The 134,304-nt window shown below is 40.7% G+C and overlaps 1 protein-coding gene across 4 annotated transcripts; it reads right to left on the bottom strand.

Annotated features, from left to right (window-relative positions):
- Positions 1-5,350: 5,350 nt before the first annotated feature.
- Positions 5,351-85,672, bottom strand: RBM20 (RNA binding motif protein 20). Of its 4 annotated transcripts, none has more exons than XM_048311764.1 (14): positions 85,458-85,672; positions 31,517-32,696; positions 29,806-29,867; positions 29,559-29,650; positions 29,131-29,222; positions 25,161-25,304; positions 24,120-24,251; positions 22,222-22,301; positions 20,724-21,408; positions 18,776-18,874; positions 16,680-17,349; positions 14,198-14,317; positions 13,376-13,497; positions 5,351-9,432 (listed from the first exon to the last, which is right to left on the bottom strand). In XM_048311764.1, the coding sequence occupies exons 1-14, from the start codon at positions 85,469-85,471 to the stop codon at positions 9,322-9,324; spliced, it is 3,603 nt and encodes a 1,200-aa protein (XP_048167721.1). In that variant the 5' UTR covers positions 85,472-85,672; the 3' UTR covers positions 5,351-9,321. The 4 variants fall into 4 exon arrangements, with proteins under 4 accessions (XP_048167721.1, XP_048167720.1, XP_048167719.1 ...); XM_048311763.1 differs by lacking the exon at positions 85,458-85,672 and adding an exon at positions 38,536-38,740 and having other exon boundaries at positions 20,724-21,405; XM_048311762.1 differs by lacking the exon at positions 85,458-85,672 and adding an exon at positions 38,536-38,739.
- Between the last annotated feature and the right edge of the window lie 48,632 nt (positions 85,673-134,304).

Below are 134,304 nucleotides of genomic sequence, written 5' to 3' on the forward strand. Positions count from 1 at the left end.
AAACAAAGTATGGCCCTAGCCCTCAAGGTTTTGTGGATGAAAGAATTGAAACCATGAAACTAGTGCAACCTAAAAGCTCAAAAAACCTGGGAGGTGAATAAAGAGATCCTAAAGTTTGTGGGCTAATAAAAAAAAAAAAAGTCAGGAAAATAAATAGTTGGCAAACAACTTTGTCTTGGGAAATGGGGCAGGGCTTGGGCTGACTCCTGGCTTTTTGGGACTCGGGGTTGCCAATATGCCTTTGAACTCTGCAGCCATTCATAAATCAACAGCAGCCACAATGCACTGGAGCTCTGGAAGTGCTGACATGAGGAAAGTGATGGGAAAAGGTTATTTTAGACATGTATGACAACTCACCTTGAAGCATTACCTGAAGCCTCAACAACCCATATCCCCTTGGAAAAGGAGTATCTTTCTGCTCTGGGAACTCATTTTGCACTGTAGCAAACCTTTTGTAGGTAAAGAGGGATTCAAAGGTTCCACAAGATCACAGAAGGGCACTGAAAGAGGTGAATGCATGGCTTGGTCCCTTGCATTTCAGGAAAGTGATTCTTCTTTGTTTCAGTGGGTGGTCTTTGCCGAAAGCCTCCAGGACCAAATAAGAGAAAATGAGAGCTTCAAAACCCTCATAAGCTTCACTCTGCTTTATCCTGTCTGCATCTTCAGGCTCATTCACACAATCACAAGCAATCAAGACACCACAGTGGCTCTAGTTTGGGTACCAGCTGACCCACCCCAACTCCCTGCTCACACCTCGCTGCTCCTGCTGAGCCAACATCCACTCACTGAGACCACCTGCATGGTGCTTTCAGCAAACAGAATTTGCTTCCCACATTGCCTGGCTGACAAGAAGTGATTAATGAAAGTGATCTCATGCCATTCCTCACTATGGTGTGAACATGCCCCAAGTGCAGAGAGATGGAGCAGCTCCTGGAAGGAACATACCCCAACAGTCTTTCTGAGGGGTTTCTTCAGTTTTTTTTCTCCTTTCACCAGGCTGGCAGAGCGCAGTGCTTCCTCACACTGCTTGCATCTGCTGCTGTTTCAAACAGGTTTCTAACTTACCTAAGTGCTCAAGTAGTTTTCAATTCAACCAGACTCCAACTGCTGGTTTTGAGATCAGACCCCATGGGAGGGGTTTGGGAAGAGATGTGCTGATAGCTGAACTACAGCAGCAGCTCATGAATCAGCACCTGCCTCTGCAGGAAGAGAAAAGCAGAGGAACATGTAACTCACAGCCTGTGAACATGCAGTCACAGGGACATCAGCCTGCTGGTGGGAAATACCCATGAACACAGTCGTACCCATTTATTTCAGACGTCTTGGGTCTATTTCTTACACAGCCTGGCATCAGTCACACAAGGCACTGCCAGGTCTCTGTGCCCCTGTGGCAGCTGGGCTGCCTTCTGTGCCTGGCATGGAAGGGGAATATCCGATGGCAAATCCCTGTCCTGTCTCACTAAAATACCCCTTGTCCCCCTCCCTCAGGGGTCCCCCACCCCACCCCCAGGCTAATTTGTGAGTGAAAATGACAGGGAAGCTTTCTGGGATCGTTTACAGCATCCTGGATGCCTTGCTGATATCTTGGAAGACTAATATCTAGCATATCCTGCCTGCCTGAGTTAATCTTTCCCAATTGGAATCAGGCACTGGAATTGCTCAGCTGGAGTGGTGCTGATCCCCATTAGCATCAGGACAGACCTGGGCTGCTCTTGCTGTTGGTCTCAGTGTTCTTTCTTCTCGCTCTGCTATTAAGCATACCTGTTTGAGGTCTACCTTTTTTCCAGAGACCCTGCATATGGTGGCAAGGGCATCTTGGGGAGCACCAGCACCAGTCCCTATGAATGTCTTGGTGCAGCCATGTCTAGGCAAGCTCATCACCACAGCTTCCACCTACAGACAGTGTTGTGGAAAGTAACAGTGAACAGGGTAGATAAGGAGGTTAGAAACTCAACTTGGGCACACCAAAACAACTTTACTTGTGATTGTAATGGTGAAGTACGTCCGATTGCCAGCTGCTCAATGCTAAAGTCCATGCGAGGCAGCTCGAGCCTTGCTCATGCACACACATGCACACACACCCCCACTCTCCAATGTGCCCACGCCTTGGGAGCCAGGACCTCTTCAATGCTCTAACAGTACTGCTGTGAAACTGGTTTTTACACCTCAGCAGTGACACAAACAGGCAAAATTTTCCTAGTTCTCCACCACAGGTGTGCAAAACACAGTGTGGCTACACCCCCTGAGCTCAAGGTGAAAGTTTGCTGCCAAGAACACGTTGCTATCTGCCGAAGATAAACCAGCTGCAGTGCAAAAGCAGCCCAGCCAGAGAAGAAACCCACAAACAAAACAGGCTTCCTGTGTTCTCTATAGACACCAAGACAGTGTTTAAGGAAGGTGGAACTAATATGCGTGTCCTCAAACAAGGCTCACGAACAAGGGGAGGACAGCTTTTAAACAAGAGCCTTTGTTTCTAAGGCACAGGGAAGAAATTAGGCTGAGAAAGCTGCCTCCTGACCCAGGGCTGTGCTGCTGGTACTTACTGTGTTCCCTTGAGGAATAGTGTCCAAGAGTCTGCCTTGCAATTATTTAAACATTTAATAGGCTGAATTCAGCATGCCCTATGCAGCTTTCTCATTCACAAAAAGCTTTTGGAGGTGCCCACTCATTCAGATGATCCAGTTAATTAAAAATTGATGTATGCTCCTATTTCACTTTAAAGGAAGCTAGTTCAGGTAGCTGAGTGCTGCTCCTGACAGGCAGCCCTTTAACCAGAACAGGCCTGATGTGAACTGAGAGAGCTGCTGGCTTTGGGTATCTGATTAGAAATCTCACCCTGCAGAAGGCTGATGCAACTGTGTGCAGATCAGCCCTAAGAAAACCATCTTCACAGTGTGGAAGATGGATTCTGGTGGCCCCACTTCTTCCTTGCCTGATCCCATGCCCCTGTGACACCCACCAGGGCCCTACTGACCCTCATGTTGGCAGTAAAAGGGGACAGGTAGGAAAGAATAAATGGAAACTACCTCTGCTTCTTTCACTTCTGCATCTGGGAAGTCAGGTTCCCATGGTGCCATGAATATGTCAGGTTAGTACAAGCCTGTTCCATAAAGAGTGGGGCCAGACTGCCAGGCTATAATGCACATAACTCTGCTGAGGGCAATGAAAGGGGAGGTGGGACATGGTGGGAGAGCTGGGAAGGATTCCTGACCACCAGGTCAGTAAGACTGGCTCAGGCCCTGCAATGAGAATCATAGAATCACAGAGTGTTCTGAGTTGGAAGGGATCCACAAGGATCATCGAGTCCAGCTGCTGGACAACCACAAAATTCACACCATGTACTGTCTAAATGCTTCTTGAACTCTTGGTGCTGTGACCACTTCCCTGGGAAGCCTGTTCCGGAGCCCAACCACCCTCTGGATGAAGAACCTTTTCCTAATATCCAGCCTGAACTTCCCCTGACACAATTTCAGGGCATTGAAAGCTTTTGTGGGTATTTCTTTTGTGTTTCACTGCTACATTACCCAGTTCCACTAAGATGTTTTAGGGAGAATCCCTGTCTCTTGTTGAGTCCCTCTCTTGTCCCCAACCCGGGGAACTTTCCCTCCACAAATACATACCGCATGCTCCCATGGCCTCATGTTGCAGCATTGCATCAGGTGAGCGAAGCACATGAGGAGAGCTTGACCTATTGACACAGGTAAGTGGAGACTGGTGGAGTCGGATGTAGGAAAATAAGCCAAGGCAAACCTGTTCTCTGCGGCTGCCCCTCGCTGCCACCTGCACAAACACGGCAGAGTCCCAGGGCGCTGAAAAAGCAGGAGGGGGGAGGCTGCTCCACACAGTGCCTGTCAGCCCAGCTGATGTGCCAGGGCAGCGTCCCCCAGCCAAGCTCCACAGCAGCCTGTCCCAAAGCAGGCAGCACCATCCCCAGCTCCCTGCACACCCCTGTCCTCCCTCCTGGTCAGCTTCCCACAGAGGGCTCCTGTTTCGGGACAGCCTTGACCTGGTTGGCTCTGTGGGGCAGAGTTTTACAGCCTGGCTGTCCAAGTGAGGTCAGTCACAGCCTTGTGTCAAAGGCCAAGCTGGTGTTTTGTTCACCTGTGAATTTTCCAGACCTGAGTTCCCTTTTCCACCAAGAATATTAAGCGTGACAAAACCTGGACTTGAAACATTGTGTTTGAACACCACAGTTTGGATTTTTTAAATTTTGTTTTGTTTTTCTGTTATGGATATATGATGTCATTTGCCTGATTTCTAGAGCGAGAGATTCATAGCTCCAATGAGATGGTATCACACGAACAAAGGTTTCAATACATCCAGGACAGAACTGAAACTATTTGTGCTTAAAATACATGACATGTGTGCCTCGCCTGCAAAACAGTTACTTAAAAGACACTGATTTAACGAGCTGCAGAATCAGAAAGCTGACTGCCAGCCTTTCTGCCCATTTTCCCAGCCATTCAGTGGGGCAGACAGGACCCATTTCCCTCCCAGAGAGGGGGGTGGGAGGTGTAGCTCATGCTTTGATAGTGCCCCATGCCCTGCCTTGCACATGGACCAGACATTGCCTTGTCTCAGTTTTCCTCCCGATGTTTTCCACAGAATGAATTCATCAAATCTGGTGGTAAATTCCCCCCTCAGCTTTTGTCCTCATTGCATTCTTTAAATATTTAGTACAAGAATGTTTCTACGTCACCCTGGCCGAGGCTGAGTATTTCCTCCCAGGAGCTCCGCTTGGTGGCAGTGGTGGTGAGCCAGGGAGAAGGCCAGAGTGGGAAAGGTCCTTGTATAGCTGGGGTGGCACTGGGGAAGACACTGCTGAAAAGAAAAAAAATCAGGAAAGGCAGAGGGAGGGCACAAGGGAAACAGAGCAATTGGGCAAACTTACGGGACTTAGGTTGAGATGATGTGGAGAAAGTGCCTGGCTGGGGAAGATTTTATGTGGCGATTTCAGAAGGCTGAGAAGACAACTTAGATGGAGACAGCAAAAAGCCATTGGGATCAGACAGCTTGCCCAGTTCATTTGAAAATAAAAAGAAAACGGGAAGTGAGGACATACCTAGAGGGACAGGAGTGGGTAATAACAATTAATAATAATTACAGAGTGAACTGCTGAGATGTGCTCACTTCAGCACCAGCTGATGGCAATCACTCGCAATCTGTATAGCGGGAGCTCCCTAGCAAGAATCACGAACCAAAACTTGTAGAAACTGTATTTAAAAAACAAACCTTTTGTCCCCCTGCTTCATTCTTACTCCTTAAACTATCTTTTATTCATTTTGATTTTTAATAGATCCCCTGGGAAGCTAGAAGCATGTTGTTTCTGGGACAATTGCCCACCAATGTATATGCTTTATAATTCTCTTTATTAAAATCTTTCTTCTTAAGAAACACAAATTGAAACACTTTGCAATCAGTTACACAGATCAGTTAATACTGGTGACAGTTCCTACATAATTAAACAAGTACTAACAAATTTCAACTGTTTACAAACCAAAACTTAAATTAACAAGATTATATAAGCTCAATAAATAGTACATCTGGTCCAGTTCAAGTATAATTCAACAAATCACAGCCTTAATCCTTAGAGAATAGAAAAAAACCCTGAATATAACCAGCCTAACACTAATTTAGTGTTAAAGCCAATGTGAAACTTTGTCTGATCTAATGGGGAAAATGTTTAATTCTTTCATTTTTTTCTTCAAAGAAAGTAGGTTGCAGATTGCCATTAAAGACTATTTGAGATGAATACAGATTTCACAGAGATGAAAAACATAGTCCCTATTATAAAAGTGCAATCTTTGGTTGAGATGTATTGAAATAGTTTTGATATATTAAGGAAGCTCCTTTTTAAATATCAATATTTGTTTGGCTAGACCTGAGCCTGCTTTGTGCTATATATATATATATATATATAAACAGCGTGGATTATAGTGATGATGAATTATGCCAACTAAAAAAAGTCAAGATTTTAAATATAATAAACCAAGAGAAACAACACATTTTTACATAAGCTGAGGAAGGTAAAGGGCTGCCTACAGCAGAATTCTTCCTCAGCAGAATAGGTAGTAGAGAGAAGTTGAGGAGTTGAGTGCCTGTCAGCATTACATAATGGCCTGTTGGAGAGGGAAAGAGATTATCTCTGAGTTCTCAAAGTGCATCGGGCTGAAAAGTGATCATGGGCATCATTAGGAGCTACTTGAGACTTGGGATTGCTTTCAAGTGTTGAGCTTTAGGGGAGAAAAGGACCTCCTCAGAAGGGGAAGTGCCCATTTTGCTGTTCCCAGGATTTTGCAGGTTGCTGTTTTGTCAGGGCAGAGCCCAAAGGGATGGGGTGTCCAAACCACCTCTACAAATGTCTGGCTCTGATCACGTCTGTGGGGTTGGGCTCTGCACCTGCATCGCTCACCTGAGTCATCTCCCTCCAGAAGAGGAAACTGCACAGGGCAGAGATGCCATCTAGAGCCTCCTTTCTCGGTGGCAAGCAAGGGCCTGTAGCTGTGACCCAAACAAGATATCTGGAGCCAGGACATTTCCTGCTGAGCCTCAGTCAAGTCTCCACCTCTGAGACTGAAACTTAAATGACTGGGGGCTGAAGGATACCAAGACCCACTGTATCAAGAGGGAATTTTGCATTCCTAATGCAACTGTCCAGGAAAAAAACCGAGGTTAAATGCAAGCTGTGAATAATGGGAGTGAACCTGGTTCAGAACCAGAGGAGGGGTAAAGTAGTTTGAATCATCTCCCATAAATCCAAAAATAAGCCCCTGGGTAAACACTCATTTTAATTATTCTTCTGCTGCCAGTCAAAATCTCATGGTTACCTGCTGCTTTCCCTGCCTGCCTGTATCCACCTGTTGTCTGCTTTCAGAAAGTGTGATTTAAAGCTCTTTGGCCTGGGAAAGTCTTTGTTGTGGATTTGTGCCTTGCCTATAATAAAGGCAGTGGACCTGTAGCTTCTGCTGCGATACAAATAAAGAATAATAACTGTGATGCTTTTCTCATTTGAGGTTACCTGGGGATAAAGTTGCTGGAGGCATATGACTTTGATATACAGTCAGCTATGTCTCACATCCAATTAAGCTTAACCACATGGTCTAACAAGCTCCCATTAGGCTGGTGAGAGACCCAGTTTGATAGCAGGGTTAGCTTCAAAGATTTGATGCTTGCATTTGTAGTGATTTCCTTCCCTTGCATTCAGTTTCTGCTGAAGGGCATGAAGGGAACTTCATATTCAGATGATACATGACCAGCTTGAGAGCTGCACTTTAGAAGACAATTGCACAATCTTTACTGCCATTTTCATCATCTTATAGCCTGCAATACAAGCTCTTGTCCTAATAGCCCTGTGCTCAAGTTTCACTGCAATGTGAAAAACAAACAGTCAAAGGAAAACCCAACCCTTGAAGGAAAAATACCTGGTTTGCAATATTGATGGTTTTTTCCTTCTCCATAGGGGAAAAAAAAACAACCCCCCCCCCCCCCCCCAAAAAAAAAAAAAAAAAAAAAAAAAGAGCCACAAAACAAAACTAGCTGTTTTAATGACAGACGGACACAAGTCTTAACATACTTCAAGCCTGGACAAAGGTGGATTCAGGCTGTAATATTTTTCATTTCCCCTTGTGTTTTGGTAGGCTCTGTCTGAATCTGGGATGCAAAGAATCCCTCAACTTGCAAGAAGCAGGAATTCCAAATATGAAATCTGAACCTGCCTCTGGTAAAAATGAGTGGAAAGCACAGGCCATGAAATGGAATAGGGCTTCAGGCACCTCTGAGACACTGCCTGGCTACAGGGTACTTCAGCGAATGACCACAGCTGCTGGCACAAGGCATTATGGAACAAATACTTTGGTGGAAGCAGTTTTGGCAATTTAGCCACTTTGCAATATTGTGCAACATCCCTGTCATTCTTAAGGATAGCTAGAACCTTCTGGGAAACTATTTCCTCTGCACAACATCTAAACAGGACATCCAGTACTAGCAATTTTTACAGAACATACTGTGATGAATATTAGAGTCAGGCAAAGAATGGAAATGCCTTCAAATCCCCATCTGCCCAGCTTGCACGGGACATTTTATAAACTCTGGGATCAATCCTGGCAATGGTTTGCCTGCATATTCACTTTAGTACACAAAGCCCTATCGAAATGAACCAGAAACTTGTACAGTGCATTTCAAAGGGACTTTGCAAAATACTAAGGAACAACTGTGCAGAAACAATAGCTCATAATAATGCCAGAGCTGCTGGTGCATCCTGTGTTCTCTGTGCAGCGCTCCATGAGCCATCAGTTGTTGTATTCACCTTAAAAAATTCAGGGAAATAAAATACAAAAACAAGATTAGAAGTCTGGCGTCATGCCATAAAAACCAGGAAAATTCAACGTTGCCAAGCTGAGGAAAAGCAAGCTTTAAAGAAAACAAAAAGACCCCAAAAGCAAGGATCTTGAATAAAATGTCTGAAAGAGATGTGGTCCAAACATGTGGCACTTTAAAAAGCCTCTCATGAGAGTTTCAAGTCTGTAAGACTCAAAGTTGGCACCCTCTAGAATTATCAAAAAGAAGAGTTTCAAACCCAACGGTCCCTGGAGAACACCCTGGCCACACCATGGAAAATGCTGAAACCAGAGCAAGCTGGCTGTCAGCACATGTGTTTGAACTGCCCTTGCTGTGCTGGCTGCAGGCTGTGAGGTCCCTGGGACAGACTGTGGCTCCCTCGGAATTTGCACAACACCGGCAGTGTACAGTCAGTGCCTGACAACACAAACATTTTGTCATTTCACCAAGCTCTAAGACATGGAGGTGGGTGCTGATGGGGTTTACATTATGCCATCTGCTGACTAGTTTTAGCACAATGGTTTTAGATATCCTATGCAAATCCTACTTCTCACTGGGGCAATGAGTGAAATGGCTGAAGATATTTTAAGCAACATTAACGCCTATTTATAGTCACATCTCCTTTCCTTCCAGCGTCCACTGGATGCTGAGTGCTTCTAAGTACTCCACCTGACCTGACGTGTTACATCAGAACTAAAACTTTAAGAATCCCTGAGAATTCTGATTTAATCTAGGAAACCACTCCCAGCACGCAGAGTGTGAGAAAGAATTGCTCCACTTCTAACAGATATGCCAGCATTGCTTCACCGTGGGAAACAGTTTCAGGCATTTTGGTTTTTAATGGCACTCTGGGCATAGATGCATGGAACATGCTCTTTATTTCCCCTCCTCTGTACAGTGCAAATTGACAGTTGTATCACAGAAATTAAGAAAAAAAAAAAAGTATCAGCATTCACTCATTACAGCTCTTCCAGTTCATCTACATCACAGTTTTTTCTTTGCAAAGTGAGGAACAATGCCAGTGTCATCCTGAGGCAGAGGGCTGCCTTCTTCCTTCATTTTCAGGCTTTCTTCTGCAAGCTGGGATAGATACTTCTGCAATCACATAAAAAAATAAACCAAAGCATTGTTACCAAAACTGAAAATATTCAACATGGGATTCTTTATGCCTGTTCAGTGCTCTATCTCTTCCAGCATCTCAAAAGGAAAGAAAGCACATAGAAGCCCCATTTTGGTGAAAACGCAAGCCAGAAAACATGGCTGTGTCAGGCAAACTACCTGAATACATGCAGAGCCTCAGAAGTTCAGTGGTTTACTGTTTGCCACAGGGGGAACTGGTGACAGAACCAGGAGGACTCTACTCCCCATCAGTCTGTGTAACTAGACCTCACCTTTTCTCTACTCCCCTGTGCTATCGGGCAGGAGCTAACTCCACTGAGTCAACTGAATTCTGCTAGGAAAGTACTGGTGTGTTAAACATAGACATGATTTCAGAGTCATGATTTAAAGTTTATATATTACATTTTCAGCATGCTCAGTTCAGAGAGACACCTTTTGTACTAGAACATTTTGTTTTAAGGGAATAATCACTCTCAGTAATAATTAACACAATTTAGCAGTTTGGCTAGAATATTTACACTTACTGTGTTTCTCTAAGATAAAGCCTCTTGCTACTTTAGGTACTCAGTGAGATTTAAAAGAACAAGACATGGCCAGTGAGGCTTTCAGTCTTTTGGCAGTGTTCTTAGCTGGCAGAGCTGCACACAAAATGGATGAATGGTGACCCACGGGTGTGGGTCTGAAAATAGTGCTCAAACTATTTATTCAAGGTCAGCAGGCATAGCAATGGATGGAAAGAAGCTTCTTCAGCAGCAGCTAGTGCTGAGAAACTTACACATAATAATGTAGAGGTATTCTTATTAATGACTTGCACAGCTCACATACATCCCATTCAAAAATAACTGACCTGCACATTGTTAGTATCATAAAACTCCTTTTCTAGCTATTTGCTCATTCTGATTTATTTTGAAAAGACCCTTTCACATCACCGCAAAATTTTACCTACTTGCAGGATTTCCCCAGAATACAGTTTACTTTTTGGCATCCATGAGGAAGAGATTAAATGATAAATGGATATAAAAATACTAAGGGCTGTGTTAGAATTGCCACATTCTCTCACGTAAATATAAGTTTTGAATATAAGAGGTTCATCTGAAAGGGCCTCAGCAATGGTAATGAATGGACATACCCGTGACAAAGTGACAACTGCACCCTTGTTACTCTGAATAGAGAGATTTGGCTGTGGAAATTACACAACTCTCAGTCTTGATCTCTGGGTGCAAAATTCCATGTGGCAAAAAGCCAGAGTAAATGTTACAGTAGTATACAGAGATACAGGGTCCATAAAGGCTGGGAGACATGTTCCGTACACCATGGACTGTAATAAATCACTAACATTTGTCCCTAGATCAGATAACCCAGGCTTTTGGGGCTTTTAATGAGCACCGACCAAAATAAGACTCAGTTTTATCTGATACCTTTAGCTGATATTGTCAGCTATCATGAGTATCACAAACACCATTTTGAAGTTTGCAGATTCAGATTAATTTATAGCAAAATGGCAGTCAAGCAAAAGATGTGTGGTTTTTTAAATTTAAATACAAGTTTTGACAAATACTGCATAAAGGCAGTGGAAAACAAGATGAAATACTGCACTGAATTGCCAAGGTAGCTTTCACCAGATGAATGGTGAGAGCTTTCTGTGGTAGTGGAGAAAGGGTTGGCAAAAATAGTGGATTTTTTGGACTTGGGAATTGCAGTGGATCTGTAAATACAAATATCACCCGGGAAAATAATTTGTTATGATGAAGAGAATTAAAAATTACAGAAAGTCTGCAAGGCTGACAAAGAAACAGTTGATTTTTTTATCAGTGATTGATGTCATTCAAGGGGCATCATACTTAGATGAAGTTGACTATTTTACTTCAAGACAAGGCTTTTGGAAGAAAATTGGCAAACAAATTGTTTAGCTTTGCATTCAAATCCAAACACTGAACACATGAACATCTATTTTGAATGTGGCTCAAGGAGGTCACATGAGAGACAACAAGTAGCTAATCAGCTATAAAAGACTTAGAGCCATGACACAATTTGGGACACTGTTGTTGTCACTGGATGATGGCATTTGGCATTCAGGCAGAGAACAGGAACACAGCTTGCAGCAGCACTCCCGTAGCTCCACTATAGTCAGAATCCCTAGCTCCTTTATTGGTGGATACAATCGTTAACTTGCATCATCACAGAAGACTTATATTTCTTGCAGAATGCATAAATGAGCATTATGGTGACTAAAAGTGTTCTAGCAACACAGAACAATGATTTGAAATTTGCTAAGTTTCCATTTGAGCAGGCAAAAGTTGGACGAGACATTTACTTCCTGTATTTAGTAAGATAAGAGGTATGGCTCGACAGAACAGCCTGTTTTTATTACTGCATTTGACAGATTTAATTTTAACAGCTTTTATAGTCTTTGTTCTTTTATCTCGATTCAGTGTTAGATATCTGCCACAGTACTCATGGGAAATCTCTTAACAGAGAGAAAAAGAGATTATTTTCATACTAAGTTTTAGTTGGGCCTTTTTTCTTATGACTTTAACAAAATAACTTAGAAAATGAGATAAAAATATAACTGACTTCTTCCCATGGAACCAATTTCCAGGGGCAAGGGCAGGAGCTGCAATCTTTCTTTAATATGAGTTTCTTAGTGACAGACTTGCATGGGATACATGGCTTGCACTGAGTGGTGCCACCTCTGGTGAATCCTTCTGGATTTTTTGTATGAAGCAAAAAAAGGCATTGAAACTGGGCACTTGTTTTTCAAGCTTGCACTTGGAAGATCCATTATGAGCAAGCATTGCAGCTCTGTAGGAAACCTTTGGAAGCCAGAGGCCTTTGTATGGTTACAGCTATGGAACTTCAGGAAAGCCAAGAAAAAAATTCTCCCAGAGAAATTATTTGACTGTGAGTGTTACTAGAAAAGTCAATGCCTGCTAGCCAGCTAAGGAAAGAGAGCTATTACTTGAACAGAAGCAGAATTACTGCATTTACTGTGGGCAGAGGGAAGGAACAGAGAAAGAAGGAGCAGCTCTGCTTTGCTCTGCCATGACTTTTGCTAAGAGTATGAGAATGCCAACACAAGTGTGTGTGCAGTGTACACACACTGCTCACGGGCAGTGACTGCAGTGGGAGCCAAGGCCAACTCCTCTGAGGAGCCCTGAGCATGGGGCAGGTAATGCTCAGGCTGTTGTGACTGATTCTATTGATGGTGCATCTGAAAAATGACAAAGGCAGGTCTTTGATTGAACTGCAGGCACATGTGTTCTCCATGTGCTATTATCAACTGCTGATGTGTTTTTGTTATATTCTTACGGAGCAACAAGTACTGACATGCTCCTGCATATCCTCATGGAAATTACTCAGCAGGGGTGCTCTGCGTGGCTGAGCCGTTGCGCTGCTCGGCACACAGGGAGGGGATTTCAGTGGGTCACAGAAAATGCCTCACAGAGTCCATGTGTCACAGAGAGCTGTGAGCTGAAAAACGCTGAGAAAGCTACACTAACACAGAAATGGGTCTGGCTACATTATCAGACAAGTGCCATGTTTAATGCTCCCAACATTAAGATGTACTGAAGGCTGCTGCTGGGGTTACTCCCAGTGGCAGAAACACCTGGGACCCTCTGGCACAGGGAATTAAAGATCTGAGTTGCATGCTGTGCTAGTGAGAAGGACCAAATGTAGATGAGAAGATCAAATTATCATCTGGCCTTGTTTTACCTACGATCGAGAAGTTGATTTCTAGGATCTGGGAGTGAGAAATCAGCATGCTAATGTTTGGAACTACTGAAAAGTTTGTTTATCTGAATTTCACTTCATCTGAATTCTGTCCACAGAATAAAAACTAATTTTTTATTGCATCATCTACCTTACACAAAATCCACCCCATGAGCTTGTTGTTAGGTAGCTTCAGGTGTGTTTTTACCTGGAGATTTTTGTAGTGAACAGTACTCCTGCAGTGACTTGTCTTTGCTGTCTCTTCATTTGTGTAGAAGAGTCCACAGAGCTTGCAGTAAAATCCGGTTCTAGGCACCACAAATTCCACACCTGTTGAGAAATTCTGAATTACATTAAAATGTCAGTTGAAACCCTACCCCTCCTACAGTAAACTTGTTTTCAAAGAAAAAAGGTGCTATCTAGCTAAATGACAGGAATAGGAAGACTGAATCCTGGATTCACTTCTCTGATTTCCCTATTTTTGCAATATTGATCTGTACTTTAAAATCCCGTGCATTGAAAACACACATTTTCTCTTCTCTCTTAGATAGACATACTTTAAAATCTACCTTCTCATAATATTGACTGGAAACTTCACTCTGCAACCTCAAGGGCTAGAAAAGCAATAATACTTTTTAGCAGTAAATTCATGTTTAAGTTATACAGATCGCTTTTGAGGATGTACTTCTTCCAGGTGTTTTGCTCATAATCACTATTTACACAGTAAAGCCAATACTTTTGCTTACACTTTTATGTCAAAGACTTTTAAATTACTAAGTATTTTTTCATACGTATTTCATATATAGTCCAAGGGAACTTATTTCATCTCATCAGCTGCCTTTTGCCATTCATTTGGAATGAATTAGCAATAATCTATAATCAAAAGCCTGTTTCTTTCAACAGCTACCCATCTGTCATGTACCCTATTCCTTCTCGCCTCACATCTGTTCTGAAAAATAAATACAGCAAGTAGCCTTAAAGTGACATCTTGTTGTGAGCCCTGGGTATTGCAGGGGGCGGCCCAACATACCCAGGGGAATGCTGAGCTCGGTGAAGACGTCCTCTTGTTCCCAGCCTGGTGCCGAGGGCTTTTGTTTAGACTCTACCTCCGGGTATTCCAGAGATCTCATTTCCAAGTACCTAGAATTTGCTTAACAAATGAATAAATGTATTGAATGAAAACAGTTTATTAAAGAGACGTTTGTAAACTTCTTGGGACACTTTCTGGGTGGATCTATAAATGAAGTAAAATCTGGAAAAAAAATGCTTTTCCATTCCAAATCAGAGGCCTGTTTAGTACAACTCTAACAGCTCTGTGTGCAGTCACTCCGATTTCTCCCAGTAGACCATTTTTCTATTTCTAATTTAATGTTATGTTTGGAGGGTCTTTTTGTATTTTAATCTCTAAATAGAGCTATAACATTACACACCTCTGGCAGAAGCACAGCCTGACTGCAGCTTTGTAACCACGTATGTTACTGCATGACCAGTGGGGCAGCTGGGCTGACACAGGGGCTGCTGAGATGGTGGGGGCAGCAGGACCTGATGAGAACAACTCCCCAAACCTGCCTTTTATAGGATGGCTGCAGCATCCTCTTCCTGGAGCTACTCTTCTCCCATCCTCACCTCTCCAAGGGACAGTTCCTGCTTTATGGCTCCCAGCCACTAAAAGATTTTGGTTTCTAAATAGTAGGGATGGGATGGTTGGTCCCTGCTGACTGACATTAATGGACACAGAGGGAGATTCAAGGTGTGGAAAACACTGGATTGATTTGCTGAGGCAGATATAGCCAGTCAAAAGAACAGATGCTCTCCCTTCCTATGATTTCTATCATATGAATTACTTTTATTTAAAAATAGAGACATTTGCTATCACAGGGCTACAGAATTACAGGTAAACTGGTCTGATTCCTTTTCTTCAGTCCTTACATCAAAGAACTAGCTCACTTATCTGGACAAAATTTCTATTGCATTGCAAATTTCACCTAGATAAGAGATATACTTTCTTATAAAACAAACATATTTTGCCCAAACCAAACTCTTCCTGTCTTTCAAGTCTGTAGTTCAAAGATCTGCAGTTTCTGGCTATGAGGATGAATTTTTCTTCACTGTTTTAAATATGTCTATTGTATGATTTAAAAGAAAATAATATAAAATCCTAACTGGTCAGCTTTCTAATTAACTTTAAACCTACCCCAGGATTCCAATACCGCAGCAGAGAACCTGGAAAGCCCCCATTAAGCTGGTAAGCTTTTCTTAAGACACCCAGGGCCTTTGCAGCAACTTAAATCCCATTTAAGTTGACTTCTGTGCTTCTGAGCTGGCAGCTGCATTTGCAGAGGGCCTAGAGCCTTAGACTGCGGATCCCAGATAACAAGTCCATGTCAGAAACCTGGGAAGCATGAGAGGCCCTGGAGCTTCCAGGCTCCCTGCTGACAAGCTGGAAGTTGAGATGCTGGAAACACTAGTAAATATGCTCTTGAGACACCCAACTCTTTCATCAGCTGGCTGCCCAGGAAGCACGGGAGAGCCAACTTTGCCATGCCCAGTCCCATGGCAATGTTATCTCCAAATATGCAAAGTCTGGCAAGGTGTCTTCAGGCCAAACAGGTTAATAACATGTAACAAGAGTTTCAAAGCTGTCCTGAAGGAAGAAGTTAGCTCCAAATGAGATGCTCACATGAAATGTTTCCAGCATTGCACCCTCAAAAATCTTCCATCAGCTTCTTTTCACAACCCCTTACCTATGACATAGGCTCTGGCAGCAATTAAAAAAGAGCATTTCTGACCAACATACTCAATGTTGTTTTTCACTTCATCTCATTATGCACAGCCCATTTGCTCAAGGATCATTTGACAAGAAACTGAACGGACTTTCAGACCCTCAAGATACCTTTTTTCCTGACAGCTAAAATATTAATAGGTAGCTATGATTACATTTATTGACCTCTCACAGCACATCCTATCAGTTACATTAAAGGCAGCATGCAGTAGATAACAGGACATGATAAGGCAAGTCCTGACACAAGGCATGTATTTGCATGAACAGGGACTGAGAATTAACAATCTATGCATGATATCCATGTTACTAATGTTTCAGTACAGTGTGTAAGAATACCCACCTTGTCCAGGAGCCAGCCAGACATTACCGATACTTTTCTGCTGACCTTCAGAGACTGTCACTCATTTCATTGACAATTCAAAATAAATTTAGCAAGGCACTGAAAGACTTCAGCTAAACTCATGTGAACCTTGACATGACAATTATAGCAGCTTATGCCTTTCAGAAAGCTTGCAAGCTGCTTATCATATTTCCTTTACACTATTCATCTAAGAGGCTCTAATGGTTTAGTTTGGCCAAAGGCACTGGGGTTCTTTTACTGAGCTGCTCCAAGGACAAGCCTTGATACTATTAACAACGCTTATTCTCGTTAGCAATAAATTTCAGTCTGCCCTAAGAGAAAACATGCAAGGCTCTCTGCAGGCTAAAGGGAAAAAAAAGAAGTAGTTACCCTTGGCCTCTGGACACTCTTGGCTTCCATGTCTTGTTTCTTCACTAGCGTTTTTAAGGAGCATTTCCGTTACTTCTCTGCTCTCAGCTCCTTGTGATCCCATCTGTTTGTAATCATCTATAAATGTATCAGGGAGCTGGAGAATCTCTTCTTTCAGATGAACAGAAGGTATATGGCGATCTTCAGGCTCTAAACGAGTGTCAGAGCTCTTATCAATTTTTCCTTCCTTCTGCTGGCAATCAGACTCCTTAGCAGATTGGTCTTCTTTCAATTCCTCTGGCTTGTCTTCAGGGTCCAGATTTAGGCTTGATGCTTCAGTTACAGCATCATCGTTATCATCGTCCTCATCATCTTCCTGACAGCCACTAGAAGCTGCACTGCCCTTTGCTGTTTTGAAGTTTGTTTCTAAAGCTTTATGGGCAAATTTGTCTTCACTCCTGGTTAAGTGGCCGTGATCATTTTTCAGTTCTAACACAGCTGACATACAGGGACACATTTCTGAAGCAGCTTTATTTTTCTGATCAAGTGGGACTATTTCTTCAAGCTCTGTTATATCAGGCTCCATAATTAAATCATCTTCTCCCACTTCATCTACTGTCACTAATTCCTCCATGTTAGCAGGATACCAGGTCTCACCTTCTATTTCACTTCCACTCTCCCAGTCTCGGTCCTGTCACAAAGATGTAAAACATTTGAGAGATTGGTGATCATAGATCATCACTGTTAAAAAGTGGGCCTTGAAACCAGGAAGAACCTTGATATAGCCATGCCTAATTCCTCTTGCGTTTTAGCTTCAAAGAGTGATATGCCTTGGTGTTGTGATTTTAGACCTTATGCACAAGGACAAGAAATCTCTATTGAATTTTACATAAACTTCCCTTTGTGAAGATTCTGTAACTGCCTTGGGGATTACAGTGTCTCCAGTCCCCTGCTTATTGCTTTTCTGTAAGCAGTAGAGCAAGGCACAATGTGTTACACTTCGTTATGCAACGGGTGCTACTATGTGATGCCCAAGGAAATGAACGTCTCCCCTTCCTCTACCTCCATCTCAGTGCAATGAAAGTATACAGAACCCCATTCGAGCCGCTGTGGCTTTCCCTTTGCTGGACTAGGTCCTTTAAATTCATATGGTGACTGAGAAAACATGGCTTCCTTCTGCAGTCATTTCCTTCCACCAGCAAGATCCCTCTGCCAGGGACTGTGCTGGTAGCCACTGGCCTAAACCTTAGGAAAAAGCAGGTTTACAGTTATACTCCAAGGTACATATTCTGAAATACCTCATACATGCAGTTACAGACTTATAGGACTCAGGCACTAATACTGGACTTTAGAAGTCTTAGAATTAAAAGGTATATCTTACTTTTAAGACACACTTGAAGCTTAGATTTCAACTCCCAGACTCCTGGCGTACACATAATCTATTAATAATCTGTATTCTCCTCCTGTTTGGCCATTCCCACACTTCCCCTCCTAGAATCCTAAAACAGCATGAAAACTCTGTGAGTTGGCACTGCTCTTGCCAGGAGATCAGTTTTCTGCAGCAACAGATATCAGTATCTTCCATATCTGACCATCAACCCATGACCCTACAGATATGAAGCTGGAGGAATTCCAGGGACATTGCTCTCCCCGACTGCAACGCAGCAGTAGGGTTGCTGTAAAGGCATATTTAATTAAAACCAGAAACAATCAGGACACTACTATCTATAGTTCATAAGGCCAATGTTCTAAAAAGTATCCATCATACTCCCCTCTTTCTCCACTAACTGACCGCATCTCCTATTTTTGGGCACGGTTTGCGAAGTTACCCAGTTCACTTGGGCATATATTCCTTACAGCTGCCACTGCCAAGCGCTATGTATGTGAAGCAATGTACATGGGCAAAGAGTAACTAAAAAAAGTTCTGGAGGCTTCAGGAAAAGCTGTCCCTTAAAGCAGAGGTCAAAATAAGACAAGTTAATTTAGACAACCTCCTTCTCCAACCCCTTTACGTGTTTTTTCATGAGGGGTTAATATTTCATTTGGCAGAGCATGCTACCAAACCTAGGGTTTCAATCATTTTCTCAAAGAAGCCACACCAGCAATGTGTCACCAACCTTCTCCTTCCTTGTGTTTTCCAGAATCTCTCCGGATTCTTTTCCGTGCTTATTATCTGAAGGTGAGCTCTTCTCTGGAACTTGCTGCTCTTTTTCAAGCTAAAATAAATACATATACATGTATAGCAACACACAGTGGTGCTCTAGTATGTTTCTATTCTGGGTGTAGACAAGCAAAGTCACTCACAAGGTCACATTCTTTATTTCTAAAGTTTATGCAAGTCAACTAGGCTGTGGGAAAAGACCTAACAAAAATTCCATTAGCAGAGCTGCACAAATAAGAATTAAGAAAAAGAATTTTTAAAAAAATTAGCGGTGTAATTTATATCACCTAATTGGCTAAAAGACAGGTGGGGGAGAACATCAATTCATTAAAATTTCCAGCCTCCACTCCTCTGTTCTCTACCCACATTTGTCATGTTGGCTCAGATGTGGTAAGGAGAGCAGCAGTGTTAAAACTCTGCAGAAGACCTCGAGTGTTTTGTTTATTGACATAGGATCAGTTGAAAATGGAATTGCTTGCACAGTTCATACTTTGGAAGAACAAAACCACAGTACTACCTGGTATTTAGTAGAAGAGGGACAAAGGAAAACTGAGTTTAAGACATACAAAACTATTTCTTCCTTTTAAGATAAATTATTAGCAATAGTCCCTGGCGAGGTATGTCTTTAGCAAAGCCACTGTAAAATAACTTGGAAAACATGCAGAGGAGTGTGATTTAGGATGCTGTCTGACATTTCTCTCTGACATCTCCTCCCAAGGAACCACACATCACAGTGAAATACCAGCCAAAGGAGAAAGATGATAAAAGGTGGTACAAACACACATATCTATGGCATGAGGTAGTGCTGCTGCTGGTTACAGACTAGCGAGATACAAATCTAGGAGATTCCACCAACTTGGCCCCACATGAGAAAAATGAATGCAAGGTCAACTGGAAACAACCAACAGTGGCCCTGGCAGCACAAAGGCACAAGCAAGAGATGGAGCCCTGGTCAGCCAAGCAGCTCTGCAGCCTCGCATGCCAACAGCCCCAGGGGTGGATAGAAGCAGCATATCCCTGGGGGACACCAGGGGAGGCAAGGTGGCCAAGAGCCAGTAACCAGAGCCCTGAGAGGTGGGGATATGAGTATGGGCTGTACTGGGACTGAGCAAATGAGGCATCTTGATGTGTTCCCCCTCCTACTTTTTCCCAGTGGAGAATCAAACCCACAAACATTGCCACTTTATGACTGGAAGTATCTCTCCTGAGATCCCATAATTTTATAGGTGAGCTGATTCAGTGGTTCTTGCCATGGGAAGAGATTCCTGCCAGTACACTGAAGGGAGTGGTGTGAATTATCCCTGCCACAGCTGAGGGTAGGGACACATGATTAAAGAAACAATTGCTCTGTTGAGTTATCCAGAAAGAAATGTTCCTCATTAAAAGTTCATTCCCCATTTTAATAGTATAGCAACCACTTCCCTGTATAAATACTATGCACTTCTGTAAAGTATCACTTAATTCCCAGATAAGTCAGTCCTCCTCACTGGCAGTGGAAGGTGGTGATGGATGCAGAAAGAGCAGTTATGGGGCATTCTGCACAGAGTTAGCAAGAGTACAGTTGCTCCTTCACACACAACCTGCATGCAAATAGCAGACTGTCACCTGGTTTTGTTTTCAGCTGTCTGTCCCCACCCCTCCACTTGTTACCCAAAGGTTCTGTGCTAGACACAGAATTAGAATGTCCATGTACCCAACACCACAACAGTGTAATAGATCTGCATGGTCTGGGCAAAAACACAGACACGACGACTTCCCAAGACCTCTTCTATGAATACATTCCCTGATTTTATCATCTAAAAACATTTCATGTTGCCAGCATCACACCCACGACGAATGCTCTAAGATATTTCAGAAAATATATTAGTTCAGCATTTACACCTCTTACATACACTTTTATTTACCTCGTCCTCAGGAGGTTTGGTTTCCTTCACATCACTGCCTTCAGCAGTAGCATCTTCTTGGTCTTTTTCAGCTTTCTTCACTTTATTCTTATCACTTTGTTTTTGCCTGGAGCCTTCAGATACTTTGCCGTGCTTCTGTTCAGCTGCCTCCTCCCTGGCAGTGTCCTCGCTGTAAGAATGCCTGCGTTCCCTTAACTTTGCCTCTTCCTTTCTCTTAGATCTCCCAGGTAAATCCTGCAGCTGCCTCTGAAACTTGTCAGATTTTGACTTAGAGGATTTTCGGTAATAGTCATCTTCCCTGTTCTTGTAGCCAGATAAAGGGTGAAGAGACCCAGGGGAACCAGTCCTTAAGTATTTTTCTCGGTGTCCTCTGCCTCCTTCAAGCCTTTCATCCAAATCAAACTTGTCCAGTTGTCGGGAATAATGTTTCCTCTCGTGTACCCACGTGTCAGTCCTGTCCCTCTTCTCATCCCCATTCTCTCGCCATTCTCTGCTATCTCTTTCCTCTTCCCGTCGAGAATAGGGGGACTGATCCCAAGCCTCTCTCCCGTTTCCCCAGTCGGTCCTGCTGGTCCCCAGCGGGCTGTGGGGTGAACTGCCGGAAGTGAAGCTGGGCGTGTGGGATCGAGGTGACAGTGAGCGGCTTATGGGGCTGCGGGAGCGGGGCCTGTCCGTGCCATACCTGCTGCAGGGGGAAAAGGCAGCTGTAACTGGCTGACCCACTGTTGTCTACCAATTCTTGTTCACTGGAAGCTCATGGGGACTGCCCTGGGGACTGTGAACCTGAGACCCCAGGCCTTTCACAGACATGCACTGCACAGCTGCAAACAGTGAACAGGAGAAAAGGCAGTGTCATAGCCACAGAGCTTAACTAAATCCCCACAGAACTGTCAAGAATATATTCATTCATTCTTAAAAGCGTCTCATAGGGGTTTAGCATTAAAAGCTTATAATATGTTAATACCTTTACAATGACCCTAATGTATGTAGCCTTAATACTCACTCAGCTAGGGCATCTCTGACACAAAAGTGACAAAGGCCATCTGTTTAAAGGAGATGTTTTAGGACTGTGATTCTTCTCCAATTTTGCTGAAAGTTCCAGAAGTCAGACAGATCAGATATGTACCCAAATACATTTTATTCTGAACTGCCTCCTTCCCACTTGGTCTCAAAGCACCCCCAGCCCTTACGCTTTTGACTCAACAGGGAGGAGAGTGGAACAGCTTCATTTTTGTGCTCTTCACATGCCAGACATATTTTCTGAGACATAATCAGTAGGAAAGAGTTATTTTCATAACATGCACAGTTTCAATCGGATCTCATTATACAGTATATATTATACTGTACCTACTTTTGAACTATATAAAAATATATACTATTTTATAAGTGAAATCTGAATTAGGAAAGCCAGTGAAATAAGAGAGGGAAGCATACAGATAATACTTCTTCTATCTGTAAGTTTAGAGACTTCTAATTCCAAACTATGGAGAAATTTTACCTGTCCACTTCACGCAGCAGGTCCCTCTCTCTTTGTGAGTGGATGTCCTGGATTATAGCAGCCACATTCTTACCTGGTTTCTAATAAAAACAAAGACACTGTTTTTAGCATGCTGCTCTACTCTCCAAGCTGACACAGGTGATTTGTCCTTCAAGAAACAGTATCCATGCTTCATTCAATTACACCATAACTAGAAATATTTAGTTTCAGTGTTGTGGTTACACTCTTCTCTGCAGTTGGCTTCTCAATATCATGATCGAAGCAGTAAAATGATACAAAGGAAAATTTGCTCCATTACATTGTAGCACTCTCTCATCATCCTTGGCTGCTCTAACAGGCTTTGAAAACTAGCTTGTCCTTCCTTGTTGCACAATCACTGCAGAGCATTTTCTAGGTACTGGATCTAAGAGGAAACAAACCAGAAAATTTTCTATATACAGAATTAAATATGTATAGCAGCCTATCTCTGATCCTCTAGGTATGAACTGCCTTCTCTTGATCTCAGAGTTACTCATTCTGGAGTATAGCTCTGAAGGACTATGTTTAGACAAGGAGAGGAGCTTCAGACAAGCTAAGTGCAAGATGTGTACTGGAGTGTTGATTACTCTACGTAGGTTGTACTACATAGGCTGGAGCACTCTCAATTCCTCAAACACTTGGAGCACACAGAGATGAGCAACATAAGCATGCAGGAACTCAGCAGTTTGTAACAGTATATAGCTCATGCATATTTCCCTCTTTGTACTTTTACTTCTTTGCTTTCTTTCTTGTGCAGAACAAAATAATTCCATGACCTGAAAAACTGTCACTGGAAAAGCAGAAAAATCTTCCTGGAATCTAGGCAAACTATCACACTCTCCTGGGTAACTCCTGCCTCTCTGTCAAGATGCACAATCTCCACCACCTAACATCTGAACCCCTCACTGTGCCACATTAGGAAAGCTGCCCTGATTTATGAACCTTTGTCAACTCCTTTAAGTCTCCTTAAACTATTATACACATACAGGAGAGAAAGAGGCTTTTTCAAAGATCAAACCAAACCATCCAAGTTCCTTTCTTTTTTTCCTCAAGGCTCATAGAAGGACCCTTAACAGTAAATTGGAACATTACAGAGTTGTTCTATAAAATAACTTTGTGCTGTGTTAGGTAATACAATATGGAGCTTTTAAGCTCTGCATTGCCAGTTCTGGTCCGAGTCACCATGAAATAAAATTACTCTCTCAGCATTACATGGCAGTATATAAGCCTCTATAAATATGGTCACAAGAGCAGTGATCTTTGGACATCACTCAAGTGTCCACAATAGAAGTGTCACACACTCTACAGAAAGTCTAAAGAATATTGCTCTGGTTTGACTCTATGTTAAAGGAAAAAAAAAAAATCTTGCTTTATAATATAGATCATTCACAAGAAATAAAAAGAAATCAGTGTGCTTTTTAGTCCTGTTACTGCTGCTTGGTGTCAAGATCGTGCTATGGCTCAAGCATGGAAGCAGTGAAAAAAGCATTGTTCTTGGCTTAATGCCTAACTAAAAGGATAGAACCATCATATTTTTACTGACATATTGTATCTTACACATGGCTGTGTTTTAGACCTTTGTTAGACCAAGCAATGTAGGGAGCCTTCTCACAAGGAAGCTCAGAAGGGATTTTTGAAATAATGGTATGAGAGGATCAGAGAAAATGGGGTCTCTTCCAAGAGTTACAATTTAGAATAAGAGCAAGCAGATGACTGTAAAAGATCGATAACATACATTCATTAATTTATCTTTCTTAATTTCTTTTTCTATAATATTAAAGCATTAATTAGAAATGAGTAATCACCAAGAATTTTTTAAAATGTATTCTCCAGATGTGCCATGGAAACTCACATAATTTGATCAGGAATGACCATCTTACCTTCAGCTGCAATTCCTTGTATCTTTTAGACATCCTAATAAGTAACTTGTCATCATTTATCATAGCAGGTTTTTCTTTGTAGTACTGTACCATGGCTTGGGCTGCTTCACTGTAAGCCATTTCCAGAAAGGCCTAGCACAATGGAGAGAACTTTACAATCTATTACATAACTAAAAATACAAAGTGTAAGAGAGAAAAGGCAGCACAATAAATTTTCTCTGGATTCTTCTCATGCAAAATGTCTTGATACTACAAAACTGGGTAGCTTTCCAGGCCTGAGGCTGAAATGGTAACACTCAATCCATTTCTCAGTCTTTTTTAAACTGCAAATAATGATTTCAAACCAGTTATTAAAGCCAATATGTGACCTTAGAAGCTGGTTTAGTTTAAATGACTGGTATCTAACCTTTCTTGCCTGGCAGTGTTCAAGGCCAGGCTGGATGGTGCTCTGAGCAACCTGTTCTAGTGGAAGGTGTCCCTGCCCATGGCAGGGGGTTAGAACTAGATGGTCTTTAAGGTCCCTTCCAACCCAACCCATTCTATGATTCTGTGATTTTTAAACATTACAATCTCAAACATTGTCCACTGGCATGGATTCTACATCCATCCATTTTGTCTGCTGCAGGAAAGTGAGAGAAGATATTCTACTCTTACCAGCTTACACCACTGGTATACTTAAGCTACTTAGGATAGACTTAAGCTAAGACTAAGAGAAGTCTGAAAGTAACAAACGGCTTAGAGAAGGCAGCCAAGTAATTCACTTTAAAAAATTAGCAAAAGTACAGTTTTACAACACTTTTTCATTGAGATTTCTGGGATTTTTAAACAAGAACTCTAAGGCAGTAGTCATGTTTATGTCCTCATCCAATCAGTGACCACCTTTTTTTTTTTTAACTTTGAGAGTGGGCTTCATATATTTAAGTTTCTATTACTAAATAAGAGGTTTTCCCCAAAGACTCTGTCTTCATGTCTCTATGTCTTCATATCTTTATGTCTTTATGCCAATAGATGTCAACACTGGTAACCCCAAATGTACAGTACCTGATTAGTAGATTTCATGAGGATATAGTTGGTGACCTTTCCAAATGGGAGGCCCAGGTTAATGACATCATTCTCTGTGCAGCTTCCCTCGGGGAGATTGCAAATGTGAACAACTCGACCCAGTGTAGATTTCCTCTGGGGAAACTGGGAAAAAAAGCTCAACTCAAACCAATGTTTTTATCTTAGATACTCTATCCACTAGATAACATCTTACATTTCTGCAAAAAAATGAAATGCTCTGTGTACCTGTTATTAAAAAAAATATTCTTTAAAAACTTGCATTTTAACATCCTGGTTTAGAAGTGCAAATGGGAAGGGAAATGTTTAGCTGCAGTTCAGGTTGCAATTGAGTCTCCATCCCGGGACTTTGCAAAGTCCAGAGAGGATTTCTAAAAGGGAGACTGTCCTTCAGACAGGAGCAATGATATTCCTGCAGAAACTAACTGTTCACTGCAGTCCCTGCTGAATTTATGGATATTAGGAATCAGTTTGGGTGACTACATGGGTGTTCAGGATAGCAGGGACTGAATTTAAATCCTTCTTCGTGGAACAGACTGGGCTAGGGGTAAAAGTGATCCCACTTAACTTGTGAGAGGACACACAGCTGTACCTGGGGGTAGAAAACCTGCTACTTTCCCCTCTCACTGCAACAACACACAGGAAGAGGCTTTTACCCCCCAGGGCCACAGTGAGCACTGGACATGCAAAGAGGCAGAGCTCCCGAACTGGGCTGGCACAGGCACAGAGCACTGGAGTGGTGATCGCTTCCCAAGGGTGGAAGTCTATTTTGGAGTGCTGAGGCAGTTCCGAAAGAGCCGCCCATCTCTCTGACATGGAAAGCAGGCTCTACACTCCCTGTGCAAAAGGCAGCAGGGTACAGCCAGAGAGAAAGTTAATTTACCACAGCTAATGACAAGCAAAACATCACTCACGCAGGATTAAATCTTTCCAGACTACCTCCATGTTTATGACCTCTGCAATAGGATTTTACTGAAGAAGTAACTCTACCTTCAGTTAAAATTGTGCCATTCAAGGGAAGATGGGGATCAAGTTCACCAGAGCCATCACAAATGTTTGGCTTGTCAGCAAGTTCACAAGTTAGAGAGCTAATGTTATCTTATTTACACCTCCATCCTGTTGCCTTCCCTCCAGACTTCATCACTTAACCATTTGTGTATTTTTGCTGCATTAGGACCCTGCACTACACAGTGATCTGCTACTTAGCTTGCATCTCACAGAGCCCACCCAGGTGCATAAGGTAAGTCAAAGAAGTGCAAAAGTCCAGAAGTAAGATATTTTTTTTAGCAGAAAAATGACAAAGACCTGATCCTGAAAAAAAGATGAAGCAACTCAACTCCACTTGAACAGAAAAGCTAGTGATGTCTGCATGCATCTGGCAAGGCAGCATGTAGCACAGAACAGAAGAACACAACTACAGCTAGAGGAAAAGGAAACATCAAATGCAGTCCCAGTGTAAGAACACCCCAGGTCATCAGTCACCTTCTGCTTGTTTTGTTTGATCTGTTAAATGATGGTATGTAAGAATCTATGGGACTAGAAAGGCTCAGCTCTTCCCTGCCTTGGCTCCAGAGCCCATGTTCCCACCCACAGCCCTCAGTACATTAAATCAAACAACTGTAAGACACTGCCACTTCCCCACAATTGGCAATGGCTTAAATTAAAGTGCTATGCCATAAACCTGCTGCAGTTCTTGATTAAGAAGTGGTCACATACTCATGCCAGAAATCAACAGGCTGTACCAAGCAATAATCTTGTCAGCTGATTGCAGTTAAACTGGATCCATTCATTAAATAGAGCTGTAAATCATGGCCAGAAAAGGAATATACACCTTCTGTATCTACAATCAGGAAGTTAGAGGAGCTGTTGCATGCCAGGTGTTGAATGTAATTTTCAGTAAGCCTCAAAGTTAACTTTCTTTGCAACCAATGTCTACCACGGGTTACCAAGGCAGCTGCATGGCTATTACAAAAAAACAAATTAAAAAAATATATATATGCACAGCAGCAAAATGCACCTCATATTATTTGCAATATTATTTCATCCATCCAATTTGGCGATTTTTTAATTACAGCTTTTAAAAAAAAAATTGTTGTTGTTGTTGTTTTTTGCTTTTCAAAGTCTCTATCCCGTTCTTGAGCATCACATGAATTTTTTCTAAAGATAGTAAGAAACTGCCAATCTCATCCCTCCAGTGCTAATGACTCTCCATGCCTGAGTGAAGACTGGTAGCCCTTGCCTTTTAAAGAGGGATAGAGTTATTTGCAGATGGACAGCACAGAGCAAGCTCTTCCAGAAATCTGAACACTTTGTTTATGATTACATGGAGGGTCAAGTGTAGTCTCCTACTGCTCAGTTAAATGGCAGCAGCTTAGCTGAAAGTGAATACTACCGTGCAAAGGTGTAATAAATTACAAGCCACCTGGGTTGCAGAGTGAATGACAGCTGGCAAACTCAGTCTTAACACCTCTAATATAGCTCCCTGTTCATCCAATGAGCTTCTGAAGAAAAAAGGGATTTACAGTGTCCAGGAAAATCAAAGTTATTGTTTCTTTTATGTCTCAAAATACTGCAGGTCATTCAGAAGGAGGATTTCTTCAGGCAGCTTAAATGATAAATAGTGACAGATTCTGAAGAGAAATGACACTGGTATTAGCAGTGATTTCATTTGTTGTAAAGTTGACAGACATGATGAAAAGGAACATTCCTCTGCACCCACTGCTAGTCCACCTTTGACCTTGGAGGCAGCTGTCATGAGCAGCTCTCCTCTTTGCTCGCCTGCACTCACAGTGTCTGTGACAGGCAGAAGCTGAAACCCCTTCAAATGACCTCTTGCATAGTAAAACTGCATGGTAGAAAATTGGTTGGATTAAGGAAATCTGGGTGACCTTTCTGCAAGCAGTGCCTGATGTGAACTGGAGGGACACAACTCAGCCTGGCCTTCCAGAGTGTCTGAGATCACATCAGGAGAGATATATACACAAAAGTTAACAAGGTGAAAACTTGAACCCCTGGATTACTGCTGCTATTCCATGAATGCCCTAATATAAGTCTTTGGTGTGTCCAGCTCTAGCTGTAACTTTCTGATATGTGATCAGTTTCATTTTAACCCTAACAACTTTGTCTTTTCATTATGAGTATGATTTGCTTTTATTTTCCTTTTTTTTTCCTTTTAAAATCTTTCTGCTTTGTCAGGGTAAGAAGCCCTTTCAATGTTGGTTCTTTCTTCTGGTATTTTTTGATTATAGAGCTAGGAATTCAAGTGTGCATTAGAGCAATATAACTGGGGACCTGTGTTGAATGCAGGATGCAGGGCAGGGACTAATAAACCTAAACCATGGAAGGCTCCACATCAAAGCAAACTTGTTGAAAGACTACCAGTGACAGCAGAGGATATAAATACCACACTAAAATAAACTAAGGAAAAGTTAGTCCAGTATAATGAACTGATCTGGGACCTCCAGGCAAATAACAGTGAAGCTGCAACTGCTATCTTTGCCACTTGGGAGAAGGACCTCAACATGAGAGAGGCAGAAAGCAATTGCTATGAATAAATAACCAGAGAGAAAGAAGGTTGCTTGATGGGGTCAGTACTGAAGGTAACTAAAAACTAATCCAAATCTTCATTCCAAGCTGACCTTCCTGGGTCAAAAAGACTCAGGCAATGGGGGAAAAAAGTCAATGAAAAACACACACAAACCTATTTACCCACCTCCCCAAATAACCCTGACAAGTGAACAACTTTTAGGACTGAAAAAACCAAAACAAAACAAAAACTACAATTAAGTTCATATTTGGTCAAAATCAAAAGCATAAAAGAACTGCAGGGAAGTTGAAAAAACAGACTGAATGTTCAGATTATTGTCTAAACTAAAGCCTTCAGGTTTTAATTCAAGTATAAGTGGCTTCAACAAGAATCTCAATACAGACATCAATTTGCTTAGGAACTCACCCCTGATGGAGGAGAAGAAAATGTAGGACCTGGCTGGCCAAAGGATCTTGCTGGTGTAGCGATAAAAGATGTGCCAACATTTGATGGATAATCTAAATAATGGATTACACGTATTTCATTAAAATCTTGAGTCATATTAATTGCATTAATGTGCTCAGTAAGCAATGCCTCATTTATATAGTAAGTAATTTCATAGTCTCTACACCAAACTATTTGTACTATGAAAAGAAGTTACCGTTTGAAAGAAAAATAAATTCGTATTTCCAAAGGCACAGTATTGGCTTTTAGCCTTTTTGTGCACAACTTCTCAAAATTTTTCCTTGGAAACTTTTATAACATTTCATTAAAAAACCCCAGTTCTCCACAGAGACTGGTTTCCCTTCCAATTAAAAGAAGTATTTTTAACTATTGCATATACAACCATTCACCTTCGATACTAGATGGATTGAAAACTGCTGCATTATTTGCTGATAAATGCAATGTTCCATCTGCTGAGCTTAACATACACCGGATACCAGTGCTGGAAAAGAAAGAAAAGAACTTTAGGAAGATACATAATGTGCCAAAAATATTAAAACTTAATTGTTAGGCAGAAATTCCTGGTGGAAAACCACTGAAGTAAGAGATGCTCTGTTAGCAATTCAGTTTGAAGAGTGACTCTAAAATAATACTTACTTATCTGAAAAAGCCATACATTTTTGGATGTGAAGACTTCCCTTAATGTGCTGATCCCAGTCCTATGTTGAAACAAAGAGACAATGAAAACAGGAAAAATCCTGAGAGAAATTTACAAGAGATTATTCCTCCATTCAGTTTACCTTATTCTAAAACCAATACTGAGATGCTGAAGATCAAACTGTGTGATGTTGGAGCCAAGCCACCTTCATCCAATGCATTTACTGATTCATTATTTGAACATTAAATTATCAGTTACTTTACAAAAGGAAGGCTTCTAATACAGAAGCCTTCTCTGTATTAGCTTTTAAATTCAGTATATTTCTAGTAATTAAGTTATTCCACTCTTGCTGAAGACCTCATCCTGCAAGGTGCTAAGCACTCTCAACTCCTGCAATGCCCATAAAGAAGGTGTTCAGTGTTCAGGGCAGTCAGGGCAGTGCTTATTATTTCACTAGATCAGCAACATTTGTTGAAGTACATTTAGCTATTTACATTTCTATGATCCAATTGAGCCAGTGCATCAAACACCAACTAACATATCCCCCAAAACTCATTGCAATGACATTTCCCCTGCCCTTTTAAAGTGTTTAATGAAAAAAAGAAATGTCCAGCCTGCCCTAGACAGGGGCTACTTCAGCCCAGCCCTGAAAGCTGCAGTAATCAAAGCAAAACCTTTTGCAAGCAGTTGCTAAAAGAGTAAAAGGTAAATATGAAAGCAAATATATTGAAATATCCCAAATCCCCAGGGTGTGTAGGGATCAGGTACTATTTAATTTGCTAGCCATTTTACTTCCTACATACATGCTGTTATAATTTTATTGTCAGGCCACCGTCAGGATGAGAACACATGCCTTTGTGGTTAGGTGCTGGTCCTGTGATGTGACAGAAAAGGTCATGAGGACTTGTTGAGCAGGGCTCACCAGGCAGCCAGAACAACCATGGATGGCTGTGGGGCTCAGAGGGCCACTTAAGTGGCCTCCTCCAGATCTGACCTATATAACATGACCGACAACGCACTGCCTGGGAAACTGGGAAGCTGTTTCTTGAGGGTGAGACGGAATTTGGAGCTCCCTTGGCAGTATGAACAGAGAAGTGAGAGAGAGCACAGTCTGTACCACATGTTCTGAGCAGCTTCTTGCTTTCAGGTCAAAGTCCCTGGGGACCTTGAGCCCTAAATTTTCCTGTGAGATACCAGGAAGAAAAAATTCCTACAGAGGAATAGTTAAAATAATTTTATCGAAAGAATGTGCTGGTCCGTTTAAGCAAGCTGCTTCCATGAGGCTGTTAGGGGGAAGCCTTTGGGATCAGAAAGGGAGAAGCAGATGAAACTACTACAGCCGTGGGGTTGCAACGCTGGCTTGAGTATTGGGGGATCAGCTTCAAGCTCCTCCCCACCCCGCTCTGAGCCCATGAAGTGAGCTACGACCTCGGCTCAGACCTCACGTTTCTCACATCATTGCTGTAATCTCACCATCTTCCACGGCAAGATGTGGAACAAAACCAGATCTCGAAGCCCCAGTAACTACCATGAAACAGACGTACCATACCCTCAGCAAAAGTATGGCCCTTTGTTTCTGCTTCGCTCAGGGCACTTCTGTGGTCATGGACACTGGCGGTGAGGGGTGGCAGGAGCTGGTGGCCAGATCAGTCACCTGACAGCCTGTTCAAGGGTCTCAACCCTGCCCAGGGACGCCCTCAAACCACTCACCTTCAGATCGAAGATCTTCTTGTCGCACAGGGCGCAGACGTGGGGGAAGTGGAGAGGGGCCACGCCGCGGAGGTCGCCTAGCTGGTGCGGCAGCAGGGAGCGGGTGGGCAGATCGGGCGTGCCGCCACTGCGCTCCTCCTTCTGCCTCAGGCAAGGGCTGCCGAAGCTCTGTGCGCTGTGGTTGAGGCGGCCGAAGGCGGGGGGGGCGGCCGTGCTGAACTTTGTGTCAGGTGTCGGCTCTTCGGGGTTGTACAGCTCGTTTCTTATTTCATACTGCTGCTGACTCGCTGACGGCCACAGGCTGTCGCCGGGCATGAGGTCAGACTTGTTTTGGCTGGGGAAATTAGGGATATTTTCCCACTGGTTGCTTGTACTGCTGCCATGCAGGACAGGTCCGGGATCTCCTTTCGGATGGGAGCCTGTGTGTGGGTCGCTAGGGAAGGCCCGTGCCGCCCCATGCTGTGCCGCCGCCCCGTAGGACTCCTTGGGAAATGCCGCTGCCGCCTCATGCTGCACCTGGCCGGGAGCCCCGAAGTGACTCTCGTAGCGCGGCCCTGCAGCTGAGGTGGCAGTATGGGTGCCACCAGCGAGGAAGCCTTGCTGGCTGGACTGTTCCCCCTCAGAGGCGAACGCCTGAGAGGAGGCAGTGACGGCGTTTTGCTTGTTGTACTCATAAAAGCCCCCTGCAGCAGTAGATGTGGAAGCATCTGCCTTGTTGAGACCCACCACCACGGGTTGCTGGCCGGAGGTCGGAGCCATGACATTTCCAAAGGGATTCACGACAATTGCATTGGGAGCCTGGGCTTGGACGGCTCCCAGACCTCCCCCCGGGGCGGCTAAGGCCGGGCTCTGGGCAGGAAAGGCAATGCCGCCGGAGGGGAACCTGGTGCCGGCAATGCCGGGCCCCTGGGGCGGGCCGGCGGCGTGGCCCTGCGGCGCGTTCATCACCGTGGGGTGCCTCAGCTGGTTGAAGAGCGGCTGGGACATGGCCACTTTGGAGAGCACCTGGTTGAGGACGGTGGCGGCGGCCGGGTTGTTGGTGACGGCGGTCTGAGCCAACTTCAGCCTATGGAGCGTGAGCTGCGCCTGGAGCTGCGCCAGCTGCAGGCTCGCCGGCGAGGGGAGCAGGGGGCTTGGGGCACCGACAGAGAACGGACTCTTCTCCAGGAGCTTGGCAGCACTGCAAAGGATCAGCATCTGGGTTAGCCGAATTTGCCCCACATCTACGTATGCTCACCTCCTGTTAAAGCCTGGCATGGGATACACAGCCGCTTTCAGAGATTTAGAGCATTCAAACTCAGGGAAAGCAAAGGGGTGATTGAGAATGTATTCATAGCAAGCCATCTCCCCTTCCACATCTGCTGCCGCATCTCTTTCAATCAAAAAGATACTTGGTAGACAACTATGCCAAAGACCTTGCTTTAAAACCTTCATTTCATCCCTCATCAACCCCTGGATCAGACCTTCAGCTCATTTTAAGCACCCATAGGATTTATGCTTCTAATGAAGACCAGGAATGGAGGCCACACAGGCCCTCACACATCATCCCCAAATCAGCAATTTTTCCCCTTTTCTGCACTTCTTGCAACTTTCAGCCTCCCTGCTAAGACATCACTTAGAGTGACCTTGTGATATCACCATTATTCCTTTTTCCCACAAAGCAGGGGGATGTGAAGAAAAGGACATCAGATGGGATTTTAAAGCCAGCCCCATAGGTATTTCCCACCTAGCACATCTGCCTGCATAAAGCAAGATGAAATATTCCACAAGCATTTATTTTAATTGTTTACAGTTCTCACGTTACTGATCTGCACGGCAGCCTGTTCTGTAACAAAGTCTATAGTTTCTTTGTTGAGCAAATGCAAATACAGAGCAGGAAAAAAGTGAATGATGTGCCAGAAGCAACTACAAACAGACTGTCTTGAAGAGTTTTCCCCGTTCAGCTGGAATGTAAGGCAAAATTTCTGCAGTGCCAGCCAGTGAAAATCAAGGTCTTTATACATCCTAGAAACAAGAGGTACACTGAGTGTTGTCCTTCAAGTCTCATACAAGGGATGAATAAATGACTGAATTGCCTGCTTCAATTCCAGAGCTGATAAAATAGGAGACGACTTTTTCAGGCATATGGTGGTTCCTTGCTTTGGGAAACACCTTTGAGACATCTCACCGGTTCACAGCACCACCACCAAACTATCAGTCATTTTCGTGCCCCTACTGGAAAAACGTTATGCTTCCCTTCCCACCACCTCTGCTCACAGATGGCACAGCTACTCATTGCATTACAAATGGCTGTTCATTCTGACAGTAAGAGCAGAGAGCACTCACACAACAGGGATGTGGTCCAAAGCTCAATTAATTTATATTGTAAAAATGTATTGAGTTTCAATTGAGGCCTTTCAAAGTAGCAGGAACTATGCATCAACCACCATGCAACCCTCACTGTTAATAATTGGCGAATTTGCTAAACTGCATGGATGAAGCTGTAGTTAATGATAAATGTCTTGTCAGCATGCTACATTTGAAAACCACAAATTAGGAAAACATCTGCTTAAATTCAAAGTATGACTAAGAGAAAATGAATGGGTTTCATATTTAACATTTAACTTCCACTAGCAACTGCAAGGCACATCTGTCTCCCAAAACACAAAACGCCATTTGGATAAGTGCATCATTATGTAATGACACGACTCCCTGCCAGCACAGGCTGACACCAGTGCTCAGCTTCAGAGCTGAGGTGCCTTTTGTTTTCCCATGTGGTTTCCATCACTTACTCTCTGATTTTCACTTACAACCCAGTTTGCTGTAAATTTGATTATGGATGAGAGTCAGGGAGCAAGTACAGTCAAAACCACATGAAGGGCCTCACACACCCCGGCCCGGGAGATCCTGAGGACCCATAAAAGATGCTGAGGAGCCCATTGGGTGATGAGAGAGGCTCAACAAGTACAGCATGCCACAATGGCACATGCACTGTCATTGCCACCAGGAGACATGGCCTGGCCCCCTGCCTAGGCTGTATTGTGCCACCAGCATCTGGAATGTCCTGACTCATGGCATGTTTTCTGGCATTTACCACAGTTTTGACAACTGTTTCATTTTATAGCTAGTTATACCTTTTGTTCTTTAAGTAAGCTGCAAAACTCTTTTAAAAACTTTTACAAAGCATGCAAATAAGATCTGCCTAGTAGTCTCAAAAAAAAGCCAGCAGCATATAATGTCTTCAGCTCAGGAGCCACGGATGACTGCTGTTCCCAGCAATCTAATTCCACTCTGCTGCAAGCCTGTGCTGCAGTGTGCATATTCCGACAGCTGCAGCCACTTCCCAGATCTGGCGGCTACCTGCTGGACACAGGCACAGGCTCTCTCTCCAGAGAAACCATCTCACTTGATACTGCCACAAGCCCTGAAGCTGCCTCAGCCTCCTCATATTTTGACCAACTTTGGAGCACTGTTTCCAAGAACCTGCCCAGCACACACCCTGCCAGAACACCACCAGCTGAGCATGCCCTGGGTGCTGGCTCTCCCCAGCTCTGCGCTCTCTCTTGGGCTCTGCTGCTGGGTATGGGGAAGGCAAGGCCAGGGGTGCCCTGCACAGCTGCACTGGGAGTGCTCTGGCCACTTCAGACCAGCAGCCTTTGGACCCTGCTACAGAGCAGGGCAGCACCAGCTCCCTGCGCCTGCCAGCTTCATCCCTGGATTTCAAGCCAGCAGTCCAAACCAGGGAAAGACTGGGGCTGCAGGGAACTTTACCTGCAGAAAAATGGATTTTATATGAAGAAGCCACAGCCTCCAATCCACTTAGAAAGGGACAGAGTTAGTGGGAACAGTTGTTCCCATGCACCTATAGGTTTGGGAATGGCCAAACCTTCAAAATCCATGTCTGTTATGAATTTCCAGATTTCAGGGCGTTTTGGGTTGCAAAGTTTATCCTCCCACAGCAGAAACAGAATATTTTATCATCTAACCAAGGTAAAGAAGGAAGGGCTTGTTCATGGGTCGGTGGGAAAAGCAGATATGCAGACGGGAGGTTGGAGAAGAGCTGTACATAAAGCACCTTTTAGAGAGACACCCGGATTTGAGGATTTCTGTTCTGCTGTGAAATACATGGCACAAGAGATACACCGGGCCAGTGTGCACAGCTTTGAAAGTTTCTTTCTTTCTTTCTATTCTACCACCACAATGTTTATGTATTTGATAACATAATTTTGTAAATAATCCTGCTACAGACTTATTAACCTACTGGAAAGTGCAAACACAAGGTGACAATGGCACTCAGCTAAGGTATTTTGTGGGTGCCATTCCCCATGTGGACACACACACCTCCCACTCTCAGCTCATCCTCAGGTTACCAAAAGGCAGCCCCCCCTGCTCGTCGGGGGTCTCTGCCACAAGATGATTGAAAGCAGCTGAATGAAGCTCTCATTCTCCATCAAGTGCTGAGGGAATTGGCCTGCGTCAGACAGAGTTAGCTCTATCCCGTGCAAAACATTCCCGATTATAAGGTCAGCAATGTAAAAAGTAAACAGAAGTTGTCCTCTGCAATTATTTATTTAACACCCGCTGTACAGCTGGCCTACACCAGCACCACTAGGAACGCCAGAAATGGTCTTTCTTTGCTAAAATAATGACAGGCAGGAGTGCTGCCGCACAGTTTCGACAAAGAAATCTGTAGTCCAGACAAGTTTTCACACAGCTCTGAGAGACAGGAGTTGAAATTGATACATTGATACATGGTACATTGATATCTCAGCACTCACAATGGGATTGCAAACACTGGCAAGGTCATATCACCATAAATCAATTCAGCCCACCTGCTATCCCTGTAATCTTTATCATGCTTTTAGCATCCAGGAACAGTGTCAGAGGTAAGGTATCTAGATGGCTGGATTATTTGAGCAATCCTGTCTACAAGAGTGATGAAAAGGCTGACCACAAAACATATCTATTAGAACAGACCAACAACCTGGAGCTTGATTTTCAACTGGAAAAACTAAGGGTTTCAAAATGCTGCCCAGCACCTTTCAAAGTTAAGAAATAAATTTTACAATCTGGGCTAATAAATTGATTATCTGAGTTGCAACTATTTATATACTCATAAATATTTGAAATGCTGCATAGGGTGTGAATTTGAATGCTTTAAAAAAAAAAGACTCATTCATAGCAGTGCAGAATTTCTCTTACATCTTCCATGAATCTTGCATATCTTCTAATATTTTTGATTCCCTCCCCTGAGACATTTGCCTTTACATATAATTACACCTACCTGTCAAAAGATTTGCATGAGAAAGTTTTAATAAGTTTTGTTCCAAAATGTGGAAATTTTTCCCCCAAGCTGTCTGTATTACTGTGTTAAACTTTCAAAATTAAAATGACAAGGACATTAACATACCCAAGTATCCTAAACGTATCATCACCCTGCACTAGTACAGTATTAGATTTGAATATGTGCAGTCGCATGCTGGTTTTTCTAAAGCTGCTTCTGAATCAATTTTTCTAACAGTTAGCAAACTTTAAATTTGTAATCCAGGACTCTTGAATACATCACACAGAACCATTTCCTAATTATGCACAAAACCATTCTGTTATGCAGAAATGTGAACATCCCTTCCCTGTAACATATTGTTTATGTGAAACATATGGGGCTGCCTTCTCTAAACTCATCCAAAACAATTGCTGCTGTAATAAAAAAGAAAATAAAAATGCCTTAAAAATATACAAATCAACTGTTTGATGATGAAGTTGTCAAGGTATTAGGGGTAGACCTAATTTTCAAATAAAAATGCATCATTTGACAGTACTTCATTAAAGTTACATGTTTGTATGTGAGGACAGAATCCAGCCTCATGAATACAAGGAAATAATAATGTCGTATTTTGAACACTGGTAGGAGTAAAGACACAGTTCAGCAATCTCCACAACTTATATTAATTATAATTATTATAATTATATTTTATGTAATGCTGTCTATGTTCACTTTTGCTTGTTGAATAAATCCAGCACACATGCCAACAAAGACTGGAGCATTGGTTAAAAAAAGAACACAGGAATTTTTCCTATACCCGGACACTGTTTCTGGCTGATACTAAATAACTCTTTACTTTCCCTTCAGCTTCACAAGAAGTATTTTCTTTTTGTTTAAGTAAAACAAATTTCTTGGTCAGAAAAGCTTGGAAAGATTGATGAAAGGAGAAAACCCTTCACCTTTATAATTTAAGCTCTGAAATCATCTACCACCAAACTTTTTCTTTCCTGAGTTCTGGAATTACAAATGATTACAAATGATAAAAAAAGAGATCATGTTTCCTAGTAAGTTCAGCTAATGATGGGGAGCACTAAAAACCTTAAGCTACTTTAATAGATGTATAAGCTGTAAGTAAAACCCTTCTTATCCCAAATAACGATTTCTAAAGCCCTCCATTACACTACTGAGAGAGGAAAATAAAACATCAGCCAATGTATACACGTGCTTTGCCAAGTGAGTTTTGCATGTTTGGCAATGCTAAACTCTACTATCTGGACAATTATCCAACCTAACAGTTAGCTGGAAGGTGAAATGTAAATGTTATCACAGAGCTGCTAACCCCGATGTTTACAAAGCTAATGGGAGTTAAGTGCTTGCCTCCTACCGAGAGTCCTTCTGCTCTTTTGAAACTTTCAAGCCAAAATGCTCTCTTGCCAGGCAATTTTCACTGAGAAAGGAACAAGATAAAGGGGCAAAATGCAGTAGCTTTGTCTTGGATAACAGTTCTTTGTTGCGATCACAGAAATAAAATTGGAAGTGATCTTAGGAGGAGGGTTAGACCAGTTCCTGAAGCGGGATCATGCTGAACTCAACCACTCGGGACATATTTGTTTAATCTGCTCTTAGGAAGCTTCTTTGGTGGATATTTCATGACCTCCAGGGATAATTAATTGCTCAAATCCCCTTAATTTTATAAAACTCCTCTAAAGCCTATGGTGGCTGTCTGCTGGCACCATAAACCCGTCTTCCAATGCACACATAGAAGGGCTTCTCTTACCTTCCCGTAGCTGCTGCTATCATGTCTTCTCTGCGATCATCCCAGATCCTTTCTTTACACGTTTTCTGTGTTGTGTTTGTTTGCAATCCCAGTCGGATTGCTTTTCTTTATAAGAGCACAGCCCTGTGGTTCTCTGTTACACTCAACCCCTTTCATGAAGAGCTATTGCCCAGAGATGCAGGTTGGAAGGAATCTCTGGAGCTCAGCTAGTCTGACTTCCCACACAATAAAGACTAGCTTCTTTTGACTGTCCAGTGGATTAACTGTATTACCATTTCCTTTTATCCTCCTCAATATTGCATCCAGGTTATGCCAGATCCGGTTTGTCAGGATTACTCTGAATTCCCATGCTGCCTCCAGAGAACTTGTAAATCCTCTCCTCTTGGCACCAGCTGCAAATTTAATGGATACTTTGCTCACCCAAGTTATCAATGAAAGCATCAAATACACTAAGGACTGTTCCCAATAACAGAATGGTGGTGTGCTTTCCATTTGCTCTCCAAACACCAGTAATTCAAGACATGTTATCCACCTTGAAGCTCTGCTTTGCATGCTTAGGAGACCATGTTTTTTCCTCCCCGACAGTCACTTCTGCTAAAAAAATAAAATTCTCATATTTGCACTTGCAAGAATAAAAGGGCAGATCCTCTCTGGTGAGACTGATTTCTTACTAACAACTCTTGCTCTATATTTCTGGGAGAGTTGTCTCAGACTGTTGTTTAAAATCAATTATATGTTCTGGCTTCTTTACAAAAACATTTGCTTCTATTTCATTCTAGCTGCTTTCAGTTGCTGAATCCAGTCCTATCAAAAACAGTTGGCACTTACAACACAAGAGTAATACCAGGTACGACTGAGGTCTGCGCTGGCCATCGCACTTCCTGCGTATGTTACTCTTTTATCCTGAAAATATGCTTCTTATGTTCTATGGAACCACAGATTGCATACTGAGCTTATTTCTGCTTTCCCCCATGCAATGCATCTCTCCATAAATATTTAGTTAGGTAAAGTTCAGCTCTTTTCAAGTAACATACATAGTCTAGCAAATGTACCACCTAAACCCCAGGCTCTATGTCATTATTTCCAAAAGCTGGGAAAGTTATCATATTGTTTCATGATATTTAAATGTTGTTTGGTTTTGATAATGTGCCACAGTATGTCAAAGGTGTCTCTGAGGACTAGTGTGCACATAGGAACATTGGTCTATATTTTAAATTTCAGTAGGCAGCCATACTAATTCCTTTAGCTATACTGCAAGCATCTAGCTGCAACTGTTTCCCAAGGAAATGTAATTATTTACTGAAGTTAAAGAACTATATTTTTAAAAGTGTATTTCAAATGTATGCTAAAACCTGTCAGAAACAGCTATAGCACCAGATCAGTGCCCTCAGTAACATGTTGCAAAGTTCTAAATTAGCAATCGTGTCACAATTTTGTGGAGATTTCAGGACATGCTGTGGCAGTCTGGCAGTGCCATGCTGCCTGTGCCTGCTTCCCCAGCACCCTTCCTGTGACAGCTCTTCTCAACTAGGCTTCAAATACCCTTTACTGACCAAAGTCCTGGTTGGTTGGATGATCCCTGCAAACAGGATCCCCTGCATCCCAGCAGGGGTCCTGTAAGGAGGGGTGTTGGGGGTCCCCAATAACTTGGGACCCCAACAGCCATGGGCCCTATGCAGATGGTGGTGTCGGGGTGCTGAGTGCCTGTGTCCCAAACCCCTCCTGCTCCTGCCCCAAGCTGCCAAGAGAACAGCTCTTTGCCTGGGGTCAAGGAGCACAGAAGGTCTTTTGGGGCATGAAAAGCAGGAGAAAAGGTGGTATGGACCATAATGCAAGTCCACAGGGCGAGCAAAAAGGCAGGGACAAGAATTAGCATTGGCAGAGCCAGGAAACTCTGGTGGGAATGAGGCAAATGCACCCCTGCTCTGGGAGCATGCTGCTGCTCTGTCACACGACTCGGTGCTCCCGGTGCTGCTCCCAGCCTCTCCTCAGAAAGAATACAATTCTGGGGGGAAAGGATCTGGAAAGCTTATTTTCGTGTAATGAAGAAAAGAAAATGCAAACTTTAAAAAAGAAAAAAACAAGTCAGAAACCCTTTAAAGGTTTTTACATGAGCACATAGACAAATGCCCAGCTGAAAAATAATCCTTGACATATAGTATTTACTACAAGAGATATTACAGTAATATCTCACCACACCTCCTGCTAATGTGCTCTCTGCATGGCATTGTTAACCACTATGATAATAATAAGTTTGAGTGTATCAATATCTTGCAGTGCCTGGAGGCACAGCTGTTTTCATTTGTATGTTGAAAGTAGGAGCCATGATGTGGTAGGCGGATAATTCCTCATTTGAATAAGCCACTTCTATTTCACAGTAACATAAGAAAATATAAAAACCCTTTTACCAAGGTAATATCTTCTGTTTGTAGACAGGAAAATGACATATAACTGTGGAAAGGGTAGAGTATGAAGAAGGATTTTTATTTCTAAAGTAGCTTCATTTGTGCTCCAAGAAAGGATTGCCATTTGTGGGGAAAAGAAATTAAACTCTCCTTTTATTTTTAAATATTAGTCCAAGTGATACATTTGAAAAGTTTAATGAAAAAGCATATTAGTAAACTAAGTCTCTGGGAGAACACTATTGACACAGGCTACAGAAATCACATGCAAACCTGAGCTCTTCTGTTTGTACTCTCGGTCAGCCAAAAAGTGACAGCTTGTGACTACAAGTCACCCAGGAACATCACATTCATTTCATAATTAATCTAGTATCACCATCTCTCCTAAAAGCTGTTTACATGCTATGTGCTACTAACCAACACAGCAGATGAGTGCCCAAGCAGAAATGCTGGAATAGCTCCTATCTGAAGTGGCTGAGATGATTTACTTTCTCTTTGCTGCTAATGTTGAAATGTTGGGAATTTAAAGTAATAAATTAAAAAAACACAAAACAACCAAAACCCCCCAAGCTTCAGTTATTTTTCAGTCAGATTTATGATTAGAAAACCAGAACCTCTGTGGACTTCCTAGGGGGTGTGTATATATATATATATATAAAATGAAGTTTATACAACATAAATGTTATAAATTCCTATTGTTTAGGTACTCACACACACTACTGGTATACATAAATTATTATACATTAACCTTGTGAAGCCCTGATCTAATTCAGCTGTTACTGAAGCATGCTGCAAAGCCTTTGCTGATTTCACTGTAGCAAGAGCAATGCTCCTGTATCCCTTTTTGGTTATATTTAATTTAAGCATAAAACATCAAAGAAGTTTGCTCTCTTTCAGTGATCTCTTTGAAAACAGCCTTTAATACTAGGCCATAATATTTATACTGTTACACAGAAGTAATACGCAGTGTATTTTAGCCTGGAAGCTTTCATTATCTATTTTGCAATGAATGCTGCTCTGTTTTCTTTAATGCATTCCAATTTCTATGCTAAAGAAATTTAATGTGAATCTTAAAAGATATATAGGAGGTTTTCTTTAATTTTCTTATGTTAGAGGGCAACAGTTGTATGAATCAGACCTGAGAATGTTTCTTCTGGGAAAAAACAGCCTGTGCCAGAACTGCTGCAACTCTTTGGCTTTGAGAAGTTAATTTATTGTCTTCAATAATAAACTGCCATTCAAGCAACCTTGTGAAATAAAACATAAAACAGGATGGTGCTTAAATCTTGAACAGGAACCAAAAGAGTTTTCCATAAAGGAAACAAAATTGGGAGAAGCGTTTTGTATTAAACAACGTCAATTACTTTGTTCTCTCTTTCTGTCTGCCTTCAGTATTAATTAAGAGTAACTGACAGTTAATATGCTCCAAGCTCTGCACAGTAAAATTGATTAGTATACTAAGACAGAAAATAAGAATCCGTTTTTGATGAAAAATATCAGGTTTCAGAGCACTGCATGTGGCAGCTGTGAGGAAGGAAAAAGTGTGAAGATATTAACCTATCCACAACACTGAGCTGGGCATTTGCCCAGTCCTGCTGACAGAACTGTCAATGGAGATGGCCGGCCACTACTTTTTGGTTAAGCACTGCCTTATTTCCTCTTAATTTTTGCTTGAAGGTTTGTCTATTTTTACTATAATGTACATGGTCTGCTTAGTTGTCTAAATGTCATAGAAGCTTATATGACGGAGGAAAAATAAGTTTCTATTTATCCCACTGGCCTGCATAGTAGATGTTACACCTTGTGTTATTGATGTATTTTTTAACTGCAAAACACCCAAGGACCCAGGTTCATTTTTTGTGTGAAAAGACATCTAAGAAAGTTATCGCTATTGCTTTTTAAAAAAAATAATAATTATTTAATATTATTGTATTTATTTACCAGGCTTTACTTCTGAAAATAAAAAACTCTCTTGAAGTATAAAGTATCAGCTATTAGAAGAACCCCAAACAATAAAATGACAAAACAAACAAAAAAAAATAATACTCTGATTCTTCTTTTTTCTTTTTTTTATTCCAAAGAACTCTATTCATAGTCTAATGAAGGCATTTCCAAACTCAAATGTCTTTGAAATATTTTGGTATTTTGACTTCTTTCACATTTTGCAAATAATTCTTTGCCCACTGGTTGTAAACAACATTAATATAATTGTGCTTTGTGCCTATTCACACAGACTATGAGGCTTATTACAGGGTGGTTAACCGTGGCAAATCAATAGGATAAAATTGGGTGTGGAATGTCTTTTAAAATCTAAAAGCCCTTTATTACAAAAAGCTAAGCACGATAAGAAGATACTGCCCAAACCAGATTGTATCTTTAATCTGAAATCCCAGTTAGCTGTTGCCGCCAGAGCTGCACTTGCCTGTCTTTTCCCTGTGTTACAGAAAGAGCTGTACTTCAAAATTAAATTTTAAAGATTGCTAAGATACTTCACTTGGCAAATTAGTGTCCCTCCTTGCTGAGGACAGGGGACACAGGCATTTCGGTATGGCGGTGGGAGGACACGGGTGACACGACATGATCTTACCTTCTTGCAACATGAAGGGCTGCCCGGAGCAGCGAGCTGGTGCGGAGGGAGCGCGGCCAGGAGCCGATGTCAGCGTTGCGCACATGCCTCTCAGTAACATCCCACTGACATTCTACCTGCTCTCTGCACCCCGATTATTTACAAGCCTCCTTTCAGAAAGTCACAACTTCAGGAACGAAAGAAACCCACCCCAAATGGAGGACTGGAAGGCGGATCACGTGGCCACCAGGAGCCGGTCCCGTTGCATTACACGCAGCAAGTGTGGATGGCAAACAGTATCGGTTGATGTTTATGCCATATGTTCTCGATCTCTTCACGTATCAGCACCAAAATCCTGTTTCTGTACGGTGTAATGCCACGGGATCCTACTGGGAAGAGGGTCACGGTCTAATTAGGCAAACTGTGGAAAAAAACACGGCTCACTAATGAAGACTGAGGGAGACTGACTTACAAAGCAAGCTCTTGCTCTGGAAGGCAACAAGCATTGCCCAGCTGAAGTTTTAACAGTTTCTTAAAACACGCACTCAAATACATCACATTTTATCCCCATAGGAATTTGTCCATGTTCGGGCTGGCTGCTTCCTAAGGATGGTGAAGGTTTTTAGGAAAGATATTGTTGGTACTTGTTAGCTCGAGCAGTATTATCGCTCAAATCATCTATCTGCCTGCTTGGAAATGTTCAGCGAAAGGAAAAGTCATCATCCAGCACTAATCCACTGCTCCAAAAGTGTACGAGCACTGACCTGTGCCACAGGTTCTGCTGGGACTCCAAAGCAAGAGCAAGAGGTAATACGGAGCCCGCACACCCGCAGCGCAGCCTTCAGCAAGTTATCTCAGCAGGCTTCTTCTTATAGCTGATCCACCTTTTCCTTGAAAACCAAAGCTTTCCAAGAACAAACTTTGCACTTTCATAAACCTAAATATATTATGCCTTACATGTGGGTGGCAAAATCAACAATCTTTCCCAGATTTCACATTATTAAAAAATTAACGTAGACACAAAACCTATTTTCCTGTCTCTGCTTCTAACACGACAGAGCATATATGTCAATTAAGAAATAAATTCTATTATTAAGAAATAAATGAGCTGTTCTCTCATATCCAAAGATCAAAATAAAGAAAATATTCCTATTTTGCCACAGAGACACGAGCCTCTTCAGCCCATCAGACGATGTTCCTTACAGCAAGAGCTTGTTAAACTTCCTTTTTCCAGCATTAGTCTGGAAACCTTTCGCAATAGCACTGGCACTCTGTATGTGACATGATCCTTCTATGGAAGATGCCATTTCCAAAATTACCTTGCACTAAGGCAAACCACAAACTAAATCAGCCTGTGAGTACACACCTCTTACCTTTAAAAATAAATCATAATCCTGCAATACTTCACACTCACCCAAAGTGGAGACTGGAGAGTTCTCCACCCATATTTTCTAATTTTTTCCTGCCTTCTTTCTTCCTTCCAGCACTGTGTCAGAGAGCTCTCTCCGCCCCACAAAGGGAGAAAACTATTGTTCAAGTTTTGGGCTTCTCTCCAAATACAAAACCCCCAATGTTTAAGAGATGGCAAAGACCGTGACTGAAAGGGGAAAGGCACCTAACAGGTGGTCCAAGGGGGTTCCTTCACACATACAACTCCCATCAGAAAACAGCGTAAAATTCAGAGGAAGGAGAAGGAATTAGTAAAAGCTACAGGGCTTTTCTACAGCCTGTCACATCTCCCCCCAGCACAAGCGCCCTCATGTTCTGCTCTGCATCTGCATTACATTAAACAGGGTGAAGAAACACAAACCAACTTTCACTCAAATCTGAACTCTCCACTTCATGTCACCCTCAGGACAATCATGTGAAGCACATATGGTGAGCTCAGCCTGGGAACCGCATGGGGACCTTTCCGGCCAGGAGCAGAGCTAATCCCCACCACTGCCCGCACATGGCTTCATGTGACTGAGCGCTGCAGGTTCTCCCTGCCCGCAGCTGCCGGCCCAGGCGTGGGGCCGGCCAACTGCACCCTGTCAGCAGGCAGACTGACATTTTTTCCACCAAGTCAGAGCAGGCCAACGGTGAAGGAACACAAGGAGAGTAACACGGGCAGTCTGATTTCAGAAAACACTGCCTGCACAAAACACAGGCTGCATGGCTGCTGATGTGTCCGAAGAGGGAAAAAATTCACTCTCTCAGTTCTATGGTTTTCCCCAACTTACATTTTCATCTGTCATCAGATACTTGAGTTTCCCTTCACACCCAGGGAAAGAACGTGCCCGAAAACCACGGTGTTCCAGGCAGTCTGGCAAGTCTCATCCCTGTGGCATGTCCTCACCTCATTTATCTGCTGAGCTAGGAGAAAAGAAGAAAGAGAAAGAAACCAGCAGCTAGTCCTTTCCCTAGCTGCCCAGAAGGAAAGACCTGCCATTCAGAATAAATCAGTTAACATTCACTATTAGGTGTCTTCCTAGCTTTTTTTGCAACCTTAAAAGTGATCAAAAGGGATCAAAAATAAGCATTACTTTTGAAAGTGGGTGCACTTCAGAGAGAGACTGTGAAGTCCCTCAGCTGGTTCAATTTCAGCTGGGAGCATCTTCATTGTTTTCACATAGTCTCAATACCTACCTTCTTGGCACATGCAAGGTTTCCTGACTGCCTGATGCCCTCTCCTCATATTAAAGGTAATATGATGCTCTCAGGGGTTGGTGAGATCAGAAAGGCTCACTGGCAGTCTTTAAATGTTAGTGAGAGTAAGGAAAGAAACCATTCAGACCACTTGGATCAAAAAATGAAAAAGCATAGATGAAGTAATGCAGCTGAGAAGAGATTTTAGCTAGCAGTTGGCACACAAGGAGAGATATCATTGAGTCAAAGGCAATAATATAATTGATGAGGAGCTGTAAGTCCTGTGATGCAGCTTTTCAGGAAATTTTGCTCTCTAACACTCTACTTTGGGATTGTTTAGGTTTGACTTTGTAATTTAGAGGTCAATCTTTTCATATAAATCACCTAAGCATAATTTCTGGGCTCTGATATCACTTCACATGTTTAAAAATCTCTTTTTATTACAGCGAGCACAAAAAAATTTAGATTCTGCCCCTATTTCCAGAGCTTCTGGATCATAGTATTACTGTTGCAAAAAACATCAGTACGTCATTTGGAAAACATCCTGAGAAGTCAGATGTATCAATGCAAGCCAAGCAGGAATGTGACGGATCAATTTGAATATTTAATCATCAGAATTAAGAAAAAGAATTAGACTAAGATCTTCAGATATGGGAGCATCCCCACTCAGAGAAGACTACTGAGTAAAGAACACATCCTGATGTTTGGATGAAACATGAGCCTAAAAACCTCTGGGCATAAACCACCATCTACAGGGTGGGGTTTGGAAGAAGCTTATCTCCATGTTCTACAAAAATGAACTTTAGAGTCATGCTTCTATAATACCCAAGAAATGAGAGGCTGGCAGACAGAATTGTGGTTGGATCTGCTGTAAGAATTCCCATATTTCTATAACAATCAAATAAGTTTTTTTAAATGGAGTATGTCTCATCCATCTCAACCTCAACAATATAATGCACAGTAAAACAGAGCATTATCTTCTTCACCCAAGAAAGAACTTAAAAAGCTGTCTTCACACTGCATGCAGAAAGCTCACAAACCAACTTTTTTGTATTTTTTCTGCTTTTACTCACAGCCAGTCACTCCTCCTGAGCTCTCATCCTGCTCCATATAGTAATCTTCAAACAAAAGGGAAGCTACAATTCTTTTTGTAGCCAGCATTACAGCCTGGAAACCACCTTCCTTACTGTGACTGGAATGAGAAAACTTCATCTACAGCTTCTTTATGATAGACAGGAAAATTGAACATTTGTCTTGAATGTCTATATCTAAACTAATAAGTTGAAGACCAAAAACACTCCACACAACTGTGATTCCAAAATGTCTGGACACTGACTTTTTGAACAACCACCAGCAAGACCATTCAAACTTCATAAATACTTTTTAACATGACATCAAGAAACAATGACAAACCTTAACACAGTCTTCTGGGATTATAAATGCAACTACTGTTAGATACTAAAACAGGCCCACAGCAATATTTCTAAATTTTTTTTTAGATGCTCAAGTGCCTGTAGAGAGTGAGGATTCAAAGATCGGCAGCATCAAATCTAACTCCCAATATACACTACTGAAATCACAGTGTAGGGCGGCTGCCAGGGTCCAGGTCAATCCTGGTCCCTAGTATCAGGGTGGATGAGTTGTAAAACCTGGGTTTGGGATGGTAAAGGACCCGCTGGGTCACACAATATGAAATATCTGTGTTACCTGAGGTCAGACTCCACTGTTTAGTGGTCCTTTCTAACTAAGAAAACCCCTACCGAGCTGAGATTTGCTCATATGTCCAGGATTCATGCTTCTTCTACACCTGGTTCAAGTACTGTGCTAATCAAATACTCTAACACAAGTATTTTTGCTGCACAGAAAATACAATCTAGCAGAGAAAATGCTGTCCTCCTGCACTCCTGCTGACTGCTTCCATCTAAGGGCAGAACACAGTTCCTACTTGAATGATGTATTTCCTACTTTTCTGTTATCCCTACTAGGTTTTGTACTGTAGTCCACAGTGAATGCAGTGGTTCATTATCGCACAGGGAACTAATTTGGTGGATGGGACAGCAGGTGAAGATAGTGTTCAGTTCTCAGCACTGTTATAAAGAGATCCTGAGCAGTTCTCATAGGTGCATTGGTTTTCAATTACTTTATTGGATTACCTAAAATCCTCCTGCACAACAGATCAGTCTCAAAATCTCTTGTCAGATTTAGTAACAGTCAGGTGTTCTAGCTATGATCTGGCCTGTGGTCTCTGTTTTGGAAATACTTTCAGACACTTTCACTCTCTGGCTTGTCTACTGAAAGCAAAGCCTTTGTTCATCATTGGAACTTCAAAGAGAATAATACAAACAATCAGCCCTGCTGCCCACTCCAGCATTAGCATACAGATAACTTAGAGGGCTACCTAGATGTCATTGATGAAAACTCAGTAACAAATAATTTAGTTGAGTTTGTCCCATTTGGCCACATCTGGAATAGGACATGATCAGCTAGGCTTTCACCGATACAGGATGGTGTTTCCTGCAAGACATCTGGTCCTGCTCAGTTATTTTCACCTAATGCAATGCACAGATATTATAGAAATTAAAACTATTGCAGAACTGCCGTTAATTTCCAGCACAGGAAAGATTCATTAATTTTCTCCTCTAGGAGTGAGTGTGGCTCAGTACATGGGGCTACAACAGCTCAGCTCTTCAGTAGCTCTGTCAGGAGCATGCAGAGGTACGCAAAAGAGCTCTTTCCCTGCCTTATATGTCGGTCCTGAGGGGTGTGATGGAGACAGCCAGTCCCAAGTGCCATCTGCCATGCTACATGTGAGCATCACACTCTGCTGCCCCTTCACATGCCTGCCTGGATTAGCCAATGTCAACAAGATAGTTACACCCTTCCCTATATGGGCACGTGTGGGGCATCCAACTCCATGGGCACTGCGGGGGAGGGACTGCAGGGATAAGACAGACAAAACACAGGCTTGAAGCCTTAGGAAGCAATGCCAATCTACTCCTGACTCTTGAAACAGGATCAGAGACCCCGGGAACAGAGCCCTGGAGTGGAGTTGAACACACTGAACAGATTTTGTCCTGAATACAAGTCACCTGATGGCAAGGCGTAAGACAACCCAGAGTTTTGGTGCTGCCAACCTTCTTGGTTCCTCATCCCTCACCTTCTCCAGGTTTTGCAGAGCTGGTGTGGTGAGTACAGCGGCCCTTGAGCATCAGAAAGTGATGCTCAGGAGGAAAGTCTCAAAGATCTCACCAGTCGGGAGCATATCTAGGCATGATGCATTTATCACCAGTGCCACAAAGGCAGGAGGGAACAAACCCAGATTGTATCGGGTGCTTTCCCTGTCACATGCTGTGTTTGCTCAGAAGGTTGTTGACCCAGAGCATGAACAAGGACATGCCAATGGTCCTTTTGGCCTCCTGGTCTCCAAGGAGGGAAAGAGGACAAGCAACACTAGGTCTATAAACAGATCATGGAAAGGATACAAGTGTTTAAAAAGCTAAACACTAAGCTAAAGGTTGGCTCAAAGCTGCCCTAAGGTGGTAAGTCTGGAGGTCGAGCAGAAAAAGAAATTGTCAGCAAGGATACAAAGAGCGTGGTTGGTTAGAATGTATGTTCCTCCATCTGAGGCATATACCTTCAAGGAAAAAAAAGGTACTAAAGTATTTTCACATAAATCAGCTGAACGTAAATATGAAATATTGCATGAAAATCACAGGAATAAGCCTGAGATTTAATATCAATACTAACATATAGGACGAGCCATTTTAATAACATCTCCACTCTGCTTCTACCCAGGAAAACATGCTGATGCAGGCTGGGAAATCTGAGGAGCAGCTCATGTGATGCAGACTCCTGACATTCTCCCAGACATGACTAAGCTTAAACAAGTGGCATTATCTGGTGTATTTAAAAGCAAGATGTGAAAAACATGATCATGAAGGCTTTATTTGGTACCACTCAAAATGTTCCTGTTTGGGATCAGGATGAGATTTGTGAAGTGAAGGATATTATGAACAAGTTAAAATCTGCTTGCAGCTTTCACAGTCTCGCCAGCCTTGAACTTAGGAGAGAGTGCTGAGAGCTAACAGTATGAACATATAGAACAGTAATTCTGTGAAAATCCCTATAATGGAACTGACACCATACCCCATGGCAAAAGTAACTGCGATTTCTATTACAGAAAACACATGCTTGGCTAGAAATAAAGCCTAAAAGCAGGCACTCTTATTCAGTTTTGCAAGTTATACATCATTACAAATACATTGATATTTAAAGTCTGCTGCCTCCAAATGTAGAATTAAATAGTAGGTCACCACAAATGTTATTTTCCAATCATGAAGCTGAACATGAAAATGAGCTTTGTATTAATCAAAAAGTGATGAAAAGGAAAATGAAACCAAATGTACGATGTGAATCCCAGATGCTGTTACCCTGATGTGTGTGCTCAGCTCAGGAACACCAAACTCAAACACACTTAAGCCCCTGTGCAGGCACACCCTAAAGGCACACATTGACCAGAACTCCTGCACTGCAGTTTCCCTTATTCTTAGCATGGGATTAATTTTATTCTGCATTCATAGGTGCTTTAAAAAAAAAAAAATCTTGATATTACAAATGAAGACTTCTGCTTTTGAAGAAAATAGAGCAGAGATTACACTTAATTTTAAAGATTTTCAAAACATACATCGTGTGGAGTTAAACACAGCCTCTTCAAATAAAAACAAATGTGTTTTCCATCTTAAGAAACTTGTCATTTCTCATCTTTCCTACCGAAACTTTTGTATTGAGCTTAGCAACTACTGGAGGTGCTCTCTTGCTGATACTGCCACCCAATGGCTCTTTAGTCATTAACAGGTTACAAAAAATAAAATCAGATGTAATGCGGAACCAGTTCTGCTTCTGCTGTGGGAACAGAAAGTGCCTGGGTAGTAGGACACTTCCACTAAAGAGGTCTTCTGAAAAATGACCATACAAAATACACGTTAAAAATACTCATTTGAGGAAGGTGGAAATGGAGCCAATTCTCAAAATTTCAGCTGAATATTCTTACTACCATCTCCAGCAATAAACATGGGTGAGTGATACAGCTGACGTGGACACCAGCGTCTGCACCCAGTCCCCAGCCAGGCGCTTCTGAAGATGTTTCCCTGCTGCAGGAGAGCAGATAAACAGCCTCTTTCTCCTTCTTCTTTCTGGCTTTCTAGCTCTGGCTACACTTTAGCCCTTCCTGACATAAAGCAAATCTTACTGGCCCTCAAGCGTTTTTAATTCAGGGCATGGAACGGGATCCAAACAATTATCTTGTGATCTCTGAGTATGTATGTATGTATGTATGTATATAGAGAAAGTAAAAGGGCCTTCAAGAAGAGAAGCAAAATTAATTAAAAGATTGAGGAGAAATAGAAAACTCTGCTTCCATTCCAGCAGTCAAGTCCATGAGAGGTTTCTTTGCCCACAGGTGGAGGAGACCTCATGGTAGAGAAAGCAATATGAAGCTTCCTGTGAGGAAGAAGATGGGGGTTTACACCTGGTCCACACCTCGACTTTGCCTTTGAATAACAGGGGGATTCCCTTCTTTCTCTGATCCCAAATGGTCCTGAAAATGCCTCCCCTTCCCAGGTTGTGAGAGCCCAACTGTGTTTGTTGGCACCATTTCCCTCACAGCCAAGGAGGGACAGACGGCTGCACTACAGCCCCAGCCTGGGCAACTCTCAGACAAAGACCAGCCTTGAACCACTCCTGACTCACAGCCACCACCAACATCCATCAGCCACACAACAGGGAGTTATGGTGAAGCCGTCAGGGAACAGGACTCCAACAAGAAAACAAGTGATAATGTTTTTATCTGAAAGGCTACAAAGCATTACATGCAGCAGAAATATTATTCTGCATTATATCTGCTACAAGGTCCCAACAATTTTACTTTAATGCAATAATTTGATTCACAAAGCAATGTCTAGTAACTAGTTCTTTTTGTCATTTTTTTGATAAAAAACAAGACTGATCCTGCTTTATTTTCTGCACACAGTTATGATGACAAGCATCTTCATGTGTATTTGCTGTGTCATAAGCAGTAGTAAAAGAATTCCCTTCCATATATCAGCAAATTTTTTCCACATGCAAATTATAAGTAATAAAAAAAATTTTCCTTTGGGGGGAAAAAAAGAAGTTCTTTATTCTGGACTCACAGCAGTTTAAGACACCCATAAGGAAAGCACTGAGGTAACAGAGGGGCTACAGCTGGTCTTCCTGCTCTGTGTGTGTGTGTCTGCAGGGCATCCTTCTCCCCGAAGTGGTACTCAGTGAGTGAAGGTGGAATAACCACTAGATGGGGATGTCAGATTTCAGAACGTTAAAGAACCAAGAGTTAAAAACAGTATAACAAACTCTGCAATAAAGCTTTTTCAGAGTATTAAGAGAAGAGGAAAGAAAAAAAAAGGGAAAAGAGGAACAGAGAACCCATGCACTTGCCTTCTCCATGTCTTTTGCTGATTGAGTGAAAGACCAGTGAACTGATTCATATTGTGCAAGGGATAAACTGTACAAGAGAAAACAGGTAGAAAACAGTATCAGATCAATGTGTGTATTTCCAAACTGATCTGAAAATAGTTTCAACAGATATCCAGGCAAGAGCAAACTGCTGGTGTATCTCCCTGACCTCCTAGCAGGTTCTCCCACTTCTGACCATCTCTCTTCTCTGGCAAGGGATCTTTCGTAGTTCCACCTGCTCTTTGTCCTCCTCTTGTGTGCTTGTCCTTTTTTCCACCCTGCTATCCATACGGATCCTCTCCTCTTCCCTCCAGCACCTGGTGACCAAATCCTACTGCTCCTCTATCCATGTCTTTTTATCAGGTTACAGCTAGAACTTCAATATACGTCTCCTGTCTAAATTAATGGGATCCACACCTTCATAAGATGTGTGTGGCCCTCACCCCTTCCACCATGACAGAGCTCTTCAAGTGGTTCTGCAGGTCCCAGGGCATGAAGGCTCTCTTATTAGTCCTCACCCTCAAACTCTTCACAGCACTGTCAATGCTTTTTCTTTACCACTTTATCAGCTTTAGTGTTCACTTCCACTTGTTCACTTGTCCCTCTTTCTCCCTGTGAGTGCAATGCCTTCTGCACTAAAATCCAAAGTTCCTTTTCCCTCCACCTTCAAATCCTCTTTTCTAGTATTACCCTCCTACCCAGCAAGTGGCTAAACAATCACAGAGCAGCAGAGCAGTGGGGGAATTACTCAGAGATACTTAAATATTTCATATATCCCTTGAAAATTCCAGTATATGTCAAGAGAAGGTTGCACTCTGAAGTCAGACTCTTACAGAAGACACCTGGGGAACCCTGTTAGGAATAGAGACAGATTTAGGGGTATTCCAAATAAGTTGGATCTTCTTTTTTCCACAGCTGAAAACTATTTACTCACATAAAGCCTTTCTAACTGATATTTGTTCACATTAAAAAAACACATGAACTCTTTTAAACTTTTCACTGATTGCTTTTTCTTGTCCCAAGGTAAAAGGTTACAAACAAAACACAACTCTTTAATGCTTTGAAAGTAGCTGGGCATCTCCCTTTAAAACACCATTGTGTAAGAGTGAAAAATAGTACAAAACAAAAAAAAAGTTATTAAAAAAGTTTCCTTCAACTTAATGTGCAAAATCTTGGATTTATTTCTACAGCTGTGTTTCAGAGATGACACATATTTGGCCAGGCTTTCAAACTCTTGAGTAAACAAACAAAAGAAACAGTTAATGCCCAATATGCTTTGTCATACCTTTAAACTTACTGGAAAGTAAAGGTAAATACAAAAAGCACTGCAGGCTGTATTCCTGACTGCCATTCTTTTCAGCCAAGGATAAAATATTTATTGGTCTCAGCAGTACAGACTCAGCCTCCTCTGGGCATTTGCTGTAACATATCTGAGATCTGAGAAGATGCTGTTAATGGTCACATGGGAGCCTCGGTGCATTTACAATGCAATTCTGTCACACCACAGTGACAGAATTAAATTTTTCAATATATTTCTAAAACTTCCATACCTTTGCACTGGTAAATGTTCAGTAAGGCTCATTACAGACTTCAACACACTCTGCAGTTGACTGTAAAGGAGCATTTTGCCATTTGCAAGACAGCTTTCCCCATGCTCTGGTCCTGCTCAGTGCTCTGTGCAGCCAGTTAGGCTGTGGAATTCCCTCCCATGAGGCATGAAGAAAGTAATTCATTGCATTATGCTTGAGCATACCAGTATCTGGGTGGGCACTCCTATTTACTAAAAGAATAACTACATGTGTGCATCAGAAAAGACTTTAACTACAGCTTCATGAAAGATCCTGTGCAGAGATCTCTTGAGGAGCTGCGGACAATACTCCCAAAAGGAAACCTGATTCTATTCGCGGAATTACAACATCATCCACTACAGCAAGGAAGCATAAAACAGCTCATTAGCAGCCCTATCAAGTGACAGACCTAAAGCCAGCTCCAAAGTCATCCACACCTGTCTGCCTATAGTGACTGCCAAAAAGCCAAATTCCTTTGGGATTAGAATCCTTGTCCCTTTTCTACATCTGGGTCTTACAATCCAAATTTGCTCCAGGAAATCACAGGTTTTAGAGCAGCAGGGTGCACAGCCAGAGTGAAAAGATAAGCAGATGCTGTGATCCCTCCCCACAAATGAATGAATTCCACACTACTGTGTTTCAAATGTGAAAACCCAAAATGCCATTAAAAATACCCATCAATTTTAAGTAGCACCATTTGAAGTAGCACAATATTAAGTAGTTCAGCAAAAAATACACACTGGCACTTCTGGTACACCTGGTTCATTTATGGTTATAAACGACAATGCACAAGCTCTACCACAATCTTAGGACCTCGTTTATAGTAGGCGCCCTGAGGTGTTCTTTTGATGGAGTAAGAGCAAACAGTGTTAACAATATAGTAGTTATTATGTAGTTTCACACTGAACTCCAATACCACAGTGAAAAGCCTTAATTATGATAAAACTGAGCAGAACTTTTAAAAGCAATCCACAAAAATCTATTTTTCCACACCATACTTCACAACGATCTGAATACATCGTCAGTCTCCCAGGATCTGTTTTCTATAAGCAGTGGGATTTTTTAACATGCTTTACGTACAGGCCTCAGGGGTGATCTATCAAGAAATTTAATAGTGAATTCAGAGAAATTAAACTAACAACTGACATGCACATGTATCCAGCAGAGATTCAGCAACAGGACTACAAAGATCACACCCACATCATAAAACTCTCTATAGGAAGATGGGAACAGCCTCAGTTAGAAATCAGATGATTTTATCCTGGAAATCTTCCCTAATTGTAGCAAAAGAAAAGAAAGCTAGAAAAATTATGATGAATAGATAACACAAAATGGTAGAAAGAGTGAGAGAAGAGAGATGTAATTTTTTTAAGACATTTTAATAAGACATTTCAGATCTTTGTAATTACGTCTTGGAAGTGTGAAAAAGGAGCCCTCACTAATGCCAGCCCTGTTTGTTTTCCTTCCTGATACAATTAGCATTATTACTATGAGAATTTACTGCACTGTCACGGTAAAGGACATAAAACTAGATGCAATAGAGCTGTGGTAGTACACAGCTCTAATAAGACCAGCACCACTGATCCTATCCAGTAGAAGAAAATTATACAGCAGCAAACTCCTCACACTGCCAAAATGCTACAAGGTACAGCACTGAGGTACAGCACATTTGCAAGCCCATGTGTAAGAATTTTTCAGAAAAAATTACAATCTTGCAAGAAGCAAAAGGTAGAAGAAACCTTCTGAATACTTCCCAAAATTATTCCTTCCACTTCAGGAATATAAACCCAAGTGGTTTTTTCTATATATTAAACTCAGTTTTACATTTTGATCCCAAATAACATTGAATCTAAATAGGTGAAGACATGAAAAGAAGGTCTGGGACTTTTCTGCTTGGCAGAGAAAAGGACTTAACAACAGCCTGAGTTCCTTGATCATTTCAGTACAGCTTCCCCACTGTCTAGAACTGCCTTAAATTGCAATTCTAATTGTAGACTTAATAATTCTTAAAAGAAACACATGGTTTTGATGTAAGGAAAAGATGCACTAATGCTGGAGGACCATTTAGTCTCTCTCTTAGCTTACAAAGACTTGTCTAGCAAAAGTTTGAAGCACAATAAAGATCCCAAAAGGGAAGTCTGAATGGCAGCATCCACACTCAAACACCCACTTGCTTCCCTCCACTGCCAAGCTGGTATGGATTCAGCAGTCAGCACAGACACCTAACCAGCATCCTCCAAATTTCACAACAAGCCTGCATGAACAGAAGACAGGGCAGAGCCTGAAGCAGGTTTAAGGAGGCAGACAGCTGGCCTGAGAGTGGCACAGGAATTCAGTAAACCAAAGGGCTGCGTTCCCAGCCCACATGAAGGGACCCACACCCCCAGATGCAGGATGCAAATGCTCAGAAGCCCGTTCAGTTATGTACTAAGTAGAGATTTACACTGGAGTAAAAAGTCACATATCATAGCAAAACGTTTGTGAGAGAAGTTCAAGGGCTCCTCATTACAGGTGGGAGGGCAGTAACTAACAAGAATCTAGTTAGTAGGTTCCCCTCCCTGCCAGAGCATTGAGACAGTTCAACTATTTCTCACTCAGTGTTTTGCCTTTTACCTTAACAAAACATGCAGAAATTTTAAGGAATTTAACCACCTACCTGTGGTTTAACAAATCACTACCTCTGGTTAAGAGTCCATTTAGTATAAATGTGCTAAGAGGTACCACCTTCAGTAGGGTTTTTAGGAATAATTACCTACCTTGTGAAGATAATAAAAGTCAGATCCATTGGAAACAGCTGCAGGTTCTTCTGGCACCTGAAGGGCATCTTTAAAGAAACCTCCAGGATCTGTAGCTGTAATGCCTGGTGGGAAAGCCCAGGGTTGTGCCTGGCCACTTGGTCACACACACAGTCCGAAAGTTGATGCACTGCATTCTGCTCTGAACCATTGTCCTGCCCTTGCTCAGGCAGAACTTCAAACCCCACAGTCTGTTTGGGATAATAACTTAAATCCTAACCCATATCCCCCCTCCTAAAAATGCACACTAACCGAATTCATTACTTTTGTTTTATCTGTGAGACACAATCAGTGTTGAACTGCACAGTAGATGGCGGTAAATCTTCACTTGCCATGTTAGAAACCCTCCGGCCTTCCTTAAGAATTTAAACGATTTGTGAATACATTTATGACACTTTTCAACATACTGTAGAAGTAAACTCCCACTCAGCTACACGACTTCACCTTTCTCACCAACCTTTTCCCTAGGTGTGCACACATGATTCTATTATTTCACACATGGTTCATTCTCAAGAGTTCTTTTATTTTGGAAAAGCAATGGGATGTACACGCAGTTTAGCGCTCTCAGATGAAGACTGGCTTATTTCAGTGTAAGGTAATCCAAAAACGTATAAAACGTTAAACAGAGGATTCTTAATCACAGCTGTAAATGTGTTGACACACAGAGAGTGAGGAAGGGAAGAAACATACTCAGTGTTGCTGACAATATGTCAAACAGCATTACCAGAAAGAGACAAGCTGCAGCATGTGATTTGGATGACACTTTGGGACAAAGAAATATATCTCGATTTAAATTTTCTGCCCTAGAAAAGCATCCTCTTCCTGCCAAGCCTTTGCAAAGTTCTGAATCTCCCCTAAGTTCTCAAACGTTCATCATTTAACCTCTTCTACCAAAGATGCCATTTCAAGTTTTAAAACATTCCATGTCCCAGTTCACAAAAGATACATTTGCTAAATAATTTTACAGCTACAGGTATGCCCTAGTAATTTATAGGACACATAAAGCCATAAAAATTGAGCCAAGAAATGGTTTTCATGGAGGGTTTTACCCAGAGCATGAATTGGTAGAGATATTTCCAGTTCCCTGCCTTTGTTCTTGGAACATCATCAAAATGAACAAAGATTTGCTAGACAAGCATTTTGATCAAGTTCAGTCAGTTAAATGGCCATTTTTCCAGTAAAATTGTAAAATTCACACCAGTGAGGAAGGCAACTCTTTAAGTGCCTTCTCTTCCAGTGTACAAATTCAGCTCATCTCCAAAAAATATTGTTATGCCTTGCTGTGTTTCAGAGGCTTTAATAAAAATCAGTGAGAAGCCATAAAACAATCTCTCTTTATGAATTAATGATGATACTAATTCAACCAGATTAATATTGTACTAAATTGTAACAGTGCACAGAAATCTGGTTTACATCACATCTTTCTGACGGACTACATTCCAAAATAATTTTGGTGCCAGCTCTCACATTCCCAAAAGTGTTTTAAAAAACCACCTTGCAACCATCTGTAGAGGTCTCTTAGCTTGCATCCAGCACTTGAATACTGACTCTCTGGGAATTCTGGGCTAGCATTCAAGATCAGTACCCTGACATCTGCACAGGGCAGTGCAGAAGTGTGAAATCTTTGGGACTCAAAACTCCACCAGAAACATCTTCTGATCACGCTTCATTTATATGAAAGTCAGTCAAACCGCTCCTGCAGTTCTGTTTCTCATGAGCAGCAGCTGAATTGCTTGCACAAAGCAATTCGCCTGCTGCACTAAAGCAATTGCCTCTGCATTGCTCCAGTGTGCTGGGGCAGCAAGGACAGAAATTTATGCCAGGACTCATAAACAATACTGCCCTTGTACCCTCTCTGTTCCAGCGTGAGACTTCCTTGCAGGGAGTGGAGAGTGCTTACCAACAATACAACTTTTCTTCAACAGAATAATGTTGCAGATTCATTTCTCTTGTAATTTTTAAGTACTCTGTACACATATTTGATCTTTTCTTTTTAAAAGACCCCATCAGGGAGGCCTAGCAGCCATTTACTGCAGAAACAGAAGGGAAAGAGAAAGCTGCCTATGAACACCAGTCATCACACAGATGAGCTGGATGCAATGCAGTATCTGCTCAAGATGAAAATGCTTGAACAGAGGAAAAAAAGTTAAGAGGAAATTATCCTTTAGATGTTCACAGCACTGTCAGAAGAAAGAGGAAGAACCTGCTTTAGCTCTACCAATTTAGTCCTTATTAAGAAGTGGGGTTTGCAAAAAATCTCAGTGTTTTCAAGCAGCCTAACAAGAACATGGAGGCTGTACCTGTGAAAGGTCTCAAAGCTCTGAATTAAAATTCACCTCTTTGGTCTATCAACAGCAAATGCTTCACCTCCCAGCCTCAGGGCAAAGCCCACTGGCTTCACACTATTTCATACCATCTACATCCTCAGTAAAAGCACAGGATCCTCTACATCACCAGAGCAATTTCAGCCCAAGATTCTCATTCAGCTCAATGTAACGTGATTTAGGTGAAGCACAGAGGAACCTTACTGATTGTAATCTGATGATCCACAGCTTATGATCATCTATCTCCCTTCTCAAATGCTGAGCTGGACAACTAATAGGGCCACAAATTTAGGATTTCCTTGTCAGATTTTTATAAAACCCCCTCACAGATAATCTAGTACCTTCAAAGTGGCATTATCACCCATGACTAGAGCTGAAAACTTGCTGAAGAAAAAGCTGTAATACACTATAGTTTAAAAAAAAAAAAATTAAAACATGTCACTCTTTTCTTGCCCACTAATTCTTCCAGGCCACTGAAGCATGTGTTTATTGTGGGTTATTGATGGGTTTAAGGCAGTGGAATAAATCAATTAACCATTTCTGTTGCTTCCAGTATAAGCAATACTGGAATTCTTTGGTCAGTTTAGGCCCCAAACGCCACACATCAATGAAGCTCAGTAGTATGGAATTATATTTACACATTTACTGCAAAGAAGCATTTGCTTCACCCTCACTGTAGGATAAAGTGCTCAGAAAGAGAAAGCAAAAATCCTTGTGGTGACATGTACACACTCACTTTGGAGAAGATAATCTTTCAGTATGAACAAAATGAGCTAGATAAACATCTCTTCACACTCCAGTAAGTTATGAGCCTCCTCCACATCAAAGACAACACACAACAGCTGAGTCATATGCAGTATTTACAGGATGTCCACTTGTCCAGTAGAAATGCCCCTACAGAACCTGAATATCTTCAGCCTGAGAGAGAACTACAGACAATCCTCTGATACTGCCACAGCAAACACACAAGATCCAGACACTCACAGACTTGTGACCTTTATCACAGCCCATCACAGGCTGCTCACCAGGGTGCGGACAACCCTGTTTATGGCATCATCAAACGCTGCAAGTTATCCCTTGTCTGAGTGCTTGGAGATCGGCGTACCTGAACCATCAAATATCTCAGCATTCCTCACAGGGTGCTCAGTCTGCTCTAGCAAGACAGACAAATCAGGGTTATCCTCAACCTGCCTTGGTTTTAGTTCTGACACAGGTATGGGCAACACAAAAGGATATGATGCCATGGTATGAGGAGACAGTACTCACAGCTGACTACTGGTAATCAGGTAATTTCCATGATAAAAATAGGAACAGAAAGAGGACTTTAGTAAAAAATGTTTTCCTATGAGCCAGAAATCAAAGTGGAGGAAGAAGCAAAGCAGTTGGGAATGATGAGAGATTTTACTTTTTACCACTTCTCCCATTTTAGTCCTTTCATTGCCTCCCCTGCTGGATAAATGCAACTTGAGCTCCTGTCTCTACCTTAAAATTTCTTCAATCTTCTCCTTTTGCAAATTTTGGTTCAATCCTGACACTGCCTCGTCTGCCTTTTCCACTCCTCCTCTTATAATGCTGCATGAAATCACAGGTTTGCAAAGATCAAGCCTGGACATGCCACTGGCTCACCCCACATTACCCCTGTGTGCCACAGCCTGGAAGGCTTCACCTTGTTAACTCAGTAATATGTATTTGCGTGGAAGCAAGGCTTTCTGCAAAACATCACTTTTGATCTAATTTCCCTTACCATTGCAATGGAATTTTATCTCAATTTAAATATCCTTTCCTGAACTTACTACTTTGGATTTGGCTTTAAAACCTGTTGTGTTTACAAGGGCCCAACTTCCTGCACAAACTGAGGTTACAATCTTATTGTTATTCAAAACTGCAGCGATTTTTATGCTTCTAGTGAACAGCATCTAGGTTTACTCCAAGCTGTTGGTGGAATTGCTGAATAAGACTCTTTCCGAGGCTCTATGAAAAGATCCCTATTTGAAGGAAATTCACTACTGCCAGTGGTTCTCAGGCATTTCTAAGTTTGGGGCTTTTAATACAGTAGGAAGTTGCTGCACAGATAATGCATTCCTTCCCTAAAAATAAAAAGACTGGGAGATATGAAGCAAAATACATGGCAAACATGAAATCTCATTATCTGTACACAAACCTTTATCAAACAAAACTGAAAAGTTGGGGGGGGGGGGGGGGGTGTGGCAAAAAAGTCAGCTAACTCCTTTTAACAGAAGATTACACTGACTGAAATAACCACACTTCTACCCTCTTTAGTCTTTATCAATTGTATTCACCTCAAAAATTCCTGTAATATTGTCCCTTACTTGTATCAGACTAACCATGCTAGAACTACACAGACCACTCCAGTCATCATTTTTCAATGCTTATCCCTTCTTCCCCAGTTTAAATTTATTCCCATATTCCATGATTTTTTTAATTAAATTCTCAGGGCAAAAATGTCTGGGAACTTCTGGATCCAGCTCTGCAGATTCTTTGGTGCAGGTGACCAGATGGGTTGATTTTTAATGCAATTCTACTAGGAAAAACATTACCATATTCTCACAAAATATTGACTTCAGTGTACTGTATCCTTCTGATTCAATACAACAAGGTTATCCTGCTCTTTTCCAAAGAGAAATTAAGTATTTATTGGAAAGCAAGAAAATTTATTGAACAGTTCTGCTTTTTTTTGCATCAATTCTATCTCCTTTACAGTCTTTATCTGGTCTCAGTCCTTTCTAGTGTCATTCTCCTGAAACACCTAAATTCTTCTATCAGCCATGGATTTTGTTTTTAACTTCCCAGAGAGAATGTCCCTGTTGATTTTTCAGTTATTGAGTGGGAAGAGTGCAGTAGATATTCTGCAAGGTTTCTTTACAGTTTAATTTAGTCACTTCCAATTTTTTCTTCTCAATCAAGTTTGCTCAGAAGATTTTTCCCCAGAGTGATGAAATTCAGCATTTCTGAAATGCCACATCAGCATGTTAGCCATCCAAACCAGTATATGCCTCTTCGTTGGGAAGTAGGTCAGGCTCACTGGTCCCTAGGCAACCACCAAATCTCACTCCCTTGATCAATTCATCTGCATCCCTGTTCATGACGTATGAAATGGGTTCAGCTGGTATTGTGTGCTGTGGTTTTTGCATTAAAAGATTATTATCTGTTTTTAGCAATGCTATGTGAGTTATTATTAGCTGCATCAGAACTCTGGCATATTGAATGGCCCATTTTTAAGTATTTCGTATCTGCTTTCCCTCTCCTCCCACATACTGCCATACAACAGACTAGTTCCCATTGGTCTCTGGTTATATTTAATGGATTCTTTTCCAGACCTTGATTATCAAATTAATCCTTATGCAGTCAAAACTCGATGGATATGAGTTACTCTTCAATTCTTTAATACCATAACATCCAGCTTCATTTCTTTTTTGGGGCTCATCCTTTCTAAGAGTCTGGCTGAGCACATAAGCAGAGAGGGAAGTCACAGAGTACACCCCCAGCAAACTGCATTGCAACTACATACATGCACTACCAGGGCATTTGAAAGTATGAGAAGTGAACAGGCACCATATAGCAAGGCAGGGACCAGAAAGCACCATGACAGAGCTCTGGCTAGGCCCATGTAAACCTCCTTCCACTGGGGCTGGTGAGCTCCCTTGCAAGAGTTGCACTGAGTGTTCAAAGCTGCCATTCAGTCACAGTAGCCTGACCTGGCACTGGTTCAGCCACTGAAGTATCCCATGAGTTTTATGACCCTCATCACACAAATAGTTCCCTGAGGGTTCAGCAATACACATTTCTTAAAATCACTGAGAATATCAGTTCCCTCCTGCTGGTCTCCCACAGCACATCAGAGCTATGTGAGCAATTTCTCTCTCACATATTGTGTATTAGGGGATCAATCTATTCACTGCAAACTGAGCTCAGTTTGTACATTTGACTTAGCAATAGCACCCAATGCAGTAAATTAAATGTTAATTCAATGCCTTTATATCTGCTTCTTGTAATGTCAGACATCCTTTGCCTTCCAGTTTGTGAGGTACAGGCTCTGCAGCTCCCTGGAACATAGCCCAGAGTTGTGCTTGGGCTCTACTATTAAGATAAATTTTATTTGTTTATAAGGAAACAGCTCATAAGGTGCTGCATACTTTTCTTCCTTTCTCCTGACAATTATCTTCTGGTTATAGCTCAGAACTAAGATGAAAACCAGGACTGTTTTTCTTAACTACATCTAAAGACATCTTGTGCAGGTAAGAGTGAAAAGCTAAGTAAGTACAAACTGCAAACCTAAAATTAAATTATGATGGAGAGACTAAAGCCAGCTATCAAAACATGGATATTATTGTGTAAAGGTAATAATTGTATCACACTCTCTCATACTTACTGTAACTACACCTGTATGATTAAAAAAAAAAGAGATGTAAATATAAAGAAACAAAACACATATTTCCTACTGACATAGGAAATACTTGGGTTTGAAACTGGTGAAAAGGAAAAAATAAAAACAAAAATATGTGAAACGTAAAGGAAAATGAGAACGATGTATTTTTCTAAATGCTCTTGCAGATGAGTGATGGGCATGAAACAATTTTTCTATATTTGGTTGAAAAAAATGTGTCAGTTCTGGTTATCTGTCATAAAAGATACAGAGAAGTAAGGGAAAATTTCTTCATATTGATTAAAAATAGCATTTAGATCCAGTACCTCAGAAGAGACAAACATGAGACACCACCAAATCCAACTACTGACTAATCCTGACCATTGCCTGCCCTGGCCCAGCTCATGGAGGGAGAGAACAGTCATTCCACACAAGCAATGTCAAGTGACAGCAGTTTTACCTGACACATACACAGCAAATGCATCAACAACGCAAGTGAAGTAGATGTCGCCTAGATCTTCACTGGGGAAAGCATGAGAAATATATCTAGATTAACTCCTCACCTCCATGGGATTGCTGCACTAATCATGGCTTGTCTTAATATCAGCAACTTGCATTAGCTCTCCAAAGCAGCAAGCCAAGAAGATTAAAAATAAAAGGCATTTAGGGAAAGTTGTTTTCATTCCTCCATGTCCCACCAGTTCAACCCCTCCAGGTTTGGGGCCTTGGCTTCACTGTGTGACTGGTGTTCACATAGCTGCAGCCTTAAGAACTGCTGGGCATGACGGCCTGCAGACACAGCATATTTCCATCTGTCTTCATCATCAAGCTGTGGCTGTCAATCCCACCAGCTTCACGGGAAACCTTGGTGTTACCAATCAGCTTAGCCTACTGTGCACACGCCACACAGCCATAAACCATAAAATTATTGTTTTTGCAAGAGCAGCGGATTTAAAATTGCGTAATCCCTCCAACTGAAGAAATGGGAGGCTATTGCATCAACTTAAATACACATGTAAATGGATAAAACCATATGCACCAGTGTCTTCGGATGTATTTGAACCTTGAACCTACGATATATATATATTTACGCACCAAAGAGAACAGGTATTCTGTATTTCTTATGGGCTGTCCTTGGAGCAGCAGTTCACCACATGATTTCTGAAGCCAACAACAGCAGCAGCATCTTCTATAGGTACAGAGACACGACAGGTGGGAGAAGCAGACGAGACAAGATTCCTTTTAGGTGTACAAAGTTTGTATTTCATTCATGCTATTTCTGAAATGGAATAACATCAGCAAGTAGTCATGAGGCCACAAGTTAGGAAATTACATCATGTATTTGGCAATGACTGCAGGATATAAATAAACGTGAACATCAAACCTTTCACAGAAACAGATGCAAAAAGGGATTCATTTGCCCCTGTGCAATTTGCAGTTTGTAACATTTACGTGTGCATGTGCAAATTGCTTTTTGCTTCCCAGGAGTCAAGACAGACCTGGCAGAACTGGGCTGCACATTCCCACATGAAGGGCAGTGGGTGATTGTTAACAAGACGTGGAGCATAGCATAGAACCTAACTCAGTACACCGAAAAAGCATAAACCCAAGAATGTATGTAAGGAACCTTTTTCTCTCTCTCCATTTCCCCATTCAGAGTAGTTATAGAAAGAGAAATTACTCTGAGTGCTACAATTCAGTGGGAGTAACCCTTATAAAAAATTGTCTGTAGCCAACCATACAATAGAAACACTACCTCCCTTCTTCCCTTTGGATTACTTTAAACCCATTTGTGAGTAGTTCAACACCTACAGCCAGACCCATCAAAGATAAAAACAGGAAAAATTTTATTATCACAACCTGTCTTACAGATACTTCTCGGAGCAGAAGTGGATACATGCTTCCAGAAAAAGGCATTGTGAATCATATCTGACTTAAATTAATTCTACACAAACTTTTATTGCTTCTTCTGCTTTTATAAAATAATGACTTAGCTCCCTGGATGAAGGTAGGCATAGATTACTGACATCCACAGGATATTGGACCACACTTGTCCAAAACTACTGGCATCCTATGCCATTAATTAAAAGGGACAGCATGGACTCACTTCTGCTGGCACTGGAATGAATACAATGTCAATTTAGCAGCTACACAGTTTTCAGAATAAGGAAACTTACCTGTCAGGCCAAACAATTTGATAAATCTTAATTCATAATAATGTAAAAAACCCCCCAAACCCCAAAACAACAACAAACCAAAACCAAGAGACCTCTTTGGAAATACACTTGGCACTTCATGCTGATCTTTAGTGACTTTCCTTCTTCCTCCCCATTCCCACCAGCAACAGCCTCGACATGTTGCTGAAGAAAGATGCAAGTGAATCCCACCCCTTCCACTAACATCCTTTCCTGCATGGGGATGGTACTTTCCAGCGACATAAAACAGATTCCAGGCAAAATACTTCATCATATCTTACTGTCTGGCAACCAGATCAAAATGTAGAGGTTTTGGTATGTACTATGCAAATGTATACAGAATTAATTCTTGCTGTTCAGCTCCCCACTACCTTGCAACACTCTAAGAGCTTGAGAAAACACCTCAATCTGGATTTACCAAATTAAAGATTTCTACTGCTGGTCTTGCCTCCCCATAATTAGCCTTTGGTATTTCAATATGCAAAGTCTTTTCTTTATGCAAGAACTCCAATGTGCTTTAGTACTTCTGCTTAATTATGTTTTGCTGTTTTGGATTGTCAGCTATTGAGTGCAATGTACTTTTTACAGGTGAGGAAAGAGAGGGAAGACAGAAATTGAGCAAACCCACCTAAAGCAGGACCACAACACTGGCATTTTCTTAATTATATCACATTAGCACACATGCTTAACTAGCAGGAGGTGTACACACAAAACTTCAGTAAGCCTTCCACAAGTTAAATCAATAGTGCTCTACAGCAGAGAGGTTCATTGCTCACTTAAGCTTAGCTACTGTTTGAAACAATGCACAGGTTAAATAACTGCAAATTCTAGAAATGTGCCAGGAAAGGAGGACTGCTTGTCTATTCTAAGATTTGTTGCATTTCTTTGTCTTGCAGCTACAATTCATAACTATATGCAGAAGTCCTAAGATTTCTAATAGTTAATTGGAATCATGATCACATAAAAATAACTAGCCTGCAGCATAAAATTAATCTAAACATGGAGAAACAATTCCAAGCAAATGGCAGTCTTGCTGATTGAGGTTTTACAGACGTTGCAGGGATATTGCTTCCTTGCTTCTAGCACTGCCATAATTTTAAGACACAAATCTAAACACATCTTTATAGTGTTGGCCATCGGCCTTCACACATGGCTGCTGTAATCACTCCTCTCCAAAATTTTTCTTATTTTCCAAAAGGATTTTACTTATTTTGATCACAGCCTCTTACTCATTCTCTCTTGCAGTGCAGATAGTAAAACACAAATGTTATTCAATCACAGAAATCCTTAAAGTAGATTTCACTGGGGTTAGGGGCTATTTTTAGCCCAGCTAGCACAGAGATGCACAGAAGTGTTTACTAGCTTGAACATAGGTCATAAAGTCTGCATTTGTTGTTACCAAAGACCACCTGCAGTTTAGATAATTTATGATCAGTGACAACTGTGTGTTACTCTCCAACAGACAAATACATTTAACCCTTCTCTATCAGCCATAAAGCTCTTGAATGGACACTGCAGCAGTGACCTTTGTGGTATCCCTCAAGTGTGTCTTTCCATCTTTGTGCCTATGGAAACATACAGGGGACTTGCTGCCCTCAGACTTACAGGCTTTTCATGCTGCTCAGATCATCAAAAGTGAAGTCCCAATTGGACATGTAGGGCCAAAATTCATCAGGAAACCTCCCAGAAACATCAGGCAAATTATCTGGAAAGCAAAATAAGCCCATCTGCAGAAGATAGTGGAAAGAACTTGAGAACGCAGACCTGCGTATGAGAACTAAGAACTGCATATGTTACTGTATATCCACCACTTCACATTTTATAAATTTCAGTATTATTTCATCTCAAATTAACCTTGCAGGTAATTATAAGTCCCTGTGAAATATTCAGATATGAAATGCAAAGCCATTTACTTCACACAGTATTGTCAGTTATCTCCTCTACTGCCTTTATTACCTATTATGTTCGTATTAGTTTCCTGTCGTCTGCCATCATCACTCTATGTCCCTATGACAAATTCATGAAGAAGTTCCTAAAAGAGTCTCCTGGCCCACCTCTCCCTTGCTGATGGCTTAGGGTAGGAGGCTGAAGGAAGTTGCAAAGGGCAACAAGATTTTAATTGATCAGGTTTGAGCAAATACAAGAATTTGATCAAAGGTAGTGATTTACAGGATCGGGACTCAATTGCTCTGTGGTGGCTCTTTTCTGCTCTATTAAACAGTGACTGCAGCTCAGCCCAGAAAAGCTGCTCTACAGTTCAGCCCTGTAATAATACAAAGGATGGAAGAATGAATTGCATGGTTTTTCAAATCAAGGAAGTTCTCCCTGGGAATACTGCATTATTGTATTTGCCTACTGCAATACAAATAAGATAAGCTTTGATTTGTTATCACCCCTGGTTTCCTCTACAGTCAACAGATAAACTGACAGTCAACAAATAAAGTCACGTGACGGTTATAATTTGGATTGCCTAGATTGGGAACAATGTAACATTACTCTATGACTAATTACCACACTAAACAAAACCAAGTTTGGTACTCTTTTTATAAGCCTAATGAATAGAATAGAGCTTTTGAAGTCAAAACAGATTCCCAGAAAAAACAGATTTTTTTTCCTTGTTATAATCAATTAATGAAAAATAATGCATAGATCATCTTGCATCTAAACCAGGTGCACAGTGTTACCTGGAATCCATTTTCTAAGCACAGAAAACAAATACGAAATCTGACTTTCAAAACAGAATGATCACTCCATTCCCCACCAACTCCAGTTCACCATATAAATTATTCTAGATTAATTCTCATTTTTTATTTGGGTGAACACAAGTCTTCTTGCAAGTAATTTCCATGAGAACCCAAGCTTAGTCTGTATCACTTGTCATGCCTAGATGAATACTAACACTAATAATTTTACCCAATGAATTATTATCTACCATGTAAATAACTACTATGATCTCCTCAATGTCATTCCTTAGTATACTCAAAGCAATTAAAAACAACTATCCTGATGTTATTCCAAACTTTGATGAAGCCAAGAGAAAGATTTATATTTATTTCCAAAAATAATAAATTCTGGTTTTTAAAATGTTGTCTCTGACTCTGAGTCCTTAATTCATTTGCAATCAAAATACTCTTTGCAAAAGTACAGGGCAAGACAACCCTGGAAGGTCTCCTGAGGTTTGCTGCCAGACAACTACAGTCTGCAAGGCTGGGCTTCTGCTTCTCCACCATCAACCACCAACCTGGCAAGCCCTGGGAGAGCTGTCTCTGGACAGGGCTTTTGGGGCTGGTCTGCTGGATCTTAGTGAGGTGCTGGGCAGTGTATGACTGGGTTTTGCATTTGTAGAGGCAGGAACTTGAAGCACTGGCTCCACTCCTGGCTCCATCCCAGGCTGGATGCCCTGGGAATTCAGGCACATGCTGCTGAAACCACCAGGAACTCCTGCTTCTCTGTAAAGAGCTGCTCCAGCTCAGCCTCCTGAGCCAAAGGGCCAAAGCAACTCAAAGATCTCAGGTGCAACACAGCAACAGATTCAGAGCCAGTGCCTCTCTCAAGCAGGAAGCCCCTGCTTGGTTCATTTGAGAGTTAAAAAATGACCAGTCAGAAATTTAATATCTTAAATGCTTGCAAAGCAGCCCATTAGTTAAGATCACACAATACTTGCTGTGTTTTTTCATAGAGGGACACTGCTTTAAAAAGCAAGCTGACACACTCTGCACTGGCTTTATCTTCTAAATGATTTCACATTCTGTGCCAAAGTCAGCACATCATAATAATCTTGCCCTGGAACGTAATGTGGGAGAAATTATTTATTACAAATATTCACATACACAGTACTTCTCAAAATAATCTGATGTTTGCTCATATTAGTAGCTGGAACAATAAGTAGATTAACAACTTATTATCTCTCTCTTCTGTGAAGATTATAGTTCTCTGTTCCTTGGCAAACACTTTGGATTGTGCAACAACATTACATTTCATTATGCATCACTGTCACATACTTTTGTGCTATGAAGCTCTTGTGTGAGATGTCGAATTTGTTAAAAAAATCTTGGAAGTGAATTAAATTTCAGGCTGTTTCATTCAATTGCTTATTGATGCTGTTAAATGTCTTCAAAATCCATGTTCCTGACAATGCAGCTTGAACCGCAGATGACTTTGGAAAGTAACACTTGCTCATAATTCTTGAATTAGCTTACACTGCTGAACCACATGGAGCTCAAACTTGCCTGGTTGCACAAAAGATTTAGAAAGATACAGGCAATTGAAATTAAGGATGCCAGATTTACCACTGGGATATTCTACTGCATTTCCACTGATCTCCATAGCATTAGTTAATAGCAAAGGTCACTTTGCATTCCAGCACACTTGAACAATCCCCTGAAGAGCAATGCTTGGCGCTCTGGAGAGCTTCTGACAACTAACAGAGCAGAGGGGAGGTGAACAAGGACAAGATGTCACTGATGCCTTGAGGTACGTCTTCATAAACAATCAGGGAAACTCTTTAGAAAGAGATTGAGTTCTAACAGGTTTTCAGAGATCTGATTCATCAAGGGAAAAAACAGGGTGCTTGGTGCTAATTTTATTAGAACTTACTGATTGCCACTACTATTTAATCAGCATACTTAATGTCATTCATTACGATGAATATTCACTTACTGATGAACAAACCTTCTGTCACATTTGTCAGCAATAATCAGTTCTTCAGAGGAATGCTAAAAGCCTCATAGCCCTCTGATGAACATGCTAAAATACACCAAGATAACCAACATTAGGAAACTGAAATTGGCTGTTTAAAGATTATGTTCAACGGGCTAATGTACAACATCTTCTCAGATTTTCATGATGTCTGAGAGATTAAAAGCCCTTTCGGCAGTGTGACCTTTGCATGTGTAGGGTAATCTGTATCTCCTGCACATCAGATCCCTGCATCTCTTGTCCCCCCAAACTAATTTTCAAGCTTTCAGTTTTGCTCAGCTAAAGATAAAGGAGGTTCAGTGCTATGCAGGTAAACATGCACAGCTCTTGCTGCTTTTGGGGTAGGATCAGAAAAATAGTGCTACTCCCACATGTTCATATTAAAAAAAACCAGTAAAACTTGAAAGAAAAACTATGGTAGAGGGATGATGTATTTTTGGAAACAAAACAGCAGATTATCCCCAGATTTAGAAAGTTTATCCCATCACGCAATGAGGCCCCAAATTTCAGGACAGCCCAAGAAGCTGCTACAAACCTGGCAGAATCAAGTTCTCCAGCTGAAGTGCAGCAGACCTAGGGCTCTGATATAATGTACAGGGATTAAGCAGTGGCCTTTCTGAAGATTAGTGTAAGATTTCTTTCTTAGATAACATAATTATGTCAAGAGTCAGTCCCATTTCTTCTAGTCATCAATACCTTTATGCACTGTCATTTATATATTTCTAATTTTCTGATTCCTAGGGAAGAAATCCCTAGGAATTAGGATTTGGTGTAATGCCTTTTTCTCACACAATCTTATTGTATAACTTGCTGGAGAATGTATCCACCAGGGAACGAAATGCAGAATTTATCTGATATTCCTATGTTACTGCCCTGGAGCAGATGCTCCAGCACAGATGATTTTCAGATTATCAAGATGGGGTAACAGGAATGTCATGGCCTCTGGTAGTCTGTGTAAGGACATTTATCAGAAAGACAGCTGGTATAAGACTGCTTTGTTCTCATCCTCTGATGCAATAAAAGGTACTTTAAAAAAGTTTTTAAATAATTAAGTAGAAGGTTGTTTCCAAAATACAACAGACTGAGGAATTTGTTCCCCCAGCTGATGAGTTTGTTTTCTTGATGCTGAAATAGACTCAATAACATGGTATAATCCTTCCTCTCAGTCTCCACATGAGCCAGTGGATATTTCCACTGGGGACACTGCTTACAAGGCCCTCAGACAAGAGGCTGGAATCACAGTTTACTGCCCCAACAAAACATTAGGCTGTTCTTGAGTCTGTTTTCTTGAGGACAAGAAAACTTCTTCCCTACTCTGGTAGGATGGAAACATCTGGGGTATCTCACTTTGACAAGTCACAGAACAACTGAACACTTAAGAAGAAAAGTAATCCGTCAGCTTGTGGGGTAGAAGAGATTCACATTCTGTATCTCAAAACGCAATGGTGGCAGAAAGTTGTGCAAACATTAATGAAACTTCAGATTGCAATCCTGTGGTTGTGAACAAGAAATTGTACCTTTTATCTAACAACAAATAAATGCAACTCATGCAGGAAAGGAAAGAAGTCTTACATGAGAAAACAAGCAGCAAGGGAAATTAGCCTGTAAAACTTCATTCCTAAGATACTTATGTATCTGGCATAGGTCAAGCACTAGAAAAGATGCATGAAGGAGAAAGGTTGCGATGGGCATCCGTGTCGCCACAGCTCTGGAATGCTGCAGTGTATGTTTAAAGAAAGCCTTTCTGAGAATTGCAGGATCCACATGGCATGGTGCACACATGGTGCATAGTATGGCATTAACTGAGGAGAGGACCTGAACAAGGAAAACATCTGCATCTTCTCCTTTTTACATGGCTACAATGTCTCCTTCAGAAGGGAATTAGGTGCCCCATCTGCATCAGAGCTAGCGCTGGCCAACACACAATTTTTCTCTGGAAAGGATTTTTTTCTAAGGACAAAAACTGCTTTGAGAGTTGAACTTGAAGCTATTCTGCTCACAAAGTACTTAGGTAAATTTTTTTTTAAGTCAGCTCTGATACAGTTTTCCTGAGTTTTGGCTTGTTTTAGTAATATTTGCATTTTTTCAATGTGCTTTCAGTGTTGAAAAGTCACAAGTAGGTGAACAAAATGGATCATCTATATAAGTACCACGAGAGACCTGACAAAAATAACATTTAACCAGTGAGGAAGTGCCCACAGGACATATGCACGTGGGTTTACCCATTTCACTGTGCATGACTTGGCTGTGTAATACATATTTTACATCAGCTTCTGCCCTGACTTTGTTCACATCAAACCCTTGTAAGAAGATTGACAAGCTCTTAGGAGGATATGAGATTACTGACACAACAGAACACACATAAGCCATGGCTTAATTCAGCAGTATCCCTAGATGGCCACCTTTTCCTAGAATATTTCCAGCTTCCACAAAAATTTCTGGAAAGCAAGAGACCAATATTTAAAAGTCAGCAACTGTTTAGCTTGAGTCTTACACAATTTACATCTATTTATCTTTTTTCCTTGCAAGGTTTCCATTTGACAGGAGAGTAATTTGCAACTGATAGCACTGAGATGCACGACTTTGCATACATTACCCACTATGGTGCAGCATAGAGATATTTCAAGATAGCTTAAAATAAACTGGCTTGAGCACAAGAAATGGGTTGAGATGTAACAACACAGAGCTCTGCCCACAGCTTCATCCATCCCAACAAGGACCAAATGCAACTGGCACGGCTTGCAGATACATTAGGCTTGGATCAGTGCCCACCTCTGCCGCTCCTACCCCGTTCTGAGCAGGCATTTTATTCAATTTTAACAGCACTTTTGTAGAGAAAGTTTAGGCTCCTGCTACCCATGTCCTCAGTGCACAGCTACTCGTCACTAGCCCTTGCAGCAACACCCACATCAACATCAAACACGCAAACTAGCTGCCACATGCCATAACGGCAGCTGTGGCATCTGCAGAGAGCAGGAGCCTAAACCCCTCCCTCAGAACCCTATGGAGACACTGGAGACCCTGCACTGGAACAACCACCGTGGTATCCTGCACTGCTGCCACACTGGGCAGGGGTCAATGTAAAAGTAAGGAATAAAGCTTTCATGCACCTCAAAAGTGATTTACAACAAGTGGAGGTGGAGAAATGGGAGAGGAAAAGATATTTTCCTCCAAATTTTTATGGCACATGAAAATCCTTCTTAGCATATCAGGTCCTTTTAGAATATAAAAATTGTAGTGACTGAAAAAATAACAAAATGGTGACATAAGAATCAAAACAAAAATTAGGTGTCTGAGACACAAAAGTATTTTCAAAACTATATTAATACTTTTGAATTAAAAAAAAAAAGTTTTTTAAAATTTTTAATGTCCTCTCCTTTTTGGCCAAAGGAATTATATGCTAAATGTTCCTAAAACTGCAAACAGCAAAGACAGAGAATCAGATTCACTCCTTCAGTGAAATTCCTGATTATGTAGGAAGAAAGTTAAAAGAGTTAAAAGATCAAACATTTAGTATACTTTCAAATATCAAGTTTGTACTCAATTGTTCATCAAGTTTACCTCTTCCCAGATTCAGGGATGTGATCTTTTCTGGCTTTAAAGCACTTCCTAAACATCACTTTTACAACACCACCTAAACAAACAATGCACTTGTACACATAGTGCATACTTTATGATCTGCCTACACCAAGATTTCCTGAAGCATGTTCAAGAAAAAGGCCACATGGAAGAGGACTTCTTTCCACATGCACGACCTAATTAACTTTCAGTTGCTTCTGGTTTTTAAGAGGTTTTTAATGCTTCAGTTCAATTTTTATTCTACTTCCTCTTCCAATCAAGAAAGGAATCTAGAAATTTAAAGGGTAAGTCCAGGAAAAACTCACAATTTATTACAGAGGCTTATTTAAAAGCAAAAACAGCCACAGTGGATTAATGTATTTCCTTTCCCACAGCTTTTTCAGTTAAACCATAACTATGCATATTTACTGCAACTCTTCCATCTGCCAGCAGCATTGTGCTGACACATCCAGCACACAGGCTGGGGACTGATAGCGAGGAGACAGGTCCCACCACTGCTCTCAAACCTTGTGATTAATATGGCATGAAAACTGGTGAAAAGCCACACTTACAGACATTGCTGACTATCGACAGCGACCCAAATCCTTGTTATTTCAGCCCTTTATCCTAAATGTGAGTCAAATCTTTAACAACATAAAATGCTTATAAACAAACACTAAAATAGATTGTCATCAAAAGCTTAAGGCCTATAATCACACTTGCTCCTTTTTCTTACAGGTCCTACATAGCCTGTGTAAAGGAAGAAGAACTGGCTAATGCGGGCATTTGGTTTTTCTTTTATGAAAAGCAGTACAACCAAAGAGGAGGTACTTACCTTTTGACAAGGTCAAATAGAGTCCACATGGCTGTCAGAGTTTATCCTTTGAACCCAATCCTTTCAGCAGGCATATATATAAACAGACACACTTGACAATAAGGGAAGTGTTACTGATAGATAAGTTATGTAAATGATACAGCATACTATAATCACCTCTAAACTTATTCTTGGAGTTCAGAGGTTTCTGGAAGAGATCAACCAGCCACAATGTCATTCCAGTGCCCCAACATGACAAACCCACTAACTGCAGCAATGCCACAGTAATTCTTCCAACAGCTTGGTGACCTCTTACCTCTCTCCAGCCTAACACTAGCCTGAAAAAACCTAGCTCCTCCCCAAACTGAAAAATGTGTATAAAAGCCTATATTTTGCTTCCACATAGTGAACTTCAAGAAAAGTGGTATTTTCTTTTCTTGTTTGTGATGGCAAGTCTGTTTCGGGGGATGGTTATTTCTGAAGTGTCATTCTTAATTACTAATAAATGAGTTGACTCCAATTCTGATACTGTCTTCAGAGGTCCACCAGTTTCTATGGGGGTTTCACCCCTCTTTCATATTTTCTTTCTGTCCAACACTTTCCACATGAAAGTTATGGAAAACTCCCAATTGCAATTGGCCAAGATGGGCAAATCACAGCAGAATGTGGCCATTTTAGCAGCTTGAGAAGGCCACTGAAAGCCACACATAATCCCAGTTGTCAAGAAAGTTGAAATCCAGCGGTCTTCGGACTACTGGAAAATACAGCCTTCCTGACCACCAGCATCCTACTGATGCACCAAGCAACAGCAACACAGCCAGAACCGGATAAAGTAAACCCACATATTTCCCACACAAAGGTAACATTGCCTCCTTCCAGGTTAAAGTAATGCACTCTCCCTTCGCTGAGAACAATAGGCGGGCTTGGTGATAGAGATGTTTATTCACTGGGAATACAAATCAGACATATCAGTTTGCTGTGCAGAAGTCAATAAAAACATCCAACCTCATTTACTTCCAAATGGGCTTTACACTAAAAACCATGGCATGAATACAGACAGTCTTTCCCTGCCCCATGAAGTTTCCTGGCAGGTGCTTTTTCCTTAGAGATGACTATTACCATTGATGATGCACATCAATGCTCTTCATGCTCATTTAAAAAGAAAAAGCTGCAAGCTTTCTTAACTCTCTGCTATAAAACTTAATCTTTTACATCTTAGCACAAATACTATTTCCATGTGCCACACTAGTCTCATCTGATATCAAGCTGTGAAAAAAGAATCACCTACTGATCCTGACAGGCTTAAAGGTAATAAAATGACTTTTGGTCAAGAGTGTCAGTTAATATGGCAATTTCATAAAGGAATCTTGTAAGAAATATCACGCATTGCTGTTCATAAACACAAGCCTGGTTTGGCTATATTCAATTACAAGCAAAGAAGGATAATTAAACAGTTCATGATAAGGAATGGCTAAAACATGTGCAATTTTATTTCTGTTCTCTGCACCTGTGTTTTCTATGGCTTAAATTATAATTCTGATCTTTTAAACTGCACTCAGGGAATATCCCACTTCATTCACATGGGAATGAGATGTTCTATTTTTAATTAATATGTAAATTTAAAAGTATGCAAGATATTGCAGAGCCTTACCACTAGCCAAATATATATTGGCAAATAACTCTTAAATTGTTTACTCTTGTCTCAAGGCAACCCAAGTACTTCCAGAAGTAGTCTGTGTGCCCAGTTTACTTGTCAGTGTTACTCCTCTCCTTTGTTCTCTCCACCGTTAATTTTGTTCTGTTTGGTGCTTCAACTCACATTATTTAATCCACGCTGCTATGGGGACCTCTTGTAGCTCATTTTTCAAACCGGATTGTAACCTCTACCCGTGTAAGCTGCAACTGCGTTTTCCAACGCTCGGAGCAACGAAACCACAGAACCCTCGCTAAAGCCCTCTAATCCTTAACAAAGTCTTTGAGGTGGAGGCACCCGCTGCTGTCAGATGAGCGCAGGGGAACGGCACAGGGAGCTCTCGGTCCCGTGGTGGTACCGAGGACGACAGCTCTGGCTCCAAGGCGGCCGTGGGACACCCGTGGGTCCCGCCGGCGGCCGCGCGACCAGTGCCACCATGGAGCTACGGGTGAGCCGCCCACACGCCTAAGGCCAGGTGGGTAACTCAGCAGGTTTACTGCAACTGCCCACTCTTGTTCTAGCATCGACAGACTGCTCCTGTCCTCAGTATCGTGGGAAACATAACATCCTCATGCTTTCACTTAGTTATTACATTTTTAATTAGTTATTGCAGTATCATGGTAGATTACTGAGCTGTCTGTAATTTCATCTGCCCTATATTCCAGTCACTGCTTTTTACAGCACTTATAGAAGTTACCAAATAATTCTCAGGTATTTTTATTTTGCATGTTCCGTAAAAGTACTTGAAACGAAAGCACTGATAATTGGTTTGGATATAAAAATTGAAAGGAATCTAATATAAACTTTATTTTTTAAAAAAATCCAGTTAGTTTCAAGCCTCCTAAACAACAAAAAAAAAAAAAAAAAAAGAAAGAAGACACTGTACAATATATTTATGTGTGTCTAGACAGGGATTTCATAATATACACGACTGCTCTTTATTTCCCATCCATTTTCAAGCATGCGGGTAACACACTACGATATTTTTTGTTCAGCAAACACTTTCCCTTAAACTAGAAGAATAAAAATGGCTCCATAAAGGAAAAGTACAGTTACGCAACTGAAAGAAAACTAAACTACTTTCAAGATATTTAAACACATGCAAAGGAAAACAAATTTATATCCTTTAAAACTTTAAAATGCAATGTTAACCTGACTGTAATAGTTAAACATAGTTATTAGTTGACTTCTGTATTATTACATGGACTAGTGGTAATTAAAAATACTTACGTAATGATCTACTATAGATATCTCCCACAAAAATCTAATGCCAAACGCGTCAAAGAATTTTCTGACATGAAAAGCTTATATTATTCAATCTTTGTAGTACACTGACATTTAATTATAACATCAAAATGCTTTTGCATTTATTCCCTGTATACTCTGGACAGCACAGAACTTTCTGAGCTCATTTTCTTGAGGATTTCAAGAAAATTTCTTCATTGCCAGTACTAACATGCATATATGAACTTCAGAGAAACAGAAATTATCAAACATTTTAACTACTCTCACATATTGATGAAATAACTTGTTCAAGAGATTAATTTTTTCCCTTACCACCATTCAATGGTCTTTCATATTTGCTATACTTTTCTTATACTGTCCCTTTTAGAAATATGCAGAAATTTACTTAAAATTTACTAAAAATATGCTTAAAAATATTTGACTGAAAAAGATAACAAAACATCAAGTCAGGTATTACTATTTTTTAAAAACATGTTTCTAACATTAAAAAATTACTTTTAGAGCATTCATAAAGAATGACATGTTTTTAATAAGATTTTCCTACTTTAACAGACAACATCTAGGGTTATATTCATTGTACTTTATTCCAGCAAGCCAACAGCACAGCAGCTTCTAGCTGTAGGTGCAGCTCAAACCTCTCAGAACAGAAATACAGAAAAACAAATTTCTTAAATGTTGAATAGATTGCCAGCAGCATAGTAATGGAAAATTATTGTAAAATTTATAGCAACTATGATACTTTCTCCCAAGTAATTAGAAAAACATCTGTTATTTACATTGAGGTTTTTGTTTGTAACTGTTACTCTTTCTTTTCTTTTTACCTCTAGGTGATATTTTATTTCACAATAAAAGGAAGTGCATAGCTGGTTTTAGATTATGAAGGATTACATGGCATTAAGACTGCCAGAAGAAAGAGCCAGCCAGAACCAGCCAGATTAACACCAATGCAGTCATCAGGATTTTCCTTCCAGCACCCAACTTTTTACATTTAAAATATTCCCTATTTTTTTAGATTTAAAACTAATCCTTCAAATAATCTTATCATTATCTTTGTTTGAACTTATGAAGTAGATATGCCCAGTGCTATAGTTTCAGTATTTTGCTATAGTTTCAGTATTCTCTGCTAAGGATGTAACAAACCCATCTGAGACATTAACTCTTTTGTAATTTGTGGGGTTTTAAAGATTTTTTTTTTTAAGATGAGAATTATACAACAGATGAAATTGAACATTCATTTTTAGTAACCAAAGCTGAATACAAATAGACTTTAATATTCTGAGCACATCACTGAGACTCATACTCAAGAAAACCAGCAGAAACTCAGCTGACTGAAATATCCATGAGCATCCTTAAATTTTGGGATTTACCATAAAAACAAAACAAGAATAAACACACTCAATTACCCTTCAATAAGTTCTGCATCACCCCCTTAATTGCAGGGGTTTTCCAATATTAAAAACATCAAACACAAGTTGATATACTTTTAAGATTATGTGCTATCATAAATGATGAGGAATGAATACAAGAAGCAGTCATTAACATACTTATTTACTAGTTTCAAAAACATATAATTACAATTATGGTTGTTAACGGTTTACTTTGAGAGCTTTCTTGCCAACTTTAAATTACCAGAAATAAAGATGACTGTAACCCCATTTTTTTATCACAACTGTTTTGTAAAATATATTACAATATGTATTCTGAAACAGATTATTTTTATATTAAGAAATTCTACACTACTTAATATGCAGGCAATTAGGCCACTGAATTAAAAAAAAAAATCTTTGAAATAGAAAGTAGAGCTTTGTAAGTTTCCCAGACAAGTTTTGTAACTGCTGTTCCTTAAATCTAGCAGTCTTAGAGTCAGGGCATGGCAGCCCATTACAGTTTCCTCATTGCAAATGAAACAAACAAAATAATACATACCCAACAAATCTTTTTGACAGGATAGGCAAAAACCAATCCCAAATGTAATAAAAGTAAACAGCATTATTTATGTAAAATTTTGACAGAATTCTCCAACAGCATATTTAGTTGAAAACAGACTGATTAATTAATATGAAGAAGTATAGAAACACAAATTGTCTACCAAAGTATTTCTTCCTTTTATTAGCTAGCCATTTATCTTAGAAACTGTTGAAATACATTCTGCTAAAAGCTGACTGCTTGGGCCATTTCACCACACAATGATCAGGGGAAACACTTTTATGCTCTACTGAAAATGCACAGGTATTTTTTAGCACTCTTTTGAGCATAGAAGCAACTTCCTTAAACAACCTGTTTATGTGTTTAATATTCTCTGCTTCACTGAACATTCACACAAATTAAATCAACTAAAACAGAAAGCAATCAACAAAAGCAAAGGCATAAATTTGATGTGCTTGCTTACAAAATTCTGAGTGGACAATGAAATGCAGTAAAAACTACTAAAAGATTTTGCTTGTTTGTTTATTATTTTGTTTTAGAGGTTGTTTTGGGGTTTGGGGGATTTTTTAATAAAAGCTAGAAACAGAATGAACAGTCTCCCTGAAGTTATTTGTTGAAATTATTTTACATTTTTCCAAGGGAGGGCTGGGTTCAGATTTTAGGAGTCAAGAATCTCCAGTGGAAAATCTGCCCAATCTTCCACACAACACAGAAACTTAGCCCCTAAACGGATTTAGTCTACCAGAAATCAGCTCCAGAGATAAGATTCAAATGCTGGATCCAGTAATTCCAGGTGTTCTCAAAGCCATGTTAGCGTCACAAATGGAAAGGATTTTAGCCTTCCCCACATCCTGTTTAAAAAGCAGATGTTGGGGCTCCCCAGACCCTGACAGACAACTCTTTGTTCTCAGTTGACTGGGGGGCGTCCAAGCACTCCCGCTAAAGAAAATGGGGTTTCTCTGTCCCAGCTGTGTTATGAAGGAAAGAAAATCACTAATTCCATTGGGTCTTTAGGGGGCACTTCTCGATGAGAGTGGTCAAGGTTACCAACATCCACACAGGTTTGACAGTTGGCTTATTTTAAGGTGATTTTTGTTTTGTTTTTCTCTCAAGCCCAAAAATACAAGTGAATGAATTTTCATGAATAACATCTTTAGGACTGAAAATCTATTGATGAGAATTAATTGGGCTTGGGCTTTAAATTGTCTCATGTCAGCTAGTCAGAAAGGAGAGTTGGAAATCACTAACTGAACGCAATGAGATAATTTTCCTGTGCAACAAAGCCAACATTCCCATTCTTTCTTTAGCCATTTTATTCAGAAATACAGCATTTATTAATCCTGATGGTTCTTTAACATATCTTAATACTGGGTATTAACACCTATTTTGCTTAGATACCAGAGAGCACGCGGAGGATTCCCTGGGAGGTATCCTGAAGCAAAGATTCAGAAAAAGAACTGCTAATTCTAAAACAGAAATTTTCAAGCTCCAGGGGGACTAATGAATAACACAGAGAAAACCTCAAGCCAACTGACTTTGGAAATTTTGCATAAAATTAAAATTCTGAGAGAGCTGAACAGGAGTCTCTAAAATATTAATTTTTGGTAAAATCTCACTGAGAGATATGATGAAGATACTAAAAGGAATAAAAAATGTATTTTCATGTTCCTGAAACAGAACAGTTCATGTTGCCTCCTGCTCTTTGAGGGTAATAAGACAGGATATATTTATTGGTATAACTTATTGGATAATTTGGCAATTTATAGGAGTTCTAAACAAGCATGATTTGCTTAGTTATATGCCTATAATACAAATGCACTGAGTAAAAAGGTACACATAAAGAACTCTTCCAGAACTAATTATTTCTAAGGAATACAATTCCATTCTGATTGTATTAGGTGTACTTTAACAACGGCTTTGGAGTACTCGTAAAAGATAAATAAATCTCACGTCCTGTCAATGTGGTATTTGATATATTGTGCAAATGAGTTGTTATTAATTTGCAGCTTAAACTCCTTCACAGGTTTGCTCCCAGTGCTGTACACAGCAGGTCAGTGCCAGTACTGAAAAGTTTTGCTGTAGTTTAGCAACTCCAGTTTTCAGACACGCAATGCTGCAACAGTGACAAGGTTATGAGTTTCCCTTGCCACTCCATTTACTGGGAAACACTTTACTCAAACCATATTGAAGACCAGCAGTAAGATCTGATAAAAAAGTAACCTCTCTAGCTTTCACTCCAGCTAAAATAAAAACCCATGGGTCATTGCTTTAGAAAGCAAACTCCTGGTGAAGGTCAGCAAAATACCACCAGAAGGAATCTGTTACATTCAGCATGGTTCTGACACTCTGCTGACTTGTATTACCTGTCTGATACATGAAGAGCCTGAAAGATAGGGTTTGGAAAATTTAAAAAGTCACCATGACAAATTTTAACATAGAAAACATCAGTGTGTCACAGATGTTAAGCCATTTTTACTACTCAAGCAGAATATTTTTGGCTGTTTAAATCCTTGAAGATAGGTGGTTTAAAGAAATAATCCCAACTTTCCAACTGCAGAGGTGAAGAGGACCTGGCTGGGACCAAAGAAGCTCATTCTTTAGCACAGTTCATTTTTCGTGCCTTTTTCTTTTTCCTTCTAAGCTTTTTTTCCTTTTTGATGGTTTTAAAATGGGTGAATGACACTAAAAAGCATTGACGCTTCCATTCGGCAACTTCACAGATCTCTATATAGGAACCACATACAATCCACTGAAAAAGCACGCAGCACACTATTTAACAGGTAAACACTTTTGTATCTACTCATCCAGTCCTAGGAGTCACTGGGGATTAATCTACATTTACAATCCATAGGATTAGGGAGTGTTTCAGAGCAGCCTATGCTGCTAAATTTATAATTTTTTATAAGAGCATTTCACAAATCTGTGTGGTCAGAATTACAAACTCCCAGGACAAAGAGTGACCACATTGTCTGATTCAGATTTTTTAGGTAATAACTAGGACTGTTTGTAGTTAATATAGGAGTATCACTTGTGGGGATGACTGCAACAGAAACCATTTATTGTAATAGTAATTAATAAGATACACCAACAAATTTCACCTGAAGGATATGAAGATCTTTGTTGCTTCAGGAAAAACGGGCATAATTAGGCTACGATTTACTAAGTTTCAACTTAACTTCTGTTTTTCACCTGATACTGAGAAGCTATCTATAGTGATATAAGCAAGAAGTATGATATCAAGGAAATATCTATTCAGCTCCTCTAATTAGTTTTTAAACAATACCAGCTTACAGTATTTTTTTTAATTTGGTACAAAAATACTCTGAGTCAGATTTCATAAAACTCATTCTAACAATTTTAAACCAGTTTATCCAGGTCCATCAGATTAATATTGCAGATAAACAATATTTAGACACAAAGCAGTTAACACATTGAAGATGTTCAGAGAAGACCTTATACGTGAGCTACTGGACTGTGTAAACTGCCTCTATGATAACCATGTTTTCTCTGATTAAGAATTCATTTTGAAAGAATTTCAGTTTTCCGAGGTTTTCATCCGTTGCCTAATAAAATTACATAGATGTAGGTGTTAAATAGTAGTTTCTGCAAGGCTTCACTAACACAAGTTCAAATACATATTATTTGCCACCTTAATTTTCTTTTTTGGGTGTAATTTACCATTATTGCCAATTACACAACCATTTCTCATCTTGGTAGGCATGTAAACAATTGGCATAAAATAACGTCCATAAGCCCTGAAAAGAGTATTCTGTATTTACCATGAGGAAAATATTCCTGTAATGTATTTTCCATGGTATAATTAAGTTGAAGAGACAGAGGCAACTTAGTGGTTATTAATAATTACATTTTATACAGTCTGAACACACACAAAGAACATTCCATTTTGCTGTTAACACAAGTTCATGAATTTTCACTTCCTTCTTCAAAGTTCTGCTTAAATTTTGCAAATGTGTCTTTAGGTAGGGAACCATTTGCCAGTTAAATGCCTATATTGAATAAATTGTTTCTTCTCTTTGCCCCTTCCCTTGCAGTAGAGGAAGTTGCTATAGTATGTAAGAGACTGAAAACAGGAAAAACTACCACTTTACCAAAACCACCTATCTTTATCCATAGTGATAAATGCACAACCTCTTATAGGATTTTCTTCTTGTGCATTATTTATAGCTGCAGATTTCATAAATTTTCACAGCTACAGTTTATTTATATTATTGTATTCTATTTTTTAAATACAAACATAAATAAAGCCAATTAAAACATACAGTTTCTCAGTTATGTTATTCCTTATTATTAACCCACAAACAGTAGCAACTGCAGTTAAACTGCTTTGCTCTTTCAACACTGCAGGATCCAAGAATTTGGGGCAGGAGGCAGTATCAAGCCAAAACACTAAATGGTTAAACAAAACCCATCATTTAACACAATGTGAGTGAACCTGCCCACTAACACACTACAGCACAGACAAAGCAATTTTTTTGCATTCTAACAGTTTGTACAGAATTTGATGTGTTCCTTCTAAAGCTTCCTTTAATGCCTTATCTTTATAAAGGCCTATATTAAGTTTTTACTGCTTATCTAACAAAAAATCTTTTTAAACAATGCACATAAATAACTTCTCCTTAAATAAACCACTATGTAATTGCAGTGGCCCTTCTTAAAAACAGAGGAATTAATTGTTTAATTAAAAAATATCCCAAATGCACCACAAAAATACACTTTGAAAGTACACCTACTGAACAAAACCAATAAATAGATAAATATGTTTATAAAATTTTTTATACTTCCAAATTGTTTACACTTATGTAACACTAATTCATGCTTTTAATAGATCTTTGTTTAAGGAAGCACGGTTTCCTATGGCTTCCTGGTCTCACTAGCAGTGTTCTCCCACAGCCCTGTAGCTCACTGAGCCTTGCTAGTGACTTTAGTGAGCATCCTTAAAAATAGAGAAAAGTTTGTGACTTCTCCTATCTAGGTCTTTTAAATGCCAGCATTATCAAGCAGTCCCCCAGGACCCAGGAAGGATAAGGGTATGTTGTCAACAAAGGAAAAAAGAGATAAGGCCTTCAGTGCCCACCCCCTTGACCTAACAAAAACCCAGGGCTTGATACTGGGCTCCAGGTCAAAAATAGACTGTCTGCATCTGAAAGCAGCAGAGAACATTTCCACAGTTATCTCATCCTCAGTCGTGTTGCAAATCACATTAAGCACTTCATATGTGCTGTGGAATCATTCCGTAACAACTCTGAATGATGTTTCAGAAAAAACATGCTTTTCAAGAGCAATAGGAGCAATTAAGAAAACTAAATCCTACCATGAAGTCCTTTCTCTTGTACATTATGCTTTCAATAGATGTCTTCACAAAACCACCACCAACCTGTTCCAATAAAAATTAAAACCAAAACACACAGGCATCCCTCTGCCTTTTTTACTCAACACAGTAATATGACACATTGGAGGCACAAACACTTAACAAAAGATTGGATAGCCACACACAGCAGTGAAATACACTGTTTTCTCCTCCTTTTTATCTATCAAGGAAAAAATAACATTAACTACCAAAAGTTATTCTAAGCAATTTTAACAAACCAATATCATCAAGTCAAATGAACACACTACCTTTTCTGATTCATTATCTTTGCTTTTGCGTTTCTCCTCTTATAAAATTTTGTCTGCTTTCCTCTGATAAAAACTCAGTAATTCCCCATGTTCTTGCTGAGTGCTCATGTGAGTTCACACGATTCAACTGCTTGTGTCGTCCAAGCCAGTATAGCTTAAATCCCAGTCAACCAGGAAGCCAGGCAGATAAGCACTGGCCTATGGAAAATTTATCTTTTGAAAGGGAACAGGGTACTTGAAACAGAACTTAAGGTCAGGACAATCTGTAAGTTAATGTAAACTAGAGTTTGTAAACTAAGGTCCAAGTAAATGCGTTGAACAAGATTATCTGCCAGGTTCCACTAGGTGTTCCCAATTACAAATCAATTAATTTTCTCTATTTCGAATAGGCAGATTTTGGATCCACACTTCCTCCACTTCAGATTTTCATAATTTAATAATAAAATTAAACAAACTGGATTCTGAGATATGCAGTTTGATTAATAAAAAGGTGGTGGGATGCTTTTTAGCTGAGACATGCAGATTTCCTTGCAAACCAACAGAACAAAAACATTTCCAGTGGAAGACTCTCTTGTATAAGAAACTTTTTTCTTCCTTTTTTAAGGAAAATCTTTGCTTTTATTTTAAAATCATCTATTCTAAAATCATCTATTCTATAAACTGAGTACTGACAGGTTTTTTTCCAAGACTATAAAAGAACATAAATTTCATAATGTGTTTTAAATTCAAGATCAGAAAGCTTTAGAAAATAATTAATATTTGCCTTTCAAAATCTTCAGGTATAATGGAATTCTAAGGCATTGAATAGTTGCAGAGAGAACAAAAATTTCATTAAATCAAGGGGAGAAATCATGTGTAAATAGTAGTTGAAAGCCCAGGTATTATACAGTAGTATTTAACTAATCACATTTGACAAAGTATTAGCATATAGAACAGAACAAAACCACCTACTAAACCAGATGAAATTAACATTATTCAATCACATTTGTTCTTGAATGTGCACTTCCTCTTATTTAAATGATTTGTATTCACAAATTTGAACTAAAGTAAATTAATGAGTTATTTCCAAGCCTAAGCTAAAGAAAAAGTCATTTAATGTAAAAAAATATTTCAAGGTTTTTCCTGTATGTACTCCAAAAAAACAATTCAAAATACCACTACAGAGATTCAGACATGCCTAAATAGCTTTCATTATATAAATTAAAATAAATTCTACGCTAAATACTATATATGTTTAGTTTAGAAGTGATAAAGAATTTGACTTGCTCATCTCCAATCTGAGATTCTAACGCCACAGGAATTTCTTTTGACAGAAAAATTAACTCCTGCTTTTGGAAGAGGGTTTTTTCAGTGACACGCAATCTTCTTGATGGGATACAACTAAAAACATGTGTTCTCCTTCTGTACTACATATATACCCGAGAATGGGAAACAATTTAAAATTTACTCATAAAGTAACAGCTTCTTGAGCTAATGATTTCAACTTCTGTGCTCAACATATCTAGAGAACAAGCACAAAAATGGGACATTTCTGCAGCTGACTTGCAGGGAAGAAATACACTGATAAAGCAAGTAACAACAAGCCACAATATGAACAAACATGAGACATTTTGTTAAATCTATCTAAATAGAAAACATTTAATTACAGTAAAATTGTCTGATGCGCCATAGCATGTTATTGTTTACCAGTGGATAAACTTAAGTGATTTTCCATTTTGCTTGTCCCATCCACATGGCAGCTCCACATCACTTCCCACTAACCTTCTCAAAATAGGACAAGTCTTCTGGATGGTTACCAGTTTGATCTTATCTATTATCAATCAGAAAAAATAAACAATACAGTTTGATAGCCTGTTGTATGATTTCTGCAAATTTTTTTTTCGGAAAGTAGAACAAAAGACTATGTGACTGTTTTATAAAAGCCTCCCACTTTAAAAAGGGCAAGGTTAATATACACAACCTGATGTTTAATGACTAAGGTGATTTATGCAGAGAAATAGTTTATGGTTTGCTCTGTAGCTTTCCTATAAAATTACAGTTTGACATGGCATATTTAGATAAACACAGCTCCTAAGAAACAATGACAAAATACGGTACTGCACTACTGATTAACAAAAATTGCCTAATTGAGATTAATTAGAAATTGAGAGCTGAGGTGGGAAGAAAAATGTAGTTTAGAATGTTAAAGGAACATTTGCATCATAAAAATACCTCACTTGTATCTGAATAATTTTTTAACCTATTTGTGCTAAAATGATCCTGTACTACTGGTGCAACTAAATAGATGTGTGAATGTATTTTAACCATATTATGCCTAAAGAATTTACTTCTAGACAGACAGCTTTTACACTGACAGATAGCTTTTTTTCTTTTAAAATTAGAAGACGACGGTAAATTCACAAAAAGCAGAAGAGAAGTAAAATCTTTTAAAAACACTGTCTTTTGATCAACTGACTTTCCTACTGGTAGCACCACTTTAAACTGCAACGGGATTTAAAAAACTGTCCTGAGATAGCCAAATCAAACTCAGGGTATCTAACAAATTTCTCAAGTTTCTATGACTAATAGTGTATCACAGAGTTGATAGTTATGGGCTAAATGCAATCCTGACCTTTTGCGCTTACGGCTGCGAGCCCTGCAGTCTGTGCGCTGAGCCAACACAAAATCTATGCTTACAGCAGTGCTCTGCACGCCAAAAATCCTCCCAGACAGGATCCCCACTCAGTTTATAGCCTCTTTAAAATACAGGAAAGGGTTCCTAGAATCTCATAAGGTTCCCTGCTCCTCAGGAAGGTAAAGTCTTTTACAGTTGCTCCCTCCTTCATCAAGAAAATAAAATTTTTTTTGATGAGAGACAGTGTAGTGCTAGAAAGCGGCTGCTAACAAAGTATTTTCAGGCTTTAGATAAATGTTACATTTCCGGAACATAAAGATTTTGCTTTCTATCAAGTCTGAAAATCTCTGGCCTCTCTCAGTCAAACAAATGTTGAATTTCTATTCCTACCATCTTAAACCTTAAGTCAGTGGGCTAGACTTCTGAGCAAAAACCCTTCCAGGTGTCCAGTCCGCTGTGATTCTCTATAGCATCTTACAAATGGGAAGAAGCAATGGATATTTCTACTTTGTGCTTTATACACAAGGTTCAGCTGTTGAGGAAGAAACAGCCAATTACAACACAAAAAAAAAAAAAAAAAAAAAAAAAAAAAAATCATAGAAGGCTTGGTAAAGGAGAAGAAACTAGGAATACAGCAGATCTGGACATCGCAGGACATCAGGAAGACTAAAAAGATTTTGTGTGGCAGAAAACCTGAAGAAAAAGTTGCTGAGGAGCACAGGAGGAAAGGGAGAAGGTCTGTGGGAGAAGGACAAGAAAACATTATCCTTTCAGGACATTTTCCCCTCCTCTGTCCCTTCCCTCAGCCTGGGAATCAGACTGGTGAGCCCATTCTCCACAAACTCTTTGCAAAAAGAAGAAAAGAGGTTACATGAAACTGAGCAACACAGCTCTTCCCCTGGGCTCGGAGGAATAGTTAATGAAGAATGTAATTAGGTCTCTGCTACTCTTCAATTTCCAAAAGCCACTGTCATTAATTTTGTTTCAGAGGACAAGCCGTAGCAATCAGAATGGCAAAGCACATTAATCACCAGCAACACGGCAGTGAGCAAAGACATCTTGAGTCAATAAACAAGCCTGGTTGAGTGACTACAAACAACAAATGCTCCTTACAAACAGCCAAACTGAAGATCATCAGGAAACTGTAAAATGAGACGTGCATCGTGCAAACCTCTCCTCTTTCCCTCCTTCCCTAAAAGGGGCTGTTTTGACACTGAACTGTGGAATTCCCCAGAGACATGATAAAAGAAAAATAAAAACAGCTACCAGTTAATCAATGCCATGCATGATAAAAACCAGATGAGGAAGTCACTGGGTAAAACAGCAACACACAACCGTTAAAAAAACAACTGTTGGAATCTGCTCTGCTTTCCAGTATGTCTCAGCTCCTGTTCCAACCCTCCTTGCCTTAAAGCCTACAGACAGGGTAGAAAGTGCTATGACAGGTCAGATCAACTAACCCAGTGATCTGAACCTGCCAATGGCAACCTATGGACAGCTGGTTCATAGACAATGAGACAACCACAAGATGCTAAACCCACCTCAGGAAATTTTCTCATTTCCAGAAGCTAGTAAAAACCATGTATTTATATCTCTTTTGCTCTTCTTCTCTCCATCCCATTTTTCTGGATTTAACCAAAGGGTAGGATAGCCTAAAGAAGTGCCTACAAAACCCACTCTATGGGATAGCTGCCAGCAGACTGAAACCTCCTACCCTAGCCCTAATCTCCCTTGAACACTTCTTGTATGTGGGTTCAAGTGAGAAACCCTAAACAGCTGGATGTTAGGATACATAGAGAGTTTTCCTTCCCCATGTACTCCTCAAATCCTCCCTCTTCGCAGCAATACTGCACCTGTCCCAGCACAGTATCCCTGGCGCCTTCAATTAATGCTGAGAAAATCCTGAGTTAAGTGCCTACTTAAATTTGATGAGTTTTCCATTCAAATGATGGTCTGTCATCCTAATAAAAGCACCAGTTAGTAAACAACATTACTGCACGAACACTGGCAGAATTATGAGCAACTGCAAGCTGCAATTAATTTGACCTTAGCCACCATGCCCACACAACCAGTGATGCTAATGCTGTGATTTTATTCCAGATCAATGTAAACACCAACAAATCAACATTCCTGCCATTTCTCCAAAGAGGAATCAAAACTACCCAGTGCAGCTAGAGGAATTTGCAATTGAACAGATGTAAACTCCTTCATAGCCCTGAGGAAAAAGGAATTCATTCACCAATGTGTAGCTTGAGCTAAGCTAATCCGAGTTGCATATCCAGTTTTCGAAGAGCTCTGAGTAGCAATCAATCTTCCTGCATTCACCAAGTGATTTGTTAATCTGCAGTTTTCATAACGTAATAAAGAACATATGGATTAACCAGCTATTGTTCATAACAGCCTGATGAGCTTCTTAGAGTTTCTTGGTTACTTACTGGGTATAACAGTATCCAGTGCAGTGAAACAAACTGGGCAGTATGGATTACATCATGTTCTACCATCTGGAAAACATTACAGCATAATCACTAATACTGTGAAGCCTCCTGAATCCGTTCTTCATTTATAACGCAACTGTTTGAGCTCCAGAAAGAGCATGTGAAGAGTGATTTGTAAAATATTACTGAAATCCTAAGTAGGATATTGTTCTTAATAAAAACCATACCTAAGTACAAACTTGATTTTCAGCTTATATCCTTAACCAATTATGTACCAATGCAAATCTCCACTGGTAAGTTTTCTTGCTAAATCCATCCTTGCAGTGGATTAGTTAGCTCAAAGAAACCACACTGGGATAGAGCTTTCCAGGACCAGCAAGGTGATTTGAACATTCCCCAGTGCCTGGTTAGCACCCTCTATTAGGTATGCAGAGACAGTCAAAAGCATGATGACATTCGACAACACAGAAAGCTGGGTCACAGCTCAGGGAGTGGGTGGCACAGGCTGGCAGTGGGCAGAGCCACCGCAGTCACAGGGGGCTATAGGTTATTCCTGGTCTACCCACTACTCCTGTGCTGACAGGGCAGAAAAAACTGCTCATGGTCAGTTGCTGAAGAGAAATGCTGCCCTAAGAATGCACCACACAGCAACTCGGCAGACGAACATTGTGGTTTGTATACTCACCCACTTTTCCCATGAGGAATGTCCAGCATCCTAGCTTATTTCTGGCCTAGGACACACATGCTGCAGGGCTCGCTCTCACTACAAGAAAAGCCAGCCTTGCTCCTTCTAGCAAGGGTCTAGCACCGCTTCTGACAAGCGAAGCAAAGTCTACACAACACCCCCTAGATCCATTTCCATGAAACTTGTTCCACAGCTGAAAGCCAACAACAGTCAACAACATGCAGCAGTTTAGTTTCACAGTGGATCCCCTTTACAAATAGCCCTGGGCTGATACATCCCACCATGCTTCTTAAGATATTTTTTCCAGTAAAACAAAGCCAAGCCCTTAATAGGGCAACCTGCAGAGAGCTCAGTAAATGAAACCTCCAGACTGGCTTTCCCAGGCAGCCATTCCCATTTTACTTCCAAGGCTTTGGTATCCCTAAGGAGATATGCAACAGGATGATTATCCACAGTTCAAGAAAATATATCTATGTATGTGTGTATATATATATAAACACAGGCTTTCCGCACAAAGCCACATTGCTACAACAATCTCAACTCTTCCGTGATCTCCAGCTCTCCAAACAATCAGGTCAGGCTAACCTTGTCACAAATTTATTACAAATGTGGTAAAACCTATAGAAGGAGTAGTTTCTAGAAGTTACTGTAAAAGTTGGGTCACGTTACAGGTCATGCAATAATCTGAAATCTCAACTGAAGAAAAAAAGAAACCATTTGTTTCTAAAATTGCACCCTGAAAATATAAAGCCAGTTTCCACCATACCAATGCTTTGGCCCAGGTGGTCCCAGAAATGTGGTAAGAGACAAGACATCTTTTGGACAATGTAGTTTATCATATACATGATTATTCTAAAACTGATTTTACACAATTCCCTTGTGAAAGGAGCACAGGCCTTTTTGGATGACATGGCAGCTGTGTGGGAGACCAGAATGGAGTATTTATACACTGGGAAAGGTTAGTAATATTAATAGCTAAAATTGTGCATAGTCTCTAAAACAGGAGCTCCTTACCTAAATAAAACTGTATATAAGTGCACAAACACACACACCACAAAAACCACACACACAAAAAATGCTGATACATTACATACATCTCTATTACTAACATTGAGATAGAAGTTTTCTATTCTGCCTGTATAATATGCTACACAAGAAAGTTATTTTGTCTCATTTCATTATCAGATCATGTGACAGGAATCTTGCCATTATTTTTATTCATTTCAGTGAAAAGTGCTTTATGACCTGGCTCTTTGGTTTTACTACCCACTTAAATAAATACACTTCATGTTCCATTTTTAGAAATAAAAAGAAGGATGCTTCAAATTCTTCAAATAAAGTCTACTATTGCAACTATTTAAAGCCCCAATATGAAGAAAATGTAAGAATTTTTATTGTCTTTTGAAAAACCACACATTTACCTCAGCTAATAAATCTGTTCATGTGAACTCGGCAGCATTCAAACAAATGGATAACGCTCAAGCTGCTAAAAAACAGATATAGTTTCTAATTCTCCAGTTATTTAACCCATCTATTGAAAAGGACATTAGAGAATTTAAAGTGTCTGCTTTAAATTAAGATAAAGCTGGTAAGATGTTTTTAAACAGGCACTGACATTACAAAAATAGTTCTTTTTGCCACCTTGAGAAATGTACTTTTAAGATTATCTAGAAGAACAATCAGCAATTCTACTAGACTTGCATGCATGAAATTCTCCTTTCCCTTCCAGTAATCTTCAGTCAATGTTGAGGGTAACTGCTGTCCTGATTGCCAGCTCATATTGAACAGATGAGCACTAGTAAATCAAAAGCTGTCCAGATCTCCTACTGTGGATCAACATATACAAAATGGCTGCTTGCCCATGACTGGAAATCCTTCTGATAGCTTAATGTTGTCAGGTGCTTCATTTCTAGTGGCCAAAACATAATGTAACATTCCAGAGGACAAATTTTTCAGGCTTCATTTCAACCACAGAAGTATGTGAACACCATTAAAACCCAATGATTTTGCCAAGATGCTTTTGTCAAGCATGTGTTTCACAAATTAATTTACAAAATAAACATACAAAACTAATCAATTTTGAAAGCTAAACAGCAGCAGAACATGCAGACAAAGATGACAGAAGCAGAAGTTCTGCAGGTACTGTTAGTTTGGCATTTCTAACATTGGACTGCATTCTCCATTGGAGAAAAGACAATATATTAATGTAATTAAACTTATTGTTAAAAAAATTGTCCAGGTGAACATCACATCTGTATTTAAGTCTGAAAACTAAATTTTACATTTCTCAAAGAACAAGGGTCTGTACATTTCTTTACAGGATGTAATATGCTCACGTAAACCTTTGTGCTGACAAATTTTCAATCTGAAGTAAAAAACGGGCAACAGTACAGGAGAGCATGAAGAGAGGGACAGCAGCCAGCCAAGGCAGAAGGATTTACAGAAGAGATGGTTTGCCAAGGGTTTTCTGGAGAGGGCAGGGAGGGAGTGGAAGCTTGGACCAAATTAATAGGCAAACTGTTCCAAGCACCAAGATTGGCATGGGAAGACGTGTCCAAAAGACTCTGACTCCAGGTTTGTGTTACTTAACATCACTGTCTAGCTATCTAACTATACTGACACTAACCACCGTGAATAGCAACATTTCTCACCAGTGATATAAATGAGCTGTCATCCAACACCCAAATCTATGAAATCTCCGGTGTTTCTGGTAAGCGGAAGATGTGTGAAAGTCCAGAAGTCAGAACAGCAAGTAGGATTTGCCTGGGCAGATGGAACCACACTTACTGCCATCCCCAGGTACCAGCCATCCTAAAGACAATTTGCAGCAGGCCACTTACCCATTTGGCTGTCAAGGGTAGGACTGCAAATAGACTCCCATATGCATGCTGCAGGAGTATGTGGATGTTGAAGGTAATGCCTTTCAAAACTGACCACCTCACCCAGCTTCATCTACCTGACAAAGGACCCAGCACAGTGGAGCCTGATCACTGCTTGATCAGACATGAGAAACTGCAGGGAAAACCCTTCCCAAAATCTCCAGTGTCACAGCTACTCCCCACTGACAAAAGCAAAGGAACCAGGAAAGCACTGAGAAGGAAAGGGCCTCCATTTCCATTTTGTACTATGGTTAGGATCAAGAGCCAGTCACAACAGAGTACGCAAAGGAGCGCTGTGTTCTCTCAGGAGTGTCCTTCCCAGTGAAAGGGGTCATTTGGGAGTAAGTCGCACAGCCTGTGCTCCAAACAGCTGAAAGACAAAGAAGTCAAGGGACAAATGCCACAGGGAACAGAGACACCCTTTTCCCTTGGTACCTCTGGGTGCAGCGCTGGGCTCTGAACACCGTGTTCACGGACGGGGATTACGGGCGCGGAGCTGGGAGAGGAGGGTTTGCAGGAGGAAGCACACCCTCTGCAGGCTGAGACTACGCCACTGGAAAACAGGAGCGCTCTAGGCAAGCAAAGGCAGCTCAGTTTGAAAGGAAGATGTAGAGATTTTTTTCAAACTCACTGAAATGCAGGAAGAAGAATTCAGTATATCCAAATCAGCAGAAAAACGGTACAAATCTACAGTATATAAGCAGTTCCACTGCACCTCCTGTTCTGGGATCACATTGCCCGTTTTACACATAAAAAAGAAAAGACATGAAACCAAAATAAAATAGGAATAACCTTGCACAAAGCAAAAGATGTGAAGGAATGAAAGAATAAAAAGACATTTGTTTTCACTTAATTTGAATACTTTTTTTAAGTGCACTTCCTCATGATATTTTCCAGAGGAACACATGAAACAGATACACAAAAACCTTATCTACTTGCTAATTTTTTAACATATCAAAATAGATTTTTAAACACTTACCATGAGGTTTCCATCACTGTAAATAATAACAGAACTAAAAATTAAGCATAAAACTAAGTAAACAAACATCAACTAGCTAAAGTGTGTCTACAGAAAAGATTAATATAATTATAGCTCAGCAATTTGAGAAGAGAATATTTTGAATAAGTAGGTAATTAAGTTAAGAGAGGCCTAAAGAAAGATTTCACACTCACATTCATATGCTGAAGCAGTTTAAAAATAGAGAGCAAGAACTGCCTGACTTCATGTTTTAATTTTAGCTGGGTGATGAGCTGGTCCCAAAGACAGAAGGGGACAGCAGGATTTTTTCTCTGCAAATTGCCCTTCGTATTTTTATGTGAAGGAAATGCAGTATGTTCTATTAATATCCTGTTGTGGCCCTAGATAAGCTTAGGCACCCTTTCATACAGGAAAAAGTTCTGGTTTGCTTCTTCAAATCACTTCACTCTCAAAGACATACACACAAGTTAGAGAACGTCCCAACTGCTCTGGCCACTTCACAGGTAAACAACATCACAACGGAATAGACACTGTTTTCCCATCAGTCACCTACAGCAATTACTAAAGCTGTAGTTTTCTATCATGAGGAGAGAAAAGCAAATGACAGAGTTTGCACCTTAACTTCACTTTCATTTTAATTAAGAGTTGGGAAAAAAAATGTCAACACCAACCAGAAAGGTGGGTGGGTGCAGGAGGGAAGAAATGTTGTTTGACTTAATGCTGAGATAATGCCTAGGCTCTCCCAAAGAAGCTGGGAGAAGTACATAGACTTTTCCACATAAGAAAAGATTCTTCCTCTGGGTATGCTCCCTCACACGCTTCACCTTCCTGACATATCTCTGATTAACCTAATCCAAGCAAAAGCTTCCCCACAGCAGGTCCCTGCCCATCCAACATTGTTACAGGCTGGCAAATTTTCACAGAGGGGCAGGACTGAAACTCCTCCTGTTCAATAGCATCACACTGAGAACTTTTCTGTCATTCAGGGAATGGTGGAATCGAAGGCTAACCAGCTTGTAGATTATTTTTCTGACATACCCTTCCCAAAGTGTCAGCTATGCAAGTGAAGGTCAGATTCTCCCCCAAATCCTCCAGTATCACAAAAGCACATTTTTAACTAAAACTCATTTTCTTGATAGATGACAATGGTTAAAACCTAGGCAGGAGTCAGAGTTAATCCTGCAGTGAAAACAAGCCTGCTAATGTCTCCCGTCCTCTTCCACAGTTACATTCCCTTGCTTGTATTTTAGAGCAACAATCAGCAGTAAGACTTTAGCATCATCCCCCCTCTTATGTTCAGCATTTATTTATGGATTCATCTGAGGCTCTACCTGTAAAATTCCACATGCATTAATACTGGTCATTGATTCACTCCAGCTACTTCTGTGAATAAGCACTTGCAAACTTTATTTGTCAGGGAAGTGAAATGCAAGTCAGTCGAAGTTTGCATTACTATCCTGCTGGTCCGCACTCCCTGGGTGAGGATGCCCTGCCATTATGATCTTTAGTACACTATGTTAGTAAACTCTGTGTCCAAAAGCACAGAAGAACCATGCCATCCCTTTTAGTGCCCTGCTTCCCATCCATTCAGCTCTTGAGGAAATAAAGCAGAGCACAACACTTAAGCAGGTGAGCCTAGGAAGATGTGTGGAGTTTGCTTACACCCATATAACTGATACTTTTTGTTTTTAATCTTAACACAGTTTTGCATTTTTAATTACTGCTTTTTTCCCCACAATCCTACCTAACCCAATCCCAATTTATGTTAGAAGTTCCATACAGTTTTGAAAACTTTTTTCCATTATGCTACTCAGATGAAGGTCACTGTCTTTTCTCCCAGCAGAAGCATGCTCTGCATTTCATTTATACACATGAAATGAGCTCATTAACTCTTAACACTCCTAGCATTTCTAGTTTAAGTGTCAGATACGAAAACAGGCCCAGGTATCAAGAGCACTCTAATCCCACCATTGGAATGACAACCTCCACTCGAATTCTAGCATCAAATGAAGTTAAAGCACTTGAAACTAAAGACTGAAGAGATGACAAAGTCCTTTTGTATTACTGAAGACCCCTCTATTTTAGAGATGCCTCCTTGCAAGAGGGTTGTTGGCTGATATTTTTACTTTCTCCTGCTTAAGTTCAACACAAAGTTTGTAGGAAGAGATCATCACTCACTGCATCACTATTTATAGTTGCTTACTCTATCGTTATCCTAACAAGACCTTAATCAACAAAGATTCTGATCCTCCTAAATTAAAATTGTAACATGAAGGCATTTTTGTTTGAAGGAGTTTTTTATATAAATGAAATTTCTGCTTTTCTTGCTCTAGATAAAAAAAAAAAATAATCAAAAATTCAAAGACCAATTCTTCTTCATTTCCCTTCCTAAATCATTCATATAAAGCTTCTCTTTCACCCTCCTGTGTAAACAAATCATTCATGGGTTCTAGGTATGAGAGGTTGGTTTTCTGTGGCAGAGGGCAGAGATATTCAATTTATTTTTCTATCTTCTAGAAAAGGAAGAATACCCTTTGAAAGAGTTTACCATGCCAACACACCCCTTCCTTCTACACAGCCCTCTTGTCCCTTCAGCAGGGTGATACACCAGACTCCACCAAGGGGCAAGTACATCTTTGACAAAGCAGTTCCAATTTCAGAAGGAAGCATACAAAGTATGCATTGCTTGCTCAAACAAGCAGCCAAGTCTGAGTTTGCTTCAGAGCCCACCCAGCAGGATCTAAATGCAGGGGAACGATAGGAACCTCTCCACTGGCTTTATTAGGCTGTCTGGCAGTACTGTAAAAGAAGCATTCTCCAGGACTTATCGAAGATGCAATGCAGTCCCTGTAGCACTGGCTTTCCGGCATGTGAGGGGCATGTGTTCTCCAAGGCAGGCTTCCAGGCGGTCCAGCAAAATCCCCACCACCAAACTCTGGCACCCAAAAAGCAACGCCTGCTGCTCCCACTGCTGCCACCCATGCAGTTCTGTTCTTAGAGTAGTGCTGACTCCTAAAAGCAGGCCACTCTGCCAGCTTCGCTACAGATAAATAAGTACAATTACCTCAGGGAACTTAAATTAAGAGCTGCCTCTCTGTCTCACACAGTTATATACAATTCTGTCATGTTCAAGCTTGAAGATGCATTTTTTTCTTGCTCCCTTGATGGTTTTGTTATTTCTTAAGAACAGGGGCTGGAGGTGGAGGGCTAAAAGTTATGTACTCCAAGCCTTCTTGAATTACTAAAATATCTAGTCCCAAATCTGGGGTCCATTCATCACAAGTCACACTCTTGGTCAGTCTCTGCTTTGTCCACCAGGAGCCAACCAGCAAGCCTTCCTCCCACGCTGTGCTATTTGTGCAAACTGCTGGCTTGGAGGAAAAAAGTAGATACAGAGTTGGTTTACTTCTATTGAGGTCCTCTGGCATCCAGTTAAGAGGTGAGAAAACTAAATATAACAAACTTAAAACTACAATTATTGTAGGGGAGTTTGCCAGAGCCGCTCTGAAGCTCCTAATGGTCTGTTGGGGATTTATGGATCAGCTGTGAAAATTTACTCACAGCTAAAACTTGCCAATCAAGTCCTTGGCTTTGAACACTGCTACCAACTTCTACATAACACAGTTTGAAATTACAGAAATGTCAAAGCAAAACAGTAGATTTTAACGCTTCAGAGAAGGGCACGGAAAAAACCTATCGTACTAAAAAGGTCAATAAGACATCCATGCAGAGGCTCCCTTCTGAGTGTTTGTATCTTTGTATAAAAGGGTCTTATATATTTACAGAGCAGGAAGAGATTACAAGTGCTGCCAAAATACACAGTAAGAGACAGTATGTTGTACAGAAAAGACTACAAACTGCTGTCTTGCATTTTAAGAGCAGATTCCCTCCATAAATTTTGCCAGCCATCCAGAAAATAATATTATTTGCTGATATTTTTTGTTCTTGCCATATGGATGGGGATAAAAAGGGATCATTATAAAATTTATAGAAGTGTCTCTGAAATTGTATCTGTTATTTTCATGTTATTCCATTTAAAAAGGGCAGCAAAGATAACAAACAAAAAATCCTGAGAATTTACACAGAAAGCAAAGCAAGTAGCCAGCTTAGATGATAGATATAAGACCATTATTAAACCTTATTTCCCTCAAATGCTCAGCACAAATGGGAAGACAGCAGTGATGGCCCCCTGTAAGGGCAGCGTTGTGCAGAGGAGCTGATGGGCTCTTTGTAGATGCCTCTCCACCTCCAACTCTACAAATCCCTGCAGCTGGTGAGGCTTCAACACTCCAGAGTACTGGCTTGAAAACATGTCAGACCACTAATATGCTATTAAGCGCCACAAGGGAGCGTGGATCCGTACTCCTCCCTGCACAGATCCATACTCTTTTAAAAGGGAAGTTTTAATGCTGGAACACAAGGTACCTTTCTATTGTTTACTTTGGCTTCTACTACATTAGGTCTCTTCTGTCAGCAATTACCCCAAAAAACAAGCAGTAAAGTCATGAAGCCTTGCAAATTTAGATGATAAGCTCTGATCCTTTAAAGCCTTATACACATAAATAATCCTCATGTGTATGAATAAAGCTTTACAAGATCATAGCATATACCCTATATCCAAAGAGGAATTCAAGTCCTATTTACCACTGACAAGCAAACTCTTGGCCACCTAACATTATTTATGTTATGCTATAAATTATGTTATATATTTACAATAGAAGGACATGCTGCTTTACTCTGCACAGATATACTTTAACCATCTACACAAAATGACAAAGTCACTTCTAGCCCTTGCAAATTTCAATTTAACTCCTTTTTTTTATTTGGAAGGAAATTCAATCTTTTAGTACTCTGCAATGCACAAAACCTACAAAGACTCAGTTAAACAGTAATGATCCCATCTATTTTAGAAGTCTGATCTACCAAAGATACATGACACGTGATTAACTTAAATTTCATTGTAAAATTTGGAGTGTTTATTTAGCACTTTTTAATTCACCAGAAACTGGGAAAGAGAAGCTATATTCAAGTGCAGAAAATAGGAGTTGACTTGGATTCAAGCACCACAGAACTTTGATTATTTTCTTGCAACACTTTACCTATGAACCTCTTTGCCCATGCTGCCCAGAGATGGTGCCTATATCACCATCCCAGTCAACCACTACTCTTCTGTAGCTCTTAAAAACGTGTTCACCTCTAGATGCAATAATGACGCTTTCCTAAGTGTCATGCATGGCAAAGTAACCTGAGGCAGACCTCCTGGTTCATCTCAGAGAGTCAACAGAAGATGCCAAAGAAAGGGTCAGCCCTGTCTGTACCATGAGAAGGTGTTGGTGCACAACAGAACAGTGACCTTGAATGAAACAGTAAAAGAAAAGAGGCCAATGTTTAGTTGTGAGTTGCCAGGATGGGGGAAAACTGTAGGTGACCTTACAAGAATGTGCCATGAGAGGGACACAAATGGATGTTGCAGAGTACATGGATAGCAAGGGTGTGAATGTTAAGACGTGTTAATGGAAGACTTTGGAAGATAAGAGGAGCCTAGGGCTGAAAAAAAAAAAATCTCAGCCTAGTTTGCTAATATTTCTCTCCGTGGTTTCAGGAGATGACAGTCATCTTTTCTCCAAATGCCATCTTCAGTCTGGATTGTGCATAATCTCTGACAGAATTTTATGTGGAGCAGCAGAGGAAACCTCTGACAATCTCTGGAATAGCATCCCAACTCCAAACCACGCAAACACCCATAGCTGTGCCCAGCTCTGCAGGGACTGGAGCAACCTTCTCTGTACCAGAAGTTAATCTGCTCTCACTCTATTTCCAAGAAGATCAGAAAGAAGGGTGAGAAAGACATTATTATAATATTCTATGGCACAAAGTTCTCAGTAAGTATTTTGCAATTTTATCTTACAAGTTTTAAAAAAATGAGGCAAAAAATAGAATAATAAAAGTTGGTCAGTGTAAGGAGCTGTATGTGTCGTCAACCTAATAAAATTACTTAACACATCTTCCCTTAGGGGGAAAACACATTCATCAGCAGAGACAGAAGTAAGATTTCTTCCTGCAGAAACAGACTGTATTTGTTATCTCAGTAAAGGCAACCTCAGCCATCAAGCCACTTGTTGAAGAGGTACTTAAAGTCTGTTTCTTAAGACAAATATTAAAATATAAGTAAAAATGCACTGCATCTCCTGCACATTTCCAAAGAAGTGGCCCTAACTCACAGACACCATCAACTCACATCTCTGTGCATCCAGGAAAAAAGCAAAGCCATGATACATAAAACTGTAGCTTTTGACACTATCAAATTCAAGACATTTGACATTGCTTGAATTCTAAAACTCTACATCCTACTCGAAAGAAAATCACAAGTTTCATGGCAAGCTGAGGAAAGATTAAATTAATATCTAAATTAGATTAGATTAATATCTAAATTAAAAATTAGATAACACTAGATGCTTTTGTTATCTCAAAAGCTGGTAAGTCAGAAAAGGGACCAGGTGATCAGAAATCTGTCAGGGAGTTCTCTCATAACTTACCCAAAATTCTCTGTTCATCCTGGACAGCAGAAGACATTACTCAAGGGAAAGGGAATTAAACCCTTCCTTATCTTGTCCCTTTCTTTTCTTTGGAAGAAGTAATCCAGAAGTGAAATCCCTCTCCAAGCAGTCACTGTCATTAATATTTCACGTAACACAGGCTTTAGAGTTACAACTGAGCAGGAGATGGACTACACCTCACAACCAGCATAGCTACAGGTTCCTGTCACCCTGAGAGTCAGGCGGGGCTCATGGCATCTTTGGAGCATTCTGCAAAGGATGGTGAGATATCTGCACATCTTTAAACGGAGATGACGAAGAACGAATCTGAACTGCATCATTCATGCAACAGCCACAAAGAACAACTCCATCCTGGTCCTGCTCATTGCCTGTTCAACTCATCTTCCAACACAGACATGGAGAAAACTAACAACAAATGCATCCTCCTTGTAGTTCCTTAGATGCACAAGATAATCGTACCACAAGCTGCATATTCAATATCAGTTAAACTCCCATTTCACAAGTTTACATATGCACACCCAGAAATGCAGTTAGCCTGCTACAAAGTATCTGCTTGTGTGCTCATACCTACTGATCCTTTAAGAAAACAAGCCTTTGCCCCCTTCCTGCAACAGAATACCCAATGCTTTTATTCAGCATTTCTTCTAAATAGGCAAGAGGCATTTGTAAAACAGGCTAGGCTTGAGCTGTCAGAATAGGACAGATATTAAATGTTTCTAAGGCCCAAAGGGAGACATTTTCTGGTTTCACCCTCTGTGTCAAGTGACAGCTCCACTATGATGGGTCATTAGTGTGACAAAGAGAAAGCAGCTGGACATAGAGAGGGGCAGAGGCTAACAGAGCGATTACATCCTTAAATCAACTATAAAATGTTACAAAGGATGAAAGAGAAAGAAAAAAGGGAGGAGTATATTCAGGGGAATAAAGTCAGTTCAATAAAGTGTCTAGCTGCGAATCATATGAAGTTAATTCATTTAAATAAAAGAAAAATCAAGACAATTTCCTCTTCTGAGAAAGCAGATTCTATTTGAAGGAGTATTTTAAAGTGATTACAATTATTATTTCATGCAAACAACCCACTTTTTCCCTCCTAAATAAATTTCTACAGTCTCTATGAAGTAAAAATGTATCTTTGAAGATCTAGTTCCTCCCATTTTGATAGCCTCCATAAAGGATCAGATCTGGTTACTGAGGTTTGTCCCATCTCCATTTTCTTTTGCTCCGAATGAGATGAGAAAGATTTTAGCACCGTCACCACAGCATGGCAATAGCTCAGCAGCTTACACACAACTCTTACTGTTAGGTGCACACAGCTCTGAAAGGACAAGTGGTGAATTGAGAGGAAAACTAAAAGAACATATTTTCCAGTCTTCCCATTGATGGGAGCAGTATATTAAATTTCCAATAAAAAGCAACATCCAAGCAACTGAGTTTTACTAAAGAGGACTCCATTGCCATGTGTTGTACTCCAGAAGTCACTTACTATATTGGTCCTTATAAATTACACATTATTTAAGTTTTTGCTAAAGTTGGCATCACTGCTGTTATGTCTCTCTCCACTAAAATTTGACATTTCTGGGAAACTAAGAATTGATTCATAACTGATAAAAGTCAGATTACTTGGAAATGTTTGCATGCAACACATTCCTTCTAAATTCTTTTGTTCTGACCCATTTCCGCTTTTGTACCTCTGTGCTCTCTCTTCAATCTTTTTATTACGCCTTTCTGCCAGTGAGCTGTTGGGTTTTACATCAGAAATTAAAGAAAAAAAATCAACCAAACAGAACAAACTCAAGTCCCAAACTCCACACTTTCAGTAATTTTTGTTTAAAACAGAGAATATCTATATGATTAAGTCATTTTTAAGCTTTGGGTCACAGCTGGTATAAAGGAGGGGTCATTGTTTTCCATCAAAAAAAGAATATAAATTTTAAAATAAATAAACAAAAAAGAAATTTTAGTTACATAAGTTGAAGATAATTATAATCACTGATGCTACTTTTGGAAAACAACTAAAAAGTGAAGCACCTTCCTTTTGTCCCTGTCCCCTCCATGCACACATATATTTGGTACTTTAAGTTCTGATTGTAATCTCAGGTGAGGTGTAAGAAGAATCCCAATAATTACACAGCAAGAAGCCAGACAATTCCAGGAAAACTGCATTTTCCCTCACTGTGTGTTTCATAATATACAGAGACAATAAATTGGAAACACAAGGAAGAGCTTGACAATGTGGATTTAGTTCCCACATTCCCTGGCGAGTCCCACACCATGCTGCTTTTGCAGCTACTGTCCCTTGTTTTGGTAAAGCTGCTCAGCTAAGACAACTATAGCCCTCTCTGTTTTGTTTTCATCTCCAGTCAGGGCTGTTAGAGTTGTTTCAACACAAACTCCGTGAGTTTTCAGAGCCCTATTAGGTAGAGAAGAACCTGAGATTTAGGAGATGTACTTTAAAAGGCAAATAAGTATGGAAAGCCTGTATCAGTAACATTAAGAAGAGAAACAGTAAAACCAGTGTTTCTCCTAATGTCCCCTTGTTAAGTATGAGCTTAGCCTTTGCCATATATGCCAAACTATTTGCCATGACTAATGTATATAATGGGAGTACATTTCATATTTTATCTCTCTTGAGAGACTTTGAGTTGGGGAGGGGGGAAAAAAGAAAGAAAAAGGAAAAAGAAAATCCCACACTACACAAAAAAAACAGACAAGGAAGCAAATAAAAAACCCACACATTCAACATAATGGGTTAGAGCTTAAAAAAAGAAGATAAACTGGTGGTAATTTTTCCCAACAAGTTTTCCCCTTGCTGCTATAGGAAATAAAGCACTCAGCACCAGCCTGCTTACTCCTCTCTGTCCCCAGAACTGGCACACACTGATGACAACTTGGGCACAGATGTTGGAAATTCCATCTTCCTTCCAGGGGAGCTCAAAATCTCCAGACTACAATGCCTTAGAAAAAAAAAAATATTAACTTTGGTTTTCCCCCCATTGTTTTAAGGTGCCTTTTATTCAATTTGTAAACCAAACATATATTCCTATATCAACACAGGGAGTTAAAAACTGCTCCATTTCCACTAGACAGATATTACCCATGACAAAGCATTAGAAATGAAAGCATACAAAGAGTTGGATTTCAGTACAATGAGGTCTCCTGTAATCGCAGAGTATACTTGTGGCATGTTTTCAGCAAGAACTCCCACAGAAAACACTCTTCATGCAACATCTCTATAACTAACCCACAGTCACCACTCAGTCCTTTCTCTCAGTTATTTCCAGCTAGTTGCTCTGTCAGACTGCAATGAGTCACACACCTGGAAATATTAATAGGAGTCTCCACTCTCTCATGCTACTTAGCCACTCCAGCCAATCTAACAGCAGGTACTAAAATTTGTCACATACTGACCTGTCATCTAAAAGTTACACTTTGCAATGCAACTGCAAATTATAAACAAAAGCTTCAAACCACAAAAATTTTCTCATAAGAGCGGACTTACCAAAAGACGGGGAAAAAGCCCCAAGCCAACAGTTACAAGATCACATTGGTCTTTTCAGAGATATCTAATATGTGTTTCACTTGCTGGCGCTACAGACCCTACCCTGCATTTCCACTCCTTCAAGACAACTGCAGCAAAAACCAGTTATGAAGACTGGCCAACACCATTACAACTGTTCTTCTTTTCAGTCTTCTGCTTTATTGCACACACAAGGGTATATTTTTCTAAGTCATCCTCTGAGGCATGTAAATTCAGGTTTCCCTTTCCCAGCAATTTCTCATTCTCAGCTCTACAGCTTGAGGGCTTTGACTGCAGTAAGGCTTTTAGTTTTCGAAAATAAGAAGTATTTTCCTATCAAACATCACAACAACCTGCATAGATAGAATGCTTTAACTGCTCTGTAAATCTTTTCATTGGACCTTTACTATCAACTCAATTGACGTTGTCATTCGGGGAAAAAGTATAACATGTAGTGAGCACATTTCAATTTATACCTTATTGTAGTTGGGTACTATCAGCAGGGAATTTCAAACTAGAGGTTTAGTAATACTTTTATATTAAAATTACATTATAAATGTTAAAGCAGAGGGGAATTTAAAGAATGTAGTACCTGCTACCTGTGTTGCATGAATTCAGCCAATGTAGCTGCTACCAAAGACATCTCAGATCTCCAGTTTCACTAAATTTTAATCCTTGCTCAACGCTCACTCATAGTGAAGCTTTATCAGCTGCCCATGTGGGAAGCAATTTTTTTAAAATTACATTGCTCTTCACCTAACATCTGCAAAACTTCCTAACAAAACTACTGAGGGGGAAGAAAGAAGGAATCCAGAGAGCTTTCAAAGTTTAAATGGTATAATGAAAAAGGTATATTTTATACTATATTATAATCAAAGACTTGAAACAGGGAGGTGTTTCATTACACACTGCAGAATATTCTGATCTACTTGACTCTGGATTAGCATTCTGCAACTGCACATTTGTTTACCGCAGCTCGCAAAGCAAAAAGATGGCAATTATTTTTTAAAAAGTCAAGGAAAACAAAATGCTCAGAAAATGAGATCCAAGTTTTCTTTCTTAATAATGAAACCATAACATCATTTTGCAGAAGAATCACTGCTTTCCTTTCCATTGTATTTTACCAGTCATAATACCTGTTCTAGCATATTAAAATAAATTTGGAAGAGCAATTTTGGATATTCCCCAACACGTCCCTTCCAATCATTCACTGAATATTCAATTTAGACTGTAAAATACCAAGTTATTACCAGCAAAACAAAGTACAATTTGCCTGCATTTCTAATTCAATGCATTTATTAATCGTCAGGTAAACAGGCGCACACCAAATTACGCCACACGGTTACAAAACTGTATGATCAAGTTGCAGGACCTTAGATGGAGATGTTTGATGTTTGCCATCCTGCGTCACATTACCATGACAAAGAACAGTCAGAACACGGCATCTCTCTCAAACCTTTCCATTAAAGTTAGGGTCAAAACGAAACTATTTCAAGATTTCCTACCTATAATTTGCTAGGAAGCATGACTAGCAAGAATGTGATGTCTTCATATGTAACACACACCACATCAGAAATACAATCATGAAGTATTTTCAACAGCTCTACCTATCTGACTTGCAATACACAGCCACATGAAGTCTTGGTAATTGTGAAAAAATAGGGTCATCTTTAGAGACTGTAGTTTAAGACTGATTTTGAGTAAGTGTAAATTACTCTGTGGTTGCACAATAATTCATATGTACCACTGCAACAACCCAGTGGACTTAGGAATAGACCACTAGTGTTTCAGTTTCAGTGCAAACCTCCAAGACTGTATTTCCAATCAGAAATAAAAATGTAGGTAACAAGAACCTTGAATGTTTTCACTATTAAGTTACAGACCATGATTTAAAAGCAAACAGACTAAAAGAAAATCAAGCATCAAATTTACAGACCACAATCTGCAGAAAGTTTGGAAGTCCAATTATTTATATATTTATGAAAGCTGATGTGATTCCCAACTTATAATAACATTCATATTTTAAATTTACTGAAATGTTAAAGCATATGTTGCGCATAAGTATTTCTATACATGTGTGTATTTTGCAAATGTGAGAGAATTGAAAGCGTTTCCTCCGTTTGTTACATTGTTGGGTTTTGTTAAGAAAGTGATAATGGAGATGCCTAAGCCAGCGCCTTTGCTGAAGCGGTTGTTGCAGGAAAGCAGCTCAAGCCCAGCGGCAAGGCCGTGACAGATCCTCAGTGCTTTGTCATACTCGCGCTTTGCTTGAGGGCCGAACACTGGCTCAGTCCACTTAGCGGTCTGGGACATGATATCGAAAGCGGTTCTCAACCTTCACCACTGCGCAGCACCCAGTGTCCTGCTCGTCAACTCAAGCAGCAGATCTTAAAGCAATAGAAGGCAATTCTAATAGCTCCACAGCCAGATATTTGTTAGCAGATTAAAAGCCCTTACCTCTTTTAATACGTTATGACTTGGGGAAAAATGAGATACAGTGCACACAACCACCTTGAATCAGCACAGATCATCAGCTTAGGCCTTACTCATGCTTCACCTATTAACTACAGAGCATTCGGTTTGTCTTCAAGCTTCTCATTTAGCCAGAGAAGTATCACTGGCACCACTGCATCTGTGTAGCTGAAGTGCTTTTTCCCTTCTTTCTGAGTGGAAAACGAAACAGCAAAATGCCATTCGCATCATTGCACTCATTAATAAGCCTTCCACGCCCGCACAGGTTATTTTTCCCGTGACATTTTTGTAGAGATGCGATCTCTTCTGGCACCCCGCAAGCCCCGCACTCCAGGCCTGCCGGGGGGACCGCAGCAGCGGAACCGCGGCCGGGCAGGCGGCACACACCGCCGCGGGGCAAGCGAAGGAAACTTCCCCGGCCCAGCTCCCGGGCGCGGAAGACGCGGTGCCAGGGCGAACCCTCGGGAAACCGACACGAGCAGCTTTTCGGGCAGAAAACTTCTGAGGGAAGCGAGGCTACTGCCGGTCTTTAGGGGAGTCCGTGCCCCCAACAGCGGGGACGGGCCAGCCGCCACCCGCACGGCGAAGCGAAGCTCAGCCCCGCGGGGCACCGCTCGGCCACGACCAGGGCCAGGGCCGGTGCCGGGCCGACCCTCCGCCCGCCCGGCTGTCAGTCTGGGCGCGGGGGGAGGGAAGGGGGGCACCGCCACCGGGGAGGGAGAACGACCCGCGCCTGCCCGCCCGCCCGCCCTCCCGGCGCAGCGGAACGCGGGGCGGCTCTTACTTGTGGAGGAGCTGGGGCAGGCTGGGCGGCGGCGGCGGCATCCCTCGGCTGGCGGCCCCGCTGCGGGCATCGCTCTCCGGCGGGTCAGCGCCGCGGGGAGCCGGGGCCTGGCTCATGGCAGCGGCGGGGACCATACGGGGCGGCCCCTGCGGCGGGAGGCGCGGGTGGCCGCGCAGCCTTCGACCGCGGCGGCGGGAGGGAGGGTGGCAGAGAGAAGGGAGGGTGGGGGTAGAGGACCGGCCCTGGAGACAACCTCGCTCCCCCCGCCGCCCCCCCGCCGGGCTGGCGACGGCGGGACAGGCAACCCCCTGCGGCTGAGCCCGCCCTGCGGGAGGGCTGCGGCCACCGGCGGGGGCGGCCGGCGCTGCGCGGAGCCCCAGAGACGCTGGCGGGGCCGGAGGGAGGGGCGGATGGAGCCCCCGGCCCGGCCCCACCTGGGCGCCGGGCCCGTTCCTTCCCTCCTTCGTCCGCACCTGCCCGACGGGAGGGACCCACGCCCCGCGGCAGCCCGGCGGCTCTGCCCCGTGTTCTAGCCGGGGCGGGGTGGCTCGGGCGCACCTGTTCGGGGCAGGTGACTGGGGCGCACCTGGCCCTGCCCGGGATGGTCCCGGGGGCCACGCTTGGCAAAGAATGGGCTGTACAGCAAAAAGCGAGCAGCACCGGCTCCTTCACGCTCCGGCAACAGTTTACAAGCGTCAAACGCCAAGGGCAAGGGGAAAAGCGTGTGTACTGTTCTAATCCCTCGCTGGTAGCACCTCTGAAGAAATGTTATCAGTCATGTATCAGAAATAGGCTCTGTCGGCTGATATAAAACCGGAGAGGAGAGTGTACTCCAGCCAATTAATAAACCTCCTCGAGTAATATGTCATCTCTGTAGCAACCCCCCCGTCTGGGCCCAACCAAGATTGGCTTTTAATAAAAGATGTCGATCCTGGGCTCCCTGCTTCCGAACAGTGATCAAGACTTACTCAGGAAGGCTTTACCTGCTGGTGTAATCACTCAGGATTAAGGAGTGGAATTGCTGCCTGATGATACAATGTGACAAAAAAAGTTTTACCTGCACACGTTTTGGGAGGAAATTTCAGATGACTGATGGAGCAGAAGTTGCGCTCTTGCATTAAATAAGTAACACTGAAAATGTTTCTTCCAGGTTTTGCTTCCTCTGTAACGTGCTGTTTATTAGAGGGGGACAAGTCAAAGACCGTTTCAATACTTGCTCCTGCACTACCTCTGCTTGCCACACACCCTCCCCCCCAGCACGCACGTACACACACACACACACACACACACACGCACGTTCCGAGGAAAGCAGAAACATCCTGGCTCCTTTGAAAAATTAATCCTAATTCAGGGGAAAGACGAATTTTGAAGGGGTCAGGTTCTCCTCCCCTGCACCTGACATAGTCATTTACAAGTATGTAGCCTTCTAAATGGGAACAAAATGCCACCTCCGGTGACTGGAAAATTTTGTTAGTTGCATTAATCACGTACTTTACACTTTGCAGATGGAGAGCACCAACCAGGTGCAGGGGAGTAGAGCATTGGGCTGGATTTCAGTTGCACAGTTACTTAATGGTAATGTAACACCAAACGCATCTTCTAAAAATGAATAGCCATCAGTACTTGTTTAGACACATTGATTTACACACACTATATTCTGAGAAATACAAAAAATGGACCTTTGCATCCTTTCCCACAAGGAAAAGAATTTTGAAAATTATGTGTTTTCTGGTTCAGTGAGGGCCAAGGGGTGGTCAGCACTGTGTAGCTACAAGATATCTGATCTTCCAGCAAAGGAAAGGTAAGGTCTGGCAGACAGGTGAGGCAACTCATGGGAAAAAACGTTTAAGATGTGGAACCACCTCTGCCCAAGATTTAAAGCAAATCCCAGGTGTCCACTGATCATCCACAGAAAAGTGCCTTTGTGTGAATTTTCTGAGCAGCAGTGAAAGCCCTTGAGACTAAGCAACAGCCACTGCTCCCTGTAATTATTTGAGGAAGTGAAAGATGGTGACTCATGGCTCAGAGGGCAGCAGGAGCACAGCTATGACACCAATGCGTGGCCCTGGATTAGGAGGTGGATAGTCACAAGAACGTGTTACTTCGCACAGACATATTACATCACTTGTAATAATGGATCAAGTGTGTTTTACTAGGCACTACTGTTTCTGCACTTAGTATGTCCAGTGTACAACTTGGCATTCAGTCTCAGCATGGGGTCCTAAAACTCTGCAAATATTTTCTCCATTTATTTTAACAATCCTCATCCCTATGTCTGTTTCTTGTCAAGGTTTTTTTTCTCTTTTTCTGTCATACTCCAGTGTTTGGCTTGGCATGGTCTGGTGTGGCAGAAGCACTGACCCCTCACCGCCAGCTGGTCCCTGCCTTACCACAAAGCACTAGCACAGGCTCACTCAGATGCTGTCCCACAGGGAAATAAACGGGTGGGTGTGAGCAAGCACAGACTGACAGACATTCAGGGACTCTCTCATTCAAGAAATCAACAAAGCAGTTTTCTGGCCAAGCCTTACAGTATTTCTGGAGCACTGCCACAAGAGAGAAAGAACAGTGGCTGGTCCAAACAACACAGTTTTAGGGTCTGGGTTTGGCAGTAGAACTGAACAAATGCTAACAGCTATACAAGTTCCTGTTCTCCTAATATGGAACATAGTTATGCACATGGAGAAATCAGAACTGTAGGGTTTTTTCCCTTGACTAGAGACATATCCTGTATTTGTGTAACTGTCAGCTAATAGAGATTTTATTAATAATATTGGCAAAGCATTGACTTTCCTGTTGCTGACTTCCTATGTATTAAATATCTATGATTTTAGATTAAAACTGTTGATTTTTTTGAAGTATCCATGCCACAGGTGTTAATGAGAGCTCATGCAAAAAACACTCCTGACTAATAATTTCAGCTGAGATTAATATGCTTACTGCATCCCGCAATACAATTAAACAATCCCCACCTCTTACAATGCCTTTTTGGGGTTTCCAGTTATAGCAGTCTGCATGCTAAAACTGAAAGCCTGATCTAACTGCTGTTCTAACTTGCATAAGGATAAATCAGAAGCAGCTCTCTGGTGTAAATGAACTCACACCCAGAATATTCCATTTTTAGGAGCAGATCAAGAAAGGCACAGGCAGAACCCAGAAAAAAGAAAGGGATCATAAAGTAGAAAAGTGATGGAGCCAGGCACACACAGGATACTGTGTCTCCAAACAGTTCAGCATCAAATAACACAAACAGCAATGATTTCATTGCTTTAAGAGCTTATTTAACCACAGAGTCACACAGTAGAAAGGAAACATATCTAAGAATAAAAGATGTCAATCTGCCTATTAGTCGGACTAAGGCCTTTCATTGGTTCGTGCCTGAATCTGTTATTCTGTGACCTGAAATTTAATCTTTGGAGAATTAATTGCCCGAATTGCAATCTTCTGAAAATTAGTATATAATCAACTCTTCATTATCAGGGAAAAGAAGCAGTTGAAAAAAAAAGAAAGATGGAAAATCTAGATAATGTGAGTACCTCAGGGCCAGGGTTGGCCTGGCCGTATATGCTGGGCCCTGGTGTAAATGTCCTGCTCACTTAAGCTGCAGTGAGCAGTACCAGTTTAGGTACCACTGCATGTCTAACATGGTTTATTCCCAAAGTGAGTAAGGCACCCAGACATAATGGAGAATAAACTCTGGTTTTGACTGTTACTACTGTGCGCAGGTATTTTAATTCGTATTTATAAAGTGTGATCTAGATAGTGTTGTGGTGGTTCTGCAGCAGCAATAGTCATTAAAATACAAACATGATTTCATATAGAATGAGATGTCATCTCTGAAATAGGACTGGAGTAACATAAGTATCCAGTTGCAGGAATAAAAGACTTCATCTAGGAGGAATGGCAACATCGTACTCCTCAACAGACTGTGGAGAGAGGCAGGAAAGCACTCTCTTACTCGACTTCCAAAATTAATGAAGGAAAATTCAGGGGAAAAAAAATGAAATACACTTAAGTCCAGTCAGTTTATGGTTATTAATATATTAGGTTTTCCCAAGTTACACTGAACCCTGTTTCTGGAGCTTGCTGTACGTGTTTTCTTGTTCTCTCTGATAATTGTTTGGATAGAGAAGCTGAAGGCTGAAGCAGAAATTTCTGGAGCCTGGGTGTGGGAAATCTGCCTTCTGGGTAAGTCTCTATTTAATTCTATCAGCTTCTCCTGAAAAATATTTCAGTCAGCACTACTTTTGACTTTTTTCTTTTCAGTGAGTTTCTTTTCTCCGGATGTGAATGGCAACAGGTGGCTACAACTGGTAGGTTCTTTTGCAGTTACACTGGTTTTGCATTTTCCTGCACCTGTGTGGGCTCTGCAGCTCATGACTGCATGTCATTAAAACAGTGGTGTTCAGAAATACTCAGGGTACATTTACAAAGGACCAGGTAAAATTTAGCTCAAGCCTGCAAGTTGCTTTATAAGCAAACAAATAAATTTTCTGACATTTGAAAGCACCAGAAAGTTTTCTATCAGTTTGAGAGGAAAATACAGGGGACGTCCTAGTCCTTAAGAATTATTTGGTTATAGAGCAGATGTTTTATAGGAGAACAGAATGACCTGAAGAATTTGTCTAAACACATTAGGTTAGAGCAAAATAATCACCCCATGAACAATCAGAAAATGAAGCTTATGAATGATTCACCAAGAGATATAGTCTGGTTCCAGACCTCTGAAAGATGAGAGACAAAACTCAGGAGCTGAACTGACGGCTGCAGTGTGCAGATCATGTGCTTTCATGAGTCAAGCAGATCAAGATGCAAAAGGATAACCTTTGGAGATAAGCTATGAGACACTCAACCATGGATAGCTGAGACTTTCAAATATGCTGGGACAGCCAGCTAATGAAAGGCAAACACTGCAGAATTTTCAGCCTGATGCAGAACAGTGTGGAATAAACTAATGATGTCTTTTTGCAGGTACTGTGAGAAGCTGTGCACTCCCTCAGCACCTCAAGCCAGTGACAATATAATCCTCAATTCACATATTATAAATTTAGAAAACATTGGAATGTGCAACCGATCATAGCTAGGAGGCATACACACGCTTTGATCCCAGAATACTGGCTTATGTCATTAATGGCTTGTATCATGCTTTTTTCTACCTGCAGAAATGGCAAATGTTTACCATTTTAACTATATTAGCCAACTTCTTAAAGAACAGCAGAATGTAATTAAAGAAAACAATGGGAACAGTAAAAAAAAGAATGTTAAACTACTCTGGGGAAAAAACAGAGTTTTAAAAAAATCCTTGCTGTTACTTTCAGCTTTTCAGATAACTGAAATATGCATGTTAATAACCTGACTTATCTTTCTATGCCTTCACTATTACATACTTCCATTCATATCTTGGCATAACTGGTCTGCTTCCAGTCATCCTCACTTCTGTTTCTCCCCCTTCATGGCCCCCTAAGCAGAAGAGAATTAACAATAATTACTTATTTGTTTACCCCACTCCTTTCTAATGCCTGCATGGGGAATTTTTCCTCTCATCATCAAAGTGGTAGGTAATAACTACCACATCTTCACTATTAATAAGAATACCCATAATTAATATATTTAGTACAGATTTTACTTCAGTAATTTTAAATTTTAAAGATACTATATTAGAAGTAATATCCAGGCCTTAAAAAGCTTAATTTTTCAAGCCTTTAAATATTAGTTCTTTATGTGCATGCACGTTCTAAGGATATATACATAGTTGGATGCAAAGTCTAAACTTAATGGTTTCTTTACCCATGGTAAAACACTGATTTTTGCATAACTGCTGAGTACCATTTGATAGCAATAAATACTAATGACACACAAGGACAAACTGGGCATAAATTAGATTACAAAGTAAGGTCTTTTTATATTTTATATTTTATATGAAGACAAGTGATTTCTGAAAGTCTGCTTAAGTAGAACAGCACCAAAGACTGCACAATTTACACCCCTATAACTGATGTCTGGTTATAGTGAGGATATGGTGATCTGATCTCTGGCAAACAGATCTGTTCCTGGGACCTCTCATTTGTGAAAGATGTTCTGCAGGACTGAATTTTTGACAGGCCACTTGTGCCAGCCCTGTGTGCTGGCGTGACCTGCCGAGGTGCCCTGACTCTGGGAAGCTGCAGAGCTCAGGCAGAGCCAAGGCCAGAGCTGCACTGCCTCCTGACGGAGCGAGGCAGGGCTCCTTCCCCCTTGTCTGCTGACAAATTGCACAGCTGTGGTGTTACATGTCAGCACTTGCAGTGCAGATCTCCGGAGACAAACCAGGAATGTTCTGCATGCCAGACAGTGGCGCTGAGCCATTACATTGAGACAACCTTCTTGAGGGAACCATGGGCCCTGAGTGAACAACAGTGGGGAATCCACTGACGTTCTGACCTGCAGCCATGTAACCCAGAGGCAGTCTAGTGCTGCAAGGCCAGCTCTACAGTTGAAAGAAAAGAAGTCTTGCTAAAGTGTGCCAAATCCATGTAGCATTTGCTGCATAGACACTACAGTGATTTCAAACAACTCTCATGGCCTTTAGACAAGGTAGGTGAGACTATGTGTCCCTGAAGTCTGAGGTATGCTTTCATCAACATTCATGGTCAGCCCAAAGTTATTTGATGATGTTTATCATCATCTGGAACACTTCCAGTGGAAAACATGATCTTGCTGATCTGGAATCTAACTCAGCTCCTGCAACCTATATATTCGGGGTAACAGTCAACAGAGAAACGCACACTGACATTTAATGAAGAGAAGCAAAGGACTCTGAAGTTACCTGAAATGATCTGCTCACCTGTTGAGGTCATCTTCTAAAATTAACCTTTCTGTTTAGAACCTACAGCTCTTGCTTGTTTCACTGAACTACCACAGCTGCTAACTTTTCACCTGCTCCTTCCCGTCAGAAAATCTACAAGGACTTTTAAAGTAATTTCCCTATTGAGAAGCTAAAGAATATACAGTCTATAGGATTGTAAAATAAATTTTGTAAATAATTATCATAGGGACTGAAAAATGAAACAGCAGTATTGAAAGACAATTATGGAGGGAAAAAAACCCAAAATGTTATTGTAACCATGGAGGAAAAAAATGTAACTGTTATTACTGTGATGTCAAATTAGTTTATTGAAATGTGCCACCTAGGATAGGGAAATAATAAGAATAAAAAAAATTTTGACTCGAGCTCTGGAGGGCTTCTCATTTGTTACTTCACACTTTAGTAGTGAGTTTACCTCTTTCTTTATCGGCATCTTGTGAGGAAGAGCATAGAAAACAAACAGCAAAGACAAATATTGGGGTAAAAAGAAACATGAATTAAAGAGAAATAACTCATGGTCACAGGTAAGACAGCAAAAGCTCCACCATCTCAGAAAATAATCTTAAAAGAGGACTAGTAGCGTACTGTAGATGAGACTACAAGAAGATGAATGCATTGCTTCTTGGAAACCTTCACTCACAGCTGGTGTGAGCAGTCTGCTATCAAACTAGAAAGGTGTATAATTTGGAAATCTGGAAGGGTTAATTCCTTTTCCTATATTGTTATTCAGCGGTCTGGGTAACTGAACAGATCACACATCTGAAATGTGCATGTAGGGTAAAGTGCTCTAGGCAAATTAGAGCAGAGAAAGAGTTTTCAGAATGATTTGGACAGATCAGAGAAACTGTGAAAAACACAGGATTCAGCGAGGAAGGACAGGTGTTAAGTCCTGTACTTAGGAAGGGAAAATAGTGTCTGGGAAAGTACAGGATGGGGAATGACTAGACAGAAAACAGTTGTTCTGAACTTGGGGAGTATTACAGAGGATCACAGCTGAATATGAGTCAACAATATCATGCAAGGAAGGCATCCATCAACCTAAACTATATAAATAGGAGTTTTGTCTGATGTAATTCCCTTATTTTTGTTGGTGGCGATAAGGCCTCAGTAAGAACACTACATCCAGTCTAGCAGTGGTACTTTCACTAGGAAGTAGATTGAGAAATTCAGAAGAAAGGATAGGACTAACCAAAAGCCTACAAAAGAAGAGCCATAAAAAAAGGATGATGGAAAGGGCATTGTTCCGCCTAGAAATGAGAAGAATGAAAGCAGAAAATAACTTTAAAGAGAATGGAATAAATTTGTTTTGATACCCATGGTGAAGAAGATAGAGGAAAGTAGCAAGAAAAGTTCAGATTAAACCTGCTAATAGCAAATGAGAGAATATGTCCAATTTTGAAACACCTGAGCCTAGCAGTTTTAAAAATAGATTGCACAAAACATCTGTCAGGAATGAGTTAAACATACTCCAACTTTGGGGCAAGAGGAAGGATTAGATGCTTGGAGGTGTCCCGTTATCCGTGGTTATTGGAGGAAGCAAACCCTGGAATGGCAATAAAAACTGAAAAATCCCTTGGAAAGCAAGAAGTGCAAAAGCTGATATTACCTATGTAGTTTGCAGGTCCAGCAAGTTGTGGATACAAAAATGTGCTGCTAGCAAGAATTTTCTTGCTATTTTCTAAGTCCGTGAGAGACTTTTCTCTCTCACAGAAATAGTAGCTGAGTTCTATAAACAATGAAACACCTGCAACCTTGAGAAGTCTTGTTTATACTATAATAGGAAAATATATTGACAACGGATGTTTTAGGATTTTAGTCAATCACCCCAAGGGGTGGCTGATCCCTTGTCCAATTAGACTATGATGAAAAAAGTCTATAAAAGAGTTTGTAAAATAATAAAATAAATCAATCTTGCTGCACAATTCCTGCCTGCTGGATCTTCTCTCCTCCCTACGGCTGCAGGACGCGGTAATATACCCTAGGGCATTTTAATAGCAAGTCTTCACAGTCCTTACAGGACTGTTCAGGTGGCTTGAAGATGGCCAACAATTTATATTAATAAAAGGCATGACCATGCATCTAAAGAGGGTCTTGAAAGTGATACAGTCAAAGTAGGGAAGAAGAAAAGGCTGTTTTCTTAGGGAGAGAGACAGAAGCAGAGATCACACAAACATTTTGAATGTTTGTTTTTGTATGTAGTGAGAAGGGAAGTCATAGTGTCTCTAAGAAATGGATCACTCTCCCAGACACTGAAGCCATTGCAAACACAAGCCCTGAACAGAAAATAAGATTTCACACGTGGAGTGTGCCTTAAATTCATCCCCATCCAGGAAACCCTGAACCAGAGCCTAAGGATATCTTAGTTTAACTGATGCTTGTTTAAATCCAAGTTATTAAATATTTTGACTGACTAATAGGCAGTTTAAGTAAGAGTCTTGAAGAAGACATGTCTCCACATACAGAATATAAAATAAATATGATCGTACCAGAATACTTTGCATTTAAAGAATCCTGTCTGAAAAGTCCAAAGCTTTAGTCCCCTCTTAAACCCAGCCCCTTTTCCCTCCACTGTTAAACAAGATGTGTGGTGAGACTGTGGCTGGCAATCCCAGGGTGAAAGAAGCGACATAAACTCCATCCAACAGTCACAGTCCACAAAGATTTTACTTGGACTGCCCTTGGCTGTGATAGCACATCATTACTAATCTTCCAAACATTACACACATACAATCTGGAATGTAAGGACTACTATGCAGTCTGCAAGCAGACTAAAGCAAAGCCTTTTGATTACTTCACACTTGGGATACAAGGAAAAACAGAAACAGGCTTCAGCCAGGAAAAGGCTAAAGCCTAAAGTCTACCTAAAATCACACATTAAATAAATTCTGATTTCTGGAAATGCTCAGTTATGAAACTGGGAAGCCTCACAGTGGTCTCCTTGAACCAAAGAACACACAATCCATTTGTGAAAGCTCCCTTAACTTTAGTAGTTCACAGAGAAATCAATTAAGTTGTAATTACAATATATAGACTATTCAATTAATTTTTTTTTCTTTAACAGGGCACCTTCAGGACAAAAAGCTATAAAAAAGAAAAAGAAGCTTTTAAAATCATAACTTCCCTCTTCCTTTTTTCCCCTTTCCACTTGTTTTTTCATAGAGAACTGACATTTCACACAGTTTTTTTCCAGTAAGCTGATCAATTGCCAAAAAATATGTAGCCTCAGGCAAACTTTATCAATCAACTCATGTTGAACACAGCCCAGGAGAAAGGTAATATTCCTGAAAGAATGATATCATTCATCTTGATTTTTCTCACAGGCACACTTATGTCCTTATCCTCTCAGTTTCAAGAGACACTGAAACTGTAAGCGTGGTTACAGACGTTACAAGTGAGGTCACATGTTGGAAAGAAGCAAGAAAACTTCTCAGGACCCCTGTGATAAAAAAAAAGACCAGTGGTAAGGACAGGCAGGAGGAAGGTAAGACAGAACCCAAATGGAAAGATTAAACCTGAATAGTTCCAGTTTAATAAAATTCTAGGTAATTAAAAATAAATTCTTAGTAAAGAGAAATGTTCAGGACAGTTCAAATTCCTCTGCCTTTTCAGAGGATGGATTTGAACTGCAGATTCCCATCTTTCCAAAGTTATTTTAATTTCCAGTCTTCTGAGTTTCTGGGACTGATCTCTTCCTTTTGTATTGAAGCTACTTTAGCTAATATAAATACATATAAGTCAAAGCAGCAGGAACTCAGTCCATATGCAAGTTACCTCTCCCTACGTCTGACTCTGGTGAAGCTTTCACAAGATCAGTGATTGTTTTTCTTTCTCTTTGTTTTGGAGTGAGCATGTAAATGTAAAACAAATTCCTTCAGTGACATAAAAGTTGTGGTTTGGGTCAAGCTTGAACAAAATGGAATTTTGACAAGGACCAGAAGCAGTTCTTTGGCTGAAATGTTTGCTTCCAGATGGGCTTTTTTATTATCTCCAGCTAGACTCTCTGTCCTTTCCTAGGACATGATTAGAGGACAATGTATTAAGAGTCCAGCTCTTAGGTGAATGGCCCATACAGGGATTGAATCCACAACCTTGGTGTTATTACACCATGCTCTGACCATCTAAGCTGATCTCATTTCAGACGGCTAAGGCTCCATCCCACAAAGTGCTGCCCAGCTCCTGTGCTTGCAGACCCTTCTTGACAGCACCAAAACCACTGCTAGAGCTTATGAGGGGTTAGGGCAGCAAGAAAGACCCAGCCCAGCAGGTCTGAAGGGTGCAGCACTCACCAGGAACCTCCATCACCTCAAGGGAATGGCCCCAGCTACATAAGTTATAGACAGCTCTGCCATTGCCCAGGCAGTGAGAACAGACCCCTTTCCATCTGCATAAAGGCTGGATAACAGAATATGTAAATAGAATAAATTGCTTAACAGTAGTATATTGTTCCTTTGAAGTATCAGCTTCATTATTCCTGCTGGTGAGTTTATGCTCAGAAACAAGGATTGGTGGCCCATGACATTTTATCCAAACTAGTCTGACTACAGATGCTGGTTTTTTAATGATAAATGCCTAATCCTAAATTTTTTAATGTTTTTTAATTATCTTGACAGCATCCTACCACTGTAAGCACCACAGGTTAAACAGAAATCATTAATTGCTTTACCTTAGCAGCTCATAGCACATTTCTGAAAAGAGCCCTAGTGTGAGGCTGCACAGAGAACCTTTCACACTCTCCTCACTTGGAGCAATCCCATTACAATATCTGGCCCCCTTTCTGGATATGGCTCTGAATGACTTGCTTTAAGCCATTCAAAAAATTCGTGGTAGACCTGGGTGTTGAAAGTAGCTCTCACAAGGGCTCATCCAGAGCTTATTTAAGTCAACAGAAGTCTTCCCAATTGATTTCAATTAACTTCTGACCAGATTCTGAGTCTCAGGGCACTGCACTTGCTGTGGCAGCATGCTTTTTATACTGCTCATTTTATACACCTATCATATTTCTTCCAACAATTCTTTCCAAATTAAATTGCCTTAGGGTGCAAGGGAACATTTCAGAGAGATGAGGGACTGTAAGCTATCCTATTCTCATTGAAATCAACATGACTTGGATACTTATCTGCAATGTGTGCCATTTAAAATTTTCCACTTAATCAAGATAGACCTTCCTGCAATGCCTTTCCCCATTTTTCTCTCTTTTCTTCTCTGTGGATACTTCTGCAGTCTTTTCTGATGTGTAATGGGAAGATGACAGATCTTAGCATAGATGGACACTAGACATCACTGAGAGACTGATGCATGAAAAATCTGTCTCAAAAAGTACAGTTCCATAAAAACAATTTATTAAAAATGGATGAAATTGGTTATTAGTTCAGTTAAGATAGGATCCTCCAGTTTTATCCTCTGATTCCAGTAGCACACCATAAAAACCTGGCCTGCTGCCATGATAAAATAGGCCTATCATTTTCTAGTGGTTTAAATACGGGTCAAAACATTTAATCAGACAATACTAATTTATTTTAGTATTCCCTGGGGAAACCCAGGGTGACCTTAACAGAGAACTCCTTCTAGCTTTTGAAACAAAGAAGAAATGGAAGGACATCCACTGTGATTTATTTTCTCTGTATGATCAGTGGAGAAATTGGATATGCATGACACATTCATTTAGTACTCACTTCCCTTTGATGATTAGGGCTGAATTTTCATTCTGGTATATGGGGATTTGTGCGTGCCACTCCAAACAACAAGTGTCATACATCTACGTCCAAATGTAACTTTCTAAGAGTGAAATTCAGAGACAAGAATCTCCAGCATAAGTGGCCAAAATAGAATATCACAATAGCATGCAAGCAATATTTATGCTCTAACATTGAAGCCTGAGCCTCACAGAGGCTTGACTAAATTTGTAATTAAGATCCTTTCCCTAGATTTGGTGAAAAAGCACATTGGAAATATGTGCAGGCATCAACCTAATTAAATCTATAAAAATTGATTAGCCATTTCAAAACATCTGTTACTTGGTTCTTCTCACACTATTGCAAATAACCTCAATAATGAGGTGTGACCAATTGCTTTACAGTGGGAGCATTGCAGCCTTAGGCGAGGAAGACTGAAGAGGTGTAGCTGTATTTCAAACTGATTGCAGTGAAATGCTGGGTCTGTGTAGTTAGGTGATGGAATTTCATTTGTTATAACAATCATTTGTTTATTAATGTAACTCTTTTACAGAACATCAGAATGAGATAGAAATGTGAGCAACAGTTTTTCCAACAAAATCATTTTACCCTTTGGGATTACTTGATATTCACCAAAAGAAAGAAGTTCTATGGAACTAAGCTAATGGAATGAAGAAAAGAAAGCTATATAATGGATTTGTAATTGCTTCTTGCAAACTCAGAGGCATTTTTAAAGGCTATTGCTGTGGCATAATATTTTCCAGTTTTCATTCAGTCCCAATGTCAAGTGATACAAGCAATAAAACTCTCCCTTACCTTCCCCTGTAAGACTATTCCATACATCACATTGTGAGCAAGTTTTATTTTTGGACTGTGATGAACACCTCACAAGATCAGGCCAGTATCAAGGCACCAAGCACGCGGTGGTGACGCATCACATCACACGGATTCAAAAACACTGCCTTCCACCACTGCAGCACTAGCTGCACTCATTGAAATGAACACATAATTAAAAATACAGCACAATTGCATTACTGTTTAAAACCTAAATATAATCCTCATTAAATAATCACACTGCACTCAGATACTAAACATCTGGTGGATCTATTTTAAGATTAGACATGTAGCACCCCTGGACAGGTCTCAGCACTAGAGAAATCAGATGCAAGTGCTCACAACCACACATCTGCATTGCGAGAATGAGAAACACTGACCTTGAATGTGCTGAGCTTTACCCAGCAAAAGAGAGGTGGCAACAGCAAGCAACTCAAACTCCACTTCGAGGATGCAGCAGCTATGGAGATGCCTCAGCTTCATTTGCAGATAACCATCCTTGACTCAGCTCAGGGGAGGGAGCTAATACACTCAGTATCTGAAACACCTCAACTCTTCTGTGTACATGTATTTTATGCATAAATCTTAAGAAGAAAAAATAAAAGCAGGATTAAAAATATAAATTTTTGGTATCCAAGGCTTATGCCTTTATGGCCATTTAAGAAAACAGCAATTTTGCTCAGGTGGAAAATGCCATGGCTCTGTTTCAGCTGGGAAACTTAAAAGAAATTCCCTGAGGGAAGTGAGAGAAGAGCAAAGGTTTTTAATAGTCCTTGTCATGTGGTAGGAGTGAAACAGAGAAAACATTCTCTTCTGTTATTCCTCCTTTCATAATTCCAGTCATTAGTGTTTGAAAACCTTGGCAGTGGAAAATCCTGTGCCAACAGGAAGCCCAGACTGCAGTACAGTGAGAAAACTTAAGTCCAATAATCTCCACACAAAATTTCCGTGCTGGGCATTTAATATTGTAATTTCCAGTACACAGATAAACCCCTGCTGGAAGGATAACAAACCCATTCCCACTGTTTCGGCTCTAATTCTACATAATAGACTGCATAATGCACTCAGGAAAGCTGTTTTTATCAGCATCTTCACCGAGTATTCCACTACAGTGGAAACTGTAGTACTAACAACAGCCTGTGCTCAACAGCAAGGGATGGGCAGACCTACAAACTGATGACAAACACACTGTGCTGCTGCAAGCCTTCTCCCAGGCTCACAACACAGACTAATTTCCCAGCAACCTAAGCAGTGGGTGAGTGATCTTTTCCTCTCACCAGTCCAGCTCGAGGGCTACAGGACAGGACTTAAGCTGCTGTAAATGGGACTCCTTTAATTGAGCAACAAATAACTAGCCTTAAAACTTTTTTGAATCATCCATGATAAGATTTTTCACAAGGGCGTAGTCTGTGGTGCTGTTATAAGGATATCAGTTTTGGTGGAAATGTTAAAACAAACAGAACACCCGAGTCCCAAACCCACAAAAGCCATATCAGGAATTGCAGTTGGGATCCCACCAATGAACATGATTTATGGACCATGGATACTGTTAAAGTCTTGTTGTAGGAACTGTTGGCCCCCGTAAATTTTATTTGGCTTTAAATGTGTTTTTTTAAGGAGCTAGGCTTTTAGGTCAGAGTAGATATGAAAATGGGGAAATAATTTTGCTTTACACACCAGTTATTAATACACCCTACGCAGTTTTATTTTGGATTTTATTCCTTTCCCTGCAAATTCCACAATTAGATGGGTAAGACGGCACATTTTTTATGAGTTGTTATACTGATAGGGGTTGAAAGCACTTGGCCCACAGGCTTGTGTCTCATTGTACACCCAAGGCCTCTGATAATCAATCTTCCAGAGGTACACTGTGTATCAAATGTTCCTTCATTAGGACCATACTTTCTCAGTCCACTTACCAAAAATCTTTCAAGGCAGCCAATAGCTGTGTGGTAAGCCACACAAATCAGACGTGGCAAAGGACCAATAAACCACTCTGAAGTAGACTTCATTGGCAAAAATCATCCATGTTTACCTGCAGCTGATTTTTACTGCAACTACCTTCCCTCTTTGGTTCCTTCCCTAAAAATATAGGACCCAGAACAATGTGTAAGAAATTACAGAAGGGTTGAGGTCCCCAGAGAGGTATTTTTGTCATCTTATAAAAATAACCAGGAAAACCAGGTATTTTTACAAGTCTTTGTTAGGACGGGATTGTTATTTGTGTATTTCATCTGAACAGTTTTGAAGTAAAGTTATTTATTTAAATTTAAGAATTAATTTAATTCATTTTAACATTTAACTCTTTTAAAAACCCCAAAACAAACAAAACAAAACTTAACAGAACACTTAACAGGTGCAGTACAGACAGCAGAACTACCTGACTGTGCATGCCAGAAGGTTCAACTTATGTCTCTATCACAGTTCACAGCTTCATCTTCTATATCCTTATCCAGGCATAATGCTGCTCTCTTTTGCAGTAAAATGACATGAAAACAGCTGTTAGCATTACAACCACATGTGACAATTTCCAATTAATTTCAAAATTAAATAAGCTCTTTTCCAGTAATTCTTTGATGTCATCTAATTTTCTGCCAGTTGGTAAAGTCAGAGAGACAGAAGTTGCAAAGTAATCTGAATTTTATGGTTCTGAATTTTTCTCCCTTACAAGGAACAAACCGTTTTTTGCTTTGGTCTTTGAGGGATTATTAGAATAGAGGAACTATTGTAACAACAATGAAGGGAATGTTTGATTTTCATTTCAACTCGTAAGTCCATCTCTGTTCTTGAAACTGTGATCCCTCATGCTGTGGTATACACTGAGAACTGATCAAAAGTTGCCTCAAAGGCTCATTAACACTTCAACACTAAAAAAAACACCAGGAAAACACATTAAACTTTTTATTAGTCACTCCACCACCAAGCCCCCTTTTCCTCGCACTGAGGTTACATGCAGTGGATCCATTTTCTCTTCCTCCAGGTCACTCCGTAACTCCCAGTAAAGTCACAGAGAGAGGCTTAAGGGGTTTTTTTTAAGCTAAATCCCAGCAGGAAAAACGGAGGCTATGTCTGTGCTGCTTCTTACAGAAGGGCCAAGGCTCGCTCATGGCAGAGCCACTAATTCTCTATAGTGTGGTCCTACAAGGGCCTGTGAATGTACATTCTGGGCCATGTGTGAGGGGGTGGCACAGCACCCAGCTTCATGTGCCAAGGCAGGCAATTATGTGGCCTCACATACCTGTGACTGCTCTAAGACCAGCCTTTTGGTACAGCATGGGCAGGACCTCATCTCAGAGCAGCAATCTCATCTGTTAATAGACAACCACAGCTGAGTCTGGGCAGGCTCTGATCTTTAGATGAGGCTGGACTCTTCTCAAGGGGTGAAAACAGCTACTTGTATTTACAGTTATCAGCCTTCACCATCAACCTCCTCAGCTGCTTCACATCCAGACAGGACTGCTTGGACCCACAAGACAAACCTCTGAACACACCATCCAAAACAGGTGCAAAAACATAGTCAAGGTGAAAAAAAAAAAAGAAAAGAGAGCTGAAAATTAACAACCCTTTGGAGTTGTTGGGTTAAATTATATTGTGCATAGAATTTGCATAGCACTACACATAATTTTTCCTTGTCTGAGGTATTTATTTATTTCCCAGGCATGCTACATCTGCTCCGTCATCTACTTTCTACATGCAGGAATTTCCTCCTCTTCCTCATTGCTGATCAACTTCATTAAATCTCATTCCACCAATCCCTCTGCTAACTCAGTATCACCTCTTCCAGAGGTGTTAATGTAAATCCATGATGCTCTATACCATCTTTTAGTCATATAACTGCATGGCAATTTCAGGTTTTGATTAAGAGTTGTTCCTAGCCTTTCTGGGTACACACAACTGCTTTGAGATATGGTTTGCAGGCACATTTAAAGGCCAAAAGGGAAGCATCAAACAAAAAGAACCTACAGCCTTCTATTTAAAAACAAAGCCCCATCATTTCCATACACTCTCACTTTTTTTAATATTTGACTCATCATTTTGTAACAGCACTGGCAATACTGCAAAAGTCACTTCCCTGAGGAGCTAAGTCACTTCCCTGAGGAGCTGCCCAGGCACTTGTATATCCCCGTGATGGCTGCCAAAAGTAAATAAGCTTTCCAGTCTTACAGTCATGCTAAAGATCTAGCTATTTACAGTAAAGATTCCCAAAGATTCCCCAAGCGCTTGCAGACATATTCACTGTTACATAAAGTCTTTCCTATCTACACACAATCTAAAGCACAATAAACTCCATAGAAAAATTCTCATTAATCTCAGAACTCTTTGGATCAAGTTCTAGAGTCACTAGTGCTATCCCAGTTTATAAGGGTTGACCTTCATACCTGTTTGGCTGCTGATACTTATGTCACTGTCATATATTTTTAATTTAGGCAAGGAGTACAATGGAATAAGCCAAGACAATTTTACTTGGCTTTCTATTTTTGTTTCATCAAAGCTTGCCTCTGTCTCAGTAATGTCTAAGTGCATCTGCGTTTAACATTTTCAGACCTATGTTCAGTTAATTTGGTCAAGCATCCTCTGCTGTTTTAGGTGCAAAACAGGAAGTGTCTCAGTCCTCGTGTTAACTTTGGGCTTAAAGTACTCTGCAAGTTCTGGCTATGTGCACAAAGGAAGTTCCTATTATTGCATCCTTAATGTGACTGTAAAAGGATCCCTCCTCCTTGCATGGCATCTCAGGCCAGTGGGTGCATAACATACTGGAGAATTACCCTGGGAAACTGAGGACTGAGCCCTCAAGGGCTCAGCAGCGGAGGTCACAGACCCAGCCTCCAGACCTTGACCTCGGCTGACTGTGTGACAGTGCCAACATACCAGGCAAGAGGAGAGAGGGGGAGAAGGGTCAGCAGACATCGGAGACAGATGGCCTAATTCATCATACACCAGAAATAAATTAAAAAAAAAAAGCTGTTCCAAGCTTTACACGCACAGTGATGGTTGTAAATTCCACAACTGTGGAGACCTGCCAAGCCATTATACACATACCCATATTGCAGTCACTGGGTATAGCTCCTGAAAGGTGAACCCAGGAGAAACTACACAGCATGAAGGGTGCTGAGATCTCAGGAAATTGGTTCATAAAATGATCATCCAAGCCCTAGTGGAAAAATGGCATGCAGAAGTTAGGGACTGATGTGATATTACAGTTTATTTATAACCAATGCACTTATGCAATGCATCAGTTATCTGTGGATGTGATACTAAGTATTTTATACCTAATAAGCTTCTTTCAATAATAACTTTTTTATTTTGCTCTTAATAGTTTCCCAATTGGAGCTATTTGATAGGGTGTCCCGCTAAATAAAGTTCTCTTGTCACCAAGCAGAGTACCTCATAGGAACTGGCAAGGCTGGTGATGGTGCTATGGGAGGATGGAATGCAAATCAAACAGAGCTTTCTCCAGACCACGTACTTTGGTTTCTCTGCAGAAAGAGCAATAGAGCATCCTGGATGCTGCCTTTCAATTTCTGGCATCTAGAAATCCACAGAAAAAAGGAAATAGAGTGGCATCAGTAATGGTGCTTGTTGCACAGGTTGAGTGCTCAAAGTGATTTTGTGAGCACAGCTTCCCTACAAAGACAACAGCAGCCATTGAGCTACTGAATGTCACAAAGCAAGTGCCAGAGAGCTTGACCATGGCCTTCATCCAGCCCTTTAGCTCTCTTTCTACACAGGCCAGCATCTATGCACTACACAACAGAGTTATTAATACAACCTCCACAATCAGCCAGTGTGAAAACCCACACATAGATCCTAGGGCTCCATTCAGGGGTTCCTTAGGAGCGCATGGCATGGATAACTCTGCAAATTCTTGTCACTAATCTGAAACTGCAACCCACAGAGAAGCCTTCCCTTTTGCTGCCATGTGACCTTGGAGGGATCAGACAGGAGAAGGAACTCCTCTCTGTACAAGTAGGTTCAACAAGCAAAGGCGTTTGACAATTCAAGTATCCCTATCTGACTGCCAGTCTCCAAGTTTGTGGTTCTGGGTTGGTCTCCTAGAAGGTGGTGCTGTGTCAGAGAACCAGCACAACACACCCTCCACTACCTCAGAGTCACCATGCACACCTGAACTCTTATGTAGTCAAGATAAAAACAACATTGTGAAAACCTGGCTGTCTCCTTTTATCACACCAGCTGTATCTATCCATGCTTTCCCCTTGTCTCACTGCACATTCCAGAAACAAGCCCAAGCTGCATCAGAGGAATTAGACAATGAAGCACAAGTGTGCTGTGCTGAATACCACCAGCTGATCCCATTCTGACAGGAAACATTTTATTCACTGAAAAACTGCTCTCCATCCACGAAGTACCCCAGCCTCCTGAGGAAGAGGGAGGAGGACCTGCAAGACAGAAAGCAGGCTAATATTCTCCAGTTTTCCCTCTTACTCTAGCTATCCACCAGATATTTCTTCATGAAAACAAAATCCTCCTCCTCCATCCAGCTTGTGGTCTCTGCTTTACACTTACAATGGATACTGATGGCGTATTTATGTGATCAACCTTGACATCTAATCTAGGAATGGTTCTCTTATGGATCAGACCCTTGATATCTTATGTAGCAGATGGAGATGTCTTCCCAGGAGACAACTCCAAAGGGGTCATTTTGGATTCAGGTACCTCACACTAATACAACCCCAGCTGGTTTATTTCCCCTCTGTCTTTTGAAGGAGCACAATTGTATGGGCTCCCTTCTCTTTTTCACCCTCAAATTTGCAAGAGACCTTTTACTAGATTTGCAAGACACCTTTCATCTAGATACACAGACCATTGTGTTCAAAAGCTTTGAGATATATTCTGAAAATACAGTTGTGAACACATCTTTTAGTGTCCCTTATTAAACAAGGGATTTGAATGTTGCCATACTTCCAAGTTGTGCATCCATCTAGCCAGGTACCCATCTGAATGAATTTATTTAGCATCAGAGCCATCTTACAAGCTTCAGCATAAATATCTTTGTGGGGTAAGAGAGGATTCATGAAGGCAATGAGACTGAGTAAGTTAGAACTTGGGCTCACAAGCACTGCCTGGTCCTCCAGAGTATTTTTCTATTGTAAATTTGTTCTCTGAATGAAACAGAGGACAAATCCAACAATGCCCAGGATCCGGCACTAATCAAGGAAGATCAGCCTGAACCTCATCCTCAGCCTGTGTCTGGTATGGCTCATGCAAAATTACTGGGGACCAAAAATCCTGGAGCACTGACTGAAAAGTGGTCAAAGAATTGTCACACAAAAAAGAAAGAGGCTTGGCAAAAGACTGTTTGAAAGGGGCTGTAGCCAGAACACTGATGAGTTACTTGGTATCCTTTCAAGATAAATAATCAACACTGTAACTCATCAAATACCCCCAAAGCTGTTATCTAGTGGCAAATATACGTGATAGTATTGCAGGCAAGCACAACTGGGAAAGAAATGTTCAAACCCAGAACTGACACTGGCACATCTTTTTGAGCCTTCTTAAATAGAAAGTGTTTTTTAAAGTAGGTCATAGATACCACCACTGTGCATTGCAAGAACTGTGTGTGAATGCCTCCTCTGCATTACAGTGCTTTTACCATCTAAGCAAGCAAACCCTATGCTGTTCAGTCCCAATTCAGAAAATTTTGAATATAGCTGTAGGCCAAAGTTAAGAAGACTATTTCCTTAACGCCTTTATATATTCTAGGTGTTTTTACATGTATTATATACTTATACATTTTAATATTACATACTTTATAATATATATATTCTAAAATTTAGAAATCACTCTTAGCTGTTATGGAAGCAACATAGAGTAATCCTAGCACAGCTTTTGGTATCTGTACTGTCAGACTGAAGGTAATTACAAAGCAGTGGGAATGCAATTTATTCTCAAGTAACCAGTGCTGCAAATTACAGCTGTACTTGAGAGATTCCAGCTAGCCAATATTTACAAGTGTGAATTCTAAAACTGGCCAGAAATTCATTCACAAACTGACTTCCCCCAGTTTAAGCAAGGGGGTGTTTCCCTCTGCACTATGAGGGCCTGCATCCAGCTGTTTGAGTGATCTGAACACTGAAGGTCACGGATGCATTTTTATCCTTCAAAATGTAAGAAGAAAAACCTGTGAAGAAACAGGCAGATTTTCATTGTGCTCAAAGCTCCAGCAGCGTCTGCCTACAACTTTTAATGGTATCAACAGCAATTAGATGTACTTCTGACTCAAACACATGCTCTGTCTGGAATGCCTCCTATTTAAAGCCCAGTACACGCAGATGCTATATCATTGACATCCCGTAACCCAACAAACATCTAATAGATCCTCTCAGGCATAGCTGCAGAAGTGAGGTCTAAATGCTCATCCCATCCGATGTATATCTCATTTCTAGGATGGTGGGAACTGTCAGGCATCAGAACCTGAGAACATGCATGTCATTTCTCATCATTACATTTCCCCACAGAAGAATTAAGCTATCCTACATGCAAGCCATGACTACAGTAAGAAATTACAAGCTTTTATCTGTATTAGCAAGCAGAAGCTTGAGACACTTAATAAATAAATAAAAAATAATGCCAAGGACTAACGAACAATGATTTTGTCCATCACTGTTGCTGCATTATGCAAGAAATGTTTGGCTAAGACAAAATACATAGGCAGAAAATTAAAATCAAAAAGCTGAGGCAATCAAGGTGACCAAACCCAAGAATTGTTCTCTTGTGGCTGCAGCCAAAAGATGGGGAACTAAAGAGATGGAGAAGGAAAGAGTAAAAGTGACGCTAAAGGACAAACAAAGCGGAGTAACTAGAAATAAGGATCTCAGTCTAACTGGCATCCCTCTACACTTCAGCTGATTGTAAGAGGGAGAAGAGAGATGCAATTGCTAGGACTGAGGTGAGAAATACCTCCAACTAAAACAATCCTCAAATACATTTACAATTGCATTAGAAGGAAGTGTTACATACTTTCTATAAAACCAAATTTCCTCTTTCATAACCCTCCTGTAAATTAAAATGCTATCACTGGTGAAGTGAACTTCAGCACACATGTGAAAAGATTTTCATTTTGTTACTGGGAATGCTTTTATTGGTTATTAGGAACACAGTAAAAGCATCCATTATGTCCAGTGAAGAATGAAAGCAGATGCTGGAAATAAAGATCAATGTCTGAAGACTCTCAGCTTTCAAAATCAGCAGCTATTTCCCCCCAGATGAAGAACTTTTATCCATCAGAACCTGGTGCTCCAAGCACAGAGCAGTGCTCTTGTGTGCCTATGGAAAAATACGCTCAAATAGGAGCAGCTGAGAGGATCCCAGCAGTTACTGACTTCAGCAGTCAGGGTAACTCACTTCATACCTCCAATGTGAGGGAAGAACTTTAACAGGAGCAGCCAATCCCCTCTGACCGTCCCTGCCTGACACCCACAAGTTCATCTGCACGAAGAGAACAAGGACCTCATTCACTAGAAAGAATTACTAGTAATTTCTCATAGAGGAACCAGAATCATGTACCTTTGTGATATTTTTTTGCAATTTTTACTTTACTTGTACAATGTTTATGTTCACACAAACTTACTTATACATTTTTCTAGATTGGCAAAGTTCTACCCGATGAGAACATTTTAGCAAACTATTAAAATCTTAAAGGCTTTTATAATTTTTTAAGCAAAAACTGTGAATTGTTCTCATTTACTTACATTCACATCCATGTAAAACTATATATAATTAGTATTTCTCCATTTGTTCAGGATCCTCACAACAACTGTAAGAGTCTCTGGAACTCCAAAAAACCTCACAGAAAAGCTTTGATTTAACCCTCAACTTTAACAATAAAGCAAACTTTGATTTCGCATTTAGTCCAGTTTGGCTCCATCTCCTGCTCAAAGGTACAAACTACATATTGTAACATTTAGATAAGCTTAAAAGTATGAAACTCATAGGTGTTAATCTTACAAAGTACTTGAAGAATGTTTGCTAGAGATGAAAACTATTCTAAGATATTAGAAGTGATCAGTGACTCAGCTGTTAAGTTTCACATATTGATAATTAAGAACAACTGAACACCTATATTGGTGAAACCAGTGGCTCTCTGGATATCTACAATTTCTGGGATGTCCTACATTCCACAGCAAGTGTGTAGTTTCACTGACCTCTGCCTTAAAAATTTCAGGTGGAAAAAACAGGACACTGAAGAAACTCAAGGACAGAGTAACTCTCAACAAAGCTTATTTTTAAAACTCTAGAAGAATTTAAAGCACTGACAGACCAAAAAGGCAACTTGTAAATTGTAGTGTTGTATGGTGCAGATATGAACCATCACAAAGAGAACACAAGATCATCCACCTTGGAAACACTCAATCACTCCATTCTGTAGCAATCTGAAGCAAACAGCAAGGAAAACTTCTCTGCTACTCCTGACCTTTAACAGCAGGCTGGAGAAATCAACTTTCTTTAGGTTATATATACTGGTATTTTTTTCACAACATACTTTCACCTTTGCATAAGGACTTCCCTTAAAAAAATTCAGCAACAAATGAGGTTCTACTTTTCCTACTTTCATGCAGTTCTCTCCCATACAATTCATTTTTCAATACAGTGGGCTGGTATGGATTTTGCTACATAACCTTCATCCCTGTTTGAGGCCCTCTTTAACCGTAGCTTCTAACGTAGCAACCCAAGCTCACTGCAGGGAATTCACAGCCCTGCAGAGGCTGTACTTTGACATCTTGAGGAGGTTCTGTTACTTCACCCCTTCCCATTCCAGTCCCATGTGTACCAATGTTATTGTAACACATTCAGTACACCAGACGAAGCAACTGATGGCACTATGTTTTTTCGCAATGGCTATACAACAGAGAGGCAGCACAGCATTAAGGAGCACATGGGAAGAAACATGCTCACAGAAACAAAGTGTCAACTTAGAAAGTAGCCTCTCTAAAAACACCTTTTCAAGGACAGAATAAAGTCTAGCAGCAATTTAAACAAAGAACCACCCCCCCCAACTTACCTTGAAAAGGGATTCTGAAAATCTTAATGTATCTCTCAAAATTTGTGCAAGTAGTTCTAAACCTTGTTCTTTAGCAGATGAGAAACTGATAGCTAAAGCCTGTCTACTCTTCCTCTGCGCTGTTATCAACATAGTGCTATTGTTTCCACCGGATTGCTGGTTACCCATTTTCCTACTGCGCTTGGTAACCCAACTTAATGCTACACTCAACCCAGAGATTTCCTGACACAGCTTGTTCCAAGTTATTCAGCTGTATTTAGGCTTCACTATGCTGAGCATTGTAAAAAAAAAAAAAACCCAACATTACCAAAACAAAACCCGTTGCTCTAATCTACTTCCTCTTTAATGAGATTATGTGATAAAACTCATGATCAGTCTTAGATAGATTTAGTATGACACTTCTTAATAAGCACAGTAAGTAGCTTTATGGCCTGTGAACTACCTCTCTCTTCCAAAATTCAAACTAACTGTCATGCTGATACCCTAGCACTAGCAAGCCTCATCAGTTAGCTGAGAGCAGAGCCTGCTACTACCACAGTATGTTATGTATCTGGTGGTCATGGATTACAGACACATGTCCTTACACACACTGGACCAAACAGCATGAAATCAGTAACCTGAGGTATGAACTTGTGGCTGCATTCTTTGGGTCCTTCTCTGGACTTTGAACTCACTGGCTTCACCAGTGAACTGTGAGCAATTCAGGAACACTCTGGTCGGCAGCAGCCACCCTAAATGCATATTCAGAGCTCTGTATGAAGACGACGAATTTCAAACTCTTCAGGGTTCTCAAATACAGTCTATTCCCATGCTAAAAATTTTAGGGGAATTTGGGACACTTTGTTTCACATTTTGTACTCTGTCCTCTCTTCACTGAGAAAAGTCTTCTATGCAGCTAGTGAGTACCTGGAACTATAGAAAGATTTATGTCACAACATCCTCCTCCTCCTGGCTTAAGACTTACTGCAGGTAGTGATTTCCCATGTCTCTCACTATCAGGGGAAGTTGCTCCGTATCAGCTTCAGTACTCTTCTCTCACCCTGCCTTGTGATGCCAGGATATGCACTCCTGAGCTCAGGAGACCAGACATCAGTGCATGCTCTCCTTTCCTGCACTTCCTGAAGTTCACAGTGGGGAGCAAAGGCACTTGCAGACCAAAGCCTACCAGAGAGCTTTATTCTTCTGCTTTGTTGAACGTGCCCTACAGAATAAATGCAATATACAAGTTCACTGCTTCTCACTGTACTAATGAAAGTCACATAAGGTATTCTTAAAAGTTATTATGTACTTATAAATGTACTATTTTAACACCAATGGATTCTCTTTTTACAACCACTTTGCTACCTAGGAAATCCATGGTTTGTGGTAAATCCTTAAGTGTTCCAGGAGAACACATCAAATTATTCAGTATCGCTTTGCCAAAACTCTAGATAGCAGGAAAAGATTTCACTTTTTGACTGCTGACTGTCACTTGGCTCAAGTCTTTCAGGCTGAAGGGATGTAATAGACGAGTTGTTACACTGGACAATGTGCAGGAAAAAGAAGGGGCTGTGAT

The sequence above is a fragment of the Corvus hawaiiensis genome, chromosome 8 (assembly GCF_020740725.1).
Source record: "Corvus hawaiiensis isolate bCorHaw1 chromosome 8, bCorHaw1.pri.cur, whole genome shotgun sequence".
NCBI lineage: Eukaryota > Metazoa > Chordata > Aves > Passeriformes > Corvidae > Corvus > Corvus hawaiiensis.

What these genes read in the sequence shown, in the direction of transcription:
- RBM20 (XM_048311762.1), bottom strand. Translation starts at nt 38,558, where the DNA reads ATGATAGCAGCAGCTACGGGAAG. An exon ending in CTGCTGCGTGAAGTGGACAG is followed by an intron (nt 21,409 to 22,221) that starts GTAAAATTTCTC and finishes TTCCCCCTGCAG; the next exon opens with CAGGTATGGCACGGACAGGC. An exon ending in TTCACTACAAAAATCTCCAG is followed by an intron (nt 9,433 to 13,375) that starts GTAAAAACACAC and finishes ATGTGATTGCAG; the next exon opens with AAGTATCTATCCCAGCTTGC.